The following is a 144,179-nucleotide window of genomic DNA, read 5'->3' as shown; positions in this document are numbered from 1 at the left end:
TTTGTTTGGTTAAATAAAGAGCCGTTCACCAAACCCACGTCTTTCCTTGAACTTTGTTAACGCTACAATATAGTTATATAGTAGATCTGTGGAATAACGACGAGGCTGACGTCAGGGCCTTTTTGATAGTAGTACAGGACCAATATAATCTGTGAAGAGAGAAATCATCCATCTCTGGCCTAATTTTGTCCATTTTAATTTGGGTTACAAAAAACAACTGAAATTAAAGAGAGAGCGGGCGTGACTTTGGATAACTCCACCCTGATCACCATTTTAGGGCCCTATCTGGATGACTGGCGCAAATCCAACACTGCACTTGGCACAAGGAGGCGGGCTGGAATTTTGCAGAAAGGGTGATTTGCACCACTGCGGATGTGAAAAATACAAAATATACTTGAATATGATACGTAAATATGTTCTCAGACCTCATGTCATTGAAAATGTTATGGCAAGATGACATAAATCCTTCATGTGACTGCTGGGCCATCATTTCTTGACAGTCGTCTGGCCCTTTAGTATTTTATTTAAAAACATGCAAAATGAGGTAAATGATGCTCGTGGAATGCAATGGCCTACAACAGTAGAGCTAGCGACTCCTCTGTTACAGAAAAACCGAAGAAAAGAGAAAAACATCATAAAGACAGTTCCTTGCAATACATTTGGGGTAGGCAGACTTTTTGATACTAATAAAGACTGACTTGACAATTGAGAAATTCACAGCCAGGGTTAAAAAAGAAAACTCAATTTGTTGAAGAGCCCTCTTGTACAAATCACAAGCATGCGCTCTCAATTCCCAGCAGTCGTGTTGCGTTTAATGCTACCAAAGTATCAGAGCTCCGCAATAGACGGACAAAACCGTAACTGACAGACAAGATGAACGGAGAAGAATGTCTTTGTATTACTTCATACTTTCATCCATAAAAACACTCGAGGAGCTATTCAACGCGGAGCTGCACGGAGGCGCGTGGCGTGAAGAGGTGTGGGCGACAAGGTTCTTTGAGTATTAAGCACGTGTAACGTGAAGCATACACCCACTGGCCACAACGTTGGCTACGCAGTAGTCATGCTCACTTTTGATTGACACTGTTGTGCATCGGATCGCTCGGCCTGTAAGTGTTCTTTACACTCTATGAACATTCGCACTAATTATGACTTTACTGTTTGGTTAACGTAGGTCAATTGTAGACTATGACGTGTTTCATTTTCTATTTGGAGTCCCCTATGTAAATTGTTGAATATATTGGAATCATTTAGACATACACATTGAGTTGAAAATTAATCTGGTGTCAGAACGGATAAGTCGCTTAAATTGATATAGTTTGCTCTGAGCCATCTGTTGTAGATTTGAGGTCAGACTTGTGTTTATCTGGACAAAACACAACTGTTGGATAAAAGCTGATCACAAAGTTTTAGCAAATAAGAAAGAGATAGAAGTTGTACACTATTCAAGTGTAAGATACTGCTAGATGTCAGTGTAACCTTTGTACAGCTCTTCGGTATTGATCTTTATTCTGTCATTTTCAATATAAATGCTACTCTGTCACTTGGAGAGGGAGCAACTAGACACGAAGATGATGAAATAAGAATCATTTTTACTGGTGGCGTACCTAAAGATAGGGTTTGAGTATTCGAGGGGGGAAAGTTTTGACAACGGGGATGGTAAAGAGGAACAGAAGATACTGACAAAGAAAGTTCAATAATAATAACTAACACCAAAGTACCACCATAACAGCCCGGAGAGATGCCAGTTCACATTTTTTCACACCTTATTTTTAAACAATTTTTGAACAAAGCAAACGATCCACACATTTTCATTCAGTTCATAATTAATCCATATGGAGACACAACTCTGCATTACATTTGTTCTTTTTTTTTTTCTCCTCCCAGATCATAAAAACTCTTATTATTATTATTCAAACAGAGAGCATTTGTAATGTAGTTTTAAATTGAATATCAGTGTACATAATACAAATAAGCCATCAAATCCAACAATTGTTTTGGTGAAAATGACCCAAAAGTCAGCCTGACATAAGATTACAATTAACGAACACTTACAAATCTTGAATTTGTGTGATGTTAATGTCATATTTGATCCATGTTCTTAACAGACAAACCTGTACATTATGTCGTTGATACAGAAAACACAAAAAGAGAGGCAAACCTTTTAATGAGCCTCCTTGTACCACGTGACAGTCAATACTCATTCCCCTTCAGGCAGAAAGAAATGATAGTGACCTTTACCCCGCTGAAGGTGGGACATCATTCATGATTGTCCACATGACAAGGCACTTAAAACGCTGTGCTTTGCAAACATCTCACTTCCACGCCATCATGACTCATTTATTCGCATCACAAAAGGACGTGTACTTGTGTGGTCGTGAATATATTTTGAAATATTTGGAGCACCATTTAAACGGACACCCTCTTTAGTTTAAAGGCCGTATTAGATTCTTCCCCTCCCAAAAAAAGGGAGCTGCCCCGACAAAGGTCATTAGAAAGAAACTGAAATAGAATACACACTTGAAATGTATTAAAAGCAGACAAATACGACAACATCACCGGTTATAATATGTAATATAATATGTAGTGGGAAGCCCAGCTATAGATAGAGGAAATAATATTGAGCCAGACATGTGTGACAGAATCTGAAGAAGAGCCTATGGTGGGAGAATAAGAGAGCGAGAGAGCTGCTAAAGGGAATATCTGAGTGATACTCATTAAAAGCGATTATTAAAGCAGCAACAGTGAAGAGCAGCATTCATGCGTAGAAGCAGCATCCCAGATGTGTCTCTTGAAGCGTGTGCGTGCGTGTGTGTGCGCTCGGGCGTGTGTCGCCGCCATCACGAGATAAATGCTGTAGTATTACAAATGTAGTGTGCATGTGGATAAAACATTGGAAAATACGTGAATGAACTTGGTTGCACTATGTTGCAGCATAGCTCAGCCTGCCAACGCTGAAGTGCAGATTTTTATGTTAGATGAGTGCTGTCAAAACATTTTTAAGATACGGAAAATCGAAATGGACTGGGTAACCCTCTCGCTAAAGCAAGCTCCAAATATTGATAGGGTCACTATGATAGGGTCACCAACTTTTTCGAAACTGAATGCAAGTTCTGGGCTAGCACACTTAGGAGCCTGCTTTTAAACCCAACTTTGAATCACTGAACCTACTTTGAAACGCTTATTTAAACCCTAACCATAGTTTAAAGCGTTCCTTTTAAACCTTACTTTGAGACCCTTGGTTTACGATAAAATCTGAATTTGACACCCTAAACCTTTGAAACTTTGAAATAATAGTTTGAATCCTTAACCCTTCTTTAAAACCCTACTTTCTTACCTAACCCTTGTTTGAAACCATACTCGGACATTGTCATCCTTCTGTCATAAAGCGGTACGAATAATAAGGTAAATGTTTAAAAAAATGTGTTATAATTACAAATTAAAATTTATTAAAAAAATAATTTACCATTAAAATGATGGTAATATCAGAAAAAAGTCAATTTACAAAATCACCAAATTCATGTGTGATTTATTGATTTCAGTTGCATTTAAGTGCAGTCATGGAGATCAGTTTACTCGTGCTGGAAGCGTTGTACTTCTCAGTCTCGAGAGAGTTGAGGGAACGCTTTGTTTCTGTTATTTTTATATATTGTTGTTGGAATGCAGGCGATGGATTCAAATTCTTGCCCCTGGGTGTTTTTTCTTGCATGTGTCTGTATGAAAAAAAACAGCATCAGTATTGTACAACATGCTTTAGGCAATGCCTAAAGACATGGACATGAATCTGAGATGCGGCAAGTGCTACGTTGTCTGTGTTCTAGTCAAACAAAGCTTCAATTTGGTGTTTCACATTTCTTTTGGGTGAGCTGACTGATAAAAAACATTGAGCGAACAAATTATTTCAGTTATCCCAATTAATCCTCGTGTTGAGAAATCACATAAATCGTAATACCCATGATTTAATTGTGGTAATGTTTTTTTTTTTAAACCTAATCTCAAAACAAAGTAGAGTAACTAATAATTGCAAAACTCGTTCATGTGTTTGTTTGAATGTGCAATAGATGTCTAACTTCTTGTTATCCGTGTCTCCCAATATAGTTCACCAATCCAAATAGATTACTGGTATGGCATGTCTTCTCTCCATTTGACTTTCCTCATCTCTTAGCAACCAAAGGACAAGACAGACTTTTATCCATCAAGATAATAATCCCACTTCTTCTGTACATAATCTCTCTCTCCACACTGCTGCCATTTACTCTTCATCATTGGTTCTTTTCCTCAGCCTTCCAATTGACCCCTCACACACGTTTGACTTTCCACTGATGGTGGTTAACTCGCTCAAGCGATCGCAGCACACGCCGGCTTGATGGCAAGCTCACAGTGTTTGCCGTTAACTAATTGCTTAACAGGATGGAAGAGAACAAGCAGCTCTTTTGAATTAAATACCAGGGGAGAGAAAAAGTCAGGAAATAATGTTGAATAGGAGACACACGTTGTTGTGTTATGTTTTTGTGGTTCAATGGAGAGAAAAAACAAAGTTGGATGTATATTGAGCCCTTATTTCACCCCAAATATTTATCAAACTTTAAATTGTGTTACAAGGTCACCATGGCAACAACAGAAAGTTTTCTCCTTAGTTCAAACCAATGTATCATTCATATAATTGAAAATCAGTTAACAAATTGCCAGATAAGTGTACGAACCCTCTTGGTAAAGGAGCCGGAGCACTCTTTTGCAAGATTCTTTTTCCTTATTGGCACTTAGTGCTCACGTCACCACCATGTGACTTCACCAGCTTAGTCACTGATTGATGGTTCGCAGTAAAAGCTCATTTCGCCTGGGCAGCCAAATTCAAGATGATAGGAAGAGGGGATTTAAGACCATTATTCTCTTACAAGGCTTGGAAATGAATGTAGAGAGTTGTGTAAATGTGTCTTTGTCTCAAATTCGCCATTTGTCTAAGCTATAACTGCCTAATATTTATGCTAGATAGTTATGGGTCTATATCTACTGTGTGTACGTGTGTGTGTGGCTTATCATTTTATATTCTGATTAACTCCAATTTTAACAAGATGTCTACTGAAGTAAATTTAAAATTAGTTCAATGGTTTAGTTTTTCTTTAATACATTTAGTAGAACATGAGTGCACAGTGTGCAGTTTTCCAGGCAATCCAATGACGTATCAAACTTGAAGGAAAATATGTCAGGCGCCATATCGCAGGCATTGAGCATGTTGAACTGTTAGATTAGGCCGCTTTGGCGATTTAGGGTCTTTCTCTTTTTATGGGATACAAGAAATGGGCACTCTCATGTTACCGACGTTTTGTCAAATGTATTATCGTATCTACTTGTCTGCATTTGGATGAATACATTTTCAACATGAAGAGTATTTATTTAATATGCTGCCAAGGAGACGGAGTCACTCATATATTCATTTTAGGAAGAAACATTGGAGCATACAGTACATATTGCATTCAACAAAAGTTGCTACATGAAACATGAATCATGATGACTCATTGACTGGAAGAACCAAAAGGAAAGTAAAAAAATATGTATAAATTAGCATAAAACAAATTATTAAATGTAAAAATATCTATGTCGGATTGCTGCTTATTGTATATTATTTTAATTTATTTTTCATATTTTGATTCTACTGATGTTTTCATTCGCTCAGAACAAAATAATGAAATATTTGCCTGTTTATGTACTTTATTCCTATCCGTGGAAAACATTTAGGACATATCCAATAGACGTATATGTCCTATACGTCACGCATCACCACATGGAAATTTATGTAGGTTTGTTTTTAATCAAGAAATATTACATAAATCTTCAGTGTCTGGACACAGCTCCTAATTTCTCAGACATCCTTATCCAATTCAAGGAGCACATCACTTCAACCCTAAAAAAAAGAATTATACAGCAACAAAAGCTTTTGAGCACAATATGATTGTCAAAGGAATAGAAAACAGCAAAGTCATGCGTTCGCCTCCAAACACGCACAAAACACGTACATGCACACACCCTCTTCCGCTTCCCCTCGTCCATCCCCATTTCTCTGCCCAAAAGGTTAGTAAATGTCAGATGGGAGTTGTCATCATCTTCAATGGCATCATCTTTCTTCATAGAAACACTCTGTCTCAATGAGCATCTTTGTGTGTGTGTGCGTGTGTGTGTGTATGTGTGTGTGGCAAGTGGAAGGGAATAAAAACTGACCAGGATGAAATTGGACAGCATATTGAAAAGGGGCACGCAACAAATGCAACATGCATTCACTGTATGTGTCTTCATTTTGTCAGGGAAAGCCAGAAGACACAAACTTTGGCAAACCAAATTGATGAAGCTTCCACTGTGTTATCCAGTAATACACACGCACACGCACACTGTGTGCTGCATCTTCACTATATTTTATGACTAATAGAAGGAGCGAACCTTTGTGGCGATGACAAATCCCGACACAACGACATTTTTACGAGCCCTAAAGAGCCCCTTGACAAACGATTGGACTGTTACCCTAATATTCTAATGTTGCAGGTTATTGTAATGGCGTGTGTGTGCAAACAAGCCTAAGCACCGAAAACAAATCAAGAATTTGTACACACAAGCAAGTCAATGTCATGTTTTATGTACTTTAAATGCATCATGTGGGTGGGAAAGTGAAAAATATGACAGATGATGAGCGCTCCATTTAACTATTCAAGGCTGTCCAAGGCTTTGCGGGTAGAATGGTGAAAAATATGACGGCTGATGACAGTTCAGGTGAACTATTCGAAGCTGTCCAAGGCTTTGTTAACTTTGTACAAGAAATTCTTTTATACTTTGAGTATGCAGCTTTTCTGTTGGTTGTTGGAGAACCCCGCACTCAAACTTGTTTTTGTCATGAGCCACTTTGTAGTTAAAACATACTTAGAAGATTATGATGGTGAAACTGAATAAATTGGCTCATTGTATTATTGAATATACACAACAAAGTAAATTATTGTTCATGTTATGGTAAAAGAGGATAACAAAAAAAAAATTCAAGATCTGTCATTTTATTCCTTGTGATCATTTAAAATCTGGTGGAGATTTTTACACAAGATATGCTTTCTCAGGCCGCATAAAATGATGTGCTGGGCGGGACTGGCTCATGGGTCTCGAGTTCTTAGACACCTGTGTTGCATAATGATAATAACAAGCCTGATCGCTGAAGCCACCCGCCATTGTGCTTTTTACAGATTCTGGGAAGCATAAAATTGTGAATTCTGTGAGCGGAGCGCCCTCATATTTAGATAAGGCACTATGGGCTCTTTTGGGTCCTTTGGTGCCTGACTATTTTGTGCTTACTAGGAGAGGAGAATGATTTTAAATTTCAATCTATATATTGCAAGGCGCCACTACTGCAGTGCTATCATCTCTTCTTCTAATTCTAACCAGCTTGGGATCAGCTCTGTAGAAACCCTATGTTTTATTTTTTTTATTTCCCTATCTTTGTCTTATTCCATTTGTGTACGGCATAACAACAAAAAGCTGATTCACCGTGTTTGCTTTGAACTTTGGACACCTCTAATTAAAATTTAAGTTGCTTCTTCACTGGCTCAGTAGTTAGAAAGGTCTGAAAACGTAGACCGACACCATCATGTTTATGCTTTCCAAGTCTGCTTTAAGGCACGGCGTCCCACATGCTTCATCGTCCTCTCATAAGTCTTAAAGGAGTGTACATGTCTCACACCTTTTCTGTGCTCTTGTCATCCATAATCCCCTAATGGCCACGTGCTGTTATTTCCCTCGAGGCCTGGCAGGCCAGGCACTATTGTGGGAATACATTAAATTCAAGAGTTGTTGACGCACGCTTAACAGAAAGCAATAACCTGTGCGGGGGTCATTTCTTCCTCCTTTCCTTTCATTTTCTGAGGTTGCATCGAATTGCCTTTCAGACCGCGTATGATTATGTTGCGTTTAGCATGGGAATTATGAGAACCATCTTGACAAGATTAAAACCTGCCGGTGGAGAGAGAAAGTAAGGGTCATATGGGAGGGAGAGAAGCGCCGAGAGTGATGAGCGTGACATGTAGCTTTACTGTTTTAATAACACTTTTTCTTGTACCTTTTGTAGGGTGAACTCCAATGATGATTGACAGTGTTTATTCCAGGTATCAATCCCGTTCGTAGCCTACAGCCTAAACAATGACGGCTGGCTATTTAAGACAAAACAGGAGAAGGTTTACAAACATTTTGTCGCCTCATTCTCAGGTGTGTAGTTGGTAGAATATGTTTTATAATAAGAGGGCCACTTCCCTCCCTGGCCACCATTTAAAAACCTTTGGTAGATCACAAACTGTATTGTAAAGAATGTCGAGCAACTTGCGGGGCCCTGCACTGAGCCATACCATAATAACCAAGGAAAATAAAACACAAGTTGACTCAGTCGTTTCCTTTTTTTTTTATAGTCTGTACTGAGAGGAAATCTCATCGTCCTTGTAAGGGGATGCTAAATCCCAAAAGCAAAAGTCACACACCTTTTACAGGTAATTGACGTTATTGTGTTGTAATAAACCCAAGTGTTGGTAGTCTTGAATAATGTAACGTTTTGAGTGAAAGATGGTAAAAGAAAATGTTTTTGCTGAAATGTCCAAATTCTTAGATGCATTTTCTGTTATTATGCTAATTGCACTGTAAAAAATATTTATCATGAAAATCAGAGTATCATGAACAGCGTCTAAATCCTCTCTGTACGTATTCTTAAATGATATTTTTGGTGATCCAAACAAAAATTTGTTTTTTTAAAAAACTATATGCATATCACCAACTGTGGCAAACCAAGTAGGACCTACATCTATTTTTTTCTTTTGTTAATTTAATTTTTGAAAAAATGCTTAGTATTTTGATAAAGCTTCCCATCCGTACTTACCAACAGCCTGAGCAAATGCTTGTTATATTTAGTTCAACTCATTAAACTCATTTAATTGTGACATATTGATTTGCATGAATCCGAATTAAACGTAAAGCGTTTCCAAGAGAGCGGCTCACGTCAGTTCATTAAGGAGGTGCTGTCACTTTGTTACCCGGGCAACAGGCTGGGATCGATATGTAATGTGCTTTTTGCTTATTGGAGGTAAGGGAGCAAGGACACACTCAGCTAATTGAGCTCTCCCAATTATGTTCGAGGTCTTGTGCTCAGCTGGCGCAGTGGCAAGGCGAGGCATTTTGTCTGCCACATCTACCCGCTCATTTACATGATCACTCTCAGAAAGAAATCAAGCTAACAGAAGCAACAATTGTCAAAAATGACTCTTCACATTTTGATGGCGACAGCCTGACACAGTTGCCATTCCTGTTGATCACTTTTTAACAAACCTGCCTTACTCAAATGTGTTGTTCAAGTCAGCAAAATCACTGCTGTGTTCTGACAGCACTGAAATTTGTCTAAAATCCCACCAATGACTATTGACTAATGTGGGTGTTACATGTTTTCACTGTAAATTATATGTGTGACCTTGTGTCTGTGAAAAGCGCTATACAAATAAGGTTTCCTTTCTAATATGTCATCGATGTTAATGATGAGTACGGTTATCCCATGGGTTGGGAACACAACCTTTCGCAACACTTCTGTTTCTCGGGACACATACACACACTGGTCCAAATACCACTCTGGCGTGACAGTGCTTGTAAACACAAGCAAGTAATTAATTCACGATGAGTAATAATGTCTGTGCATTGCATAAACAGGTCATTTGCTCTTTTAGGGAATGCCAAAAATGAATAAAAAGAAGGCACATTTCTGTTGTATGAATATTATACATTTTATGTTATGATATAGTTCATTGATACACTAATAACAATAAATATATATATTTGTTAAATTAGATCAAGATAAAAGTAACTTTTTGAAATGAAATTTTTTTTGGGGGGGGGTGTTGATTCCAGATTTGCCCTTGTTTTCTTTTCTTAGCACATCAGATGTGTAATAACACTAAGAATAAGAATGATAATAATTAGTAATATATTTAGTAATTGAATTTAATTGAGAGTTAGGTTTTTTTTCATAGCTATAAATGACAATGCATGATAAAATCCTTCTTGTTTATAGGTCAAAACCTAAAAGCAGCAAGCATGTCAATATTTTAAAAACCTCAAAAGTTAAGAAAAAAGTCATTACATTTTTTAAATGGGTCTCAAAATATATTTAGGGACACATAAAGCTATCTCTGATTCAAAATTCCTGATGACCAGCGTAATCAACCAAATAAAGGTTACATTTTATCCATCCATCTAGCTCTCAATGCATCTGTCTACTATCCATTGAGCCACCACCAATCTTTACAACATCCAACTACTTATCCATCCACCTATCCACCCACATCTACATCCATTGGCTATCAAGCCATCCATCTCACCATCAATTCAACTATCATCCATTACTCCTTCCATCCACCCATCATTGACAATCTAGCCACCATTCCATCCAACTATTTGTCATCCACCTAAAAACTTCAGACCCAGTCCAACATTCCACCCAAATTATAGGCTAAAATACAACTGTAAATGTTAAGGTGGTGTTCCAACAAATGATCATATCTGAAGACAGACTTTAGAAACTATCCTTTTGGCGCCCAGAGTTCTCGCAAGGAACGATTTTGTCCAAATGGAAACATACCAGAATGTCAAATAGGACGTGTGTCACTGCAGCTGACCTGAATGTGTACTGTAGATTGTGTGTTATGAGCTGAGGTGACGAGGGAGTTCAGACGAGAGAGCGGAGCACAGAGTTACAGAAAGACAGAAGACAGAGCAAAGAAAAGAAGATAATGAACACGGACAGCTTATTTCCAGCAGTGATGTTCAGAGGAGAGCACACTCTGTATGTGGCTGAGGGGTTTCATGTTTGGATTTAATAATACAAAGATTCTCTCGGCAGCTCTGGACCAAATCTCGTTGTAAATGACTTGCATTGTCACATGCCTTTCTTTACCCGGGAAGAGAACATGCAAACTTGGCATTAAGATTCCTGGATGATCATAATTGTTGTTCACTATTAAGTCATGTGCAAGGAGATCGTTTATTATGGCGATGTGAACTCCCCGTAGTGGACTGCTGGTTAGCACCAATCTAGAAATTGTATGTGTGAGTGTCAGTTTCAGTTCAGTTTAAATTTCAAAGGTTAGATGTTGTATAGTTCTTGTCACACGCTTATCTTAAAACACTGTGTACAGCTGTTGCTCAGACCCTTTTGAAGGTGGAGGTAGAATGTCCAAAATGGAGGCAAGCAGGCATGCAGGCCGAGGGAGAGAGGCAATGGCAGGCAGGCATGCAGGCCGATGGAGAGAGGCAATGGCAAGCAGGCAATGGTGGTAGGCCAAGCAAGGAAAGGGGGGAGAGGGAATGGCAGACAGGCAAACAGGTGGCACACAGGTACAAATCCAAATTGTTTGTAATTCAAATAATGTTTCAACAAAGGGTTCAAAGAAGTAAACAAAAGTTTGTTTTCTGAATTCCAAGCTTCAAGTTCCAAAAATTACAAGCTTGGAGCAGACTTGAAGTAGCTTGAAGCGGCCTTTTCAGCGGTAAAAAACTAAGTCACTACTATCTTCCTTCTCTGTCTAACTGAAACTGACTACGAAGTCAAAATAAATTATTCTTGTGAGTGTATGTGTGCTTGCATGGACGACAACACCGATGGCCGGTGATGCTCATTAGAAAAGAAAAAAAAACAGTACATTTGCTAAATTGATTAAATTAAGCTCTACATGCTCTAACGCATTAAATGGTGTGTGTAATATGAGATGCTACCTCCTCAGTTGTGACTAACCCCACGACTGCATTTATCATTCTCAATACTACTAGTAGTCATATTAGCAGTGTACAGTCCTGCTGATACAGTACATCGCATAGCAATGGTGTTATTTTACATAAGCTACTTTACTTACCTGATGAGCAGCTTATTTTTACTTCTCCTCTCCAAAAGGTAAACAAATACATCTTTAAATATGATGAGTTGTAAGTCATGTTAAAAACGGTTTCAAAATGAGTTTGATCTTTCTATCATTTACTTGTATCACAGAAAGCTGCCATTTGAAGAGGGGTGTGTCAACATTTTATATCCATTGTAAATAAACATTTCCAGGGTAGTGGTGTGGAAATGGAACTTCAGCAGAGTCCTTTATCCCGTGTCCTTGCCTAGTACAAATTAGGAAAGCTGCAAATGAGGCCCATATGGCATCTCTACAGGAGAGGCAGGTAAAGTCCTGGAACAGGTGACTTGAGCCACATGAATCCAGTGGGAAAAACAGCACTAAATATTTTTCACCACCACCTGTACAGAGTCGTTTATACATAAAGAGGGAAGAAAAACAAATCGGATGATCTTCATTTTAACAAATGGACATTGGAATTAGCTATTAATAAAAGTGTTTCAAAATAGCTCATCTTGTGCTTTTTCAGAGGACTGGAATAGGTTGATGGCATTTTGCTGCGGAATTTTGATTTATTAAACCGTCCGTCACGCTGTCATAATGGTAAAAAGTAAATGTACAGAAAGTGTTTTGCGTAAGTGTCAAGAAAAAGTGTCTTCGTTTGGAAGAGCGGTGACCATAGGGCAACTCTCCGAGGAGCACATTTTTTATTTATGAGTCCTGTTAATTCCTATTCCCAACGCAGTGTGTTGAGGGGCCCACTTGAGACGTCCGCACACTGTGAAGTAGACTTGACATTTTTTTTATTTTATTTTTTTAACACTAATTGTGTTTTCCTCTGTCCTTTTCAGGGTTGTGCGCTAGTCTGTGTGTGTTGATTATTTCTGTTTGTGTGTGTGCAAGCACTCATTCATCTCTCTGTGTGCATGTTTTTTGCCAATTAGGCGCTCAATGACAGGACATGTGGCGAAGCTGCTAGCAGGACTATTCATGGATCGGCAGTTATGAGGGGACATTTCCAAATACCAAGTGGCCACACGCGCAAACACACGCAAGCACTAATTTAGAATGATTGGCGTAAGGCGATTTAAGTGATTCAGACAGCAGGCAGATGAGTGTTCGCAGATCAGATGTTTACATAGTCTTCCTCCTCTGGTGTCAGCCACATTTGTTCAATCGTGAATGCTGTGAATTATTAATAATGCCTACAGTTGGAATGCGACACAAAAATGGAAACAATGTGCCTCAATCAGCAATGTTGATTTTTCTTACATGAGACTTAAGAAAAAGCAAAACATCCACTTTGATGCTCACTCGGGTCCCATCAGGTTTGCTGACATGGCGGCAGTCCATCGAAAAAACAAGTTTTTGATCTTCTGTGACTTCGGTGGTGTTGTCTGTCAAAGGTTCCATCATAAACATGCAACTTACATTACAGTTTCTTTATTCCAGCTTCCCCACACTGTCTATAATGAGATTTGCTTGTTGAAATCAAAAACGGTTCTACTTATTTGGTAGTGATTTGAAGTAACAAGGTCATAATGAGGATTGACTTGCTTTAACAATGCAACCCCTTAGGCAAATTAACAGCAAGAAACAAAAAAAATGAAGATACTCACTGTGTCTCAACATCTGTTTATGTCATTACGCTGAGCCAGTTCCTTTCTCTCGCCCTCATTGATGGATAATCATGGGCAATTTTACACTAAATTAGTCCCAGTACAAGCTGGAGAGCGACAGGCCCGGCAATCTGGCACTCGGTGCTTGCGTGTAAACATGATTATATCTGGCTTCACATTTTTGAGCGCACAGTGACAGCCAATTAGGGCCGACGTGAGAGTCGCTAATTTTTCAACTGGTCTGTGCGTGTGTGTTTGTGTGTGTCAGGTGAGGGGCGGAGGCGACGGGCCTCGTGATGGAGAGAGGAGGAAGAGGAAACTTGGCTGGACGAGAGGAGAGGGGCAATTAAAAAGAAAGGGGTTGAGCAGCTTGTGTAATTATTGCGTGAGAGTTATGCTTATTTCTGAGAATAATGATGGTAGGATTTAATTTTACCTGTCAATAGTCTAGAGAGTTAACTTTATCAAGCTATGATTTTTTTTGTCTCAAGATGCATTTTGGTGTCGTGATTGGATTGTCTATAGTCAGCTAAGATAGCTCACACAGCAAAAGTACTAATACGCTGTACTTTAAGAGGTAAATTATATAAGTCATTAAGCATTGCTGCAGGGACATGCAGAGGGGCGGGGCTATGGCTGCCTGGACACATTTGTATCAAGTGAAGCTTTATTGACATTTTGTGTATGCCACTGTCCACACTACTTTTTTGCAACTCCAATGCATATTTAGCAGCTGTCTCCATTGAAACAGCCACAGACAGTGCTTTCTCCAATGTGAGATATTTCTCTGATAATAATCTTTTTTGCATGCTTCGGACTGGTATCTATTGTTGTGGAAATTGATTTTTCCGCTATTAAAATGTGCTTTGGGTTCAGGTGATTCTTTAATGTGTCGACAATGATTCGGAATGGCATCGAGGCGGGCTTGTCAGGGGCTAACAAGTTTCTGAGATGGTTGTATATTTTAAACTGAGGAGATTGGGCAACTTTCTTTTCCTCTTCCACATCATTTGCGGCAAAGTAAAGTTCAAGTTTTCCAGTTTTCAGTTGTGTTGTCAAATGCTTCTATTTTGCCAATAAAGGCCATGTTGTCTTCACTCACTGTGGTATGCTTCCAGAAATAGACTGTTAGCTGGTAGCCTCGTTTGATTCGGCCGCTCATTGCTTTCTTCCCGCCGTCAGTGCTCCATAGACTGCCAGTGCAGTTGGATATCTCCAAATATAAGTGGGGTCATGCTCATTGCCTATTGAAGTAAACGAGGGTCCGAAACTGTGTCCTCACCTTAACTAAGGGAAGGTTTACTTGTTGGCTTTAATATCACTTTGGCAGTGTGTTAGCATTGACAATTGTTAAGGCAGACAAAAAGACCTGAGCATTTTTTTGAACTGAAGTTAGTCGAATTACTCAAGGATCTTTGAACAAAATTGTAATTTACATTGAGAGCTTAAGAGAAAGAGAGATCTGTCACATTTCAATGACTTAAATAAGCATTAAAGCTCTTCATCCAAAATCCAAGCACGACAAATGTCAGACATGTCATTTGTGTTTATACTCATTTTTAATTTTCAGAAACAACATAACAATCTGCTGATTAAGAACTTGACTTTTGCGAACATCCGATCCGTCCGTCCATCCGTCCATCCGTCCGTCCGTCCATCCATCCATCCATCCATCCATCCATCCATCCATCCATCCATCCATCCATCCATCCATCCATCCATCCATCCATCCATCCATCCATCCATCCATCCATCCATCCATCCATCCATCCGTCCGTCCGTCCGTCCGTCCGTCCGTCCGTCCGTCCGTCCGTCCGTCCGTCCTTCCATCCATCCATCCATCCATCCGTCCAGTCGTCCATCCATCCATTCGTTCATCCGTTCATTATTTATCTATTCATCCATCCCATTTGACGTGTTTATGGTTGCAGGCAGGGCACACTCTGGACTGGCCCCCACTGAATCACAAGGCATTCTTTAAAACAAATTAGGAGAAATAAAAGGTGTCATAACTCATCACTTTTAAGCTGTTGTGTCATAACAAGTGCCGATTATATAAAACTCTGCTTGGAAATGAGACATTTTCCCATACAGTAAATATTATACTACAGATAGTTTTTCAAGCTTTCGTCATTGAAGCGCTCCAGGCTAACGGTTTTACCATGTGCATTAGTTGTGCTGAAAAGATTTCTCTTCAACAAATTTCCCCCAATGCTCTAAATTCAAGTATTGGAAAAAAACCAAATCTGTGAGAAATTCAGATTGCCTGTAGATGACAAGCAACTTTGAGACAATAAGGAGATGAAGTTGTGTTTACAGCGAGAAGCCAAGTCTTGGAGCGTACGTAGAATTGAGGACAAGCTGTTTAAAAGAGGGACAAGTGGCGGCAAGATAAGATATGAAGAAGGAGAGATGGAAGGAAAAGATGAGGAGAAAGGAGGAAGGAAATGTTTGTGGGGTTTTCTTTTCTTTTTTTTCAGCGCAAATTTTCCCCCTGGAGCTCATTAGTCTGGAGAGAAACAAACCACGAAACCTTAAAAACCAACAGAGTGGAGAAAGACAGCAGAAAGGGGAAAGGAGGGCTCCAGCCTGAGGAATACAAAAATGATGGAAAATAGGCAGCAGTAGAGAAAGTCAGAAATTAGTTAGTGGACAAGAAGGTGCTACTAAAATGTTTACTGAATAAGACCAGACCAGACGTGAAATTGGTTAAAGAAAAATAAAATTACATTTAAATTTTATTGATTTCAGACCAAAGAAAAACAGTAGATAATAAATCCATTTGATTGGATGATAAATCAGACAACGAATTTTTAAGGTCTAAATATTCACATGTAGTTTACAACCAAGATAATAAAAATCATCATCATAATAATAGTGTTCTACCTTCTGTTAATACTATATGTAATATGTATGTAGTATCTGAGCTTTTTAGCCACAACTTGTTTTGAACTAAAAAAAAAATAACAAGAAGCAAATTTTCTTTTATCAGAATAGCAAAACAGCAGCTCAGCTTTCCACACAAAGTCACTAGAGGATCCCCTTATATATATTTTTTTTTCATATAACACTGAAATACAGAATATACAGACATTATAGTCATCAGCCAGATTCAATTGAACGTATGGATTTAAGGGATTATTGTTATGATCATCATCGTCATCATCGTAGTAGCAGTAGAAACAATGACTTGAATTTATGATGTAATATCATGTATGTACTGTATATTGTTGCTTTTAAGTGTCCGAGAGTTCCAAGTTTGATGTTGAAGTAAAGCAAGAATCAGTCTGTGCTAGGAGGCGAACAAATAGAGCAGCAGATGAAAGTACACCTTGGGAAGAGGATGAGATGGATGTTGGGGAGTGAAGGTAAACTAATTTGTAACCTCAACCCTAAAATAAAGACAGAAAATCAACACTCTTTAAAAAATGTCTTCCGCCTTTGCAGCAGTTTTGAAGCGTGTTGCGGCGTCATTGTTTTTTTTATCTTGCAGCCCGTTGGCAGGGATTTGGAGTCTTTTGGAGAACTAAAAGAAGCCAATGCAGTTGACTAAAGCTTCTAGAAGAAGGAACATGTAGGTTTTGGTGGAATGTTACTTTGCTTGCTTCGAAACTTGAGCAACTTCACCATCAAGCATGAGTTTAAAAAAAAAAAAAAGAAAGTCGATGGGCTGAACTATTGACAAAACTTTCCTCAAAGTAGTGGATGGAATGAAGGGAAGGGAAGTTACTCTGGCTTTAAAACACTCACGTTATATGCATATGAAGGAACGGCGACTTAAATAAAAAAAAAGTTTTTGGCCATCAGAGCAAGAGCAGACGGAATAAACGGATGGAAAAATGAAGGGAAGTGAAGACGATGGCCACACTTTTCAACTCTTCAGTAGCATCCCAAACAGAAGTCTGTCATCACCTCCATTTCTTCTTACCCGTGTCTTGGCATCTCTTCATTGTACTTCCCATCAACAACCAGCTTCTTCTTCAGCTCTTCTCCTCTACATGGGGAACACCAGGAAGCCAGAGAAGGTGGAATATTTCCAGCCTCCCATCAGATTTCCTCTCTCCAGTTTGAGGTAGGCTCGGTCTCCTTTCTCCATCTGGATCAGAACGCCATTGCTGGCTGCCTCGCGGGTCACATCCTGGTCGCCAGCAAAAGCCGAGATGACGGGCCAACCGTTGTGCACGAGGCTCACCTGGACAATAGAGAAGGAATCACAAATGGAGCAAACGAGGAGGAAACCTGACCATTTTTCTGGGAACAAACTGAGGCTGCATACTTTGATTGGTCTGACTTGGAGAGCCGAGCGGCTTTGCGACAATTCAGTTTTGTGCTTCTCAGTCCATTCAGTTGATTGAAAGTTGATTGATTGAAAAATCGTCCAGTACCACCATACTTTGGGTTTGTAGAAATTTGGTTAAAAATCTTCAACTTTCGATTTGCCTGAGTCAACTGGAATGAGCCAATCAAATCCCATTTGGTTTGATTTAAGTGTTAATTGAGTTTGTTTTTTTGGTCTGCGTCTTCACCGCAGTGATGCCTGTGTTGAGGACGCACGGCCGGACGGATGGACAGATAGATGATTTATTCCAGTAAAATCACATCTTGTGTTCACATCCAAATCAGTGTGCTAATAACTGTTCAAACAACAATTGTAGTACTATGCTTAGGCCAAACCAAAATCAAGAGCCTTGGCAGAGTTAAGGGGTTTCCAAACTCCTCACAAAATCGGATGCAGCAAACCATAAATATACACTTAAACATCACTCCATCTCCTGACACACAAGTGTATGTTTGTGCATTTGTGCCATGTGTGTGTGTGTGTGAGTGCGTGCGTGCGTGCGTGTGTGCGTGCATGTGTGGGCAGGGTGAGTGGAGAGTGGAGTGCTCTTATGGCCAGCCACTCCTCTTTAATGGCCAACTTGTTCGTGGTGACTCAAAGTCAGAGCACACGTGCGAGAACGAGGGTTAGTATGTTGCATTGAATAATGACATGAAAACACTCAGACGCTACTTGAACTCCTTTTTTCATTATATCAGGATGGCGATATGTCATAGGTCAGCATGGTTGAAAAAGAATTGCAGTTTCAAATGCCATAACCTAAATTGGGTGGAAATAATTTACAGTATTTATCCAAGGAATCATTTATCTTGGAAAATGTGAACAGTTCTTATTAGTCTCTAATTTCAAAACTAGTTATTTATCAGTTTTGTTGTGTAGCCTATACTGTATATAATATAAGACGTTCATACATGTATTTAATTTGACAATCATAATGGGCTTGAGAAAGGAACTATAAATACGATGTGGCCCACGACAAACATGAGTTTGACACCCCTGGACTAGATCAAATAATGACATTAAATAGAATTTCACCAAAGACGTCATCTTATTAAAAGAGATGCCAGGTTGCAATGTATGCAATGTTGTACATTCAGCTGAGACTACACACACATACACACAGTACGAGTACACTCTCACAATTACCAGGCATAAAAATAAAAGCATGATAATAGGGCTGCATGTTGGTCAGGCCTAAATTGACCTGCATTCATTATGCATAAGCATCAATTAAGTGCCTTATTATGGAGCAAGAGATAATAAGCGACCAAGTGCAACAAAGGGAATGCAGGAAGCCAGCGATTAAAAGAAGGCACAGAAAATGGAAGCCAAGTATGAAAGGTGGATGCAGCGAGAGAAGCATTTTATATATAGTCTTTATCGATTATATAATTATGAATTATTTGATTTCATTTTCTCACTTTCAGCAAGCAGCTATGATCCAGTAGGTAAGATAAGGTCGACAGATTAGAAGAAGAAAAAAACGCCTCGTGTGAGTTTCCCACTGAGCAGTTATAAACGCGATTAATTGGCAATAAAAAGCCCCCCAATGAAAATCTATTTTTACGGGATTTCAAAGAAATTCTAACTACTGCCGTTATACGTTGGTTCAGGAAGGTTCATCAGGCATCTGGAAGAAGCCAGAGGAAGATTCCAGGGAAACTATTACAGTCATTCCCGTATTCTCGATGGGGCATTCTGTTTCCGTGATGCCAAAAGCACGCTCACACATTTAGAAGGAGTGTTTTGAGGTCAACCGAGAGGCTGGCGCATCCGCTTCACAGTGCTAAGTTTGGGGGTTCAAGTCCAGGTCTTAACATGCCGAGTTTGTGTGTTCTCATTCCCAAAACATACAATCAGCTGGGATAAGCTGCAAAGGTCATTTATGCCGTGCTTGCACTTTGGACGGACCAGGCTCCACTGTTAGACCTCCAAAGTGCCAATTTTCAAGAAAAGCAGCGTTAAAGTGGTGGTAGAAACATGCTCAGAAAAGACTCCAATTTTGTGAATCATTCTCTGACTGGAGTGACGCATCCATCTTTCGTCAACAAGTCCTTTCAAGCAATGTCCATGACAAACCTTTTCAATGCTTGCTTGACTGAATTTGACTCATTTCAAAGTGTATTCACAAGGCTGCCTAAGATAGACGCGGGGAACCTTTTTGTCACATTACATTTCGTGTTAGACATTCTGTTCACTTGTCCAACTGTGCAACGATTCCACGCAATGAAAAGTAATGGTTTTAAAATATGCACAATTCATAAATGCCCCTGTTTTGAGCAGCCCACAGCTAACAATAGAAAACATCTGGCTACAAGTTAATTGATGAAAGGAATGCGTGTGTGTGTGTTTTTTGGGGGGGGGCTAATCGGTATGAGATGGAAGTATGTTTCCTGCTCTATATGATAACTGAATTTGGTTCATTTAACTGAAAACATTCAGAACACAGTACATATGCAAACTATTATCTGATAGTATTATTCTGTCAATTAATCGAACAATTAATCGAACAATCTTTATTTTGCAAGAAAGTGCCTTAGAAAACAATTTTTACCCGATCACTGTTTACAAACCAACTTGCTTGTTTGGTATCGTTTCATAGGACAGTTGGACTCAAGTATCTTAGATTGATCACAAGAAATACATATCAGGGTCATGATCATGTTGTTTTACAGCCTGGCCAATGGATGCTAGCTAGCCCTTGACACGTTCCATCGAGTTTCAGATCAAGTGACTGGATCTGCAACAAAATATATTTTATACATATTTCATTGTCGGAAACTACTCAATTATAAGAAACTCACAAGTCTAGCAGCAAAAGTGGTCTTGCTGGCTGTCACGTCATCTGTAATGGGCCGGATGTCTTTGGTTTTCAATAAGAAGTTAGTTGGTAATTGAATTGAAATCTCAAAAAGAATACGCGAGCCAACCTAGTTCCTCACAATTAATATAAAATCAGCACTTCCGTGCACTGGAAAAGTCTATCATGATCAATGCTTCTCAGACTTTCTTCCTTCCATCTTCATTCTTCCAGCAAAGCATCGTTCCCTGTACATGAACGCCCATCATTAGCTCCTTTTCTCTCCTACCCTGTTCATTACTTTTCCCGTCCATCCCGCCTAGAAACCTCCGTGCGAGTGTTTTTTTCACCTTTCCTTTCTCTCACCTTCCTTTTCATGTGCCCTCACTTCCTTGCCTTCATGCTTTGCAACGTGTGTTTTTCATCTTGCTGCCTCGCATCGCCTGCCTCTCAGGCAATTAAACAGTGGGAGATTTCAACACACCAGGTGCCCCTGGATGGATAGGGGCATGGATGAAGGAGGGTGGGAAAGGGGGGTGCTGTCATGGAGGAACAATCAACACCTATTCTATGTATGGAAGCATGTTCAAATGTCTACAATTTCCCTAATGTTTGACTAAGTTGATGACTTTTGAACGTGTCTCGCATCTGTCATCTCCAGTCGTGTTTGCGTGTAGCCAGACAACTATAACCCGCTCCGAAGGTTTCTCGCCATCCTTGTTGTTACCGCAGATAAGCCGTGTTAATTAATTTGAGACTCTAATAATAATGCCTAAGTAGCAACGCATAATGCCGAAACTCCAGAGAGCCAACAGCATAATTACACAACAGTTTAATTTGGAAAGGTCATATTGTGCACGTGTTTAACACAGGAAACGAGTTTGGGACAAAAATTTCCCATCACTTGACACAACAAAAGACTAAATGAGGCAGCACGGAACATGTGGTGAAAGAGAGTTGTTAGTGGCATGAAGGGGAAGGGTGTGTATTAAATCAGTGGTTCCCAACCTGTGTACCCCAAAGCTTTTTTTTATTCTTTTTTCTCATAGCATGAGTACGCCCTGTGTTCAAAACCGGTCCTCGAGGGCCGTTATCCTACAGGTTTCAGATGTTGCCCTCTGCCAACACACCTGACTCACACAATCAGCTCATCGGCAACGAGCTTGATCATTTGAATTGTTTGTGTTGGGAGAGGGCGACTTTAAAAAAGTGCAGGATAGCGGCCCTCGAGGACCAGATTTTGACACAGCTCCTTTAACTTGATGATTCCACATAACACAACTATGAATATAATTTGGATTTTTTTTTTTTAATTTGAACATTCAATGCTCATCTTTTCAAACGATGAAAATAAATAATATGAATAAAATAAAAAAAAATTGAATCAACATCAAGCATAAACCAGCCCCTGTTTTATATTTTCTTAGCAAAATAAAAATGGCGCTCCTTTGACGAAGGGATTGAAACTCAGGAAGGATCGGCGATAATATTCAGACGCATAATAGCAATTTTTCTTTTTTCAAATCAGCCATCTGCTTTTTAGCGAGACACTTGAGTTGACATGCAACTGTTGGGATTTTGCCGCCACTATACCACAGGTTAGTGATCTGGAATATAAACTATTAAATATTTCCACATACCCCCTGCAATGTGCTTACATGCCCCTAGGGGTTAGGGTACACCAGGTTGGGAAAAACAGTATTACCAGACCAACAAATCGATATTTCTGTGCGATATAATCAAACCTGCGCACCATGGAACCTTGTTATTTGAATGGTGCACAAACTAAATGGAGGTGCTGTCCGTGGTGCTGAAGCCCCTATCCAACCTCCTATTTTGTTGTGTCCTCTGCGCGTGTGGGTTCATTATGAGTGCGGAGATCAACTAACCTTCATCTGTTGATGCCCACCCCTCACCTTTTTTCTCTGGGGAAGGAAGACGCACACACACACACACACACACACACACACACACACATATTGCGTACACTAACCTGTATTGTTTGGCGGTTGTAGACTTTCACCACATGGAAGTTAAAACTGTAAATCCCTTTTCGTGGAGCCATAAAATTACTTTTTTCCTCGTCAAAATTCTTCCCGACGTTTACGAGAACCTGACAGAAGGAAAAGTAAAAAGTTAGGTTGTCGACACGAGATTGTGCTAGATCGCAATTTAGTATGCGGCGAGATCGGAAATTTTTGCGGAGGCACGCGCAGAATAATATTCCTACTCTAATTAGTCTGACTGTTTTTACCGAAGATCCTCAACTGTTAAAATGAATCCTATCAATCAAGTCTATGATTTATTGAAGAGCACTTTTTAAATGGCCATTAAAAGTACCGGTGAAGGCAATCTTGTCTCACAGCATTAAGATTTCCCCAACGATGACAAAAAAATACCTGGATTCCATTATCTTCTTCTTTCCCCCACTTTATTAGGAATGAAATAAAAAATAAAAAAACTTCATTGAAATTTCTATCATGCATCGCTGCGGCCAAGTGTCTGCTTTAATGGACAAAAGCGGACCGTGACGGGTGATTGAGCGGCAGTTGGAGTGAAAGTTAACCTTTCCTGGGAAGCAGGCAGGACCTTGCTCCCGTGACCTGTAGTTACTAAATTATTTGACATATCAGATCACTTAGCCAGAAATGTCATGTCGAAAAGCAGAAGTAAAAGGCTTTTTTTTTTAAGGCCAGACTTACATTAGCATGAAAAAAAGAGGATCTCGCTTGTTTCACTTTTAGCAAGCCTCTGACTATTAGGATGCTGGACTGGTATGAACAGAAGCCGCCAATGTGTCCTTCCAGCAACTCATGCTGAGCTGGATTTTTGTTGTTTTCACAATCTCTTTTTTTCCGAATACATCTAGTAGCAATAGGTTTTTTGTTAAGATTTATGCTTTAGGACCACAGTTTAACCGTTCAAGTAACATTGTGGACAAAATCAAGAGATGCGAGTTTACTTCCTTAATAGTAAAAGTGCCCTTGAGCAAGGCACTGTCCCCACCCACCCAACTGCAGCACTTTGTGCGGTCCAAATTGCATTTCCTCATGAGGAATTATAAAATATAGATATAGAATGTCTTTATTGTCATTGGAAAGCAGGTATATAATGAAATGTTGAATAAAAATAATGATAAACAGATTTAAGATACACCTCCAACTATGTTTAACACACAGAGGCATGTCATGATGTAAGATTTCATGGACAGTATTAAAAAGGTGAAAAAACACATTAAACTAACATGGAACTTGCAAATGACTACTCCGTTTTTGGTAATAAAAATACTGAACACAAACGTTAGTCTTTGTCAGACATAAACTCTGCACTTCGTCAACAGCGCACATCCGTTTATATTGATTTTAAGGTGAATATGAAAAGCAGGTGTTTAGTTCCTACCTTATCAAAGTAGATGATATTGGTTCGGTTGCTCATTTCTGAAGGTTCGTGGTTGGTGTTCCGGACGGCCGAGAACGCCACTTTGGCACTGCCCGAGCGCACCGAGATGCCCAGCGCGGTGCCCGTGGGGTCCGACGTCGGGTTGGAGTCGCACACCACCAGGCACTTCCCCTCCAGGACGATCGGTTCCGTTTCGTTTTGAGCCTGGCTCGGGTTCGGGCTGGCCGCGAGCCACACGGCACTCAGCAGGCAAAACGCCAACATACCCGCAATCACAAGCGACGACCTGGACGCGGGGCTTTTAGTCCACTTTAAAACCTCGTATAGGGCGGCTTGAGTGTCCCCACCTTTGGCCCGAAGTGAAACGAACTCTGCTGGGAGTTGGTGATCACGCTTGCTGTGTGGAATTGAGTTGGCGGCTGGCGCTTTGCTCCTCTCCTTTCTTTTTCAAGTCCCAATATGTCCAGCTCGACTTGCCACTTGTAATTCGTCGTCCTTTGTTCTCGTTGTCACTTCTTGGCAGTTTTTCAGTGACTTGGAGGACAGTGAAGGAGTGTGTCGTGCAATGCGGAGGGGCCGTGATGTGTGCACGCGGAAAAAGCAGTCATAGCGCGCGGAGTGATGCTGGAGGTTGGCCAGCAGTGGGTGGTGGTGCTGATGGTGGAGGTGGAGTGGGGCGAGCTCCGTCTGGCTGGCGAGCGCGCGCGCGACTGAATTATTGATACGTCACATATAAGAGTTTGAAACACAAAAGGTTCGAGAGGAAGAGACCAGGCGACGCAGATCGAGATGCTCACGCCTTGCTCTTACTTTTTTTTTTTTTTTCCTCCCTCGACCGCGGAGTTGTCCCTCCCTCCGACACTGAGAGCTATCATCGGATTAGCGCGTGCGCGTCTTCCCTATTTTCCAATCGCCTCCAGCGGACCGGCCCCCATGATCCCGGCCCCTCCTATACTTGAGGACTCTCTCTCTCTCTCTCTCTCTCTCTCTCTCTCTCTCTCTCTCTCTCTCTCTCTCTCTCTCTCTCTCTCTCTCTCTCTCTCTCGCTCTCGCTCTCTCGCTCTCTCGCTCTCGCTCTCTCTCTCTCTCTCTCTCTCTCTCTCTCTCTCTCTCGCTCCCCCAAACACACCAAGTTAAATAAAATCAACTCTCTCCCTCGCTCCTCCAAACTCACCTTTAAGTTAAATAAAATCATAAAATCTACCCAAAGAGCAACCTCGGCCTTGCACTATAAATGAAAACACTCCAGCCCACCCAATAATAGTAATCCACTGTTATTAGAACTGAAGCCTTGTAAAAACACTCACGTCCATAATGTCTTATGGGAAATATATGAGTATTAGAGCTCATCTTATTCCTCTAATTGCATGTTCCTAGCTTCTCGCATCTGTTGACATACTAGCAGCTCCCACCAGAAATTCCGACAAAGAGGGTTTGAAAGAGGAGGCAGGGGAAAGTAAAAATGTTTGATGAAGACTATCTTTTCATTGACTCATGTCACAAATGAAACATTAGCACGACAGAATTATTACTAATTCATATATTTCAACTGATTAAACTTCATTCGTCATCTAAATACATTGTTGAGAATAAAAATAAACAATGCCACGATTCATTTTTTGGAGTGTTGGTTAATTAATTTGGGGTTTTACAAAACAACCATTTAAATAGCATCTGTCCTTATTTGCAGGCTGCCATGTTGACACAGAAGTGGACATCAGATTCCCTAATTGGCCAATCTAAGGCAAAGAAGAAAGCTATCCTTGAAAAAAAAAAAAACATTAAAAAAACATCAACAGTGTCTAGAGCAAAAGCGCAAATGTAAAGATGAAACATTAAAAACAATGTAAATTTATGCAACCTAATACACAGCGCGTGTATGAACAAAGGGAGAAAACACGTATTTCACAAAGGCTCCACTGATATCCTGGCAGATGTAGAAAATCTGATGAGGTGGTGCAGCAAAGCAGAAAGTGGAATAAATAAGAACCTTGGGGAGACCAAACAACAGGGACGCACGCACATGCATGACATGAGGTACATGTTATTCAGGGTTGCCGTGACAATAATGACATTCACATGGGAGGGCATGGTAGTGTATGAACACCGTGACTGCAGCTTTGAAAAGAACTTTCAGATGCTAGCGTTGTTCTCAGCTAACTGGCTGCATAAATGGAACTCCACGTCTGGCCAGTAAGAAGCCATTTTTTTCCCGCCAACCACAGTGGCTGGTTAGCGGTGAGAGCCAACAGGTGTCAGAAAGTGTTTATAAAGTGAGGATAACTCACTTTGAATCTTCACACTCACAAAGAAATGTGTTCTTTTTTTTCTGCTAGTGACTGGTTGCCATGTTATCTTTTTCTGGATGGTATTTTTGGTTGGTTGTCAAGGAAGTTGAAAGTGTTGTGTTGATTTCTGAATCACAAGTGATACAGTCGTCATTTTGTTTGGCAGCGTGTAGGACATTTACGCCCCAACTTTTGCGGCGTGTCCTTCACATTGGCACAAGTTGGCCGTTGTCAGCGGCTTTTCCAGCTAATTGAGCATGGCAAATCTGTGGCAGAGGCCACTGTTGACAGAATGTATTCCTATGCCTGGTTGGTTAAGCATAAACAAAAGAAATACTGACTTCAGCAAGAATTTATCTGTGTTTTTACTTTGATGTCATTTCACGGAGCTTTATGTGTATATTTCACTCACTCCCAGGTAAATAGGGAGTTTTCGGGGTGCTTCTGAAAAGACATGTCTCTCAATTTTTCAAATGTGTTTGATGCATTCCATAACATCACCTCAATCAGTGAAAGCTATTTCACTCTTAAATTAAAATACAGCCACTTAATGGTATTAGCATTGCGCTAGGATTTGATGCGAAGATATTCATGTCCCGGAGGCTTTAATATCTTTAAAAAAAATGACTGTTGATGCAGGAAGAGATATGTTAAAATCTAAATGTATTTTTAACACTTAACTCCACCTATTGTCTACTCGTTTCAATAATGATTTTGTCCCTCTTTGTGTCTGTCTACTCTCCTGCATGACGTCTCTGCAGCTCTTTTGCTGCCTTTTGTCTCCCGAGGGTTCCCTTCAGGCCTTAATACAAGTTGACAGTGAAAGACATGCCAAAAGGACTTCTTTCAAATACGTTACCCAGAAGACAAGACACAGTGACTCTCCCCCTCCCTTTTCAAAAATTTAACACGTGCAATGTTGTCATACAATCTGTTTTGCATACATTTATTGTGACTCAAAGTGCTGACCAATGTTTGTTGACAGCATACGTGCATTTTTCTTTTCTTAACCTGTTCAGGATCATGGGTAAGATGGAGTCCATCACAGACGTTCTGATCATCTGACTCCTTTTATGAGCCAAAAGACTCAATATTTGGGGGGACTCAAACTCTGTTTGAGGCAGGGTCTTTTCCCTCTAAGTGAGCACCGCACTTCTTTCCAAAATTCCGACAGAGGACCAAGGTCTCAGATTTGAAGGTGCTGGTCTTCATCTCAACTGCTCCCATGAGAGTTGAAAACTGCGGATTGATGACGCCAAAAGAAACACATTTGAAAAAAACACAAGTAAAACAAAGGCCACATTCTTAAATAAGAGGAATCAAGCTGATTTTTTTATTTTTTTTATTTTTTTATGCCTGGCTTTACTTGTCTGGCTGTATTTCAAGAGGACCGGTGGAACAAATATTTCACCATTTATTTGTTTACATTTGCTGAGTACAATCGGAGATGTTGAAACATCATATTCAGTGCAAAGGCCATTGACAGTCCCAAGTCGATTTGTAATAATGTGTGGAAAAATATGTCTTAACTCAGCTGCCATATTGTTTATGCGTTAGTCACAGGCTCCGTGTGCTATTTGGAAACTCAATAGGTGTGAGAGCTGGAAGTGGAAGAAACAATTACCACTTTGATATTTGAGGGACTATTTTAGTGTTATGGTGATGCAAATTTTGGTGTCACCTTCCTTCTGATATGAGAATTTTCACTCCACTGTTATTTCAACTCAATGATAACATGCTGTAGGATTGAGCTGCATATATGTAAGTGCGTTTAGAAGCAAAGTCATATAATTCCTAAATTTCTTAATTTGGTCTCAGGCCTTGACTTCATATAAACCGAGGTTCTATTTCAATCCATCAGAGAATAAAGTGTATACCAGTAGATAAAGCCAAAATACATTTAGTGTGTGGGTAGTGTTTGTGCTTTCAAAGCTTCTCCTCTTGAGGTATCTAATACTTTATTATTAAATACAACAACAGATAAGTCATCAAACAATGTAGGTGTAGGTAAGCTAAGCAGACATACTGTATAACATAGCCGTGAACCATCCTGGGTAAGTTTTTTTCTTACACTGTGACTCAAACAGACAACGCACTATTTGACTTTTTGTTGACACTAAGGAAAAAAAAAAGCATATGGCGGCATTTAAAGTCAGATGAAATATGAAATTCTGCCACAGTTGAGTGTGCTCAAATTTAGCGGTTCCACCGTAGGGCATCTTGGTGCACATTTTCCGACAAGAAAATATTATAATCGGAAATGTGCATGATGCGGTTTAAATGAGGCTTTGCCTTTCTAGTTGCTGTCTCCCTTTTCCCAGTAAAATGTGATGCGTCAATGTCATGATTTATTACCCAAACGGAAATATTATACTCCCGTGTAGCAATCGGGTATCAATCTAATTGATTATTTAATAAACAGTTGTCCCCGGCATAAGATTCATCAACATCCACTGTGATGGTTTATAAGCATATTTTTGAAGGGTAGCTGCCATTAACTGAGTTATCCTCTGTCACCACATCTAGCACTTCTGTTGAAATAATCAAATCTCATATGTAAAGTCAAGCCTCTAATCTCATTTTCCAAACGTGATTATATTTTATGTTTGCAGGGCACGGCGGCCTAGCTCACCGCAAGGTTGTCATGGCCTATGTAAACTTCCTGTATGTGGCGACCAATCATTGATGGACCATAAAATAAAAATACACACTATGGCTGCTTTTTCTGTGATCTACCACATACTTTTTCTTTTCAAGAGATTCTGAAGGCAGAAGTATTACAGATAGGTCATCATGTAAAAATTGCTAGTTTCCATGTATTATGTGGACCAATTCAAAGTCGCTTTTGGCTTATCCCAAAGGTCCATCATGTGGTTGAGGCCCTTTTCACACAAAGACACCCCTATAGTGGAAGCAAGGTTTCTATTCAATAGGCAGTCTTGCAGTCTTTCATTTGCGTGTCTATATGAAACATTAAAATCATTGAAATAGTCTCTCACGACAGCACGGCACAGTGAAATAAAGGGCTTTACGCAACCATCTCATGCTGACAGTACAAAGCCTTCCAAAAAGAGCCTTTGGAGGAGGCTTGCTGAGATAGTTGCCATTGTTAAACGGCGCTACGACATCAAGCCATGTCTCTCGTTTCCGCTGTTTTTGCAAAATCGAACGTTTCTTGTCCTGTTATTTGTCATTCTCTTGCCGTGCTGCGGTGAAAGCCTTTGCAGTGACAAACTCCAATCCAATCATCAATAATAGATGATGCCCTTCTACTATTAAGTAAATGCACTCAACAGCGTAGTGCAACCGAACATGTGTATTGACCGCATGCAAGATTTTATCTTGCTATATTTAGACACCCAAGATTAGCGTCATATTTGTTAGACACGGACACCGTTGTTAAAAAGATTTCAGTCAAGTTACAATTGTGGCATACAAATGTACTGGCAGACGCAATATTTAATGTGACTCACATCACTGCACCAGGCTAAAATGACTCCGCCCGCCTCTGAACACATTTTAGATGAATACATTCAAAACATGGATGAATGGGGAAAAAAAATGAGGGAGTCTATTACTGACCTTGCTTTATTCTCTTGTTCCTGCTCATTTCCCCAGTGTGTGCAACAATTCAATTTCACACACTTCCCTCTGTGTCGTATTACCACAAAAGAGTGACATAACCTGATGGTGAAAGTGGAGAATTAAGAGGAACATTGACCTTGACGATGTCTTTCATGCCTATCTGATTAGCTGTCATCACCCACCCCCCAATGTCTCTATCCCCGTCTCACTTTCTCCAGCTTTCATTCTTTCCAGCAAATCTTATCACGTATCTCTGACACCCTTTTCTGCATTATCTCACTTTCTTTCTTTCTCTTTTTTTTTTTTCTTCCAAGCATTCATAAGTGGCTCTTACTGACTCTCCTAAAAAGTCCCAACCTCTGAATGCATATCTAAATTAATGAGATTTAAGGGAGTCTGGGTATGGACAGTATTATGTGTGTCCCCCGTGTGCATACTCAGCCTTGTGAACAATGATGAGTCTCTAAAAACTCACTGTGGAAACATTAAACTGTCACCTGACGTAGCTGTCTGTGTATAAACCCCTTACATCCACCAACATGTGCATGCACACACACACACACACACACACACACACATGAACATGTGGTATGAACCTAACTCAGATGTTATGCATTTACTGTAGAGCTGGGTGATTCATCGAAACGTCGTGATAATTTTGTCTTTTCGATCTTTTTTCCAAGAACGATTAATGTGCAATTGAAGGGGCTGGTGTGTTTGCAAATTCCTAATGTGAAAGGTAACCTGAAAGCATCATGACACAGCAAAACATTCTTTATTTTCAAAACAAATGTTCAAGTCTATATAAAATCCCTTTGACATGCGAACAGGAAAATAGCAATGACTTTGGGAGTGATATTCCTTCAAATAATAAAATGCACACACAAACACTCGAATACTCAATAACTCAATTGACTACTCAAAGGCACAAATTCCTCCCAACCTGCAAAAAACAAGGTGTATTAATAAATAAATTCATTCACAAATCTCTTCTTGTCTGTGTGTGCGTCATCCATGCACGGCACCACAGTGACTCTGAGTCCAACGCACGCGCTCAGCAGAAACTCTTTTGTATATTATTTTATTATTTTGCTTTTTTCACTATTTTTCATATTGTTTTTCCATGTTATGCATTTATCTAGGCATTTAATTTTCTTTATCCTCAAAATTCAAGGATACAAAAATCCAAGGTCCTGTTTTGATATACTGATTTAAATTTCCACACGAAATACAATACTCAAAGTCCCAGGTTAGCTCAAGAAGTCCAGGTAGAATAATAACATGGGTAGAACAATAACATGAAATCAAATAATGATGGGAACGAGATAAAGGAGCGTTTCATCAAAGGTGTGGATGTACGTAGCATAGTGCGGGCGGCTTGAATTTAACATTTTATTATTTGTATTTCCAATCTCAATCAAAATAATCTCCATATTAATTTCCACAATTTCCATAATGGTGTCAAAATGATGTCAAGTTGACATTTGTTTTTGTAGGACTTATATGTTGCTGGTGCATGCCATAAACGTTTATATGTACCGAGCTCTTGGCATTTTTTGTAATCATTTTAGAGGTCTTTATTTCTTTGCTCTATAATTTCTTGAAATCATTTGTTGACTGTGAACAGTCTTTTTTTTTTTTTTTTGCTGCAGAGGGGAGCCTTTGATTGGATCCACTGTGTGTCTGAGGAGAAAGGGAAATAACATCAGGCGTCTGGAGTAGGAAGGTGAAAAATAACCTGTCATCACATTTTTTTCCCCCTTTCTTTGCTTGCCCTCTTTCAGTCGTCCTCACTCTCACCTTCAGCACCTCTTCCCTCACTTTGCTCTTCTTTCCACTTCTCAAAAGCTCATAGTTTGTCAGTTTAATCTCCTTCCGCCCAACCTGACAATGCTCGGACACTCTCTGTCTTTATGACAAAATCTAGACGGAAGTATTGCCAGAGCAAAAATCCACCATGAGAAAGTCTTGATGATATAATGTGCAATTCGAATATTTGTACAATGGTACGTTATATTACATTTATTGAGTTGACAAGGCTTAGGCTAGGGAGGGAATGTGGAGGGAAAACAAGCAAACTTCATACAAGAAGCCTGGAGCCAAGATTCAAACCTTGAACCTCAGAACTGGATCAAGTCATTGTGGAAAGACTCAAGAGACCTGACCTCAACCTCCTCAAACATATATAGGAGGTTGAGGTCAGGTCTATATCAGCACTATATCGCTGGGGTACGCTATGTATGTGTATATTTTTTGAGCATGAGCAGAAGTTGGCATACTTGAAAAAAAAACAATGGCTACACAGAGAACTTGAACTCCACGAAGGAAGGCTAGAGATAAAATTCTAACTCTCCTTCATGATAGACAACATATACATTGACAAGCTACAAATACCAAGAATACAAAATTAATATTTCCTAAAATGTATTTCCTGTCATCTGTATTTTCAAGACACTGTGTTAGATTTCCCCCCCCCCCCCTAAAAAAGACATTTTACAAAGCAGTGTGATAAACAATAAAGAACTGGGATTGAAGCCAGAGGGGTTCTTACTTAACTTAGCAGCCTGCACATCTGTTAGCATGGCAGGTGGCAAGCGGAGTGGACCTTGTGAGTCCGAGCGAGGGTGTTCAATGAAAGACAAATCATTCCGACAATCCTAAGAAATATGAAGCCATCGAAAATTGCTGTGATAAAGGCTGATCACATTATATGCCAAATGGATTTCTTCAAGATTGGGTGAGAACATACTGCAGAAACCGACCTTTGCACCATGACTAAATCATCCATTGGGCAGGCAGTAAGAAACTAAGTCCCAATCTGGCCATGAGAATTTTAGCACTCCGTTATGTATCTGTGAGTTTTGTAGTATTCCGAGAAGTGTGAATTGTGAAATAGCACCGCAAAGAGAGAAGCTATTCCAATGCATTTGGATGGGAGGTGTGAAGTGGGCAGTCAGTTGTTGTGTTCACAGGTGGAAGCCAGACATGTTGGAGGACATTTGGTGTGCAGGACACACTACTAAAAGAATATGTCACTGTGACCAAAAAATGCCCTGCTGAAAGCTCGTTCACTTGAGCCAGCAAAATCTGAATGAATTTATTGTTGATGAATTAATCTCAGTGCGAGGGTGTGTGTGTGTGTGCGTGCGTGTGTGTGTGTGTGTGTGTGTGTGTATGTGTACACAAGGAGAGTGAGGTGATTTCATATGTGCTGCCTTTTTTAATGTTTGCTTTCACCTGTGTGCAAATATCAGGAGTGTGAGGTGCCATGTTGACTCAGCGGATCGATGTTTGACCTCCCAGGAAAAGAAAAAGGCCAATCCTCTACTTTAATAACAATGGTAGAGGGTGTACACATGTAGAACAGATGCTAATGTAAAATATCCAAAGTGTCACATTTGGCTTGATGGAACTCACTTTGCGGCTCGTTTTGTACAGTACATGGATTTCCCCCCCCCCCCCAGTAGCTGTGGAATAAAAGTTAAATAAAAGTGTTCAAGGATGTCAGAAGAAAGATTAAAAGAAGCAATATAGAGAGCAGTTAAGAGCTAAGAAGAAGACGTGCGGTGAAAAGATGAGCTATTTAAAACACAGCCAAGAGAGACGGACCAAGAGAGGAAGAGAGGACACATTCAGCCAGCACTTAGGTACGGGTCACACACTGTTAATGGAAAAAATGGAGTGATGGGTGGATGGAAAGGAAATGTGATGAGTGAAAGAGGAAATGGGTCAGGGGGAGTGGAAAGAATTGAGAGATGACTCCCAAAAATCACTCCCAAAGAAGCAGGTGGCAAAAGGGTTAAGCGGAAAATGATGTTTACATTTGCTCCAACAAGAATCAATTAGTTCTGAAAATATTGCATTTAAATGTTTAAAGGCAACTTGCCGTGTACACACAAAGCCACATCTCATGACGCAAAATGTTTATTGTTTTTCAAAATATTTGCTGATACCTTTCATTGACCAACGGCAGTCGGACATTATTGTGTAAGAAAGAATACATTTGCGACAGCGCACATCATCACCTCACTTCTTTCCTGAATTTATCATGGGCGTGTTTTTGCAAACACTATTGGCTTTGCAAAACAAAACGATCACTCTGGGCTCCTGAGCATCCTCTCTTCTCCTCTCCTCTCCTCTCCTCTCTCTCCCTCTGCCGCACACAGATGCGACGCAGTGGCCGGCTGACAGCTGCGTACAGAAGCACACTCCTGCACCTGTCCGCTCACATTACAAAGCCGATTATTCGCCGTGCTCGGCATACCCATTGTGAATTTGTAATACATTTAGAGTCCGTGCACCCTCTTGTCACACTGATCTATTTTTAAGGCTACAGGAGTGGGGAAGTGGAGACCACTGTGCAATATTCAACAGATGTACCACTCTGAGAAGAATCCTGACACCTTATTGGCTGTGTGAACTGCTGCTTTATAGAGTTTGATTGAATTGTCATCTTATAATATTGCCAAAGGTCATTCTGTTGGCGTTTTAGTTTTCTGCAGAGGAAAATCAATGTGTTGTCTGCTGCACCTCTTCTGACTTTTTCCTTTCGACCCCCCCCCCATTTCTTCCCCCCTTCATTCTTTAATCCGGCCTCTGTGTTTGTGCTTTTCTCTACACACTGAGAAGGTGAGCTTTCTGCTCGCTCTGTGTGTGCACGTATGCACTGTTGGTGGTGCAGACTTTTGTGAGAATGGGGGGGTGCGCATAAAGGTCAAAGCTGACAGCCTTTTAGCAGGGCTGCCAACAGCACGTCGGAGAAAAACACATGAGTTGTCCGATGGAGAAAAGTGTGCGGAGACAGACAAAGTCCAAGGTCTCATATATTTTACGGTGGATGGTGAAAAGAACTTTATACACCCTTGTTACAAAAGTTGAACTTTATACAAAAACCGGGGGGAAATTTGTTAGAAACTGTTGCTATATTTGTGCGGTGACAAATCAACCTCTTTTATAAGCTGATTAATTAACAGTCACACAATGCTGTGACAACTGCTGTCAGACTGCAGGTGGGCTTAGTAAGATTTTGCATAAAAATACACTGGAATGAAGTTTCAAGTATAATGAAGTATATAAAAACCTCAGCCCCTATATGACGGGATATTGTTTCTAATCGTATAATTTGGCACCGGTCACCAGTGTTAGCAGCTAATGTAGCCGCTGACCGCGAGTGCCCAGTATTAGCTCCGAACAGCCATTCGACTACTTTTCAAAGGCAATTTAAAAGATTAAAATGAATATGCATTTAGCCTGATACAATTGCAATTTTTACTGATTTCTTTTTTCAAACTAACCCGGCTTACTCAAATGTGGTCCATGAAGACATGTCCAGTTGTCTTCTTTCCTTCAGTGTTTCTCAGTTATTTGAGAACTGCCGTAGCCAACATGGCGAACCCCTGAGCTCGATGAATCTTACCTACTAATCTTTGCAGACATGAAAACATTTTTTCTGCTGTGCTCATTTTGAATAGAAGAAAAACAATCAATTATCTTAGAAATAAAACCAATTAAAAGTCAAAGTCTGCTTTATTATCAATCTCTTCATGCCAAGACACACAAAGAAATGGAAATTACGTTTCCCCTATCCCACGGTGACGAGACACAGTACACCATAAACATAAGTGCACAAGTAAACAACGCAAAATAAAAACAAGAAGGCACAAACAATGAACAATAAGAGTGATGAATAAATAATAAATAAACAAATAACACAGGAGATAAGAGGAGCAAAACGGAGCAAGAGTGCACAGCAGACAATCAGAACAAAGCGTCAGAACTTATTACTTACAATTAGTCATTCAAGTAAAATGTAGTCATAATCACTATTTAACAAAACAAAAATCCAAATTTTTGATTATACAATAAAAGAAGTGGTTAGCTAACATATGCTCTGCTTGTTGGTTGACATACCCAGCGAAGATATTTCCTTTTCGTGCCACAGTTGTATTTGAGAGAACACATTTGCGTAGTGAGAGAATGTTGATTCTTCCTGCCTCCTGTCACGTAACTCGTTGGTCAATCACATGCGTGGTGACAGTTACCATGACAACCATGATCCTAGAGCCCACACAGGTGTGCATCTGTGCATGTCAGCACAAAAGAAGACCCTGAGGTGTGACCTCGTGCATTAACACATCTTACGGTACACAGTGTTCTATCAGCAAGGTGCGGGAGAAAAAGAATCAACGTTTCCTTTCTACGATCACGGCCGCCCAACCAAGTCCACACACCCACACACAACACGATCCATCATAACCCTGCTGCAGACCGAACAATCCATACTGATCTTATTAGGAATGATTTTGTAAACCAATTAAAAAGCTCATGGCTGGCTATGACTACTGTCAGGTGGCTCACAATCGTCCCAAGAGCATATATAAAAAGCAAAAATAATTGAAGCGGCAGTTGAGAATGATGGTGACACCTCTTTTGGTCATACCACACAAAAACATGCCTCTTATACTATGACGTCTAGTTTTGTCTCTTTGCAATTTTCCCAGTGCTATTAGGAATTTTAGTAACTCACACTCCATTTCCAAAAGCAAGAGCGTACTTAAGTCGGCGTGTTTTGTTTATGTATTAGTCCGAAGCGTGTTTAATTTTTTAACCTTGTCTTGGCTTTTGGCAGTGAGCGACGAACAATTACGAATGTTTCGAAGGCAGCGAATGTTGCGTTCACGTCACTGTTCGTTCAAGGTTGCAAATGTTCATAAAATGTTCGCCAACCGTTTGAATGCTCACAAGGTTGTGGGTTCAAATCTGTGAAAAGAAGGTGTGCAGATAACCATGTCTATACCGTCTTTTACTTTGTCAATCAGTACGAAGCTGAGACTCACCGATGTTATTAACCGGCGATCAATCCGCCGTGCCTCTCAATTGATCCTTGACACACACACAAGCACGCACACACACATTTGGCAAGGGGCTGAGGAGATTATGAGCAAAGGGCTGAAGAAAAACAGAGCAACAGAGATGTAAGGAAAGATGGATGGGAGACAGGAGGATAGTGAGTTTTGTCTCAACCTTTGTGTTTGCCTCAGCATTGATCTCTGTCTCACCTCAACACTAAGGTCAGCCCACACACACACACACACACACACACACACACACACACACGCACACACACGCACACACACACACATATATTTGCTGAGGCCCTGGCTTTGACCGGCTGACTGGTCAAATTAAACCTAGATCGCTGCAAGGCTCCAGGGAAACACACACACACACCTGCACGCACGCCACACAGACACACTCTTATAAGTCAGTCACAGCCCATGAGGATTTTCTGCAGAGATTTGAGACGATTACAGAGTTTAACACATCAAGACGGAACATGAGAATGTGACACTCAAACCGCATCACTGTTCTGTATTTTTTTATACAAAGCACAAAGAACAGTGTGTGTGTGTGTGTGTGTGTGTGTGTGTGTGTGTGTGTGTGTGTGTGTGTGTGTGTGTGTGTGTGCGTGCGTGTGTGCGTGCGTGTGTGTGCGTGTGAGAGAGAGCGAGCGAGAGCGAGAGAGAGAGAGAGAGAGAGAGAGAGAGAGAGAGAGAGAGAGAGAGAGAGAGAGAGAGAGAGAGAGAGAGAGAGAGAGTGTGCAAGGTGTCTCATCGTAGTTCTGCTATGTAAGCACCTCAGACAGACAGCGTTGTTGTTGTGTATCCACAGAGGAAATAAAATAACAGCCCACGTCTTCTCAACCCACTGACAGCTAACTCTCGCTCCTTCACCCCCCATATTCTCTCTTCACCTTCTTTCTTTGTTCTGTTAATTTTTCTTCTTTCACACCTTTGGATTTATCCCACCTCCTGTTATCTGAAATGAAATACAATACTACTACGACTGCTACTATTACTTTAGTTTGTATGTTGAAATATGTACAGAGGAGCCAAACCCCAACCCCTATCCCCTACACCTAAACTCTAACCTTAACTACGACCAAAAGACTATCCCTGACCTTACCTTAACCAACCCCAACCCTTAAACTTTAACCCTAACCCCACCCACAACCAACCCTAACACCAACTTCTACTAAAACATGAATCCTATTTTTTCTCCCTCTTTTTTCGTCTCAGTATTTGAGGATAGCGCCAACTGTGCACAACTCTTCTCATGTTGACCGCTCTCCTGCTCTTTATTCATTGTTTGTGCCTTCTTGTTTTTATTTTTTGTGTTGTTTACTTGTATGTATATTGTGTACTATGTCTTGTCACCGTGGGATAGTGGGAACGTAATTTCCATTTCTTTGTGTGTCTTGGCATGTGAAGAAATTGACAATAAAGCAGACTTTGACTTTGAAATACAATGCTCCCATCTACTGGACATACGGCAAAATGCTACCAATTTGTTACCCCTTTCCATCTGCTCTCATAAAAGAAAGAATAGTGTAATTGTGTATCTGGAATTATCTCCCCAGTCAGATTTTTTTTTTATAGTGGAAATAGTCATAATGGTTGGTTTATACAGTAATTTGGATGGTGTTACGGGTGCTGGATTATATTCCAGTTGACTTTGGGAGGTACTGTAGGAGGCGTACTTGCTTGCTTTTATACTACAGTGTACTTTTCAGGTGCTAGAAAAAATATATATAATGTAAACAAACGTAAACAACGAGAGACGAGGCGCCATCCACAAAATATAAAAATTACCAGAAAAGGTCAAAGTCAAAGTCTGATTTATTGTCAATTTCTTCACATGCCAAGACACACAAAGAAATGGAAATTACGTTACCACTATCCCACGGTGACAAGACATAGTACACAACATACATACAAGTAAACAACACACACAAAAAATAAAAACAAGAAGGCACAAACAATAAGTTAAAAGTCCCTTGGCAGGTAAAAAGGACGGCACTTAATGATCACAAACTCCGCCAGTGGCGAGCAGTGCTTGCATACCACTACAGAGTCCCGGTGTTGATCTGGGTTGGCCGCCAGCCTGGCCCGGACGCCGTCGCGCTTGCCCCTCTTCTAACAATAAGTCCCCCGTCCAAATAAAATAGATTCAAAATCAACCCACAAAGCTTATTGATGAAATAAAATAGCAAAGATGAAAATGAAGTTTTAATTTGTTTTGTGAGTAGACACACAATTAATTAGCATTTATTTCTAAGTTAATAAAAATGCCTTTTGATTCTTTGGGGTGTACTCTGCTCTTCTCAGCAGCCAATGACAACAGGGCATAAAGGAAGCAAAAAGACATGAAGTAACATCAGAATTTAAATGAGCCTAGGTAGGCCATGATAGTGTGTTTTAAACTGAATGCAAGCACACGATAAATCAAGATCAGTAGATCAACACAAACAATATTATCACGGTACATTTAGTATTCACTCATATGATAAATTCAAATCTATTGAAGAAGGCTGCTTAAAAACGTTGTGCTCATGTGATACAGAGTTCGAACAAACGTTTCAGAGGCTCATAATTGGATTTCTCACTTCCAGGACTACTTAGAGGTGAATATCTATATTTCCGCACCTCAATAATAAATCACACAAGTAACTTTGAGAACCATTTAAAAATTGGAACACAAAGACTGTGAACACACCCCCTGATCCTTAATAAGCATCACAGTGGGACTCTCACACTCTCTTAATAAAGTGACAAAATCATCACGTAGTCTTCGATTCCATTTGGTTCAATACAGTATGTTTGGTAGAAACTGCTTGAAATGAACTAAGTGTGCATCACAATAATCCAGTTAAACTGTGCCTGACATGGATTTAGCACAAGGTAAGCAGAGCTGCATTGGGTTTTATTGGCAGCCCTAATTATCATATATATAGTATATAACATTATGGGTGCCGCACTGGTTAACATGCTCGCCTCACAGTTCAAAGGTTGTGGTTTCGATTCCACCATCTACCTGTTTTCACACCTGAACTGTATCCTCGGTTTCTTATTGCAATATTGCATCGAATGGAAACTTTAATAGCAAGCAGCATGAGTTGGCCACTGTGAGATCAAACGTCAATCTATGGAGTGTGTCTTGTTAACTATACGTGAAGGTGCAAACACCAAAAGCAATGTGGGAATGACAAAGGAGATCTCATGGGGAGATATATGATGAGGTGTGACAGACTGGCGCTGTCGCCATGTTTGTGAGGATACAAACGAAGCTCGAGCTGATGTATAAGGTGATTAATTAACTGTCACAGAGCTCCCACAACTGCTGCCAGCCTGTATGTGGGCTTAGTAAGATTTTGCACAAAAAATGCACTGAAATAAAGTATCTTCACTATCCAATTCAACCAAATATATAAAACCCTCAGCCCCTACATGGATGGCATATTGTTTAGAAAAAAAATCAAGCACCTTATTTGTGCCCCTGGCTGATTCCAGTACCTCCTCCTCTGTTAAGGCTTGCTTCCCCCCCTTCGCCCTAGCCACAGGGGAGGCTGCTGCTGCAACAGCTCTGCCGCAACAGGGGTCTGTTTTTTGGAGTTAAGGCCTTGGCGGAGTAGCCCGAAAGGTTCCGTGGTCGACAAACGCTGCGCAAACAAGGCGACCTTGTGATGTGAAACTACTTCACCGAGGATGGCAGAATGTGATAAGATTCATCACAACAGCTTTTAAATGTTTAAGAACTTATTTTTGCCTCATGTCACGTCATCAACTTGGCACTAGAGGGCGGTAGAGACATATTATTCGCAGTTTAATACTTGCCATGAAGATGAACTCTGAAAAGTAATGAATCTAAAAATGAACGTGTTCCTCATACAAAAGTTTCTTCTCTAGCTTTTCAATTTCCTGCCCTCAACCACGTTTTAATATTGCTTCTCAAGCAACCACAGAGCACTTGAAAATCTGGAATAGTTTAATTCTTTATTCAAAGAGAAGAGCAGATAAAAACATTAAGGCAGACAAGCAGCGAGCGGTAAACTGCAAAATGTAAAATCAAGAGTTGAACTCCCCATGGCTTGATTTGTTAATAAGAAAAAAGAAAATTATAAAGAAGAGGAAAAAAACACACAGTTTGAGAATCTGCGTTTGTGTTGACAGAAATTTGGTGTAAACGTGTGAGCGCGCGCTGCATTAGTGACCCTTGACCTTAAGGGAGAATAAAGTGCAGTTATCGTTAACCCTTTGAATGCGGGGTGACACGCAACATGTGTTCAAAGTGTCAAGCAGTTGGAGTTGTAGTCAAGCTTGTTGGAGCGAATTGACAAGCATGTGTATGGAATTTAATCCGAAAATAGACTTCATGTAAACGGATGCACAATTGCGAATGTCACGTCTGCATTTGGAATTTTAATTGTGCAACAGCGAATGCAGCTGAAAACATTATTTTCAAAAAAGGACCTGGAATGTCATAACATGAAACAAACAAAGACATATACGCATACAAGTGTACCTCAACAAATTGAAATATTATGCAAAATTATTTTGTTTCGACAGTTCAATTGAAATGAGCGATTGATATATTAAATAGACTAAATAGAATTTCTAAATTAGGCTACCCACGTCCCCAAATTCACCAATAAGACATTTCAATATTACATAAGAACAAGTTATTTTGGTCGGAATGTGTGGTGTGTGTGTGTTTTCTTTTTAATACATTTTCTCCTTATCTGCTGTCTACAGGCTCCTTCCGATCTGTCCTCAGTCGGTCTTCTTGGCCCAAGCCAGGTCATCAGATCGAGGCTTTTGACCGGTCAGTCGCTCGATCAGATGCTCCATGTGCCTCCAGAAGCCCAGCTGGTCCAGGGCATAGTTACACCAGCCTAGGCCATAACACACACCAAAGGTATGTGAGAAGAAAAGAATCATTAAAAATAATCAAACAGCAAAATCGGGTTTTTTGATAGATCTCAACTTCATTAGTGTTATGGGTGAACTACCGCCGATCCCAGCGGGCTTTGGCAATCTCAAGATAGCATTCAAATAGCAAAGTCCTGCACGCAAAGGGCAAGCGCTCCCTCGCAATGGCCATCCATTTTCCACCGGGAATGTCCGCCTCTCTTTTCCCCTCCAGACAAGCTGAGATCATCTTTCATTTCACAGCGCTTCACCTCTCATTAGTGACCTTAATGTCCATCCAGTGTTGTGTCCTCATCAGTCCTCACTCGCACCGCAACCTCAGTTTCTCACTCCCACCTCACGCACACAAACACATTCCTGTGTTTCTACATTTAGAAAGCAGACAGGTGCTCATGTAAGGAAATTACAAGAGGAGAGGAGAGTTTATTTATTTCAATCAATCAAAAATCAATTCAAAAAAGTGTAACTCCCAAAATAATTTTTGGGACTCAATTCCTCCTTTTGTGTTCACATTGACAAGAAAAAAAACAAAACAGACAGGATATATGGGCAAAACAAAACCATCGGAATTGAACTCCAGTGTGAACAGACTAAGGGTTAACTTGGCATGATGCCCGCACATCACCACCACCACCCGTGATGTTTACATGATATATGATAAGGGCGCGGGGATGCATGCTTGCGTATGCTACGCGCAAGTGTGTGTACGTCGCGTCCCTTCAGCGATCCGCCCTCAGCTAGGAAGACCTACCCTTCCTCATCCTCCACGCTTCCTCCCTCTGCCTGTGAGGTCCTATTTGTTAGAACAGACAGCAGGTTAGCATTAAATATACATGGGGATTGTCAGCCAGTGGCAAACACAAAGGCAGCTCTGCAAGCCCCAGTGGAATCTGAGGCTGCTATGCTGAGGGAGACTGAGGTGGTGGAGTTGGGGGGGCTGTCACTGTCCCCTGTGGATGGACTGCCACCAACCCACAACGGCACACACACACAGAGACCCACACAGGTTAGGAAGCGTGAAGAGGTCACAAAAACTAGCTTGTGCACAGATGCTCAAGTATGCATATGCAAGCCAGTGCATGCATCTACAAACACACACTTTTCCCAGTGACGCCCCCCTTGGGTCACTCACGTACATCTGGCGCCCACTGGGGCGCCACGGTGACGTACAAGCTCCCCCCATGCCGCTTTGCCTCTCCCTCTTACCCACATGCACGAAGAATAGCGAGCGAAGCCCAGCATTTCTCAAGAGACAGATGCACGCAAACAACATTTTTTGGTGCCGTTATTTCAAAGCCAGCGCCATTTTGTCAGACTTTTGTGCAGTCAATGTGTCGTTAAGGGTTTTAATTAAGGCTCTATAAAGTGGCCACCCACCATAAACACATTCACATAACTTGACCTTTATCTGTTTTCACACTGGGATGGACATTCATTCATCTGATTTGAACAACACACTTTTTATTTTTAATGGTGGATGGTCCTTTCTCCAATTTGTACAGCATATATTCCAATATCACTTACCAGACAAGATTTGATCAGGCATACAAAAAACAAAACAAAAAAGAGTGTGATTGTGAGACGTTAAAACATGAATACTTAACAAAAACAAATATACCATCTGAACAATTGCAGGTTTAGATACAATTTTTGGCCCATGTTGGGATTTAAAGAGGAGGTCCTCGGTTCATGATGCTATTCAATATTTGGAGGTCAGTGGCTCAGAATGAACTAGTTAATGCCATAGTCACATTTTTGTCATTTAATTGTTTCATGTTAATGTTTGTTCATATAAAACATTTAATATACTTATGACAGTACTATTGTGTTGTGTAATCCACTAGAATGAACCTACTTAAATACAAATTCAGATAAAATAGGAACAGAAATTTGTCCTAAAATAAGGGCAAAAGTTCAACACATTACAAATGGAGGTGAAGCAAGTATAACTTTGTCCTTAAACCTAAATCCTTATGAATTAAATTTACGGTGCTAAAATAGCTTCAATTTGCTCTTACAGTACCTTAAAGCAAGCTTACCTGTAGTGATACAGTAGTACGTCTCGTGCGGTGAGACATGGTGGATGCGGTGGTGTTTCCGTGGCAACACCACATGCCAGTCCTGCAGCAGCGTGACCCAACGCGGGAGCCCAAAGTAGGAGTGACTCCATTTGTGAATCTGGTTGGTCAACGTGACGAAAACAGCCAGAGCGAAAACGTAGCAGTCCCAAGGATAGGATGCCGCCAAGGCCTCTGAAATGTGACGTAAAAGTGATGGCGCAAAAAGTTGAAGAACCTTTTATTTTTTAGTTTTAAGTGTTGTGATGAGGGCCCGCACAAAGGCGTAGCACTCCCACAGAGAGAACGCTGGCGGGAGCCTCGTCGAGATGAAGGGATCGAAGGAGGGGGTGAGAAATGCGGGAGACAAGAAGACGTGGCGGCAAGGGAGAGATGAGCAGAGGACAAGTGTAGCACATGACACACTTGATGACGACGTACATTGAAAACATTGACCATTAAAAAGATGATTGAGGAAGGCAACACACAAAACATTCTGTGTTGTGGGTTTTTTTGTGTTTGTACAGTAGAAGCCCAAGTTAATTCATACTTGGATAAAGTGACCTCACAAATAAGTTCATTCTTCATCCAAAGGTCTGTTTTGTCCAACCTTCACACTTGTCTTTCTGACTCTTAGCAGTCTTTCTCTTGGTCTACGTGTCCCATCAGCTCAAGTGCACAAATGTCAGCTGGATATGTCACCTCACCTTCTCGCCTGTCCTCCGTCTTTGTCTGGTGACCGCTTGCCACCGTGAGGAGGTTGACGCGATACGTTCAGATGTCACCTCACCGCTACATGACGGTCGTACCCTCCTGCTCACCCTGACCTTTCTGAGTGGTGACCCCTTTCAAGAGCAGACTGAATGGGCAGAGATGTCACCTTCCTTCTTGACCCACAGCGGAGATATGACCTACAAACGGGGCTTGGTTTTCCTACCTATAATCTTCTCTCCCTCCGCTCTCCATTGTTTGCTGGACCCCCTTGAAGATAGGCGACCTTTACAACTTTTACCTTTTGTCCTGTTACAGCGCAAGTTAGGAACACTGGTCTCAAATCCATTCTGTTTATTTGGTCTGTCATCTAACTTAATAAGAATATAATAAAGTATGGATTTCTGAATTGATTGGCCTTATATTTTGGTGTGGTTTACGATTTTCTGCGCATGTGTGTGTTACCTGGTGTGTAAGTGGAGAACTTGTAGGTCATGTGTGCCAGTGGCAGGATGGGGATCATACAATTGTCTCCATTGGTTTCAATGAAGTCGTGGCGGGTGATGGCGGTGGGGTCAATGTGGTGCTCTCTGAACGGCCGAATAAACGCCTGCAGAGAGAAACAAAAAAATTAACATAGTAATTGAAAGAACCTTAAGTGGTTTCCTTAAACACGGCAAGATACGATATCTTTTTTATATTTTCCATAATTTCCAAGGGAATAATAACATGCGTCCCATAAGAATTTAGTGTTTGTGTGTACTAAAATCTATCGCACCAAAAAAATACATCTGTATTGATACAGAACTTTCACAATGACTTTTGCTATAACAAAGCACTTTATGAAAATAATAAATAAAGCAATCCCACTCACATGGGTTTTTAAAAAAGTAAAATAATAGTGTACACCGATTAGGAGAACTGTACTTTTTTTAAAACTTTTAAATAAGAGTGCACATTGATAAAAGGAAAGTACAATTTGAACTACAGCATAGCAGTGGACACAAAAGCACAGTGACAGAAAAAGTCAGCAGCTCAGCTCAGCAGCCGGTGCAACCCCAGAGTTCCCATCCAGCATCTTAATAAACCACAGAACAGCAGTCAACACGCACAAATGCACTCATACACATAAATGACCCAAGCCACACACACAGTGTGCATTTCCTACATGTGTGCAGAGGAGTGAGTTCAGGAGGGTTGGCAAATAAAATAATCTGCATTTCAGACGCACGCAGGGGACAAAAAGCAGCTCAAACACTCACACAGAGCGTAAAGATAATTTATTTACAAGTGTGAGCAAAGCCAAAAAGGAAGGCGCGTATCATTATGATACACAAAGCCTTGGAGATGTCAGCAGGAAAACTCGTTATTGTCCCATGTTGGCACAATGGCGCTTGCCTATTTGCCAACTTTGTTGCTCATCACCGCTGGTATCTTGACAATTACAAGCGCTCTCACCTCCGTCTCGACCCCCGCCCCTTTGCTGACTGCCGCAGCCCTCAGCCGCATCAAAGCGGCGGAGGTCGTGCCGAGAGGGGCGGCGTCCTCGCTCCTGGTTAACGGCGGGCCACCGGTCACTGCGTGTCCTCTAATCCCACACCGTTTAAAGGCCCGCCTTGCACGACATTCACTAATCACCAGCTCACATCGCCTATCGCCCTGGCAACCGGCGCCATCCCACTGGTTGCGCAGACACGCCTTGCCGCCCCCTCATACCCACTTCTCTCTCTCGACCTTCCTACAGCAATTTCATCCCTTTTTTTTTATTTTTGCCTTTGTCCAAATTTTTCCTTTTGTGTTGCTCTCACTATTTTTCAAAGCCCTAACAGATGTGTACGGAGGAACATTGCACCTGGAAAAAATGTCAAAGGTCACATGATGTGTTTTACATTTTAACGCGATAGTTCCCGTTTTAACGTAACGAGTTTCACATTTCAACAAGACAAGTTGGAAAACGCAGCAATTGTTTCTGCCAACATAAACATCAATGGCAGTATTGACACAATGCTGAATATTTGAAAAGCTAATTCAAGAACCAATGAGACTCAAATTGATGCATCTTCTTAAATGTGTCAGAACATAAGCACTTATAATCACCTTTAAATAATGTGTGGTGCCTCGGGAGGGCAGTTTGTCATATATGGGTCATGATGAAAAAGAGTACCAGTGACAGAAAGCAGAGTGGATCGTTCCATGGAAAACAGAATGATGAGCAATACTGTGAAATGAAGGATATAGACCTTGAAATTCTTCAGAATGTCCCTGTATAATATACTATCTTAAAAATAAATATATTCTTGAGGTCAAACTTTAATCATCAAATACACTGTACAGATTTTTTTTAATACTGTGGTGTCAGTGTAAAAGTAAGTAACTTAAACCAGTAGCTGGCAAATAATAAAAGAAAACCTTTTTTTTAGTTAATTGCATGTGGTGTAATTTTTTCGCGTACAATAATTTGCTTTATTGCATTTTTAGTTTAGTTTAGTTCTAGATTTTTTTTTAGAGTTTTTGTTTATTCCAGCATCCCCAAAAAGTTTCACGCATAAATAAAAATCACCTTTGTAATAACAACAAACAATGAATCAATCAAATTACATAATTTCAATTGAGATTAATTCACCTTTACAAGAGCTAATCATTGATGTATTCAACAATTAAAATAAAATTCAACTGTGAGCAATATACTGAATGCCTTCTGTCATTTAATATACTAATCAAATATAGACAGAAACAGCATTAATCATACTCTGATTAATTATGCCTTTGACAGAAACAATAGCTCCTTGTATAATTAGGATGCTGCATGTCTCTGAACACATGCATTCGACAAGTGCAAAAATGTTTATGAATATTTCATAAGACGTGGAACTCTCATCCCATTAATCACAACTAATCCGCATGCTGCAACTGATAACATGCGTTCTAATTGGCTGCATCGACGAGGACCTTTATTATAATTGGCTGTGGGCAGCGTTGGGAAAGGTCATTTTCTACGCGAACGAGTTCAAAGTTCAGTTCACAAACTTGGTCAGAAACTTTATTTACTAAAAGTTTTTTTTTTTTTCTTCCCCTGATCCCCAAAAAAAAAATAACACTTCTGCGAGCTGCTCCCCTCTGGCATTTTGTTTTCACCTATTCCATTCACACTAGTATCCAGGTGCTATCACCTTACAATCTTAAATACATGAGAAAATTGCTTGAATTGTATTTTTCCGTAATGAGTTGAAAAGTAATTCTGACTGTGGTCCAGAATGTGCAAACACAAACAATCTGCTGTTGCGGCCAGACTAAGATAGGAAACAAAGGATGTACAAATAAAGTATTCAATGTCCAAAACATTTAAAGTCACATGATATTTGTTTGAACTATTTTTTTTCATTTTTAGGGAATGTATTATTTCTTAACTGGTTTGCCCAAAGAACCAGAAAGCATTTATAATTTGGGACATAAAAGTGTAAAAGTGCAAAATCAAAATAAATGAGTAAAACAACAGAAACAATCTGATTAAGGGAAATTTGTGGTTCATGAATGTGCGTGCGCTCACCTTGCCGATAAGAGGGATGTCTACAGATCCCCAGGTATCCGCCCCCCAGTGTACCATCCCGGATGCAAAGTCTGCTGTCAAGATTCCCAGCACTACAGTATAAAACAGAAATAAATAGTACATAGAGTACAATTAGTGTCATAACAGTAATAAAAATAACAACCCGATTTCCAACTCACCAATGCCGAGAATGATCTTGTAGACGTGAAGGGTGGAAAAGTGCAGGAAGAGCAAAGTGAAGTTGACGACAAAGAGCACGAGGCACGCGATCATGCACACCCACTCCTGGACGCGCTTACCTGAAAACACACACACAATAAACACTTTTCAAAGTATTATCTGAGCGAAGACAAAACAAAAAGTTGAGTTTTATGAACTGGAGGGTCAAGGGTTTTAATATATAATCAGTCAGATGAAGACAATGTACTCGGGGCTGTGGGGTCACGACCTCTCATATGTGAAACACCAACGCTGACGCAGCACTGAGCCCGCTCGAACGCACACGGACACACACTTGGGCCGTCTGCCTTGGTGAGGTCAAGCGGTATTCGTTCGACGAACTTTCCTTTTATTCTAAATTCACTGATCAGCACTTTTATGAGAGAGGGACACACACTTAGTAATAGTAAATTATTGAAACACACACACACAGCGCAGATCTCAAGCTCATTAAGATACGAGAAGATTCCAGTGATTTCATGATTACTTCCATGATTTCTCTCTTTCTTTGGAGCTATAAGGTCACATGACAGCTCACAGCCAATCATGTTTCACGACTGTCCAAACAAACAGAAATCGTTCTTCTGTTTGAAAAGTTATTTTCTACTTGCAGTATATTTCCTCTCTCTTATTCGTGAAAGTTTAATGTGCTCGGATTCTTCTTTATGACAGCATTAGCAGCCTATGAGATATTAATGGCCGTTTTTGAATAAAGCGCACAGACCTCCGAGTTGGCGCGCCTATAGACCAGAGCGATTATTAATATGCTCTCATAAAGGATGCAGCAAAGTGATCACAGGAGATTTAAGCGCTGTGATTATGGATATTTCACGAATTGTCAAACGTGACCCTTCACCTTCTAGAAATGGTATCAAAGTTGGAGAGAGACTGAAGAAGGGTTCCAATGGAGATTTAATTTGAGACCTCCACGGCTTAGACTTCAATCAGTGAAGAGAGTGGTAGATGGATGTAGAAAAAAAAAGAAGTGAAATTTAGTCTTGTATATTTTAAGGCAATACAGTTTATGCTTCAGCTTGACAATTAAGAAATTGTCATTTCTGTCTTTGTGTCTGATTAAATCATGATGGCAGTGGCAGCGTTTTCTGAGCTTCAGGTTCAAATGTCGGCCTTCCTGTAGTTGTAGTTAGTTGTCACATGTACTTTGGCTTTCCACCCACATTACAAAAACCCTCAAATGAAGTATAATTTGCTAGGTTGAGGTTAGTTTTTGAAGAATTTCCATTTTCATTTACAAAGATAATTATTATTTGGCACATTCAAAAGGGTCCTGATGATCTCTCATGGTCTTTAAATGAGACACGGTGAGTTAAAGCGACAATATGAATAAATTATAGTAATATGACCTCATAACAAAATCACAGAAATGAATAGCCATTCCCATTACAAATCCAAATCACCCCCTTTACTGGCCAATAAAGCAGCCATGACACCTGTCTTGTTTTATATGTACTTTTACTAGAACTCTGTTGTAGTCAACAACTACAGAAGGATCACTACAACAACCCTTGCCTATCAATGCATTTAAAATAATTCACTCCACACAGCCTCTGTCTACTGAGTGAGGCCAGTAGAGCAGATAGCTGCTTGGACGCAGGCACGGGAACACGCGCAACACCAAAATTCACAGTTTAAATAGGCTCACACACAATGACACGCCAACTGACGGATTTCCTAACTCGCTCTCAGATCACTTTAGCACACACTCATGTCTTGTGACATAAACACAAATTCAAACACTCCATCAGGGAAGCACACACGCACACACAGTGAGTGTAGGGTCGTGGAGCGGAGGGGCGGCTGTCAGGTGATGTGCGTCAGTCCTTGGATCCTCTGGCTCCCTGGTGAGGGGAAGGAAACTAGGACAGGCCTCCACTGAGCGCGTGCTCAAACACACACGCACACACACATGCGCACACACAGCACACGCGCTCGTGTCCCTCAGGCCATGGCATTGCTGGATATCACACACAGCTCCAGACAGACACGCAAAAACAGCCTTTAAAAGCACTTATGGAAAATAAATACAAATTCTTTCAGAGAGACGTGACACAAAGTATCTTAAATTAGCCCGCACGCACACACAACACCATCAATTATAGTTGGCAAAATTAGAAGTCAGACCACAACCTCACTTAAAGTTGGCACAAAAACACTAAAATTGGAGCCCAACCCCCCCTTCACACAGCCGCCCTCATTAATATTGTTCTGACAATAACCCTCCGTGGTCACCCCTCCGCCATCGCTCACCCCGTTGCACCCCCCTACTTGAGCTTGAGTTCGTGCACGTGGGCGTGCGTGGCAATTTAACCTGGGCGGGGCCACGGGAGGGGAACGAGGGGCGCTAATAGGCTGAAATTAATCAACACGCCTGATTTGCTGTCTGGGGGATGAGTGGCAGACAGCAGGCGGCCAACACAAACTGAATACTAATGCGGAATACACACACTTGAATACACATCATGGTTTGACACGATCATATGGAGAGAATGAGACCAAAGAGGAAGAGGCTGCTTCCTGGTGTGTGTGTTGTTTTTCTTAGGAGAGGTGAAGTCTGGGCCAAATAGAAGCCGTCACATTAAGAATTGTGTAAAATCACATTTTTGTTCAGCCTTTGGTGCAGCTCTGTGCTACACCAGCTCCCTGAGGTAGTGTACTTTAGTTGTTGTTTTTTATGACACCACAATGACTAACATATGTTGCGTAAAGAAACAAATGCCCAATCAGGAGCTCATTCAGACACACAAGCGCTGCTTTATTAGCTCTAATGTGATTTATTCCTCACTTCAGAATTTAATAATGTCCAACAAAGAGCGGAGTCATTAAATTGTGCTTCTCCTATTAAAGTGGAGCTACAGGCCACAACATGAAGCAGAGTGGGGGGCAACTGGGGAAGTACCACTCCAGCTCCAGTAGATGGCACAGCAGTGAAAGATGCTTGCTGCTGTGGACTAAAATGTCGAGTTGTCCTATTTTAGTCTTTCTCAAATAGTGAGGCAGGTATCCCTAGGGAGACATCGTGCAGTGCCAATAGGGGAATTCCTTTTTGCCATATTATGTTTTGAATAAAATGTAGTTGCACATCCACTACTATAGGTGGCAGTGGAGCTCTCATTCAATTTCCCTGGTAATAAAGTTATTCATTTTTTAAAATTCTAGCCAATCACCACATTGTTTTTTTAATTTGAATATTCCGAAGATATTCATCCATGAGTGACGCAGACACTTTACAGTTGCTTTTAGTTCTTCCAAAGTTTTGAACTAAAACTTTACGGTTTGTACAAATTGTACAAATTGCTGACGTCTATTTTGGCCACCACTCCCGGTTCACCTGAGAAGTGAATTTAAAGCGTTGTTCCATACTCATAAATATTTCATGTCTTAGCACCTTCCTATCGTGCTGACTTGGCTGTGAAAAATTGTGCTTTTTGGGTGAAACTGCACACTGACCAGATACCAGAAAAAGCACCTACTTTCTCCCATGGAAAAGCATGAATAGAACGAGTTATCAACTCCTCTGAAAAAACAAAATTCATAGAGGTTAGGAGAGTGAGAATTATTAGGGTGTGAAAATAAAAACATGACACAGACAACTGTTTTTATCCTGTGTCTCTCTTTGTGTGTCCCTGGTTTGCTCTCAGTAGACCATCTTCAGATGGGACATGGAGTGAGGAGGGGGTGGTAAAAGTGGGTCACGTGCTTGGAGAGAATGAAATCGGGAGATGGGGGAGACAGACACTATCGGGGTGAGAGGGGTGGGGGGGACACACAGAGGATGAGGAGGGGGGTGTTAAATTCCCTTGTTCAGGAGGAATGAATCAGTCACAGGCCTCATTCCTTTCATGTGATCTCTGCGGACCACAGAACTTGGGGGACACACACACACACACTGGCGCACACACACAAAACCAACATGAATGCAAAGTACATATACAGGAGAAGAAACAATACATACACGCACATGCATGCGTGCGCACACACACACACACGCACACGCACACACACGCATGCACACACACACACACACACACTGTGCCAAACAAACTTAATAAATCTATTACCCTGTAGATTCAACAGCAACAAAGAGAGGAATGTGGCAAATGAGATTGAGCAATACACACACACACACGCGCACACACACACACACGCAAATGGAAGTGAGTCTAAGTAGGCGCTGCTCCAGCCTCGCCCCTGTGGAGACACACACGCGGAGTGGCGGACGGACGGATCCTATGGTGTGCGTGTGCATGTTGGACGGCATCCTGTCATCCCCGGGGCTTTCAGCTACCACTATATTCATCTGTGGCCCTCATCATAACAATTGCATACACGAATGGTCAAGGTCAACAGCAGAACGATATGGCTAGAAGGCTTGCCTGCAGCCAATGTGGGTGGTACATTGTATTTTTCAAACTGTTGTGTGTGATTCAGAGAATGGCTGTCTCTCAAAAGCATCATTTGCATTCCAACCAAATGTTGGACTTATTGAAACCCGTTTTTACTTCCCCCAAAAAATATGTGATTGTTTCCAACTTCCCGATGGCGAAATTACATTGACAAAAGATGTGATACATTAGTTGTGCTCGTTAACGCCAGTGATGCTTTTAAAATGGCTGTTGGATGTCGGACGTTTGAGCACCACCTGTCACTTGTTGATTTTTGTCATGACACCTTCATGCGATTTACAAATGCATTGTGCGGCATATGTTGAGGGCACGATGAAGCGGCAGAGGAGGAGGGGGCGGGTCGAGCAGAACTCTTCAGCCCCTCAGGAGAACGCGGGAGGAGGGGGGGGGGGAGTGCAGCTCCTGGGTGTGTGGGATGGATAACCAAAGCACCAGAGACAAACGGAGACGTCTCCAGCTGTTTGTCCATCCAGGCTGAGCTGTAATGAGGCCGCGTTTGGCTCGATGGAGCGTCTCAGCCGCCTCATCTAACTTGTCCAAAGTCTAACAAGGCAAACTGCTATTTAGATTTACCTCCCGCCAGTGCGGAGATGAAGCCAAACATCTGAGCGCATAACAGTGTGGCGCTGCCTTAAATGGACTCTTTGGCATTTGGAATTGGGCCTGTTTAGTTGTCTTTAACAGACACTTGTCAGCATGTGGGAAGCATTTTTACTTTTAAGTTTGCCTTAAAATGTCCTGGTGGCATTGTTAGTGTGGACGAGCGCATCCTCCGCCTTCGGCCTGCTGGGCCCTTTGGCAGCAAGCACCACAACAAATAAGTCTTTGTGAATGTACCCAGCTGGCCCAGACGTGAACATTTACATTCAATGACTGCAGCTTACAACACTGCTCATTTCATAAAAAACATGCAACATTTTACATGCATTGTTTTTGGTCTTGGCATGTATATACAATTACAATACAGAACAAGTAGCACCCACAGGTGCGCCCAAAATGTTGCATTCAAGGGCTGCATACAGAAATATTTTGAGGGATGGACTTTAATTTATTAAACACGCCTAAATAATTCAATCAATTTTGCTCATCAACAGCAATATTTAATTGGAGATGATTTTGTGTACCAGAACGTATTTTGGACACTGAGTTAAAAAAGCGTCTTTACTCCCCCGACCAAGCACATCTGTTTGAGATATTAACATTTTTTTGTTTTTTAGTTTGACTATGGTTGTGATTGCCTTATTTTGAAAGAAAACCAAACATCAATCTGTTTTAATGGACAGCCACAGAAGTCTGATTTTTTAAATAATGATCTTCAAAATCAAGCTCTTCTTGCACAGCTGTCTATTTTATTTTCATTTGTTGTGTCAGAAAGTGATCCACATGTCCGCCTGGTCGGGATTATTTTTAACATTTGGGCTCAGTGTGCTAACTAAACGGCCGCTAAATGAGAGGGGATTAGTGTTGGCTCGTGAGTGAACGATTCGTTCAAAAGAATCCAGAGGACTAAAGCTTGACACCTGTGACCTTTGACCATGATATTTCCCTAATAAAGTGGCCTATTATTAGGTACACTTGAAAATGGCGGTGTACCTAATGGAGTGTCCGAGTGATTCCCTCATTAAGTGCACCTGCGTGAAAAGTTTTAGCTCCTGTAGAAGTCGAAAATGACCAAAATCTTTTCACGCAGGTGCACTTAACAAGGGACTATTGGAAAACATGTTGGAACGCGGCCCCAAAGACTAGAGCTTGACATCTGTGACCTTTGCCCATGATATTTCCCTAATAAATTAGCCTGTTATTAGGTACACTTTTAGAATTGGACCCTCGCTGCGTATGCATATGCCATCAAATGCAAGTATTTATGTGTAAATACATAAGGTGGCCCGCCCCTAACCCTAGCTTTAAACCCTCCTTTGGAACCCTAACTCTGTTCCCCCGCCCCTTACCGCCCCTTACGGATCAACAAAGTATCAACCATAGTATATGACATATACTATTCAAAGGTCATGAGTGATCCGTCACGTCAGACGATCATTTTCAGTTCAGCGTGTCAAGTGAGGGCCAACCAGGCGGCAACAAACGAGAGGGAAATCTTTGGTTGTCTTTGTGCGATAACATGACCAGAATATGCTGTCATTAAGCGCCTCCTGTTTCTTAATTAATGTAGCAAAGTAAGTAGTTTCTGGGGTGAATAAAATACATCAAAACGATGCAGGACAGATGAGGAACGCGAAGTTGATAAAAGAGAGGATTTCCAAAGTTTGTGATCAATTCAAATTTAAGAATATAAAGTGCAATGTGTACCACAAAAGCATGTTTATTATTGCCGACACAGCGGGTAACGTACTACTGGGATCGGGCGGAAATCTTGTATCTCATGAACCATTACTTTTCAGGAAATCACAAAAAGAACGGTCAATGAATTGTAAATAATAACATCCACGAGTGTGGGCTGACCAATGGCGTAGATTTTGGATAAAATGTGAAATTCATCAAAGTGACACCAAAAAGTTACCGATCTGAGCTATTCATGATTTTAGCAACAGAATGACGAATGGAAACTAGAGGTTTGGAAATTAATGCTCAAATAGATTTAAGGCGAGCTGTTTGAGCATTTATCGAGTTTGCTTGATATCCAGTTTAGGGGGAGTTTGCATTTTTAAAACTTCCAGACGTACTGGTAAATGGGACAATTGCATGGACCTGAAATGCATGCACATGCAGCGCTCCACAATATAACCATCCTCAGCGGTGCATGGTGCACTACAGTGACGGACGACTCCCTCATCCATAAGCAACAGTGATGCACTCTGCAAAGATGACGATTGGTGCTCACCGGGAGAATAGAGCCGAGCCAGCTGCCGGGCTCCGGCGTGCTGCGGTCCCCAGCGGGGTGCTGCGCAGTGTGCCGCCGCCCCGTGCTCGTTGCTGTTCGGATCCTCCTCCGCCATGGACCGGTACCTGATGTCAACCTCGGAGAGCAGCGACGCCGCCATAGTAACAAACGTGGCCGTCCCCCTCCCGCAGTTTGTGGCGGGCGGACGGACGGACGGACGGCAGCGAGCGCTCACTCGATCTACCCGAAAATAAACGCGCGGCACCGCTGTCAAGCTGCAGCGTGGACCGCTGTCACGCGTGACAGCCGCTTACACGTTTGCCCTAAAGCTGTTTACCCCCACGCACCACAGCGTGCCTTTAAATGCTCCACTTTTAAAAGCTAAAGTGTCCACTTCCAGTTCAACGGTCACGCTTGCAGGGACCGTCTGCATCTTGCTTTCGTGGTGAAAAATCACACTTAATTGTGGGCACTTCATTAGAAAGACTTGCACAGTGTACCGAGCCCAATTTCATCCTACGCTGCCATACGGAGCCATTTCATTTCTGTCCACGTCATACATACTAATACTATATCGTAATTTGCATTACTATACAGGCTAGAGAACAACATACAAGGAAAAAGCATTAAAGTAAATCAGGTCTTGTGAATCCCGATGGCAAGATTTGACTAAACTAGAACAAAGATACAGGCCCGGCTAAAAATTCTATTGACTAACACGATGGGAATAAAGTCACACCACACAGAATGTCTTTATTTGTCATGTATTTATTTGTATTTTCTTTTGTAATTGTTTTTGTCTGTACTATTACCATCTGGTTAATTCACATTTAAAAAGCAGTCAGTGACCAGATGCACTGAAATTTGTTTTTATTATTCCTTTTTTTTTTTTTTTTTTTACAATAACTATTAGAGGCCCCATGGAGACTGAAAAAAGAAACACCTGCATGGTTTTCTGGATTTTAATTTGTTCCTTAGTCTTTCTTTCATAGTAATTACAAAAGAGAAGAAAAAATATATATAACAATAATCATAGAAAGGAGATTTGGGAGGGGAACTTACAACCGGAGGACAGACAATCACAAGTACACGACACAAGTACCTATTTAAGGCGAGAAATCAGACATAAATTCAAAGAAAATCAAAATGCATATGGAGGAAGGAAAAAAATCAGCACAGATGAATTGTAATACTAAATATAGGTAGAGAAAATTATGATTTTCTAGAAACTATGAACATGACCCAAAACAAAAAGGTTTCTTTTTTTCCGTATCTCTTAAAAAATAATTACATGTAACAGAGAAAATTTGGCCGGGTCGATTAAAAATACTGCACATACAATACCTTGTTCCACTCCTCTCCTTCATCTCGCTTGCCTTTCTTTATTTAATAGCATATTCCATTAATATTCCGTTCCCCCGCTGCTGCTAATAGCCACACCCAGTGGTGCGATCGTTACACTTTTACATGTGAGTGGCAAATGACACTTTGATTGGCTGTGATGTGGAGATGTAGCTCCCCCGCCGGCTCCGGGTCGGGGGCCCCGACTGAGCCGAGAGATCCTGCCGGGTCTCGGTCTCACTGTGCGTGCTGACTCAGTGTGTGGTTCTGGAGGGGAGGGAAAGAGGGGACAAGTGAGAATACATGATGGGAGAAATAATGGGCTCTGCGCACAATGTTATTTTCTCGACAACGTGCAAAGAGGCGTACGCCGCCTCTGACTCTGCAAACCTGCCAAATCTACAGACAAATTACAAATTAGTAGAGGGACGTGTTAATGCAGTCCCTGTGAAAACTCTTTCAACTTGTTAAAAAAATCAATGTCTTCTCATGTTAGACTTACTGTATGTGTGGAAAAAGAATCATGTGAGATCCTGCTGCTTCACATGCACGCACACACGCACGCACGCACACACACACACACATACACACACATCTGCCCATTGAGTCCCATGTGGCGCCCGCAAATCGGCTGCAATGGGGACCTGAACTGATAATCTGGATTTGTTGGTTTGGAACGCAAAGCCATCACATCTAAAGCAGGGGAAATACTGTGTGTGAGAGTGTATGTGTGTGTTTGTGTGCACGCGATGGCAAGATGATTGGAAAGATTTCTTTGGGAATTCATATGTGTGTATCAGAGAGAAATTTCTTTTCCGATGCTTTTCTCCCGTTCTCCTCTTTTCCCTTGACTGTACAGCTTGTCCTCATGAAACGGTCCTTATCGCTCTCGCTTTCACACACACACACACAGATGCTGAAGAACACTATTCCCAGTGAGACTTTCCCAATCAACGCCCACTTGCACCCCAGCTCCCATCAGCACCCCAAAAAAGCAGTTTCCCCCAGATTAATCACCCTGGCTCACAAACGGGACATAGGGGAGAGGGAGAGAGAGAGAGCGAGAGAGAGAGAGCGTACACACAATACAGAGGAAAGGAGGGCCAGAAATGTGAAGGATTATATGTGGTTTTGGGTGGATAATACTTATTTGTCATTCTGTGGCCCTTATCTGGCTGAGCATGTTCCAGAGAGCCCTATGTTAAGCATGACAGAGTGCACGTACGTGCGCATGAGTGTGTGCATGTGTTTTGAGCGTATCCGTCACCGGGCTTTAGAGTCAAAGCTCGAGCCTGTCCAGGGAAAAATAAAGCATATTAATGCTACACAGAGGCACGCACACGCACAAACACACACACGAACAATGACCATCTCTGTATCGTATTATCCGTCCACCCATCCGTCTGTCCATCCCCACACAAGTCCAGAATGAACCCAAAAACGTCAGAACTGTGTCAGAGGTCCACATGCTAACCCATCACATTGTAAATGATCCCCCTGTCTCTCGCTCTCACTTTCCTGACCATCTGTAGTTCTCCCTCCAAGCCAGTGGAGGTCAGGCGCACTCCTCTTTCAGACCGACAGAAGTCCTAGTCGTGCTTCCAGTAGCGTAACACCACGTCCTCTCCTACCTTACGTCACACTTGACCTCTTAAAGATTGCAAATGGGAGTGGTCTGAGGCAAGGCAAGGTAAAGGAAGGAGGTTGGTGGGGTGTGTGTTGGTGTATTGATTTGTAGATGGCGCAAGGGATGGAGCATAAGGGCAAGGGGAGGAGAGATGGAGGGATACTCCCTGGAGGGAGAGCAGGAGGAAGATGATCAAACAGGAAGCCACTGTGACATGGATGATGCCATCATATGACAGCAGGGGCAAACACCAGCTACCATTTCCTCATTTGTATGTGTTGCTGCTGCAAGTTGATCATCCTGTCACTTAAATGTTGTTAGTCACCTGAATGTTGTTAGTCACTTAAATGTTGTACAGAGGCTGAGATCAAATTCCTTGTTTGGCATGCACAAACTTGGCCAATAAAGCTGATTCTGATATTGTAAGCGGATTAATGGGCGGTTTCCCTTTATATATTTTGGAGAAAAATAATAAATAGCACCGCATCAGCCCAAAAAGACACCGACCGGCGCGTCTGCCAGACGGCCAGTCCAGCCCTGATGGTAACACTGCATATGGAAGCATGTGTGAATGTAAATATTATGTAAAGATAAGATTCTGATGAACTGTCCTCAGAAGAGATGTCTTCCAGGCACGACTGGTCCAGTCCATATCGAGGCCCGTCATTGTTTTTCCTAAACTGCTTAGAGCGAGCGTGTGGAAAGCCAGCAGAGCCCCGAGCCCAGGGGAAATATGGCCTTGTCGCATTACCTACGCACACCACTGCCAGACGCACACATGGGAATGCATTCATGGCCTTGCACTTGCAGCTAAGAGCACACGCATGCACACACACACATTTATGCACATTGAATATGTACAAACACACACAGCGACACACAAGGTCTCCTGTGGAAAGGTAGAAGGGGACGATGTAGGGAGAGAAGAGGAGATGGAGATAAAGAGAAAATGTAATCGGCTTTGTCGTGCACTCTCATTTCTCTTATCTTCTTCATTGCACACTGAATTCCTGTGTGCGCATTTGTGTTGGCTTCTGTTGTCACTTTTGCCAATTGTGTGTGTTCACGTATTGATCATGTCTAAAGTTAGAAAGAGCTCCGCTCACGTCTGGACTTTTTATAACAGGCGAGTGTTGACGACATTGCTTGAGTGTGCGGAGAACAATCCGAATGATGACTTTGAGTCACTCAGTGTGTGTGTGTGTGTGAACGCTACCCTCATGTATCATGGAGTATCTGTCAGTTCATAAATGTGTGTCAAATGCATGTATATATGGGGGTAATTGGAGGCATTCCAAATCTGTGTGTGTGTGTTGCCCTTTTTAACAGTAAATGAAAAATCACCTCAGTGGCCTTGTGGTCTTCCTTGAGTTCAATGTATTTATAGTTGAGTTGACATTCTTCCAACAATGTGCTTCGGGACAAGCAGATGGGCTAGCCTGCTTCCTCTCCTCCCTGCCTTGTCTTTGGCCCCACCCGTCCAGGACAGGATGCTGCCTCGGGAGCTGCTTGAAAATAAACGCACCCGCCTGCACTCACTTACACTTCCGTGGCTACCTTGGTGCTTTGTCCACATGTCTCCCTGTAACTCGTCCATCTCTTCGGCTAAGTGGTAAATGAAACACGCTCGTTAATCCAAAACATGGGTTTCGCCCTCAAATGAGTCACGAGCAGTCCTGATTTTCTCCTCCTCTGGCTCAGTCTGCGTGACCTTCTGTTTGGAGTCTTTTTCTCCCATGGGGACTTGCCCTCCCCTCTGCCCCAGACAGTAAGTACTGGTTTGGACCAGTAAACACACCAAAAATACACTCACAGCACGAAAGGGCGCGTACCCAAAACCGCAACACGAGAGGCAAAGGCACGCACTGTTCAAAAACAAACACACACCTCCGCAGCAAAGGTGTGAGCGCCTTGCTGGAAGCCATTACACAAAGGAGGAAGTGACCTCACTTCCAGCACAGACAGCAAATCACACCGGAACATCACATGACAAATTTGAGTCACACCAAGAGCGTCAACGCATCTTCGGCTCAAGTTCTACCTTCTTGCACACTTACTCACGCGGACGTGGATCATAGAGCACGCGCTGTGATTTCACAGCCAACAGCAACACCAAACATTGTCACAACCCACACAGACCCAAACATAGCAAAGAACACATCAAGCGGACACACACTATTGTGGTTCAGCCGCAAACACATCTTTTATTATTCAGTTAGAGGGAGACGGCGAGGCCCTTTTGGTCTTAGATATAATTCAAACACCGATGATTATACATTAAAGATAGGTGGACATCAAGTATAGCTAGACGAGCAGGAACATAGCAGATATCTGTACAAACAACCTGCGCAATTTAAAAAATAAAAGAATGGCTCAAACGAACGTGTCATCCATTTAGAATACAAAACACGTAGTGCCAAATGAATACATCTCTGAGCATTGTTACGATTCCAAAGGCGAGATATTTCATAGTCTCATTAGATTGTGTCGATGTACCTCCGAGCTTTGGCCCGTGAGTATAAAACCAGTAAATGTTCATTCATTGCATCTAAAAGCATTACAGTGTGTGCATGTAAAACTATAATATTCAAAAGTGCAGGGGCGCAGCATAGGTGGAGAGAAACAACCCACGTACAAAACTAACGACCTCCCCATCCATTCACTTATTCATCTGACCAGCGATCTACCCATCTAGCTCTGATGCAATATTAATTAGCACTAAAGGAGAACAACAGATCCCAGGGATTCAAAGAGAGCCATGACTGGGGAGTTTTAGTGATGGATGGATGGATGGATCAAGGGAAACTTTCAGGGCATGCGGCTGCACAACAGCACCCCTTAGAGGCCCCGGAAAAACAACATGATCTAGAAGTGAATCAGGGAAAAGGAAAAAAAAATGGACAGACAGAAAGCTAAATGAGATCTAGAAGGACCTCGCTGATCAGGCCAACAGCATTTCTTATTTACACAGCCTCCCTCCGTCCCACACACAAACACCCATGCACAAAGACACACAGCAAAACATTTCTTATTTACCAGCTTATGTCTGCACTATTTATGTGGCACCAGGGAGTGGCACAGAGGAGAGGAAGAGAGGAGAGGGGCTAAAATATGCATAGGGGCTGCTTCTTCAGGGACGCACGGGGGGAGTCAGAGGCAGGGAGGCGGGAAGACAAAAAAAAAAAAAAAACGTGAGACAGGGAGAAAGACCGGAAGAGTGGAAATGTATGATAAAACATGGACGGCCAGGGCCGGCATAATGACACTACCCGACCGGACTGTGTATGTGGAAGGAGGGGCAGAGTTGCAAGAAGGCAAAAATGAAGGGGTGAGGAAGGAATCAGTCTGAAGGGAGAGGGAATGATGCAGCGATGTGGCCATGCTGCAATGACCCCTGGGTGTGTGCGTGTGCGTATGTGTGCGTGTACGAGATAGAGGACGAGAGTGTGAGCTGAACATCATATAAACCCTCTGAGGGCTTGAAAGAGGCCAAAGCCTTTTGGAGCTAGCCAAGCAGCCGTCTTCATCCATCCGCACCTCATTAAAACACACACACACAAATAACCCCATTTTACTCACGCACACACGCACAGACACGATAAATGCTAGCAGTGGCATTAACCTCCTTGGTAGGAGCTCTCCATCTCCGCCGGTCGGCCTTTCGGTCCAGCCCACTTAGAGAGCCCTCCTGTGGGACAATGGAGCTGTGGCACGGCAGACTGAGGCTGCAGGTTATCACAAATGCACACACCCGCACACACACACCCGCACACGCACGCACACACTCGTGGAATGGCCACTAAACCGTTAATAAGGTGAATAAAGCCTCAAGTGCAGCAGCCAAAGGGGAAGAAATACAGTGAGTTGAGTGTGTCCCTCAAAAAAAAAAAGGAAAGAATCTTTCATGACCTTACACAACCTTTTTGACTTCCGTATAAACTGGCATGGAGGATAAGACTGACTCGTTGTTTGCGTAGAACTGATTATTGATTGATTTGCTCATTGCAACTATGGTATAGAAACGTGAGGTTTCGGAGACTCTCCACCACTAAAAATGATATTTGAAAAATAGCAATGGGAGAATGATTTATGCTACTCTAAATTCAAGAGGTGGGCCAACTTTTATGATCACATTTTTTTATGTTGTTTTATTAAATAGCCACATGCCAAGTTTTTCAAATGAGTGTTACATTTTTTTTTATAATTTTCCAGATTTTTTAAATAATTTAAATATTATTTTTTGTGTATGTGTTTTGTATTTGTGGAATTAATACTAAACTATTAACCATAAATTTAATCAAATAATAAGTATGTGTAACATTTTTTTCTGCTTATGATTTTAGAATAACTCAGTTATCGAAATACATTTTCATAGGTGAGGAGTCACCCGGGACATGTGCATAAGTGAGAGAGGAATGTCAGCATGTGGACCGTGAGTTGTGTCTGTGTGGACATTAACCGTCAGGGTCCAATAGGTACCCCGCTGTCAAATTGACTGGCCGGCCATATGCCCACCAACATCAGTCCTACATCACTGCCACAACACGTGTGTCCATCTTTTGGCTGCAAAGTAGGACAGTAGATTATTTATGTAACTGTCAATCAGCTACCATTTCCATATGACATTGTCAACTTTTCATTTGTTGCTAATGGACCAAAGATCCCGGAGTTGTTAATGCTCCTAGGATGGCATGAATTTAAGAGATGACTGCTGTTCTTCAAGGGGGCTTTCAAATATCAATTAGGAAAAGTGCACAATGCTAGATGCTAATTATGCCTTCATCTTAAATAGCAACTGAGGTTTGTTAGTCATACAGTCATACAATCCATTGGCAGCTATGATTGTGTCACAGAATACATGAAAAGAAAAGTATTTGCAGTGGGACCTTTAAATTTTGTTTGGTTGATTCTGCATCAATTATTAACACTGTCATCTGTGCGCTGCAAAAAATGCTCATATTTACAATAGTTTGCAAATAAAACGGTGGCATAAATTGTGTATAAAAAAACTTTTTATATAGTTTGTAGTGCTTTAGTTATCGCATAAGTTGAAAAAGGTCAACACTTGGGGCTCACTGATCTGGCGCGAGATGACATCGGTAGATAATGACGCGATGAAATGCAAGATTGGCAATTAACCTCATAACTGACCAGTCCACAGCTGGTCTATAACCTCCACTCGGATGACTGATCCCATTGACGCATTGGAACACATGCATGCACACGCGCGCAGGAAGAAGCCAACCTACCTGCAGTTCAGTCTGAAAGAAGAACTTCTGAGGACACTGCGAACAGTCGTAGATTTTGTCCTCTTGACCGTGCACTGCAAAGATGTGCTGCTGCAGCTTGTTGGCCTGTACAAACACTGGCGGGAGAAAAAAAACACAGAAGTCTCAACCTTTATGTAAAAAACTTTTTTTCAACTGGCTTCAACTTTGCAAAAGTGCTCCATTGGAGTGACCTCTAGTTTAACTATTCAAGACAGCGTCTGATTTATTGACTGATAGACCTTACTGTAAAAAAGTTTGTGATTATTGTGCGCGTAACAGATCATAAACAGTGTACAAATAATCACAGGTTGAAAGAAAATGCCAAAAAATGGGAGAGCAGCACATTGGATGAAGCAGGGGAAATAAGCAGAGAAAACAAGAAGAGCTATCCTCAGCAGACCTTGTGGTATTTATCAATAAATTATCCCTCCTTTTTTAACTTTTGCTCCACTGTTGTTTCATGGAGTTTTTTTTCCTTTCTTTTGCTTCTCTTTTGTTTCAGTAAACTTCTGATTTTCACTGAGTGTGTATGTGTTGAATTATTAAGACTCCCCATAGGAGCGCTGGGCATTTTACTAATTCATAGGCCACCGAGGAATAGAGTTAAAGTTTAAAGCACTGCTGTGCACCTGGGGAACGAGCACACAACACAAAACTCGACTCAACAACTGGAGAAGGCCATCAGAGAGATAGTGACATGGGGAGCGTAAGTGCGTGTACAGAGAAGGGCGAAGAAAACGCAGATGGAGAGTCAGAACAAGGGAGGGTCAAAAGCAAATGTAGAAAACAGAGAGATTCGGAAATCAGAACATTGTGCATGATATTAAAAAAAAAACATTAAACAGCATAAAGACATCTACCATATTTGATGTGACACCATTTTGGTATCATATTCAAGGGTTCAAGGAACGTAAACAAACAACATAAAAAAAAAAAAAAAACAACGAACCAAAAATGTACTTCTTGAACGGCTAATCAAGCACTTCCGTGTTCCCTACAGAATGTCCTTGAAGGTGAACATGTACTGTTTTTCTCTCACCTGTGAAGCAGACGGGACACTTGAAGGTACCTCCCATGCCTTCGAAACTGTGTTCTATCAGGTGGCAGAGCAGCTTGGCAGGTGAATCAAACATCTGGTTACACAGCTTGCACTCGTGATTGATGCCCTCCTCTGCAAATAGGACACGGATACATATGCACGTTAAGGCTGGATCGAGCAATATGGAAAAAAAAAGACATATTTTACATTTAATAATACAGTGTTCACGCCAGATGTTTGAAACAGATACACCAGACAGCAACACCGTGAGGTAGTAACACAAGTACAAAGACACAGTCGCTCACTGCTTGAAAACTGGATTAAAAGTGAGTTAAAAGTTGATCGAGAATGACCAGAGCAGTCATTTCGAATCTGAGTCCCTATAGATGTTCCATCAAGCTGATTACAGACTGGATGCTAAACTAAAAAAGTCCTAAGTTTGTCCTTAGCAGCATTTTCTTCTCCGGGGTACATTTGTTTTGGGATACATCAGTCACGTCCATCTTCTTGTCATCCCTGCCGCACGTTGGGCTTTTATTTCCCATCCCCTGTCGCACGCTGAACAGCCGACGGTCCCAATGCTACGCATGCCCCAACTGGTAATTGCCTGTCCTCCCCACTGGGGCCGTGAGTGATCTATCGCTATCCTGTAGCCACCCTTCCGTCTCTCGGTCCTCGTTATCCGACGGCCCCCACTGTCCGGTGTATCCCCCACTTAGCTCGTCGCTCACTTTATTTATCGTCATCCCGGTCCCTCGGTTGCTGATTAATTTGGACGGCCGAAAGCCCATTTACTCGTCCCATTAAATTTTGGGACAAACCCACCACAATTTAACGATATAAACGTATAACATTCAAGTTTTTATTTGAATTTTTATGAGTGCACATCTGCATGATTCGGTGCGTCACGGTTTTTCATAACGTGCTGTATGTTATCGCAACTCACAATTGCGCCGCATGCCTCGATATAAATGTATTTAAAAAAAAGAGCCAGGCTGTTTCTTTTTACAAGGCCATGTGGCCATCTGCTGCCTGCATCTGCACTTTCTTTTGGGTTTCCTGCTTGAAGAACTCTACATGGAACACCACAGAAAAAGTTAACGGCTTGTGTCTCAGTGTCATCGTTCCTCAATGCTCTCAGCACCTCTAAGAGATTAATATTACATTTTTCGGACTATCAGGCGTACTTAAAATGACAAAAAAAAATTTGTATGCCATAAAATCAAGCGCGCCTTATGACTGTGGAACTGAAGTTGGAAAAAAAAAAAGTACGGTACTGGTTTGGTTAATTAAATGTTCCTTGATGGAAATATATCATTTCCAAATTTACAGGGCTGTTCATTGAGACTGCACCTTATAATCCGGTGCACCCTATAGTCTGATAAATACGGTAATAAAAATCTAAAATATAGAATCAAGACACTACTTGTAAAATATTATTTAATAAATGTACTCCTGTGATAAGTGACACACAAAAAAGCATTTATCAGTCAGCACAACAAGCTGCAGTCGATTGTGAGGCTAATAACATCTTTAGTCAGACATCCATGACACCCATACTGACAAGTACACACACACGCACACGCTCACACACATTGCCAGCTTTCCTTGCCTCAAAGGCCGACAAGGGTGCCCTAATCCTGCTTCAATAGTTGCCTGCATGTGTGTGTGTGTGTCTGGTGCCACAGAGGCTTACAAGGATGGTATGCTCCACGACGGGCGCCCCCCAAACATCACCCATACACGGCAAGCCTCAAAGACCGCCGGGTTATGTGGGGCGCCAGAGTGTCCGAGGCCCGGCGAGACTGATACGAGTTCATTATCATTGACGAGGACATTGAAGCGGCGAGGGGGGAAGTCATATGGTGGGCGGCAAAGAATGACAGACGGCGTTGTAGTTTAATCAATTGTTTCACACTACGATTATGATAGTGTTTAAGAATATGGCAATTTTTTTAAGGACATTTGTATTTTTTCGATATTTAATTGGGTTGTCCGGAACAAGGGCCTCCAACTACTATGCGGTTGTGTGTGCGTCATGAAAGAGTTGTCTTTTGTGACAAACACATTGTTTTGATCAGCATGTGTGGGGACGGCACGCTCGATATGCCATCTCCCCCTGAGACCGAGTTTGTGCACGAACGTTTGTGTGTGTGACTCATAGTGAGATGACAAAGTCGCAGAGTATCCCGCCGTTACACTTTGTCTCACGGGGTGCATTTGACGCACACAAGTACGGGAGGCCCATGCTGGGGCAGAGAACGTAGGGGGAAAAAAGAGGGATGAAAGAGACAAAAAAAAGGGGCAACCCGGGTGAAGGTTAATACTGGGATTCTGTGACAATGTATTTTAGGGAGATTTAAAATAAGACATTTCTGTCTTTTTCCACATATATATAAGAAAAAATATTCACTAACGTTTGTTCCAGGAGTGCTAACAATTCTCATAATATTACTTTCTGGGCTTGATTGGTTGCCATGACAACGCCAATGACAAGAAGGGCACGAGGAAGACATTTTTACTTCCTTTTCTCATTGAGGGTTACACTATTGAGCCGAACATTTTTTTTATTCATTATCTGGAAAGAAAATATACATCTTTTTTAGGAAGTTCAGGTTCAAGTTCAAGATAAAGAAAATTGGTGTTTGGTGTTATCAAGAAAACAAACAAATAAATTGCCAAGATTAAGTCTCCTTCCCAAAACAAATATCTTTGTATTACCAAGATTGAGCTGTAAGAGGCAGCATGGTGCCACAGGGCATCGAGACCGTGGGAAGATACAAAGAGGTATAGTAATTAGACTAGCAAAACTAGTCTTGCTTGCTGTCACTCATTTGGTGAAAACGTCTTACATGTACTTGTCACTTTCACAGCGGCGAATAGCAACACATATCATATTGAATATGTTTATCATTTACAGTTGTCACAGCCATTTTTTTGAGCGAGAAAGGAGGGAAAACATTCTTAAAAAATCCCACAACTCAGGATAGTTGGTCATGATAGTTTTCCATTTTAATATTGCCGTTGCTAATTTCGATTGTCAGGGAAAATGCTCAAATTTGGCCTGATTGTTGGTATCCGCGTTAGCTTGAGTCTCTCTCATCTTACCCTCCACTCTCTCTGCTAATTGACCAGAGGAGAGGGACCAGGTGGCATCACGCACGCACACACACACACACACACACACACACACACACACACACACACACACACACGCACGCACGCACGCAAAAACGCACACACACTGAGTGAAACATGCAGCAGAGCATAAATGAGCTTGGCGGTCCCTAAGGTGGCTGCCTACCCCCTATTACATACCACACTGACGCAAGCACATACACACAGACACAAACGTCCTATCTTACTATAGACTGTGAAGCTCCTCAGGGTATTCAGGCACCCACTAACCCTAAAACCCCACGCCCCTTTTTCCTCTATTACTACCTCAGCAATGGCTGCAGGGGGTCCCTGGGGTACCAACCCTCCATTACTGCCCCTCCTTGCACTTGTCGAGCCCCTCCTTCCCAAAACTATTTGAAACAGTGTGTGTGTGGGGATGAGATGTAGGCATGCGTGCGTGTTTGGTCTCTCGCGGCGCAGAGGCCGTCAAGGATGCCAGGCGATAGATGGTGAGGACAGCAAGGGGGACGGCAGCCAAAAGCGAGGCGCAGAGGGGAAAAGACGGCTGCAGACGGGATGGAGGGAGAGAGACGGCGGGATGGAAGACATGAAGGGTGGAGGGGGGTACCTGAGAGGGTGGGAGATAAAGTGGAGCCAGAAGGAGAGCAGTAGATGGAAGGTGGAGGAATAGCAAAATCTCTAGGGGCTTTGCGCAAGGTGTGTTTCCATAGCAACCAAGTGGAGGGGGTTGGGGAGGTTCAGGGGGTGAGATTGACCCATTGGTAGTGTGGGGGCTGGACAATACACGCACACAAAACCTGCTGCAGTGCTGGAGGGGTCCCAAGTGTACCCCCACCTTACTCACCCTCTCCGTCTCTCCAGCTCCCACACACACAAACGGAGACAAAGAATGCTGCAGTGTGGAGGTCCCTCGGGTATCCTCCACCCACACACACTTTCTCCCTTTCTCATTTTCTATCCCTCCTCTAATTCTATCACTCGCTCCGTGAGGTAAATGTCAATATTTTCATCATCTGAATACTCCTTATCTCTCTGTGTGGATTTTCCTTACTTTAGACTGAATGACAATGAGTGATTGTCCAACCTTTGAAAGCAGGGTTTGACATTGCGATAGGTTCATTTTATAGCCTATCGCAAAGCCAGCTCCCCGAAATAAAATCGCAAGCACAGTTCCGACACCGAGATTTGTGTTTGTACTTTAAAGGAGAGCGTGATTATAGTCTGCTAACTTCATGGTGTGTTTGTTTTTGGAATCCCTGTTGGGCTCCAGGCCCACGCTGCAGCCGTAGAAAGACAGCATGGAAACCAAGACGACAAACAACTCAACAATGGATTTGCTGTTGACGTACACGGCAAGTGAAGCTCGCATGATACGGTTATTAAGATGCCTCCAGTTAAAATGATTCTAGAAATGGCCAGGTTGTTCAGTTGCGAGCAGTGGGGATTTGTGTTCGGCATGCAAAAAGGTCTTTCGGAGCCGGCAGCTATCGAGCTTTTAGTTAAAGTAGAAGTCTTGTTCATGCGTACAATTGTAGCCTATTTTAAGTTACGCAACACTACAGTAATGACATTTAGTAGCTGTAAATAAAATATCAATACATTGGCACCTTGGGATACCAGTGACACGACTAAAAACTTTTTTGAGACAAAAGCCATCCTTTTGGCATTTTTTTTGCTTTTTATTTTTCTCAACAAATAACATCAATCTCACGGCTATTGAACACAAACAGTGGCGCAACACATGTAGAGTGATAATACTCACAAGCATAAAAGTAATTTTATGACAGGAGGAGTTATGATTGACTCCATATGTCATATGCCGTGAAGGTCAAGACTGGGATTGCGCCATTTCTTGCCTTTATTGGCAACTCCAATGAGTGACTTGAAGGTTTCTTGTACAATTTGATACAACATAATCAACTAGGTTCATGGTGTAAGAATAGGTCCAAAATCAATAATGAAAAAATAATAAAAATGAGTCACACAGCAAAACATAAACATACTATTGGCAAGCCAGACTGGCATATGGCGATGGCCGGTTAGCAAGCACAAATTGGCATGCGGTGCACAAGTGCATGTGTGTCTTGGAAGGAGAGTCGGTATGCGTGTGTGTGTGTGTTAAGGATGGGTTTTCCCTTTCAGATTACATAACAGTAGAAGTGTGCTGTGAAATCCAGCAGCCTCAAAAACAGAACACACACACACATATACACACGCACGCACACGCAGGTCAGTGTACATACCCACGAATCACAGAAATACAGAATTCTGAACATACAGTAGTAGTGCTACAAGTGTAAGCACGTTTTTCTTTTTTTTTTTTAGATTCATGCTGTGGTTCGAACAATTTTCTTGACAGTGAACGCAACTCAATTCACTTCACTATAAGAATTAGTTGGGCAGTTTGGGAACAATTCACCCAAAAGGTTGTTTATGGCCATGCCCAGTTGAAGTTTACTGCCAAACTAAATATAAAAGAAAGAGAATTTCACATTCGGACATTTAAAACTCAAGGCATATGTTCTGTATATTTTTATAACGGAAACTATCAATGAGTGCTATATCTATTTTTATAAACATGTTGCAAAATGTTTTTGTTTGAGTGGGGGGCAGCATTAAGGAAAGATAATTAAACTCGTACCTTAATAATATCTAGTTAGAAAATAAAATTAATAATATCAATATGGATGAATATGACAAAAAAATTCAACTAATATAAACATTGTTTGATTGTCATTTTCTGAACCTGCATTGTAGTTAACGCACTGAAATTAATAATGGCCTGACAACACCACCGCAGGATCATTTCACTTCACAATACGGAGGGCACTTGACCGCAATAACAAGCAGGTAATATGAATGTCTTGTATCATGCTATCATAATGAGACTTTAATTAACATTCAACAAGGAGAGCAGCGCACATCATTGCTCCAGCCTTGGAATCATTGCACAGGATTTTCACGGGAAAATAGGGAATTACCGCTTCCTCCAACAAACACACGCAAACCCTAACACACCGGCGCGCGCACACACACACACACTTTTTGGCTTGTTAGGAGGGATGAGGGTAATGAATGCAGAGTATATTTCTGTTTAGAATCTTAATTGAAAGCTTGAAAGTAGCCTGGAGGGAATAAGCTTAATCAGTGCGAATAAACCATAAACACACATCCACGCACACGCAAAGAAGGAGTCTGCAACTATGGTAGCATTTACAATGTAATAAGCCCTCTTTCTTCTAATAGATTTTAACACCACCTCTTTTGTACAAACACTTGACCTTCCCATCACACATGTTGCATTTGTTCATTTGTTTGTCAATGTTGGGGAAAAGAGTAGACTTGCATATCATCCATTCATTTTCTATTATTGCTACTTGTGGGGACCATGCAAAATGGATGATTTTTTATTTATTTTTTTGGAAAAAATAAAACCCCAAACGTTGGCATTCAACAAAAATATTCCGTCGGTTCAGAAGGAATGTTTCTTTTATCGAATACTGATCAAGTGGGAAATTTCCCAATGGCTAATTTCAGAGAAATATTTCAACACTGACTATATCTTAAAAGGTTATGAAAGATTAGAACAGGCACACAAAGCCCACCCATCAAGGTTAGCGTGCATGTCCGTATCCAGGGCTAATTACCATGGCAACCATAATCAAGGTTCTGATCTATGCAGTTGTCAAGGTGGTAGAGAAAGGGTCAAATCTGAATGTCTTGTCTGTCAATCAGTGTTTTGAAAAATCGTGCAATTCCATGGTCATATGATATGGATGCAAAGCGTGTAGCGGGATGAAAATGATTGACGGAAGGCTAACCAGGGAGATGTGACGGAGTGACATGTGATTCACTTCTCATTCCTTTGGATGAAGTATATGAGAGAGTTGAGCGGCTGTGTTTACCTGCATTTATATAATCCCCCAGCTAATGTGTGCTCGTGTGTGTGTTTGTTAATATCATATTTATTTTTGCCTGTGTGTGGCTCTTTAATCTGCATTCTCAGGGGGAGTCGAAGGGAGCTAGCCGGCTTATCCGTGCCGCATCTTTGAAATGCCACAAAAACACCTATCAAGATAGACAACCATCGGTGACGTGTGAGCGACTTACTCACTGTGTTAAGTAGCTCATTTTCTTTTTTTAGCAATCCCTATTTATTCCATTTGTACATTCCAACAATAATGCGCTCGCTGACCCCGTACGCTTGCATGATCTAAAAGCATGAGTACTAAAAGAGGAGGAAGGAGGAGAGAAGCCAAGCCAATAAGAGTGCACAGCGGGATGCTAATAATGCAGCTCCAGCTGTTCCAGTTAACCTGCAAGCTGCCCATCTGGACCCAGAGAGAGGAAGAAAGGTGTAGAGTGTGAGACAGACAGCAGATAACAGATAGGCCGCAAGTGTTTTGCTCCAATTTGACAGCTAATTTAGTCTCAATTAAAAGGATACGAATGGAACTAATGTTGCATCCAACCTCCACAGATGAGACTTTGGACTGCAAACAAAAATGCTAAATTATTCTTTGAAACAGGTTGGAGGGAAGAAAAAGGGAATTTTTTTTTTTTTGACAAAGTCGTATCAATCAACCAAGAAAATCGATCGACACAAGGGCACTAATCCATCTGATTATCCGATGAAATAATTGAGGGTAATCGATTTCCAAAAACATTTGATAATGTCAGCCCGACCTTTAAATAAGCTGTGGCAAGGTTAATCTCTAATCACTCAATAGGTGCAATTATATCCTCTGCTATCACACAGGTCACATGAACATGCGTGTGGCCCAGGAAAACACACACACACTAGGAGTGACCTTGCTTCCAGCCTGTCCGCTATGTCCTCGCCCTACACATCCCCCACCAAGCCCTACTGCCTGCGTCCATGAACCCCTCGCAAGCAATGCCAGGCCAGGGCATGCCAAGATGCACCTCGCTGAGGTCCTTCAAAAACAAAACAAGCAGCCAGACTTTTACAACAAGGTTTTGACAACGCTTTTATCTGCCACTCAGACTAGGAAAGACACTGTGAAGAAGACCAGCAACAGAATATGATTTGTATTGATTCAAAACTTTGGGGAAAAAAAATCACACACAAGATACAGAGCAAGCCAACTTTGCCCCCCTCCTAAAGCACAAAAGCATTGCCCACACATACACACCCACACACAGCAGAGCATGCTAATGAAGACAGTAAATCATGACGAGGTCATGTGTGGAATAGCTTGCCAGATATCTGCAACATGGCCGGAGACCTCCCATAGCACATCACACATATGTGCTTGTGTGCGTGTATTGTATGTGATGCCACAACAAGGCAAAAAAAATAACACTATAAACTATTCATTAACATTGAGACTACCACTGAATGTGTTTCCATTGCCCGTATAAAAAGTTGTGTGGGTCACCCAACATCAGGTGTGGAGAGGCTGCAAGAAAATAAATACATAAATAAATAAACAAACGGGGGGGGGGGGGGGGGGGGAGTAAAGTGGATGCTTGTGGCAATGTTAATCCACAAAACAAAGTTATACATTATGTGAAAGGTCCAAATCAGTTTAAAAATAATCAGCTTCAAGGACATTGGGAATGACAATTGAAAGGTTGTTACCTTAAATCTTCAAATTCATGTTAACTTAAATGCATAACGATGCATGCAACACGAGGAAATACGAATGAAAAAATTTCCCAAACACAAAAGAATAATTCTGCTACCATCTCCAAAAGTGGAAACCTGGCCAAACTATTTAAATTGCCAAAAACATGCGCTTTAAATAAATAAAATAAAAAATGTGCTTTTTTCTTTAGCTCTCACCCACCAGCACACAAAAACACACACTTTCCCTTTGTCTGCTTCAAATACAAACAAATAAATAAATCAACACACGGCTATTAATTATTCTGAGGCAGGAATCAAATATACATGTGCCTAGAGATTCCTGTGTGTGCGTGCGAATGCAACTTGTGAAGAGAATCCCCAAAGATGGATGGAAAGGCAGCCCTGCAGAGCCACCGACACACAAGAGCAGAGCGATGAACAGTCAGGTAAACAGTCACATTTGAGAACAGAAAATGATAAAATGGTCTTGCTTTTTGCTCTATTAAAGCAATAAGGCTTGATCTAATCATAAAAAGAATAAAAAGGTAAGCCTATACAATATTTCACATGAGGTGGATCAAGTCTGTCTTTATGAGGAACAATAACAATAGTGCCACTAGATATCTAAAATGTAATATTTTATAATGCCTATGCTCTTCTCTAAGCTCATCAGTACAGCACTGAGTTCGAGTATCCGAGTACTGTTATATTGGCTGCCGACGTGTTTCGTTTGTTTTCCATCCAGTGCTTGAAAGGTTACAGCACGACAACATGGATGCTAACTCGTATTAGCATTGAGAGGCACGGTACTGCCTTTCATCAGGCAGTTGTCTGGTTATTTTAAATGCAAAAGGTGTAATTCATTTTTTTTTTTACATTTGTTTTGACAATAAGCTGCATTAAACATTTTGAAACATCTTTTCTTGATAAAATGTTGACTATATGAAAATATTTGATACAGCTTGTGTCGTCTGTCGTGACAATGTGCATGTCTAAGTCATTCATAGGCAAACGTTATGTTACCTTTAGTTTCTCTGAAAATGTTCAGCTCTAAGTGAACACTTTTTTTTCCCTCAACATGTACACACGTTCATGCAATAAAATGTTAAACAACCCACAAAACACACAAGAACAAAAAATGGTATTTTATGTTTCACGACACCAGCTCCGTAACACCCGTTGCACACTTGTACGCATCAAACGGCAAAAATATATCCTATGCTAAAAAAGCATAAAATAGCTGATAACGGATTAAACATTTAAGTTCATACACACACAGACACACACACACACACACACAAATGCGTATGCATAGACAAGTGCTCAGTCAAACAGTTCTCCAGCCTACTTAAGAGAGTTCACATGTAGAGCAAAGCCACTACTGGGAATCACAGTTTAGCCCCTTTCTCTCTCATCGCCTCGGTCTCTGTGACTCACAAACACCCAGTGATGCAAGAACACACAAATGGATTTATATTCACAAAGTCTCACACATATCCTACACGGCGAGTGTCTCTTTGTCAAGGCTTCGGGTTTTATCATTAATTATATTTGACGCCTCTCAGCGTGCCTGCGCGAACGTGTGTGTCTACAACATGTCCCGAGGGGCTGAGTAGGGAAAGTGAGGTTCAAAGACCCCCTGACAGAATGCTAAATCAATATTAATACATGCTCGCACACGAATGCGGTTATGCATACACACACCTCCAACAAAGAGAAGTCAGTGCGGTGGTTAGGGGGCATTGTTTCATTGTCTCCGCTGTCTTCCTCCGCAGCCACTCTTTGTCTTCCTGCTACGAAAAAATGTCTGTGTACATGGATTACGTGCTAAAGTGGTAATGTGTGATCCAAGTAATGAGGTTGTCATATGTTCAAACACATTGTGTCCTCTACTGACAAGCTGCCTCTGGATCACAATATTTAGCTTATAACAAAACGGATTGTTTGGGTTGAGGTCTGGCACCTGTGCAGTTTTTGACACTCCAAATCAAAGCACATCCAGATTGTGAGTCCGTGTAATTGGTTCACCTATTCCTGACACCATCTTATTAAGGACAAGTTAGGTTACTCGGAGTTTATCGTCTCAGCATGCACGGAAAAGTAAAAGGTGCATTGATTCCGACACTTTGCTTTCACCTTTTTTTCTCCGACGACATGTGACAAATGTTGATGGCACACAAACATCAATAACACACTTGTGAGCTGTCACATGTGCTGCAGTTTCAATCGCAAACACATCCTTAGAAGAAACACGGGAAGCCGCGAGCCATACAAACGAGTCACGCTAGCTAGCGGCTAGCCGTGGTGCGAACCTGCAGAGATCGAGCGCCACTCTGTGACAATTTTCAAAAACACACATTTACGAACTTGAGCATCTGTCAGTTTGTTTGCCAATTTGGGATTTTTGTCAGACTCTCCCCAAATATTGAAAACCATCCTCTGCCCAGGAGTTAGAGAACAACAAATAATCAGGTCAACATGTGCGCGCCTTATGGAAACAATAAAACCACACTGGTGTTTACAATAATAAAATACTCTACATCAACACTTGTTTGCATTAACTGGAGCGTATGCGTACGCAAATGAAACTAATGGGCTTATTTGTAAGGACGTAACAGCTGGAGTTGGAGAACCACTGTCTAGCCAGCCAGCCATACACATGTAGCTTTTACTAATTGCCACTCCAGCCAACCATGCTCGACCAAACATTGTCTCATGGCTCACTTCATAGCAGAGACACCGCATGTGTGTGTGTGTATAATGAGTTCATTGTTCTATTCCCTTTGTCATTTATCACTCTCAACCTTCAATCCACATCAAAATAACATCTGTCAAATTTTGTCCAAATACACCAGACAGACACAGATGTTGTCTGGACAAACACAGCACAAACTCGCATGAACACACACTTCTGGAACACAAAAAACAATTAGATCATAAATGGGTGTGTTGAATCACACAACAACTCATCTGGGTATAAGGTGCTCTGTGTATTCCAGATGTGCGTTTTGAACCACAACACCCCACCTGGACACCCTCCCACTCCCTAAATCACTATTCAAAACAGCCTCACATATACAACAATGCTTATTTCTGCACTACAGGACTCATATTTGGAAAGCAGAAGCTTAAATATCAGATTTCAATTACTCACAGTCAAGCATCCTTGCAGTGAGGAGGAAATGACGTCGTAATTGTTTCCCGTCAGCTCTCTCTCGCTACTGCGGTCTCACAAAGAGCGCGCTACCTGCGAAGCCCCGGGAAATGGAGGCAGAGGACCCTCCTAATGACTTAATAGAGCTCATTAACTGTGATAAGACATCCAATCAGTACTCCGCCTTCCTGAAAGGCTCTTGTTAGGCGCTAATTAAAGAACCAATCACAGCGGGCAGGGAGGATGCACAGTAACTGCAAGCAAAATGAAACATTCAACAGAATTTCATCAAGCTTTCAAAAAAAAACATATTAAAACTAACTAGGTGAGTGTGTTTTCTTGTTAATTGTTTCATACCTAGACAGTATGTGGACACTGTAAGTGTCTTTTATAGGCTATGGTACGCCACAACCACTACATATTTCTAAAAGCTACAACTGGTTCTCAACCCCACATCATCATCATCACCTTTTGTAACTCTCTCTCGTTCTCTTCTGTCTTCCAAGGATGGTGTTCATGCAGCGTGGATTTCTCTCTCTCTCCCTCTCCTCCCGACCCCCCCTCAATCTGGGCTCCATGCTGCGCTGGTTTAATTGCAACAGCACCCTCGTGTGCCAGCCGGGCACAGAGTGTGTGTATGTGAGTGTTTGATGAAGAGACAGACGAGGGGGATGGAAGGAGAGACCTCCTAAGAGTGTTCAAGGATAAGCAGCAGGATGCAAGCCACCTTTCTATCTCATCTCCCACCCTGTTTTCCATCTCCACCTTCCCTTTCAGTATTAACTTCCTTGCCATTACTCTCCCAATTCCTCCCTTTGGCTATTTTTCTAAAGTACACAATCGGGGGACATGCTTCTCTTTTTGATTAATATTCCATATCTTCTCCCTTCTTCTCAGCAACAACTTGTCTTCTTCCCACCATCCCCCACCCAGCTCTCCTGGTCTCACCTCCCATGTCCCATTGAGGCATCCTGTCAGAGCGCCCCGTCTCTCCTTAATCAGCTGTCAAATATCAAACTCTCATTGAGCTCCTCTTACCCTCGCTATTTCCCCGTGCGGGCCTTCATCCCCCCCTACACAAAACACCATACGCACAAAGACACACACGGTTGAGTGGATGTGGCTTCCTAAAGGTCTGACTGACTCTGGTTCTTAATAGTTGGTGAGCATCTGTGCGTCCAGATTGTCCAGTAGAAAAAAGACGAATGCCGTTGAATGGTATTTCCCACAAATTTAGATTTGAAGGCTATTAAAAAAAGACTGTTTGGTTTTTGTCTTTTAGTGTTTTATTTTAACATGAATCATGCAGCAAAATCTACCCGTTTGTATCCATTTCAGGGGTGGCCATTTTGGCCCTTGAAAATGACATCATCGTGGGCGGGGACAGGTAAGTTCACCTGTTTTCTCGATTTGGTCATGGGACATTCTCAAGCTATGCTCCTAAGCGCTGTGATGTAATTTTTGTTGCCAGCGTGTGTCACTGCAAGGCAAAATGGTCGCCCCAAGAGATGGATAAACATCGGTGGATTTTGCTGGTTAATACGTATTTGCCAAATCCAGTACTAATCAGAATTGATTTTGTAACATCATCAAGTTCAATTTCATTTGTACAATGAGAAAAAAGTATTGATAACCACGATTCAATACACACGGGTGACACGTCCATCTCCATAAAACAAACAGGCCCAGCTCCTGTATGAGAGCTTTCCATAACTCACACGGTTAATGATGGAGAGCCCGTGATCCTCACTTAATGACAGCAAACGACGAGGCCAATCTGTCAGCACTGCCGTGTGCTAACGTCGGCGTGTGTGTGGGCTTTATTAATGCATTCATCTCCTAATGTTGTGCAGCTGGGGAGGAAGCCATGGAATGATGATTAGCGATGGTACTCAAGGAGCAAGTGGAAGAAGAGGGGAGAGAGTGGGGGAGAAAAAAAGGGCAGAGGCAAAAAGAGAGCGAGAGAGATGAATGGGTGGTCCAAAGATGATGAAGGGTTGAGAGAACATTGTTTAATCACCCCGGGAAACATCAGCTGTTTCCAGACATGCAACAATCACACTGTCAAAATGATAAGTGATTAGTCTGTGATCAGTGGCAGACGGAACAAGAGGCAGGCCAAAATGAATCCGATGCAGTCATCATTGTATATATATATCGAAGGAAAGGAAATACAAAGGGCCAAATGATGACTTAATGTGATAAAGTCTGAGTAAAGACTGCTGTTGACATCTTAATACTCCATTTGTCACTATGTGTCTTCAGCTTTTCAGAACATGCTATCTATTGATATTATTTCGAAAAAAGTTTCATCTGATATCATCGAATATTTTCTTTCATGCAGCAAAATAATTTCAATGTATTCTTAGCTAAAGAATTGTAATGACACTTGATAATGTTCAACCACTGATTGCCATATTTAAGATTGCGCCTGACTGGTCAAATTCAGATAAATGTATACAATTATCTAAGAAACTTAATGCGTGTCTTGGACATATGCACGGCCTGATGTTGCAATATCGATATTCTTTTGGTATATTGCGCAGCATACACAACACATATATTCTGATATTAAATCATGACACACAACTGTCCAGCACTTTACATTCTGTTTAAATACAATGCAACATTTTTATAAAGTACAATAAATAATTCCTTTTTATCCTCATACGCAGAATATTTTCACCCTACAAATGATGGTCACTTTATTCTTCATTCCTGGACATACACTGCTGCAGTTCACATATCCAGTTTTCTGCACAAGCTGGACGCCAGAATCAAACATCTAATTGTGTGAGGACACAGTGTGCACCGCCACTCCCTGAGAACTCCCAGTGCACACTTTCCATCCTGATTTCTCTATCACCCGTGTCTCCCCTTTTCCTCACTCCCTTTCATTTGAGCAGCCTTTCTCTCAAACAAGCCAGTTATCCAGTAAGCGCCATCCCGTTAACAGAGGCCTGTAACGGGGCCGCGGGGACACGGGACAGCAGCAAAAAAAGTATGTAAAGGACACACAGAAGAACAGAGGAAAATGGATCCTAATGACTGGACCAAGCCCCTGCTTGCTCCGTAAAAACAAAAAAGTGCAAAGTTGGAAGGATGTGGGCAGAGCAGGTATGGCACTGGGGCTGCAAATGGCAAACTAAAACGAGCGACGAGGTGGGGGTCGAGACAAGCATAGTTGTGCTCATTTACAAAACTGGAGGAACAAACTACAGAGGGATCCAAGGTGGACATGATACAGGAAGGTGGGGGAATGAAAAAGAGACAAAAACAAGGTCTACAACGTGTGCGTTGGCTGTTTTTAGGAGGAAAATGATCACGCAATTGACATCTAGTGTCATTCCATCAAGCCATTATGTTCCCAGATTTCACAATTCAACCTAATAATTATGAGAGGAATAGAGTAGGAGGTATTGTTATTGTGCGTAACGAAAAGCTTGTGTCCGACAAGACACAAACACTTCATGTTGCCTGCGCTAAACAAAATGAGATGAACTTTGTAAAATGATGAATTGTTTTTGTACCAGTTGGATCCCAATCCACTATACAAGTGTAGCGACTTGCTAGATGCGAGAATTCAAATGTAATGGTAATGGAAAAGCCGAGGGGGAAGAACGAGGGAGGGAAAGAGAGAGACATGAAAAAAATGTAATTTAACATGAGCATACAGAGAAGACGGACGGGGGTGGTGGTGGCAGGAGGGGGTTTGATGAAGGGATGATGCGGGGGGGCTGAGATCTAAGCCAGACCACTCCTCCCTGCACTCCTACCTAGGAAAAGAGGGATTTGCTCTCCCTGGGTGGGACGGAGAGATGGAGGGAGGAGAGACGAGCAGAACAGGAAGACCGCTGAGAGAGGGTGGGGGCAGTGGTGCTGCGGAGGCGGCTATGGTGAGCTACACGGGGATGAAGGCATAAAGATCAAGAGAGAAATGAAACAGGAAATGTTATGATAATCAATGTGACTTATTAAAAAAAGTTGACCATTCTCACCCAGGCATGACTTTTTTTTTAATGTCTTTTGCAGGGCTCACAGTCTGTCAAACTATTAGATTATAGATCAGTGTTAGTATTGGTGCGGCACATGATATACTAACACTGTGATCAAGACCTCCAACAGATTGTGCATGGAAATCAGGTGTAACGTGGTGGAGAAGAAAGAGTGGAACCCCCACTCTTTGTGGGGATAGGGACCAGGAACACTCAAAATCTGCATACCATTCATATAAAGGCATTGGGAGAAAAAATGGAACTCAAAATATTTGGGAAATAATGAGGATGAACCCTAAATACACTTATATACAAAATATTAAAAATTCATACATCCATTATCCAAACTGCTTCATTCTAACGACGCCTATTCCAGCTGATTGCAGGGGGCGGGGAACACCCTCAACTGGTCGCCAGCCAATCGCAAAGCACACATTAACCAACCATATATGTCTAAAGTGCGGGAAGAAATTAAACCACTCAAAGAAAACCCACACGAGCATGGGAAGAACATGCGAACTCCACAGAAGATGGCTGGAGCCGGAATCGAACTCGCAACCTCTTACCATAAATCCGAACGATGCCACAGTAAGACAACTTTTATCATGCTTTTATCCTGGCCTAAAATAGTTTGGAAAAACGCAAAGGATTGGGTCAAAACCCAAAGTGCCTCTCGGCCTTGCAATATTAAGCGTGAACTTTGGAGACATCACTGGGTCAGTGCTCCTCGGGGATGCTGGGAAATATGAAAAGAGAAGCAGCTGGTACTGACACGGCTCGCCTTACAACTGCAGCCAAGAGTCTCCCCCATCACCTCGCTCAACAGACCCGCCCCTCGCTCACCTCCTCTGACTCACTCCCAGAGTCTCCCCGTTGTCTTCGGTGCAGCCTCCTCTTAATATTTATCTTCCTGCCTTAGTTTCAACCTAATTGTAAGTAGTGGCTGAGTCGGAATCATTTATTTACAATTACAACACAAATGAATCACACGAAGATATGGATTCAAATCTCACAACATAAACACAAATTCCCAATCATACTTTCAAATGTCAATCGTGTCAAGTCCTGCTGCTGGTATGAATTCACCGATTTGACAGCCTTCTTTATAATGTGGCAGCGGGCTTGACAAGTCCCTGTCAGCAACACAACAGATTTCTCGTCATAGACATTGAGAGGATGCCAAGTCGTACCATGCCACTTTTCCCCGTGCACATACTCCTCGCCATCTTTTTTCCCCCTTCTTTCTTTTCCCAGTGCATCGAGTTTGCGACGGCTCAAAGTCTTTATATTCCATTTCACTTTTCCCCGTCTTTGCCTTCCATCACAAAACTCAATTAGTAAATTAGTTCCAGCTCGCTAAGCGGTAAACAGCGGCCTGGGAGCACATAAACACACACGGTATACCCCATTAGGGCTTCACAAGCACCATGCAACACAAAACCTTCATTGCACACGTACACACACACTCATCCCAGAGTAATTAATTTAGCGACTCGCTAAGGAGTATACGCTTAAAGTATAAACGGCTGCATGCATAGTGTACACTATGTGCAGGCTGATGGGCCGGGTTTATTGGCAGTCAGAAGTGGGCTGAGCCTTCACATGCCACACTGGCCTATTGTTTGGCTTTTTAAATGCTCATTTAGTTTAGGTTTGTTTTAAACCATGCACAGGGATGATTTGATTACAAAACGTTATTTCGAGCCTCGACATATGTATATTTGCAGCAAATCTGATTTACAACAGCAAATGTTTTGGTTTAATGTCATTTATATTTTGAGTGTCTCTAACCATGCACTGGGACTATTGTTTTTACATTGTGGGATACTTCTTATCTTAAAAATAAAATAGACTGATTGGGTGAGGACTAAGTCATTCTCTGTTGGTAAAAAAAAGTTTGAAACGCAAATGCTACAGAAAAATTAGAGTTAAGTAGCAGTGGTAAGAAGCAAAGAAGTCAATATAGGCTTGTTCAATAAATAAGGGGTGGAGTGATAGCCAACAAAAAAAAGGAAGAATGTAAATAATGGGAACTTGGACCCAACATGACTAGATGTTTGATAATAAAAGCAGGGAGCAAAAAAAAAAAAAAAAAAAAATCTAATCCCAGTTTAAACAATATGATTGAGAGTATATCTAGTAATCAAATTCTTTACAAATGTGCACGTGCATCACATTGAAGTAGCACCAGGTTTAAAAGCCAGCTTTCATGGTCTTTAAAAATGAACACACACCAGCTCAAGTGCTCAGCGGAGTATTGTGACAGTGTGCAATAACCACGGGCGAAGCACTTAAGCCGCTGTAATTAGCCTGATCACTGTGGTGACCAAAGATCCTTCCTTTCATCCCTTTACTTCACAAACTGGCATAGAAGACTAAGACGCAACACAAATAAACGTGCATGGCGGACGTGTGTTATAGTGGAAGCATAACACAAGCAAAGACACAGTCACAGTGTGAAAAGCAGACAAAAAGAAGCTTAGTTGAGTACCAAATGACTGTCTGAAAATTAGATGCATGCCTGCCCATCCAGTCTTAGACACGATTACCCTCGATTAGATCAAGGAAATCGATTGACGATATTCCTAAGAATCAGTTCATCAATCCCTGCCCATCCCAAGATAATTAAAAGCTTGTCTCATTTCAACAAATACAGTATTGGGGCGGGGGTCACGCCATGTTTGATTTTCCCAACATACAGTGTAGTAAAACAAAACAGAGTACAAATGGCAAATGTCTGCAGTGGACAAGAGAAAGACGGGTCGGCTACAAAGAAAATGAAAGAACATGAGAGGAGCAGTAGAGCAGAGACAGCGCTGAACAAAGAAGTACAGTAAGAGTCCACTGGCCTTACAGCTGCTCTCTGCGCACAGTCCCTCGGCCCTGGCTTTGGGGACCGCCTTGTGTGTGCGTTGAGTGTATACATCAATGTGTGTGTGTGTGTGTGATGTGTGCTGTGTGAGTCCCCGTAGGAGTCCATGCTTTCCATGCTTGGACTGCCAACTCCTAAAACCCCCACCCTACATTTCCAGTTCTTCCTGCAGTGGAAAAAAGGAGGCGAGTGGGAGAAAAATCAAGAAAAAAACAAAAGGGCTCAAGGAACCATATTCTAGAAAAGTGAAAAAAAAAATAGATGAGTGATGATCACACAGGGGCAAACAAATGTTCTAAACTTATGATCAGACACAGTTGCCACTGTGTTGGTGATGAGAGTAATAAAAATAAAGTACATTAGTGTCTTGAGATATATACTGTTTCCCCATTATGTGTTAGTACTAGGATTAAGCGAGCAAACAGAATTGTGTGTGTGACGGGAGTGTAATTTTCCTTGTTTTACGCTGAAAGCAAACTTCTGCTGTAATTAAGGGTGTCCTTTGTAATGAGACAAGCCACTTTCACACTCTTGCACCTTTCATTGATGTCTGCTTTAAACACATGCGCAAACACACCCACACACATTCTTCCCCTCCCCTTTATTTTGCATGGTCCATATGGTGAGTTCATGCAGCTGGGAGCCTGTCAGAAGGTGTGAATGTGCAAACCACGTGCTTTCACTAAGACCAACACTGATATGAAACTTTACCCACCCACCCACATAACACATTATTTTGAATGTAGGGGTAGAAAATGATTTGAATCAGAAAATCGGTTTTAAAAACGTGAATGCATCAAGATCATCTTATTGGAGAGCTGTGGAGAAAATGACACGATGGCGCATTTACAGCACTGATAACTTCATTTATAATGCAAAATGATAACAAGAACCCCTTAATATATGCTCTCCAAACGAGCGGAAACACATCGAATCGCATCGTAATCCCACCAAATAGAGCCAAATAAAAATGTCAGCCCCATGATAGGCATCGAATCTTCTTTGATTGGAGACATGCAAAGTCTAATCTGCATTTGGTTATCAATATGACCTAGCCTGTACTTAAAGCTCATCGCTACTGCAGCGCACTGAGAACGCCGTACATAATCAATCTGTATGTACGATGTGTGCACGCGTTAGCAACATTCAGACAAAATGAAATGACGACAGACAGGGTCAGCGAGTGTGTTTGTGTGTACGTGATTGTGTTAATATGTATGTATATGATAGATTCAGGTGCTGGGACCGAAGCGTCGTTCCCCGGACTCCCCTCGGCTTCGTGCTAACGAGATATACAGTACACACATCTCCGCACACCCACACAGCACATTGATCAGGGCAAGGATGAGGGTCGCTCTGCACCCCCTTAGCCAAACACTGAGGACCAAGTGCCTCGGGGCACACTGGGGCCCCCCAAGCCCCCACCCACCCACCGCCTACACACTGACACACACAAACATTCAAGCCAACACATGGCTAGCTCATCTGGATTCAGCTGGAGTGTAAGACACCCAACACTGTGTCACATACTAAACAGGCATTACTGGAATATGGACAGCATAGCAACAACCGATGAATTATAGTGCAGTGTAGCTTGAACTGACATCCGATGCAACATGAGGTGTAGCTCAGCAACAGTTGGTGAGAATAAACTCTTTTACAATACACTATATGTACTTTTCGTAGCAACAACTTCTTTATACCTATTTTTTTTTTCATCACCTGTTAAAAATCAAGAGGCGGCTTTTTTTTAGTATCAGTAAAAAAGCAGCTGCAGTGTCAGTCAGAAGACCAGAAAACCTTTATTACAGGCGGTTTTTATTGCGATAGAAAAACTATTTGCTCACCTGCTAACGGCAATAATGGCTGTTATTAAACTAAATGGGTGATGATGTGGGTAAGAAGAGGAATTTACAGAGCACAGTTTTGTTTGGGCGTTAAGCCATTTTTTTCCCCCCTAGCAAAATCAATATTAAAGTGAGCCTGAGAAAACAATTGGGGGGGTTCTACTTTCATTTTTGTGTGAGTGTGCTGTTTATTTGGGTGTACATATTTGTGATGGTTTGGCTGTATGAATAATTCAGGTCCATGGAGACAGCAGCCTGGAGTGTTAATGGGGAAGACATGCAATGATACCAAATATTGCCGGTGGGAAGCTATTGATCCGATAAGCCATTTGTCCAAAATTTAGTCGAGAAATCAGAGCCCGTGCGTCCTTTTTAGTAATACACTGATGGATAGACAAATTAGCACATTAGCACACTTTGATGCCGATGAATGCTTTGTGTGTATAAAAGAGACATCAACAATAGTTCAAGATTTGATTTTCCAAGAGATTTCTAATTTAAGTCTATCGAACGACCACAGTAAAAGTTTTTAAATTGTAATAAGGCTAGTTTCTTATCCTCATTATTTCAGTGTTTAATATTCTACAAACTCAGTTCATAGTACACGTTTTTCAACCCAGCTTCCCTTCTCTATATGCTAATAAGTTAAATGAGACTCAAGAACAACCAAAACGATAATGTAATATGGGTCTGACATAAAAGTGGTTGGTGTCAAACTGCAAATTGATTTGACTTCAAAGCTACATTTATACTGTCATTGACTATAAATCACTGGGGGAGCAATTACAGTACGATTGTCAAATGCAACAATGAAATGATTCTAAAAAGTTACTTCTATTGTTTTAAGTCTTAAGAGACTTTGAGTAGCAGACATTCATATGACCGGTGCTTTTTAGTTACCCGCGGTGCTAAAAGCATGGCTATGTATTTTTAAAAAGTGTGGGTGGTGTCTCCAAACACCTTTCACAAAGCATAGTCTCTTTTGGCACTGCGGTAAGCCTGGCAGATAATGGCCATGGAAGTCATACACACAAGATTGTAGTGAGCCACCGCAGCAGGTCGCACAGGAGCCTGACACTCAAACCCACACAAATGTCTGAAACTAATCACACAATGAAGGCAAAGTGCAAGACTAGGTGTTATTAAAGGCACCCTGGCACTGGCCTCCAACATTTTGGCTGGCCGGTAGTAGAGGCTTAGCAATTACGCGATCAAAAATAAATGTCAAATTAAAATAAATGTCAAAGTAAAATCTATCAATGAATCAATCAATAAACCCTCATTAAATTCCACTCACTATATTTCAATCTGCACATTTACATACTGGCGCAGGGAGCTTAAAGAGTAATAATAATTTGCTGTGCTGTCGCGTGTATGAGAAGAGGGCAACCAGGGTGGAAACATGAAGTCAATTGCTGGTTAATTGCCTGTGGGAGCGAAATGTCCGACCCTAACATTGACGCCGACATGATCAAGACAAGACATAAGAGCAGCAAGTGCAGCAGAATTCGGGCAGTTGCATCTAGGACACATCCAACTCCTCAACTATAACGAAAAACATCTGGATGGTCTCCAAAAGCACCATGCATCAACACACACTCGCACGCACTCTAATGAAGCCCCGGTAGTGACGAAGAGCAGCAGGGAGCAGCGCGGATCGCCCAAGACAAGTGCGCGTGAGCTTTCGTCACAATATGTGTGTACGCTCTTCGCGAGCGTGCGTCTCCGGCGGGATAATTATGGCGCTCCTCGGCAGCTGAGCGTGCCAGATGTACTGGGAGACAGCGGAGGAGGGCGAGGAAGGAGGACGAGGAGGAGGTGGAGGTACGGCGCGGCGCGGCGCAGAGAGGGAGCACAGCACCGGGGGCGATGCGGCGGGGAGCTACAGAGTGCTACGCCAATACGTGTGCACACATGTCACGTTTCAACGCACCGACGTGTGTTCGTACGTGTGTCTGTCTAGCCGGGAACGGTTGCAGCACTGCATAAGTGAGCGTCGCAGCGTGTGTATTTCCAGATAGATGTCCGTGTTTGTACACACTATGGCGAGTGTGTGTGTTTATTTGGCACGGATACTTTTGTTGCTTGCCATCCACTATTAGCAGGCTGGATCGGTCGCAAATGAGAAGCTCTCATCCAGGAAGTGCAAGAATGAGAAGGGATTGGAAATTGGTTGCTGGCGAAGGAGACTGGAAATCTCAGGACCAGACTTTAACACAGCAATGAATCAATCAGGAGTTGTACTACTCCTCTTTAAACCTCCATTATCTTAAGTCATGGCAGACAAAAGCAATGTTATTGTTTATAACGTTGAAGCAACCCTGCAGTTGTGTGATGTGAAATAGTGTGAGGTATCTTTAAGTTCCGATTGTCCGGTGAATAAATTTGACTGACGGGATGTCCGACATTTGGTCAGACAACTAGTTGAATGTACTTTGGATGTAATTAAGCAGTTTGTGCATCGGCCTAATAATACACATCAAGTGGCATGCTAAAACTGCAAATATTTAACGTAATTATGATTTCACTGCTGCATTAGCTTTACATACAAATTGGGTTACGTTACCTCTGAAGGGACAAACCTCCGTCGTAAGACGATGACACCCCGGTCGTGTTAAGAGGAAGCCCGTTAATGAAAGCGACCGCGCAGAGCAAACCCAATGAGGAGAGGAAATCAAAATTCAAACAACAGCTTAGAACATCAGAGCAGAAAGTAAGAGATTGTCTCCTCCGGTTGGCTTTGTCACCTCACTCACCCGAGGGGGCCCAGAGCAAAGCACCATGGGAAATTACTGAAACCAGAACACATTGATTTATCCCGGATGATGTGTGCGCGCGGTGTGTATATGTCACACAAGGCCTGAACAGCAATAAAGAGAACAGCCTGGTCGACATCTGCTTAGAGACAGCAGATAAGAGCATCAATGTACAGTTATTTTTCTTTTCCTCCATCTCCATCCTGCAATTGCCTCGGCTGTGCTGTGTAATTAAGAGTCAAAGACGACCCCCTTCAACCATTCCCAGCATGGCTTTGCATTCCATCTCCTACTGTGCTGCTGCTGCTATTTTCTTCCATCTCTCTTTATGGGATCTGCAGCATCCTCTAAAGCTTGCCTTGAGTACATTTTCGCGCTATTAATCTTTGCTCATGATAGCTCACTTAACTATTAATTAATTGATATTTGTCAAATATTATTTGATCGCGTGTGAAATAACCACCAGCCAATGGAAAAACATGACGCGAGCGCGGTACATCTAATTACCGAGCGCACTTTAAAATGTGACATCAGGCCAGATGTTCAATATAAATGGTCAAAACACCATTAATGCTTGGCACCATCCAGCCATCACTCTGCTGGTTCAACCAAGGCTAGCTAGCAAGGTGACCCTGAATCCCAGTCTGTAGTTGTGTGTCTGTACTTATAGGCATGCGTGTGTGTGTGTGTGTTACATGTACTCAAGTCCTGTAATTAACACCGGCCATTAATGAAGTCCAGCTGCTCAGCAAGAGTACTGAGTGCCAGCCAAAACCTGCCACAAATCACTCCCCTCCCGCCACCGCGCAATCCATCCTGTCCCTCGTCCGGGTTCCTCATTCAGCTTAACGTTCATAAAGCTGCTTCCCTTTATTACGCTCGGTTTATTTCTTGTTACTCGCACAAGGACGTGAGATGGTACTTGACACAGTTTGCTTTGGTTTATTTGTTAGATAGCAGCAGGATGACACAAAACGGACTGGGGCAAGTAGATGAAGGCACAAATAGAGAATATTTACAAAATACTTAACATTGGCCACGCAAAGCCTTCACCCCACCACGTACAAAGTAGTTCCAAAGGTAACAGCAACAATCAAAATACCAAAACACACCATGACAACTAGCATATAACGTGTATAGAATAAAGCAGTGATTCCCAGCCAATGTGTCAACCACGTGTGCCAAGACAGATCATCAGGGGAAAAAAATATTAAATATTATTTATGAATAAGGAATGTATTTTTGTTGAGATATATACCGTATTCTTCGGACTATAAGTCGCGTTTTTTTTTCATAGTTTGGGGGGGGCGACTTTAACTGAGGAGCGACTTATATGTGAATTTATCTAATGCGACCTATATTCCGGAGCGACCGAAAAATACGGTAGGCAGAACATCATGTGTTTAATTAAACAGGGCAAGTCAATTTGTGAGTAGACTGCAATGATCTTCAGTATTCAGTTTGGTTGTTTGGTTGTGTGGCATGATTTATTTTGTAAATAAATAAAGCAAAATAAATCTAATGGGTTTCCTAAAGTTTGGAAAATAGTGGAAGATGTCCATCCATATACTATACTTGTCAGTAAGGTTGTGAGAGAGCTGGAGCGAAATCAAGGGTACTCCCGAGACTGCTCGCTAAACAGTCGCATTAGTGGGTCAAGAAAATGACCTAAAAACAAATAAATGCATTTAAAAATGTCCTTTTTGGTGACACTGCCTCATTTTGTTACAAACATATAAAATTCTGTTTTGACTACGTCTAGTCTTTAATCACACCGTATTTAAATTTTAAATAATACCCTGACACACGAACGTGTGCACGAACGTGCACACACACCAACACACACTGACTCCCCACCAGCTGTGACAGATGCGCCTGTCACGGCACAAAATGAATCAAAAATAGTTAGCAAATTAAGCAGCGAGTTAATTGTTGCTTGGCCTCTGTTTATGAAGCGCGTAAAGGCAAAGAGCCTTGCAAAGGAGAAGCTCGACAGCGTGTTTTGCACGCAAACGTGTTTGTGTGTAAATGTTTGCCAGCTGGCGCTGCCACACCTGGATGGCTTGAGTTAAGCGCGAGAATACAAAGGGGGAATGCAGGTAGGGTAAGCTATAGGCTAAGTATACGTAGTCGGCCTTCAGTACACTCTGGAAACACACAGTACATGCACAAAGTGCAAGAAAAGATATCAATCATTCTTTGAACATTAAAGTTAAGTAAAAAGGGTGCTGCTTGTGCAAATATCCTCCCAGGAACACATACATGACTATCTCTGGTTCATGTCTCTGCTGTCTATTTGTCAGCGTGTCCTATTAGGTTTCCAAACAGCTTGTAATGACTGGCAATAAACAGCAGAAGTAAGAAGTAAATCAAGCGAGAAGACGACAAAATGAGCTCTCCGGGGGGGCTGCATGCTCCCGGTCTTCAAGACGCAACACAAATCACACACATGGAGGAAGTAATAATGCTGCATAGGTGTTAATTTGTGGTTGAAATCTATTCTCTACCAGAGTAGATACAATGACACTACAGAGGAAGTGCATGCGGGTCATTGGATTGGTGACTGTCTCTCGTGTTCAAACAATTGAAAGACAAGAGTGAATTTTAACGCACCTAACAATGAATATATCATCAAGATGGCTAATTCTATCACAGCAAAATCTCAGATCTTATTTAATTTACAATCAGTCCTATTTCAACTTTCATCCTCCCCATCTTTCATCCAGCCCTCTGTGATCCTCCCTTCCCAGTCCCTTGTCCCTTCATCATCACTCCCTCTCTCCCTCTGGTGTCATGGCTCGCTGGCTCCAGGTGGCGGGGGAAGAAGGGAGGAAGGGATGTAGAGAAGGATGCTAGATGGATAGATAGATGGAGGGATGGATGAAAGACATGACAGAGGGGGAGGGTGGGCTGTCATCTGCTCCTACGTTCATACCATCACAAGACCGACCGACGTCAACATCCCTGAGCAGGACCTAAATGTTACGATTTTATAAGCTTGTTATTTGAAATGATTAACAATCATGTCAAAGATTCAGAATCATGATATTGATTTGGAAATGTGGGAGGAAGGTAGAAAAAAAAAAACAAGCAGACCACTAACCCAGCATGCTGCCCGCCTGTAAAAAAAAAAAAAAACCTTGGGGAGAATTTTTTTTTTATTTTTTTTGTTAGATGTTCCGAGTTGAAGTCTCTCGAGACCCGCTGACATCACACATAAGACATTGTGTGCGACTTTAGCAGGAACGCTGGCGGCTTTCATGTTACATGCTAAACCTCTCAATTAATTGCCTGCCGCAGCGAGGGCAACTGGGGGTCAGTGTGTAAAATGCTTTTAATGCTTCCATCATTTAAGAAACAACAACTCATTTAAACACATCCACAGAGACAAGACATTTCCTGTGGCGTTTCAAAGTCTCTCAGACTGGACGCTTGCGCCTATGATGGGATTAGCCATGTTCCTTAAGTACCTTTTCTTCTCCCCCAGTTTATTTAAGACTTTAGTTAGCTTTGATACTTGCTGTTGAGGAACGTTGGCAAATCTCCCTATGCTTGTTGTGATATCAATTTCATGTAAGACTGGTGAGCCTAAGTGTTTTCTTAAGTACAGAGCATTAGTGAAGTCACACACCGAGAGGGGAAAGAAAAAAAAGGGGGCAGATTAGTCTAAGGCTTATTAGTTCAGGTGCACCAGGGCAGAAGAAAACACCAATGTCTCTGGCTGGTAGCATAAAAACACACATACACACACACACATGAATAAACCGTGTGCCGCATTATTCACCCCCTTTCACTCGAAAAGCTTCTTACGCGCCTCATTAAGTCTTGGGTGACACAGAGTAACTAGGCCAGACCTCGCTTATTGCCACACGTATACAAATATATATCGTCGAGTGTATTCAAGTGTAAGGTCGCGAAGCACAAAGACACCAGCGAGACGCTCCAACGCTTTCACCGCAAGCTAATGGAGCGGCTGACTACATGTTGACTTCAAGTTTATGATTCTGAACCGGCGACCGCATATAGAAACGATCCTGCTGGGTTTATTTAAGGGCTTGCTTCCCGCATAGGGTCTCATAAATGGACTGAGTGAAGTCAACAGCACACGTTAAATATGAAAGCACGCTGGAAGGATGCACCCTCGAGTTACGGGTGATTAAGAAGTCATCAGTAGAATGTGATTGGGTAATGTAAGAACATTAATGGAATACGCAAATGAAAATAGGGAAGTAAAGCTCATCCTGAGGACACATCATTAGCGGGCGCTCCCCACTGGGAAACTCTTAGATCCAGGTGAGTGGACAACCAAATACATTTGTGTGTGTCTGTGAGGGTGTGTGTATGGAGTGGGAGGGACAATGAAGCATGCAACTGGGATTGGGAGAGTGGACGTGGAGAGAGGATTAACCGTGCCAAAATGTGCCCTGTACAATAAACCCCCCCCACCTCCTCCTCCCATGTGTTGATGTTTTAAAATTACACATTCTATATAGTATTACTGCTTGATCATGCAGTGTGATGCAAATCATAAACTGTCAATGAGATGCTGATGGGCAAGTGAGGCAGCGGAATGCTAGCTGCCTTGCTCAGAGTGTGAGACAGAAAGGGGACAAACCTTGCCGACAGGCGGGCTCTTCTACGGGCCATCCCGATGGCAGGTGGGGTTGGGGAGAGTGGAGGAGAGAACGGGCACTGTTAGTAATACGTACCGTTAAATGTTTTGAGTGAGCGTCTGGGGACGGAAGGGAAGCGTTTGATAGAGTATATTTGAAGGGGGTCTCGCAAACTTCAGAAAATGACTAAGGTTGAAAATGAGCTGACAGTAAAAGGTTTTAGTCTGAAGAGAAAGCCTTATCAAAAAAAAGCACAATTAGTATGCTAATTGGTGACTTGCACTGATTAGAGGCAGCAGAAGTGGAGGGCTAACATCCAGCCCAGTATGTGGTCGCTGTGTGCGTGTTTGGACCAGACACGGTTTCGTGTTAAGCATGTGTATTGAGAGAGCTGGTGCAAATATTAAGAGTGTCTAACACATGTAGGAGAGGTCGAGCCTCATGCTGCGGAATTCAGGGTGAGGTGATTAGTGGGACATTAGCGTGCAGGCAAGGACTCGGGCGCCTGTGTGTAAGTGTGCGGTGTGTGTGAAAAGGCAGACAGTTGAAACTTTCAGTGGAGCACAAAACCCAACATAAAAAAAAAAAAAAGAAAAATCATTAATCTGCAGCTGAATGGCACAAAGCGACAATTACTCTTTTTTTAGTCCCGATTACAAACAACTAAAGAAAGCAATGATGATAAACTACAACGGGCAAGCTAAAGCAACAGTGGCTAAATCCTACTAAATATATTAAAAATGGCATTGAGAAATATTTGAAAATAACTACCAAAAGCTTACGACTAATTCTAATCACTCATTATTTACTGACTTGCACGTGGTCACCATAAAAGAACATACAAACACTTAATCAGGGTAACTGTATTTTAAAGTGACAACTAACAGCTTCTTCAGAAGCAGTAAAGGGCCATGAAAAAAAAACACTCAAGAAAAAATGAGTTCCTCTCAATTGCCTGTAGTTAATTGTCAAGTGCATCTCAAACTAGAGGTGAAGAAAACCTTTTTACAAAGTGCTGCCTTGAGCCGTAAAAAGCTGCCGTCCAACTCAAACTAGTGCCGCGAGGGCTTCTTCTTGACAAGACACGCTGGACCTCCACTTCCTCTATCGGGCCAAACGTTGTCTCTCGTCCTCTTTATCTGACAGCGTAATTAACAGGGCCGCGGGGGGCATCATGTATTTCCCATTGAGCCGTGTGACACTCACATTATTTGCCTTGATCTTCTCCCCGCAGTCAGTCAGAGTTGTGATAAGCACGAGTATGAGTTACAAATTTGGCTTTTTGTAGAAAGTAAGGTCGCCAGTGAGCAGCCAAAGAACAAAAAAAAAAAAAAGGTAAATACTGCCAACACCACTTGATCTTGAGGTTCCGCTTTCCTGTCACCAAGTAGAAGCTTCCCAGAATAATCTGCCTCAATTTCATAATTACTCTGCGTCACACAATTAACATGTTAATTAACCTAAAACCACGTGCGGATTGATCAAATAGGAAGAAGGAGAAAAATTCCAAGAAGATAAAGGAGAGAGAAATGGATGTGCTGAAGGTTAAAATAACCAAAGAAGAGGAACATTGCGTATTACACACAAGTAGACGGGAATCACGTTGTTGTGATGTATTACCAAAATGTGTCAATGGGTGTAGCACAGGGTCTACGCTTCACGTCATGTCTCCAGACATTACTGGGCGATGTCAGCATACTACGAACGAACACCCACATCTTATCCCACACATATTTTTCCCTCCCCTCGAGAACCACTCATGAGTCCACCTCGTTAATCTCCATGACGACACAGATGCTAAGGCAGCAGTTTTAGTTGCAAGAGGAGAGAAAGTGTCTTGGTAAGTAAGGGTGAGCTCATAAAATAATAACCAAAAAAGTCGACTTCTACCCACTGAGGATGTTTCCGCTTAAACGCTAAAGGTCCTTAGATGATTTGTTTATTAATTATTAGGTTACTCTTTCTGCAGCGGGCGGCTATAGCTTGCTAAAATTCAACAATGCAGAAGGTCGGAGTCAACATATCGACTTTTAAATACACTTAAAAAGAAAAGCAGGGCTCCCCAAATTGAAAGTTGAAACCCAGCATGGGGTGCACTCATTTTGTGATTGAGTAGATGATTGTCAGCATAAAATGCAATTTTATTGATCATTAACATTTCTGTGGAATGTTGCTTTTATTTGTTAATGGATGTATTCTATCATTGTCCAATGTTAATTTTATGACAAACCTCCAAATATGAATAACATTTCAATTGTAGGGCTCGCGCAGAAAAGGTTTGGAAAATAGCGTACACGGAATTCCAAACACTACAAGAAGCTGCGTCAAGTTTAACATTCATGCTGTCATCGGCGTTTGCGTTTGTGCGTGAGTGTTTTATATAGTGGAAACATTGCAGCAATATTACACAAACACAAGAAGGTACATGTTACATTGTCATTAGCTAAGACTGGCATAACACACACACACACACACAGACACACACAATAGAAATAAGACGAAAGGGGAGATGTGCCTCACTCACCGATCATGTGATTCGCAACATGAATCTGGATCTCTCGCTCCGTCTCAAATGTCATTTGGCACTTAATACATTGGTAGGTCTTTTTCTGCGAAGAACACACAAAGGAATTCTCTGTTAAATAGTCAACACAGAAATCGATATTAGTCTTAAGCCGAGGTGGCCGTGATATATTAGAGAATGCTGAATGTGTTTCTCATTTGAACAAATTGTCATTGATTTGGAAAGATGCTAAGGCTACATGCCAGAATCCCTAACACAAATGGAAGAAAGGAACCAAGTGTGTACAGGAGAGAAATAAAAATGATACAAAATTGTACAAACAAAGCGAGAAAGAAGCAGAGGGCCTGTTTACTCATTCACGGCACACAGCAATCACTCATGCACAAACATAAATACACCGAGGCCCCAATACCACCGTGTCTTTGCCGTTTGCACCTTGATAGACATGCATGTGCACGTACACACACACAAACACACCCACAGCCCATTTGGCCCTCTCTGTGCTGTCAAGCTATGCTGAAACAAAGGTGGAGGAAAGCTAGAGGGTCCCTGAAAACTGCCTCCCACACACACACACACACACACACACACACACACAGTCAAAAAAACAACAACACTCAAACACAGACATGCGGCAGGTCCCAAGGAGCCTGACTGTCAATATCAAGTAGAGCACGCAGCTCCCATCATGCCACAGCACACCCCAGCCGCAGGACCCAGTGGGCAGCCCCCCCCAACACCTCACCCCCACCCTCACTAACGAAAGCAAACTGCAGAAAACAGCAACAGTGCAACAACAGCAACACTTCAGTTTTGGAAGAAGTCCCCTGAACCTTTTTTTAATTGTCCATTTGTTTGTCGCATGAATCGTAACGTATCTTCCCAAAATGATAGGTGTTAGTGATGACAGCTCACCTTAGGTGCAGGCGAAGCTTCCGCCTTCTTCCCCGCTGAACTCGTTTCGGGGCTGACCTCGGGGTGATCGGTCTGGACATGACTTTCTAAATCCTCCAGGCTTTCGAACTTCACCCCGCACTCGGGACACCTGAGCCCAGACACGGGTTTCTCTCCCTGCGTGTCCCCGGGGGTGAGAGCCCCTCCTTGGTTGGGGCTCTGGCCATTAGTGCCCCTGATGGAATTGAAGATGGCATTTTCTTAAGTCATTTTTAAACCAGAAATGCATTAAAGGGCTTAATGCAATTTTGATCTGTTTTCAGTCTACAGCAAAATAATGGATGAGAATGTGAATCTGGAAAAATTCCAACCTAGTATAAAAATGCAATTTATTGCAATCTCTTGCTAGAGGAATATCAATGAGCAAAACAATAGATGCGATGCTAACTATGACATAATACCGCACGGGCGTTACCTGCTCATGCAGCTGGCACAAAGTCCATAAGGCAGGCCGTTGACATCCAACTTCACCAGCTCTCCTTTGTTCTTAAACTCCTTTAGGCAGAAGGCGCACTTATACAGCTTGTGATGCTGAAACTGCCCGTTGGGGGAGGAAGAGGCCGAACCGTTCCCTGCTCCGTTCCCAGAGCCCCCTCCGGTTCCTCCCAGACTAGAACCAGTGGAGAGTTTCTGCATGTGGAAAGTGCCGTGGATCTTTAGCTCCAGGGTGGAGGTGACGGTCTGCATGCAGACGACGCAGCGGAAACCCGTCAGGGAGTTTCGGAGGTCAGGGTGCATCTGGCAGTGCTCTATAAACTCCTCCTCACTGTGCAGGGGCATCTTACAGATTCGACAGGTCCCCGTGTCCAGGCTTTTACTGTGAGTCACCTGTGAAGGGAAATGTGTTAGACATGGGAAAGTTGTCATTTTAATGAAGCACAAGGTCATAATAATGATGCTCAAGGAAATAGCGTTAGACGGGAAGACTTTGTTTTAAATTTTTTTATAACAGACAGATGTTAGAATGAAATGGTAGATTTTGACAGGGAGCTAAAAATTTGAGCGTGCCTAAGGTGTAAATTTTCCACTCAATCATTGCATATGCATACAGTCACTGGCGGAACAAGAGAGGGGGCCCCTCGCCCCCCTAAAAATATAACCCGACTCTGATAATTGACGTTTGGGTATTTTCTGATTTTTTGGTGAGAATGTATTATTGTATTTCCATCTGTCCTCTCTAATAATAATAATAATAATAATAATAATAATAATAATAAAATAATAATAATACATTTTTAACAGTATTTTTTGAAGAATTCTTTGGGTTTCTAAAAACAATAACAACAAAACAATTGTTTTGGGCCCCACTGAAGTATCCTAGCCCTGACCCAAGGGAGAAAAATATTGCCAGTGCATACAGTAAGAGGTTCTGATTGCGTAATCATACCTTGTGTTCTGTTAGGGTTAACAGAGAGGGGAATCGTTCACCACATATTGGACACATGTAGTGTTTGGCGGGGCCGCGGTGCGTCTGCGCATGCTCTCGCAGCCCGGTCTCAGAGAAGAACGTTCTGGAACAGATGTTGCACTTGTGGTTCCCCTTGATGAAGTCGGCCTTCTTTTTTCGAGAACCTGGTCATTTGGTAAACATTCACAATTGACATTGTACTGAGAGTGTTCGTCAATCCCGCATATGATTCAAGTTGGAAAAAACAAAAATAAGCAGTTACCGGCATCATCCTCTCCCGGTCGGATGTTATGATCACGCAGCCGATGGTTCTGAAGAAGCGACTCCATGGTGTAGGCTGCTCCGCAAATGTCGCAGGCGTACATGGGCTCAGAATTGTCCAGCTCCTCCTCACCCCCGCTGGCTTCATGATTATTGGCCGTGTCTCCTCCCACCCCGGCAACGCTGTTCTTCAACATGTTCTGGAGGTCGGCTTGCTCCGCAGCCGCCACTGTCGTTCTCTCCACAGCGCCTGTGCCTCCACCGCCGGCGCTTGCTCCTCCTCTCTTGACCGACTGAGTCAGTCCGTTCGGCGTGCCGTTCTGGCTACTGCTGCTCCCCGTGCCACCACCGTTGCCGGTGATGCTGCCCCCGTCGAACATGCAGTGCTTCTCCCTGAGGTGTCGTTCCAACAGTGCGATGGCGTGGAAGGATTTGCCGCAGAAACGACAGGTGAACTTCTTGCTGTGAGTGGTGATGTGACACTGGAGCTCCACCTCCGTTCCAAACGTCTCTCCACAGAAGATGCACTTCCTGGGCTTGAGACCTTTGAGACACAAACCGGATTACAGTGTGTCTGTTTTGGGGTGTCCTGTGGTTTTCATCTTCTCATTAATTCATCAAACTTGATATTACTGTTCATTAAATCTTGGATAATCTCCATGTTGAGGTGTTGATTTTTTTTTCTTTTAATTAAACATGCAACAATTCAGATCAGTAAGCACTACAGCTGTAGTATAGTATGTACACTGGCAGGTGTACCTGCTCCGAGCCCTCCGGGGAGGCCCGGCCTCTGGCCCACGTGGTTATGCTTAACATGAATCTGAAGTTCTGTCTCCTTCCTGAAGTCCCAAGCGCAGGCTGTGCAGCGAAAAAGCTTCTTTTCATTGCTGTGCTTCACTGCTAAATGAACCTGAGCAACAAATAGAAAGCCAGTATGTGACACCGCTACTTATTCAGGCAAAAAAAATAAAATAATGTTGCTTACTCACCTGTATCGAAACCTTGGAATCAAAGACCTCCTGGCAGAGTGTACAATGGTACAGCACAAAGGTGTGCATGTCCAGCAGGTGCTTCTGCAGATCATCTACCGAGGAGAACTGCTTGTCACAGCTCTCGCACATGTACTGAGTCGACGTGGTCATGTAGTGCACAGTCAGGTGTTGCAGCAAGGCCTCCTGGGATTCAAAGTCCTCTTTGTTACACTGTGGGCACGACTGGCGCCGCAGTAGCATCTCCAAATGGGACTTCAGGTGTGCCTGGAAGCCTTCAAAGCTGGCAAATCGCATATCACACTGGTTGCATGGGTAGTCCCCGTTGCTCCCGATGGAAGGCGTGGAGTCCCCTCCCACTCTGTGGCGCTTCGGGGAGGAGATCTCCACATCAGAGGAGGAGGGGCTTAGGTCAGCCACTTTTGCCTGTCTCTTGTTGTTAGCTAATGGAATGTTCTTGTGGTTCTCCTTTATGTGCTTGGTGAGCTTGAGGAGAGAACCGAAGATTGGAGAATTGGTGCAATACGGGCAAGAGTAAACCTGTGCATGGAAAATAAGCTTTTAATGTCCTCGGAGAGTAAATGCAGCCAAAATTGCCAGCTCACATATATTATTCAGGTTGAAATATTTTAGTATCCTCAAAAGGGAGCTTAAGATGATAAATCAACAGTTAGAGTGCATTCGGTGGCCTCATGAAAGCATTTTATCGCAACATACTTGAAGTAATTGTTCATTAAAAAAATACTGTGCACAATTTTGACTTTATCCCCCACTTATTTACCTCCATGAATGATTGGGACGCGGACTGTAGCACAGGCGACTCCAATTTGGCCACCGCTCCAGCAGAGGCTGTTCCGCCCGCCACCGCCGAGGTGCAGTGAGTCTGCTGAATGTGTTCAGTCAGCGAAGACTCCGTCAGGAATCCCATGGAGCACTGGTTGCAAAAGAAGGCATGGTTCCCCTCTGTGGTGAAGTCACAAAATGATATTGTTACTTAAATATAAGTAGGGAGTGTATTATTTGGTGTATACATAATTAAGTAAACATTTCCTTGAAAAAAAAAAGTAATATAGAATGGCTCTCTTACCTAATGTGGTGGACCCCGCCATAATCCCGCCAGGCAGACAGTGCGACACTCGAATGTGTTCTTGCAACGAGTTAATGTCACCAAACATGTCAGGGCAGTAGTTACAATGAAACGCTGTCACATTGGTAAACTGCAGAATGGGAAAAGCCGCTGCCGCCGGGCTGGCGGTTCCTCCGCTGGAACGGTGGGCTTTGCGCACATGCTCGTTGAGGTTGTACAGCGTCGGCAGCGTATCCAGGCAAAGCTGACACGTATGTGTCTGCTGTGGTTTGTCGGCGTGGATGGTTTTTAAATGGATCTCCAACACTGCCAGGCTATTGAAGTCTCTCTTTGAGCAGTAAGGGCAAGAGTAGGTCACTTTAGCCCAGTTTCCTCCTCCACCTTGAACAGTTACAAAAATACAATTCAATTAGCATATCAAAGCAGTACGAGCAGCTCAAGACGTACCTCCACCTGGATGAACTAAGCTTATCCCCATCTCTTCCCCACTGTCGTTGCCTCTTCTGCGGCCTCGTTCACTGCCCTGGCTGGGCTTCAGGGTGGAGTCAGGGGTGGATCCTCTCTCCAGGCTGGCACTGGAATCTGGAGTAGCGGAACTCATTGAAGCAACGCTCCCCAATGCGGGGTCGGGACTGGCAGCACTGTGATTGGAAGAGTCGGGCTGGCGGTGGCTGTCTAGGTGGCAGTAGACATCTTCAACTGAGGGGAATTGTTCCAAACAAACAGGACATCTGCAGATAAAAAAAAGAAAACAAATTCACATTAAGATTATTTCGATTGCTTGTAGAAAGTGAAAAGGAATGTTCTCGTGTACTTGTGTTTGCGGTTTGCATGCTGCGCGTCAATATGAGTGAGGAGTGAAGCCTCGTCGAGGAAGATCTCCGGGCAGTGGATGCACTGCAAGTCAGCTCGGTCGGACAGCTGGGGGTGCCTGGTCAGGACGTGTTTCTCGAGCTCATCCGTTTGGCTGAACGTCTCCTCGCAGTAATCGCACATGTACAGGTCCTGCTCCAGGTCGACCTCTCCTCCAGCTCCCTTTTTGCCTCCGTCCTTCTCACTCCTCAGCGCAAGGTGCTCTCTGTTCTTGCGGTGTGCCTGCGAGTGGAAGAAGGCAGACAAAAGTCTTCAAAAGATGATCTTAGCAAATTGTGTTTTGGATGACTGTATTATATCGTATACCTGCATGTGGCTCTGCAATGATGAAGTGGAGGAGAAGCCTCGTTTGCACACACTGCACTTAAATGGTTTGCTGGAGCTAAATGTGCGGATTCACAAATTACACTCAGGTCACATCTGCCAAACTTGTGATCAATTATAAATTTAATAAACAGCAAATATCTAAAATACGTAAGATAGGAGACACTTTTTTTTACCTGTGTGTTTTGAGATGAATCTTTAAATGGTCAGAACGGGAAAAAGCGGCTTCGCACTCTTGGCAACTATACTTTTTATCTCCTGCGTCAGTTGACAGATTGAGAGGGGACAATTAGCACATGCCATAGTAAATAAAAAAATAAAAAAATATTGGGTAAAACATCAACTCTTGTACAAGCTAAAATTCTGAGGGGTTATCTAAGTGCACAAGTGGGAGCTTAAGATCAGGGGATGCTTTGATAATAATTGTCAACTTTTTTCTCTGTGAAGCCCTTTGAGACTGCTTGTGATTTAGGGCTATACAAATAAACTTGACTTGACACAAGTCAAAATCACTGTGACGTTTCAAACATCACTTGCCCTAAAAAGTCAACTAGAGTGGCGCAGATGGAACATTCTTGATGAGAAAAGAGTAGAGCAGGTCATTTACTTTGCTCATAATTATTTTTTCCTAAAGGAATTTCTTATGGAGGACTTTATTGGCGTTTGAAGTGCTCATTCTGCTTTTTGGAAAATTCCACAGAGATTGCAACCACTTGTCTGTCACGTTACTAATTTAATCATGTTCCCCCCCCCCCCCCCCCCAATCTGCTTGTAACGTCAATGATTACTTACAAAAATCATACTTTGTTTCTTAATAATCTCATAATGAGATTCCTGTGTTTACCTGTGTGAAGTTTGACATGGCGGTCTCTGCTCCGCTTGTGTTTAAAGAGACGGCTGCAAAAGGTGCACTTGAAAGGCAGCTTGTCACTGTGAATCTGCTCGTGGCGCTTCAGGTAGCTTAGCCGGCTGAAGATGAGAAAAAGCAGGCAATGTAAAGCACTGGTTGATAAATACAGAATTGTATTTATTACTCAAATTGAACTGAAATGTAGTAGGTTAATAAATCATAATACAGTTGATCTAATACAATTATAGAATGGGATTCTAATATATAGATGCATTAAAAATAGGATAAATAAGTGAAGAAGAAGTAAAATTATTTTTTAATTGTGTTGTTTGTCAAAGTTTGATTTCTTGAGAAGTAAGGGTTTTAATCATATTATAAAAAAACATACAATTTCTCCCTTTCTGCATGAATAGTTATGTATATACAGTGTGTCTTTCACATATCTAAATGAACTACTGTGATAAACCTTTCTAAATTATTGACTGTAAAACAGGATAATAATCATCGTGTTAAAGGCCTTCTTTTGGATTTATGTCCAGCACTGCATCGTTTCAAAGACATCTGAAATGACTGTGAAAGTGTCAGTGGGGAGTCCAATGTGGCAAATTTGTACCTGAAGGACTTGTCGCAAAACTGACACGGGTATGGTAGACCCGCACCTCCTTCCTCCTCGCCACCGGTGGCCATGCCGAGGTCGCAACAGCCATCGGGCATCTGCGAAGGCGACGCCACATCTTTGCTGGAAGGCGAGGAGGGCACCCAGGACAGCCCCGCTGGGTCATCATCGCCGTCTAAGAAAAACATTAAGGATGGGTTGACAGTGTTGTTGTTTTAAGATACTTCAAATTGATGCGCCACTAAATAGGAAGAAGTACATAGCCACAGGATTCCCCGCCCAAAATCACAATTAGAGCACAGGCAGCATTAGAATGATTAATAAGAAGTTACATCTTTCTTGGAAGGCAAGAGGCAGCCTGTGGGAGTTCTCAAATGAGAGAGAGAGGCTATAAACAAAAAAAAAGTAAACACATTTATCCTGGTTACACACACGCCTGCAAACACAGAAGGCAAATGAGGGTGGCAGAGATGAAGAGAAAGAAAGAGAAGAAAGACACATACTCCGGCGGCGGCGGCAGTAGCAACATCTAAATAGAAGGCTCCAAGAACTATGTATCCCCGCCGGGGCCCAGAAACAAGGACAGAGTGTATTTTCTCTCCCTTCGTCCTCCCTCTGCAGCCATCCCTCATTCCATCTCTCCCCTCCCAGCCCTCCATTCATCCCCGAGGGCCAGAGATCCGCCTCATCATATTTTCATTAGGGCCTTGGCAGATTGAAACGTCTGAATAGTGATTAGGAGATATGCCTGGCTGAGAAAGACTGCTTTACACACTCCCTATATCTCAACTACGCACATGCTAACATTGCTCTTTTTTGCAACCTCTCCCTTGACTATGTAAGAGGTTAGATCCTGTGCAGTCTAGCACAGTGGCAACAGCAAGGCCGCGGCTTTTTAATAGACACTTCAGGAAAAGGTTTAACATGACAAAGAGGAGGCTGAATAAAGCACGCTTGTTCTGTTCGCCTTGGCGTGCAGAGCAAAGCAGCGCAAGTAAGGCTATTAGCGTTTGCAAAACGGATACAGCAAGACGTTTTCTTTTATCTGATTGCTAAGCAAAGACAGGAAAATAAGGGAATGAGAGAAGAAGTCACACCGATATTACGGCAATGGCGACGCACGAGTCGACATTGGTGGCGACGTGTTTCTCCGGATGGTTTGCAAATTCAACTGACACGCATCGTTTCGCCTCAACCGATTACAATCATGCTTGCTTACACGTGTGTGTGTGTGTGTGCGTGTGTGTGCGTGTGTGTGTGCGTGTGCGTGTGTGTAGTCCACTGTGTATTGCATTATAGAGAGCGCCTGGAAACAGATTCCTGCCTGTGATGAATCGATTGCCGGAAAAAATGTAGGCACAGCGACGTGCAAATAGAACTCTGCAAGGTTTGCGGGTTAAAAAACAAACTAGAAAACCATGAATTATAAATTTAGCTAGTAGAAAAGGGCTGAAGAAGAAAAAGTATTACTGAAATAAAAAGGCAATATAGTGAGTGAATGAGACTGAAACATCAAACTGAGGTAAAAAAAAAAAATTGTCATTAAAGTAGGGTGGGATGTAAAAAGGCCAATGGGACCTAACAACATAACATTTTTTTTAACTAAAATTCAACGAATCCACAGCCATGACCTGAATGTCTTCTTCCACCCTGCAGTGAGAGAACAGATAATGTTTTCTTAAGATGAAACCCATGAGCTGCAAATATGTGTACAATAAAAAGAGCCGGGGCACCAAAAATGAACCCTGTAGAACACCATATGGCAGTGGGGCACAGCAGGACTCAAAACCCCAAAAGCTCTGTCTGCCAGGACCTAAACTACTCCTCTAGAGCGCTACAACTGATGGCCAACTGGTGCTGCAAACAAGCCAAAAGACTACTGAGGTCCAACAAAACAAGATACACTTAGTCCCCGGTGTTATTAGCCATTAAAAACTCATAACACGGCTGACTGTGCTATGGAGCATCTTAAAATCTGACTGTAAAACTTCAAAGACATCCAAGAAGGACTTCAACACTTTTGACAGAATTGTTGAGGCAGTGTGGAAATGGATCTAAAATTTGATTGTAGACCTTGGTCAAGACCAGGTTTCTTGAGCAGGGTTGGACCACACCATGTTGGGGAACTACACCAGAAAACAGACTGCACAACTAAATCCATGCCATAAACCCAGTGTTAACGATTTATATCCTTAAAGTTGTTCATAAATCCGTCAAACATACGACAAAGGGAAAAAGAAGCAAAATTCAAAGCATGTTTCTCGTATTGATGATTGTTTTGGTATGCTTTGGTTTCATCTTGGTGAAATTAAATTGGAATGGGAGTCACAGAACACTGTCCCTTAATCTTGGTATGTTGGAGTCTGACGGCATGGCGGAACCCGCAAAGCAGATGGAGCGAATTAACTCATTTTAAAGGCAGTTCAAAGTATGAGTCGGTGAGGTTGGATTCGTGTTTGTGAGGTTGCGAGAAGGAAGGAAGACATGATGAACGAGAGGGACTGAACAGAGACGGACTGGGTCAGAGCATGAGGGAGAAATCACTTTTTGAAGGGTGGGGTGGAGGGGTGTCGGGGAAGAATGGGAGGGGAGATTAGCGTCATTAAAGAGCCTTAATCCTCTGACTAGCGTGGCTGGCGCTAAAATGGAGGATCACACGGCTTTTTAACGGCGTCTTTGTCAGTCGGCCACGAGGGGACCTGGCAAGACAAGGCCGAATGGTAAACTGGCAGAAATTGGGAGATGGGGAGGAAGGAAAGGGGGAGGGGGGTGGGGGCAAGAAATTTTCAGTGAAATGTTAAATTATAGAACAAACCTCAAGAGAAGAGACATTAAGGGTGGATGGATGTTGCGGCTTTTTTTCGCTTTGGGAGGAAAAGTAGAAAATGTAGTTTAAAAGGGGGAGGGGAGACGACGGGTTGACACACACTGTTAATATCCCTACCTTTTTCTTCTTCTACGAGAGAGGCAAAGTGGAATAGCGCGGCTCCTCAAGTGTGGTCTTTAACTTTCTTTAACCACTTTAACTTTACCTCTGCACTCTACTGGCATGTCAGCCTCACTCTTCAGTTTTCATCCCTCTGTCTCTGACTCCAACCATCTGTCCGTTTGTCCGTCCGTCCGTCCGTCCGTCCGTCCGTCCGTCCGTCCGTCCGTCCGTCCGTCCATCCATCCATCCATCCATCCATCCATCCATCCATCCATCCATCCATCCATCCACCACAACCACATTTGCTGAAGTAGTCTTGATACCTTCTATTGCTAATCATGCACCTTTGTTCACTAACATCAACACCCCTAAATCATGTTTAATCGCTAATACAAATACATATAAGTCTCAACAACACAAACAGCTCTTCATACTTGCCAAAAGCAAATGATTGTGGTCATCCTCCCAATCTCAATCCAAAGGTTTTGGAGCCTCGAGTGAGGCATGGAATTGTTTCATGCACAACAGCAAAAGATGATTTAAGGGTTGCCTCAATTTGCCCTTTATTTTTTTTAACTCCTTATAACAGCCACTGCCCTTTTTTCTTCCTACCAATTTGCCACTTCCATCTTTCTATTTGGCCATTGCGCCTTTACCCGCGGGAACCCTGCTGGCCTCCTCTCGCTCCACCTTCCTCACCCTTCACCCTCTACCTTCTCTTGCTCCCCGGCTCCCCTGGGGCAGCCCCAGGCTGCTCTAGTGTGAGTGAGGCAGCCCCGGACTCACCATAGGGAGCAGAAAAACAAGTCTACACTCTGGGTAGCCCGGAACACACTCTTGATTGCCTTCTTTAAAAAGAAAAAAACCCGAATGACTATAACCAAATTGTGCTGCGGGGGGAAAGAAATGCAGCATAGCGATTACCAGGGAGGAGGTCAAAATACTAGATGTGATTGGACTTGAAGAAGTTGAGAACAGAAGCGAAAGCCCTACCTGTTTCTGTAACCATCATGTGAGTTGGCATGGCAACTGATCAGCCAATCACGGCTTTTTGGTTGCTATGAATCATAATAATTGCACAGCGGGCAGGTGAATTTGACCAGTTAGATTGTTTGGTTGAAACTACCTGTTGCGTAGTCTGATGGAACTGTAAGGAATAAAATAAAAAATAAAAAATGTCACCGACATTCTTGCACTACAACATAAAGAGGACTGATTCATTTCACCACATTCATTTTTACAATCATGTTTCTCGGTTTCTGGCCAGCCTTTTTGCACTTCAAATGGATGCATTGGTTGCTCACATATGGCTCCATGCAACCCTGGTTTATGCTTGTGGGGGGCACAGACCTTTGCTATCCTCCGTGCAATTCACATGGGATGCAGTTTGTCGGGACAAGTTCACATAACATACAGTAAAGAGGACAGACCGAAAGGACGATAAAGCAGTCTGCGCGGGCGTGTTGAGCCGTTGACGATACTAACGGATGGATAAAAACACACACACAAATACACACGACGCAGGCAGTGGGGACCCTCACCTTCTGCCCTGGGAAAGGGTCCGGCTGCTTTGGACGCTTTTGGGCGCCAACTGCTCCATATGGACAGTGTGTGTCTGTGCCAATGTTTTTTGAGGGCAGAAGGTTAGGAGGAGGGCTGACAGTATACATACTTTGTGCAGATAACAGAACGCGTGTGACAATACACAATTAAAAATAAATAAATAAACCTGAGTACGAAAAAGGGTGTCTTCCAAAGTAATAAACAGCACACTATATGGTATATATTATATACGTTTTTTTTCATAAAATAAGCTATGAGATGCAAGAAGCCCAAAAAAAAAAACACAAAAATGGGAAAGTTTGAATCAATATATTGTGAAAAAGATCAGTTTAGCAAGTATCAAAGCCTTAAAGCATTTTTTTTCCTCTTTAATTGGTTTTGGTGGATTTTTTTTGTGCCACTTAGAACCTGTTTGAATTCCAATCAGCAATACTTCTTTGTGATTATATTAATTTGTCAAAAAGTGGTCAGAGCAGCTATGTCACAGATCTTTTTTTTCTTGAGACACAAAATCCACACAGCTCCCTCATCTGTCCCACTTTTTGTCTATCTTCTTTGCTGTTTGTTCACTCAGAAATGAGAACCAGGTGCTGGGCAGAGTGTTAGACAAACAACAACACCATTGCCAATGCACACAAAAACACCACGTATGGATTTGGGTGTGTTGCTGTATTAACACAAGCACGCACGTACAAAAGTGCGGTCGCCTCGTGTGCAACGATGGCCCGCGGCTATATCATCTATTTATAAGAACGAGGTCTGATGGGCTGACTGGCCGCTTGTTAACCAAAAAACACGTTTGTCATAAAACACACCCACTGTACATATAAAAAAAAGCACATAAAGAAGCCCTCAGATGTTTACACAAGCATTCGTGTGGTTATAATCACGCACACGTACTTTTGAAGTGCTACTTTGTGCATAATATTGGATCATTATCATTTAGCTGGAGCATCCTGTCGATTCTCGAGTGTATTTATGGAGATATAAGCAACATCTAGACCTGACTGGATATTGGGATGTATTCGCCGTATTACGCAGATGCAAACACTCAAGTCCTTCCTCATTAACCTATGTGTAAGTGGGACCTATAAATAAGTGATGCAGGCAGCTGGAGCTTGCCTTTCAAAACACAAACACGCAGTTCCAGGCATACGTGCACAGGTAAATAAACAAACAAACAAACAAACAAACAAACAAACCCATTTTGGCTGTATGAATACGCCAAACGCACATCAGTAACGACCCGGATGGGAAATTTACTGAAGCTCTTCTCCGCCAAAAATCTGACGCAATGCAGAAACTCCCATGATGAGGGGCAGAGAGTGATGAGACTATAAAACGAGGGGAATAAGAGGCAGTAAGGCAATGAGGCTGTGAAGACCCAGGGGAGAGTGGTAGAGGGGGGTCTTGTGCTCAGGGGAACCCAGAAAGCAAGCTGCGGGAGGCGGGTACCTCCTGCCTGCCATTCCTCTTCCCTCCCTTCCCTTCTGGAGGATTGGATCCTGGACAGCCCCCAAGTCACAACGCGTAAACCCCCCGTGAGTGGAATACATGCGAGCACACATACACACGCACTAAAGAGATGTTCCCAGAGGAGACGAGAAGCAGAGCAGAACACCTGGACCTGCCATTAGTGGCACATTCAGGGATTAGGGGCACAGACGGCAAGAGAGAATGCACACTGGGATGGGCGCTTATATGCAGAAAGTAATAAATAATAAACATTAACACACACACATATACCAAGCATGTTTCCAATAGTGCGCCTCCGAGAAAAACGGGAGGATGCGAAACAACTCTTCAAGATGTTGTTCTACAGCACTCCAAACTAAAATGTAGCCACGGCGATAGCATGTTTACATCCAGAGAAAAAAAAAAAAAGAATACACACCCAACACAAGGACTGACCACTTTTATACCACCTGGACACGGTGTGGAGTAATTACTGATGCAATAAACCGTTTGCTCCCCCAAGAGAGTCCATATAACCAGCTGGGGGTCAAGGACGGCCACAGAGATTAAACAAGAGAAAAAGGGAAGCGGGATGAAAAAGAAGAAGTGAAAACTATTAATGTGTGACTGTATTATTTCAGAAGCATCACAAATAACCAAACCACATTTTGTCACGCCACCACAATCCAAAAGTTAACTCTTATTCTAGTAGCCGTTGGCATGTTGGGAAGGAAACAATGCTCAAGTATCAAGTCCAATGTGATACGAACGGAGGCGTTTAAAAAGTCTTGAAAAAAAAGGCCCCTGGCTGAATGAAAGCCCACACACTGGCTTTAACAAAGACCAGTGCATACACGGGGAGGGATGCTGGACATAAACAAAGGTGGATTTAGTACTTAAGTATATGTGTGAGTGTTGTGTGGAACTAAGTGGGTGTGTGTGAGCTGGTGACATGAAACAGATCAAAGTGGGGAGAGGTCAATAGGGCAGTGAGGGAGGATAGGGGGGTCCCGTTATTGCAAGCCACATCTGCAACTTGGACTATGTAGTTGGGTGTAACACTGGATTTTTTTTTTTTTTTTTGGTGTAAATTGGTCTGGCGAATACACTCAATGTTTCAATATAGTGCAATTTAAGAAATGGAAGGAGGAAGTAAGAAAAGACAACATGATTGAGGTTGTCCAGTTGCTAACTACTGTAACAAATTTAAGAATGTTCACAAATTAGCATGCATATTGTTTAACTTAATGGTCCTTTGGATGGCAGTGCAAAGGCGAAAGGGCAAACTGTAACTGCCAGTTTCAGAATCCATCATACTTCCCCTGACGCATCTCAAGGGTGAGTTGTGTTTTGAAATCATTCATTATTTATAGCAGCGGTTCTTGATTATTTTAAGAAGTGGCTGCTTTACCCACACAGATGAAGCAATACAACATATAGGGAGCGTGAATCCTCGCGGCGTTCACACTTGACGTCAATTGAGCGCACCTCTTATTGGTGTGCAAAAGGATTCAAGGATGACAACGTTCACACTTAAGCAACTGCAGCACAGTTTTTCAGTAACCATAGCGGGGTTTGGATTAACCAGAAAAAAAGCCGTCAACACCGCCTAAGGGTCGCCTTCATCCGCGGCTGCCGCACCACTCCGAGTAAGCTCCTGTCTCTCTCCCCTCTGTGGAGGAGCAAGCGAAAAGCACAAGCATGCCCCAAAATTAATTTAGACGGTGGAATTAAATTAAAAGCATAGCCTCTGGAGTTTTATCATGTACTAATGTTTGAGCCGTTAACTTGGATTGTACGACTAAAACATGAATAATTAAGTACTAATGGGGCTATTATTATTTCAGGAAAGACAATCATATTAAGGGATTTGAATGTGTGGGTTGGGGAGGTAGGAATTAAGCAGAAGGGACATTAGAAAAACATGGTGGGTAGAATCCTATCATTGTGTCATTAAGAACCTCTTGTTTGCTCAAGTACACTGACATGCTTTCCGAATCAGAAAGAATTGAGTTTAGGGAGACAACATGAACTTGTTTAGAAGCCTGTCCCAATACTTATGAATGATATTTTGAAACAGCCTAGTCAGACATTTCTGAAATTTTTGTCAACCTGGCTGCGGTGAGACACACAAGTGTGTTTGTGTTAGCCACAGCTAAACTATTAACCGTCTCTTAATACAGACCCCCCCCCCCCCCCATCCCCTCCCTTATCAGTCAGCAAGCAGTCACCCCCCCCGCACCCCTTCTGCAGCTGTCACTGCAGCCCTCACCACAAACAGTATTCTCAAAGGACAAACTCCCCAACACACAGGACAAATACCCCCGTCTACTCAAAATGTATAACAAACACATGCATATCTTCCTGCCCAAGACTGAAGCCTTCTTTACTCACATTCACACACAATTTTATCTGCTTATTCGCAGACTGCATGTTTTGGCAGCTGACAAGAGGGAGAAATACCCACTTAGCCTCTCACCCAAAACCCCCCAAAAGTCTGCAATCCACTATGGGGCTCAAATCTAAGCAAAGAATAGGAAGTGGCAATTGATGGAGGAAGTTGGACACTTGCAGCAGTACTAGGTGATAAAGGCAAGATGAAAATGCAGATGAAGACAAAGTGCAGTGCGGTGCGGTGCAATTCTCCATCGGAATGGTTTTCATTAGAGCACAAAAGTGAAAAGACTTGAAATAGATAGATGGGCTTCTCTTTCGCCGAAGCACCTTGCATTCTTTCTCCTCCCCTTCCATCATTGTTGTTGTTTGTGCTATTTTGTTGTTTATTTGAAAGGCCTCATCTAACTAGCAGAAGCCTCGACTCCTGACTTATTTAGCAGAACGCTTTCGATCATATTTGAAAAAGGAAAAGCAGTTTGGTTAATATTTCAAAACATTCCCACTTACACCAGGGAGAGAGACAAAGAGAGAGGGGGTGATAGGGGAAAGGAGGGAACAGAAGGGAGGAATTCTCTTGTTTCTTAACCCCAATTCAAGTAGACACATAATAATACACACATTCTCTTTCCAACTAATAAACACAGCGACAAGAAGTCTAAATAAATCATATTGGCAAATATTCACACTACACTACAGTAAATATATTATAAAAATAAATTACAAAAAGTCATATAGGCTCTATTGAATATGCTGAATGGGGTCTTTCGCAATAAAAACGCAATACAGGAATAAATTACAAAAGCATTGCGGCAATATATTGGGCAAAAAAAAAAAATTATTTGGAAAGGAAAATGTGAAAAAAAACCTAGATGCACTAATCTGCTAACTGCTGCTAACAAAATATAGCACAAATGCATTGAGAGGTGTCAAAATTACTTGATTATTATAATTCAATTATTTGAGTAATCGGGTAAGCGTCTTTACTCAAGTTCAAATTGTCCAAATCCTCAAATTTTAGCCTCACAACAGCAATCATTCTCTAATTTATGATGTCCATCTTTAAATCAGACAGAATATCTTTGTGTTCAAATCAAACTTTTGCAACCATCTGTTTATACTTTTGAAAATGACCTGAACCAGAAACCAAATCAGTTTTAAAAAGTGAGTGCAACCCCAAACCGTCTCATGTCATTTGTCATCATTTTTTTGCGCAACAATACAACATAAGTTCAAAATACACTTTTGTGCAAAATAAAATTGTATCCGATTTTTCGATTCATCGACAGAATAATCTAGAGACCAAACAATTTAAAAATATTGCATAGTGACAGCACATCTTGAGGGTCACATAAGAGAAGAATCTGTATTGAATGAAAGAATCTCTGCACCAATAACATGCTCGCAAATTGTGCTGTAGACATGTTTTTGTTTTGGTCGATGTTGCCAACATGATTTGGAAGATGACAATCACATGTGGTATTTCAAATGTATGTATCTTTTAAATGTTTTTCTGGACTGACAACAGGTCTCTGCCTCTCATACAAAAATATGCATGCATAATATGATCATATGTGCAATCATATGCATAATAACACTTGACAATGCCTTTCCCCTGAGAACTCCCACAGTGCAGTGAATTCCAATCAGGCAGTTAGCGGGACACCTATTTCAGGGGACAGAAGACAAGGAAAGAAGTAAGGAGTGTGAAAGAAGAGGCCGGGAGTGAACAGAGTGGATGGAAACAAACGATTCTGCTAGCACCCAGGGGAGAGGGCCCAGAGCAGCTGACGTCAGTGTGCGTGCATGCGTGTTTTGCATCGAAAGAGGGCTGGCAGTCGGTCCTGGCAACCCCGAGGGACTTCTTGAAACAGGAAAAGAACAGTGTTGAGCAGGACTCCCAGCCCCCACATAACCAGGTGCCCAGACAGAAAGCCTGGCACACGAGACACAACCATTGACAAAGACACTGGCTGAAAATGTTGTATCAGTTTGTAATGGCATCTTGGTCAAACCTTCCACTCGGTAAATTGTGACCGCATCACAGTATAGTTGCGTCATTTCCACTTTCACTCTCTTGATCCTCTCAGCCGTTTGTCCCCTGCTTTTCTCTGACATTTGGCTGGACAAAGGCGAGTCACACCTGAGCGCTGGGTTAAAACTATTATAGGCTGTCTCCCTGCGGTACGTTGGCCTTTGCCACAACTGTCTAGGACTGAAACTGTGCATGTGCATGAATGCGTAGACACCTGGGGATAGCAAACTTAGCATGCATTGGCTTTTATAGTCAATTCCATGAGATTCACTTAACTGTAAACAAGCGGCATCACTTAGTCAATGAAAACAGACGATTTATTTTTCAAGCCATTGGCATCGAACTACATAGAACTACAGACTTGAGTTCATAACGGATCGAGATCCAGAACATTGAAATGGAAAACTATCTCACACGTAAAAACTCTGCACTCTGTCCAAGAGAAATGGAAATTAAAGAGACTGGAAACACATTCAGTGTTTTTGTACGGGTTACAGGAACGCGGGTTCCCAATTCCTACTCACTTGCTTTGTCTGACCATGGTTACACTTTAGTTATTGAAATTACACTGGCCAGAGCCAGACATTTAGATGTCTTTGCATTGGCACCAAGATTCTTTGGGGGGGTTTTCAGCTACAAAAATCAAAGCGTGTCAGGAATTGACCAAATTCCTATTACAATAGAGCAAATATGAAGGCCTGTGAGTGCTACAGAAGAACTTTTTTGAAACTAAAACTATTTGCACTAGCGTCACGTTTATTATATCCAAATCTATTTTAGCAGAAGTGGGAATATGTTACATACATGAAAGCGGAAAGTAATTTGTAATCAAAAAGTATTTATATGGTCACACTGCCAGTTCTCGCTTTGAAATAAAATAAATAAATAAAAAATAGTGTCGTGTGAAGTAAGGTATCATAAAAAAAATTCTGAAAACCAACCCAAGTTAAGGACATAACACATCGTAAGTCCTCAAAGCGGGTATGGGAGACAGAGGTGAGGTGGAAAAAGGAGTGGAAAAGCGGGGGTGAGGTGGGGGGGGCAAACAGAGGCTGCTTTGGGGCCATTCGCCACAGGGTGTGGGTCTATGTCTGTGTGTCTTGGGAGGGCACAGTGGGGAGGTTTGGGGGCATGGAGGAAAGGATCAGAGCTTTGGGGCCAGCTCGGTGGGGAACAGAGGGGTTTGGGAGAGAATGGCGGGAGGCGAAAAGGGGGGAGGGACTCAAAGGGTGAGTGGAGGGGATGTGGTCAGTTTGGGGTTTGAGAACTCAGCGGGGAGTTACAGCAAGGAGGGAGGGAAGGAGGAAAGGATGCAGACACTGGGGCCAATGTGCTAGGAGGCAAGTGACATGTGACTTGTGATCCAAAGATGTGTATGAGGGATGGAGAATGGGGAGGAAAAGTAGAAAGAAAGAATGTATAAAATCGGGAGGGGGGTGGCATGTGTTCCACTTGAGAGGGAGAGAAAGAAAAAGAAGCTGTGAGGGAGAGGAAAAATAGAGGGAGAAAAAAATCCCAGGTGTCAGCAGGAGGGGGGAGAAAAAAGAAAAGAAGAGGGGGGTGGGCTTGAGGTTCTGGGGGTCCTGCTTGTTGGCAGGGGTGCAGGAATCCAAGGGAATGGCCTGTTCCTCATTATCCAGACACCCCCTACACACACAGCCCCCTCATGGCCCCATGACAACTTTATCCTGCCCCACTGAAACATTCTGACAGAGACTTAGAGCGCACATATAGATTTAAAAAGAAAATATATATATATATATTCCAAATACTGTAAGCGAAGTTATGCTTCTAAATGATCAAATCATAGCTTTATAAACCCCAGTGAGGATTATAATTCAAGGCAACTGATACTGTTCTGTCTTTTGCTATTAAAAAAAAAAATAAAAAAAACATCTTCTTGCACTTCTAATTTCAATCTCTGTTGATATTGGTGACATCTGCTGCCAAAGGTTGTAACAACATGTGCTGGTGCACATCGAAAAGGAAGATGTTTTGAAAATGATTAGGCTCATTTTGATTGTTATCAAAAATAATATAATAATAGTAGCAATATTAGCAGTAATAATAAAACAAATAATATTCCAAATGGGATGTGAATCATTTTTATTCCGATCAGGCTTTTAATCAGAATAAACATGTCAATGTCAACATAGCCACTGTTGTCATTGAACAATTTAACCTTGAACATAATTGGATGGTAACTCGAGCCGAATGGCAACAACCACGAGGACAGAACGCAATCAGTCCCTCAATGTAAAATCACATAATTGCTCCATCATGACAAAGTAAAACACACAAATCTGACAACTAAACAAAAAATGTGGTAAGCAGAGAGCAGGCAATTTATTTATTCAAAGATATGTAAATGTATACCTCCTAAATCTGACTGTGTAAATGTTTGATCAATAAACACAAACACAGAGACAAAAAAAAAAAAAAAAGCAAATCTGCAAAACCCTTTGGCTGAAGAATTCTAATGAATGTTTGGAAACAGAAGCTGTCGTCGCACACAGATACTTATAGTGGACCGTGGTACGGAGACTATTATCCGACTCCAACCACTGGCGCACACAAATATTTACCCACAGCGAGAGCTACACACAAGACACACAAGGACACTGAGTGAGCGAGGAAAGATGAGAAGGAAACAAGAGGGGAAGTTACATTTTTAATTGAGTGCTTCTTTTCCTTCAAGCAAAGTGGGGCTGAATTTAAGGGGGGCTAGCTGGTGCCAACAAACACACACACACATTCTTGATTTTGCGCTTGCATTTTGTCAGGAAAAAAAATGAGTTGACATAGTCTGAGACAGAGGAGGAAGAGGTGAGGAATGGGAGAGAAAGACGGGATAAGAGGAGAAAGAAGAAGAAGAGAGAAAAAAAGTCCCCACAGAGTCTTTCTCCCTTCCTGGAGCGAGCTCGGGCCCCTGCAGCGTTGCCTGTGTAATTTCCAGCGGCAGTGAATACAGGTATTAATAAAAGCCTCACGGGGAAGAGCACACAATATAACCCTACATTTTCAGGCATTATGAAAGGACGCCCCTAGGGGTCCTCGGGCTCAAATTTCTGAGATGCAGGCATTGTAAAAAGATGCCCCCGGGGGAGAAGCCTGCAATAGAAATCTGCTGAATTCAAAGCATTTCCAGAGCCCTGGTGGGAGCCATTACTCCCACTGGAGGAGGAGAGATCTTTTTCACGTGCTCCTCTCGCCTTCCAACCGCTCTCTTTTTTTTTTTTTTTTTTAACCAAACATGTGTTGCTGACATGTTGACAGATTGCTCAGTGAGGTGTTTAGGTGCATGTCTGTTGAGACGCCAGCTCCATCCAGCTCCCTCTCTGTCTCTCCCATCCCTTGCCTCTTCCTGAGCCCCCCCGCGCCGCCCCCCCTGTCCTCATTCCCCGAACTGCAAACCTCTCAGCGCACCCAAAACTGCTCCCATCCATATTTCATAAAGGAGAAACTAGGCTGAAAGAGAGATATAAGAAAGAAGGAGGATGGAAAGAGTTTGGGTGAGAGGGAGCGCATACAAGAAAGAGAAGATTGGGGGGGGGCATGAAAAAGGTAAGATAAACAGAGACAAAGCGGGATCAAGGGAGGGGAGCAGGAGGAGAGAACAGATAAAGAGAAATAGAGCGATGAAGTCAGTGGAAGAAGTGCAGTGAAAAATGAACCCTGTGATGAAAAATGACTCCACAACAACCCTTCTTCATCGCTGCATGCTGTGATCCCCCCCTTCGTCTCCCTCTCTCTCCTCCATCACCCTCTAGTCTGGTGCCGGATTCTCGCTCTCTCCCTGGAAAACCTGAGCAGCAGCCAGCTGTGTCTGTGCACGATTACTGCGCCTGTGTGTATGTGCACGCACGCTAATATGTATGGCAAGGGCTTAGCACAGGAATCTTTGGGCCACCCTCGGGTACACACACACAGTGAAGGAGGAGGGAGGCTGGCAAGAAGGGGGTACGGGCGCAGAAGGAGGGACGTACATTAACTGATTGTGTGTGTGTGTGTGCGTGTGTGTGTGCGTGTGTGCGTGTGTGCGTGTGTGCGTGTCTGTATCAAGTGACATGCCAGAGTGCAGGAGGCCGTCTGTAATTTTGTTTCAAATGAAGCCCCTCCTACCTTTCCTTCTAGTAGAAAGTGATCTGTGGTTTTAATAAGAGTTTTGGCCTCACAGGACTCAGCTGCTATGCCGCCGACAGAGCTGCGTGCATGTACAGTGAGAGAGAGAGAGAGAGAGAGAGAGAGAGAGAGAGAGAGAGAGAGAGAGAGAGAGAGAGAGAGAGAGAGAGAGAGAGAGAGACAGAGAGAGAGAGAGAGAGAGACAGAGAGAGACAGAAAGAGAGAGAGACAGAGAGAGACAGAGAGAGAGAGACAGCCGGTTGCAACAGACGGTTGGGGCTTAGCAGAGGGGAGACGTCCCGCGGGGGACCAACCAGTCACCCAAGGGCCCCTCCACTAACAGCCCTGCTCTCCCTTCTTTCCATCCCCTCCATGTTTTTCTTCCTGTGCTTGTCCCTCCTCAGTTTCATCTATTTCCCTTCCTCGTCACCTGCCTCCCGTCTTCCTCATTTCTTCCCCTTTGCTCCCTTGATTTCATCTTGCCTCTCTCCTTCACTGAGAAGAAGGAGAATAAATAAGAGTGCAGCTGGATGTGCTCGATTGACAAAGATTTCACAAATACTTTCGTTCCGACACACTTTCCTTCACTCATGGCGTGGAAGACGCGACCGGCTGGGTTAATGACTCGCTATTTGTCACTGACAGCCGCCGTTTGGGCCCTCCTGCTTTGACAGACGGCGACATCCTTTACTATTTGTCACTCACTTGCTCTTCTGTCTATTTCTTTAAACACTCAAGTGTTTCGCATTGGACGTGTTTTCAAAGTTTTCGCGTTATTTTCTGTCTCAATAGCAAAAATGTCACAATGTGTGACGCAGTTTTATTAATTAGAGAGATTAAACACACATGCATGACTTTAAAGCAGCTTTAAAAGTTTGAACAGATCCAGTTGTCTTTTGCGGCTAGTGACAAAAGTTAAAGTTTCAAAGTTCCACATATGAAAATAATTACATCTAAGCATGGGGATTTGAGGTTAAGCTAAGGTTAGATGTATGTGTGCATGTGATGTGGCAAAGTGGGGCCAGAGAATGTTCTCTATTTGATCTGTGGGAGTTTTTTTTCTCCTCTGCTCTTCCTCTCCTCGGGGAGCCTATGCTCCAAATTCTGACTCCTACTGAGACCCATCGACACTCCCGCGACTCTCTTGCTCGCTCTTTTTCTTGCACGCACAGCACACCCACAGGATGGATACCCACATGTAAAGTGCTAAGAGTGCCGCACATACACAGTTGTTCATTAAAAAGTCATAGCTGATGAGGAAAGGGGGGGGGGGCAAAAAAAAAACAAAAAAACGTTTGTTCAAATGTGTTTTAGGTGTGCGCAAAGAGTCAGACTGAAACACAGCGCTCCAACCCGATGACCCGTTTGGGGTTATGTGCATGCTTGATTGGGTGTACACACATTTACGTGTCATTGATCGGCGCCACGGTGTGTGTACGAGTGTGTTTGTCCAATTTGTTCTCAAATTAATGGTGCCTCTTTATAGGCCTTCTGCTAGAGTGCCACTGAATTACTTGGTGCTTCACACTTGCACCTGGGACCCATTCAGTGTTATAGCTGTAACTCCATGCTAACTCGGGACTCATTCGCCACGAGAGTATAGAAGGTATCCTCCAACGTCATTTCCTCAGCACAATAAGCTCACTCAGGCACACTAATTAGGGAAATATGCTGGAAAATGGGAGGAAGCATTTTTGGGCGTGTTTTTACTTTGTTATTCAAGCTTAATGTGTGCCTGTATCAATTTAGAAGCCAGTTTAAATGTCATGCTACTTCAATTTTCAAGTGACCAACACCGATAGGGCCAATTAGCAAGCACCGATTGTTTACACCAGTTTTGATGACTGTGGGTGTTGTTTTGTTGAAATGTGTGTAAATATAAAAACATCTACCGTATTTTCCGGACTATAAGGCGCACCTTCAATAAATGGCCCATTTTACAACGTTGTCCTTATATAAGGCGCACCGGACTATAAGGCGCACCATTAATGCATCACGTCAGATTTTTAATCCAAATCAAATCATTCTCCATTTTATCTTTTTTATTTCAACTTTAGATGCAACCAGTTACTTTATAATCACAAAATAATGATCCATAGTCTTTTTGATTCATGATTCATAGTCTTCAGCGGGCCACTTATGATTGATTTCATGACACAATGCTTCGGGCCAGTTTAAATTTAGGAATTTGGTCCATATATAAGGCGCACCGGACTATAAGGCGGCTTTTGAGAAAACTTTAGGCTTTTAGGTGCGCCTTATAGTCCGGAAAATACGGTATGTTAATTGTTATGTCAATTATGCTAACTTTAAAATACAGTAACGTATTAGGCCCAAGTGTTCACTATAAGGCTGAAACGGTTAATCGAATGTATAATTGAATATATCAAATGATTCAATTACAAAAAAGGTTGACCCAAAATCTTCTTCTCAAAGTGTTGGATTTTTTTTTTTGCTCTCCAGAGACCACTGTTACCGTGGATGCATGCACCACTTCATGTCAAAATAAGTGTAAACAATTTTAAACAAATACTCAATTAATCAATATGATAATCCGAAAAATACTCTGTTTCTTATATGATCAAATATCACAATCTAATGAGATGATACTGATCAATACCGATTCACAAAATTAATTCAATCACATGTAAAGTGTCTCCAAACCTCCCCGACAAAACAAGAAGGCATCGTTTATGCATCACATGGTTTCGGAAGTAAATACAATTGCCACCAAGGAGGGGGATAAGTATGTTTTTTTTTTAATTTGGGTCTTGTGTTTTTCCCTAGAAGGCGCTGTACATGTGTGCATGTACCCCATAGGTCCCACTACACCGGCCCCCAGGAGTAGGAAGCAGAGAACATTAAAGGATTCTTTAGTCTATGCTTTTAATTTGAGCTTCTCCACAATAATAACCAGAAAGCAGCGGTCCCACAACAACTTTCATACGCGGTCTTCAGACAAAGCCGACTTACGGTTGAATCTACATACGCAAACCAGCACATGCAAGCAGGCATCACGCTGAGCTGTGGGATTACTCTGTAATCTGAAACTCTCTTTCTCCAGGGAGCAAAAAAGATTCATCATTTCATTCCATTCCTTTCTCCTGCTCTCCCTCTTGCCCTCTCTGCGCTCTCTCGCTCGGTAACAACTCGCCCTCCCCAGACTCCTGTGCTGAAAATCACAGGCCACATCCGAGGCTGTGGCAGCGACACGGCGTCGAAAAAAGTGCACTGCGGGGCCTTTTGTGGATCAAGAAAACACAAAGGCAATTAAAGAAAGCTGAGAGAAATAAATCATATTCCCCTAATAACTGGCTGCGACACCAGGATTTAAATTTCTCTCGTTAAAACTGCCGTCATTATGTGGTTAGTTTTCTCAGAAAAAATAATGCTATTGAAATGTATCCATTGAAATCATTGCCAGTGATTGAAGTCGAAAATGTATGGCATGTCTAAACACAGTCAACACGGCAACAACTATTTGGCTATTCAACTACCACCATACTGACCTTCAATAAACTTCGGTATATTTCTAGTAATCCATTTTAACATTATGCATAATTTTAAAATTAACACTACTCTTAAATAAAGAAAAACCCAAAACACTTTTCTTAGTGAAAGATTCAGTTCACATAAATACAAACAAATATCATTAGATATTAATTAATTCTAAATCCATTTCATTTAAAAGTTAAATACAACGGAACTGTGCTGAACAAATACTGGAACAAAGGCCAAGAATATTGACTATACATGATACACACTTTGAGCATTTAATTGAGTGATTCTTCCGCTGACCGAGAGAGGGAGCCTGTTAAAATAAAATGATAATACATGAAAAAAAAAAGATATACAAACAATGAGCTAAATTGTGTTCATCTACAGCTTGCAATGTGCTACTGTTGAGGCTCCCGTGGACTTACAAGATTTGTTTTATCCTGAATATTATGGCAACCTAATGTCTGCATTTCCCCTTATTAAATAACAACATCCAGTGAAGGTACCATCACGACGAAGCATCCAAACACCTCCCTGTGGCTAGACTAACTAGATGTACAACACGTGGCTGAAGCAATCAAAACACACAGACCGTAAAAACATTTGACCAGTTTCAACAAAGAGACCCCCCGCCCCACCCAAACATACACACTTATTCATCCCCATATCAAAGTAAACACCATTCAAACGCTTGTAGGCAGCAGACTGTCTTGCAGCCTAAGTGTGTGCGTGTTGGCTTGTTAAGTGCACATTCGGATTAATCTGTATGAGCCAGATGCACCCGCCGCGTTTCTTTTGGTCCCTCCCTTAATTACAGCAGTACTAATAACAACTCAAGTGTATGTGTGCGTATTAGAACCGGAGGTATCCAAGTAATAGGTGAAGTGTTACAACATTTTTCGATCGTGTCTAAAAGTGAAACATATTGCATTGTTTGGCATTTTCTTCATGTTGACACAATAAGTTTGTTTGTTCCACAAATCTAAATATTTCATAACCCATGAGAGGCAGAGGTGTGCAAAAAGTCAATTAGTATTTGAATGTATTAAGACACACACCTCACACTGGTAGTTTGATGCAATTTAAAAATTAAAACACACTGTACGCCTGTGAGCAACAAATCTTCAATTAACAAGCAAGTTTTTGGAAAGTGAAAAGCCGATCAAATCATCATGCAGTCTGAAAGAATGTTATGTCTGACCTGCTGGACAGTGGTTGGTTCGATGTTCTGTGAGCTCAGCCAAACATTCAAAGTCCTGCTGACAGTTGTCGCAAGTGAATATGGAGTCGTCGTCGAGCTCGTCGTCATGGTCGCCGGGCTCCTCTTGTTCTGCATCATCGGGGGCCGCCCCTTGGCCGTCCTTAGGCTCGAGCGCTTTGACATCTGAAAACAGACGATATATATGATCAGTATCATTGACATTTGTGTTACTAATTTTAGTGACATTACCTGATAATTAATTATCGGTAATACCTGTTTGCGACTCTGATTGCTTAATTTTCACGTGCACAGTCCATGAGTCAATCACTTTAATCATGCATTAAAAAAAAAAACTTGTGTCATTTTGTTCTGGTGAGTTGAAGCATCATTTTCTTTCATTACTCTAATTCATGGTTGTTTTGTCATTTTGGATCTGGTTTGTGTTTCCGAGTACAAATGAATTATGGCTTCCCAGATCGACCATATGCGTGTCCTTTGATTTGTGTAAAGTGACAATTACAATGTCAAATTGACAAATATATGTGGAGCTTCAGCATGTGACAATCAGTGTGAACGTGTGTGTTTTAGTCAGTGGAGGCTTGCGACGGCCCACTGCTCTCTGCTCTATTGTGTCTCCATTTTCACACCTTATTATCACTTCACAAATGCTGAGATTCCAGTAGGACTGAAAAAAATGATGACAAAGTGAGGAAAGAAAGAAAGAAAATGGACAGCGAGGCTGAATTGAATTTATTCTGTAATAAAATATTCAATCATTTTATTGGCTGAATGTTTGATTTTACTCAACTTTTATTTTAATATATTCAATAAAATATGGAACTCTAACTATCTATTACGTTTACAACGACAGCAGAAATTATTAAGTCGCGCTGTAACCTGAAAAAGCTTTTCAAAAAATGTCTTAGTCTGTTACAAGGGTTACTGGGAGGTCAAGAAAATCTCTTAGTTGATTTATTAATTAACAAAGGCCTATTCCCAAATGACACCATCCATTAAAAATCTCTACCAAAAGAGTACATAGTGAAAAAAGAAAAGAAGCGGTTGCCCAAAAACTGACCACCACATCTTTTTCCAGACTAATTTATAACGAAGAGGTGTGATGGGAAACGGGGATGTTGGGAACGAGGGACTGCCGTGATGGGGTGCAGTGGGAGAGGACATTAGTGATGGAAGGATCTAGAAGGAGGGCTAGATGAAGGAATGAAGAGCAGGAGGGTGTTGGCCATCTGTCCAGTGGTGAGAGCACCGTCTGGCCAGGGAGCCAACATGGACCCTTTACTGACGAAACGTGCAGGCTCCAGAAATATGACGACGTAGCAATGAACACAGTGATGATACGCAAATAACAATATTCATTAGAACCGAACTTGTAGCAAAGATTATATGAATGTAATATGCAGGTGTTACATTGGATGTTATTAGACTACACATGTGAGCGTACACTAGTTTTTAGCGGAGTTAAAAAAAAAAAAACACTGGGTGGGGACTAAGCGGTTCAGAAAATGGATGGATGGATGGATGGATGGATGGGGGGAAAAAAAGTGTATCAGATTTATGGATATCTAAGATATGTTCTATAATGTCAACACTCAAATACAGTATGCATACAGTACATAAAAGTCATCGTTTTCACACATACACACAGATCCATAGCAGGGGGTTGTGATGCCAGAGGTGAGGGCAGTGCCAAATCCAGTGCATGCCAACACAACCTGCTGTCATGGCAACAGTGGGACGAGCCAGATGAAATCATCTCCCTCACACTCGTCAAGGATCATAATGTTTCTGTGTGTACGTGTTGCACCAATTTGATGCCTTTGGTCTGCAATTTTTTTTTTTCTTTTTTAGAAGAGATCATTGTAATTTGTGTCCACATTTACATTTATTTGTCGTCCACCACAACAAATGAATGAGAGAGAACACCATTCATGAAGATCCTCACACACTTACGCCTGCACACACACAAAGAAAGGTTCAAGTCACTTTCTCACTTAAGAAGTCAAAGGACAAAAGAATGACTTTATGGCCACCTGGGGGAGGTATAAGACAGATGTTGTTTGTAGAAGTAAAGAATACGTGCCTTAAGATATGTTACATGATCTGTCTTTATGTGTTGCAGCACCGTTTGTGTTCATTATTATGACAACACCACCATGTACGTATGACCATGACGTTTTCCATTGCATATTAGCATTCAGCTAGCAGAGGCTACGTTACGTGGCTTCTCTAATTACACAAAAGCGTTTTCACTCATCAAAGTGGAACACCAGAGATGAAACGATCTAATAGGAACATGGAGAGTATTAAAAAGCATTCAGTGAAAGCGTAGCAAGTGAACGTAATGCAATTAAATTAACGGAACAAAAAGGGTCAACGGGCGAGGTTCTCGTAAAATATCATTTCAACTGAGAAAATGTTGGGGCAAAAACACATTGCGGAATTTGTTTGCAATATGAAAAATACCATTTCGCTTGGGATTTTATTAAGTTTATGCAACGCAGGCTTTGGACCACTAGCAAATGCCTGTCTGATGTTTTTCATCCCCTGGAGGAAATGTAATATTCCAGGTTGTAGTCATCAGGCTGAGTAATATGAGCACAATGCTTGTTTAATAACGGGTACTAATATAAATATGCAAACTGACACCTCAGGAATAATTAGGTCACTTTGCATATCTGCAGGAACGATACACGTGTCTTGTGTGTGTGCGTGTGTGTGTGTGTAAGTGGAGTATTACTGTTGCGAGTATGCATGTGTGTATTTGTGTACACCCAGGGTAATTAGATAAAGAGAAGTGAATTAGCCGAGTCCACAGTGCGGAGTGATGTTACGCATCCTAACCCCGCCCAGCTGAGACCCACTAATCACTACTCGTTAGGCTCATCGTGTGTGTGTGTGTGTGCGTGCGTGCGTGTGTGTGTGTGTGTGCGTGTGTTTTCCTTTACGCAAGTTTAAATGAGTTCACTGAGGTATTTAGTGTGTTAAGATGGCACATACCGGCGTCATATATAGCTGACATATAACAAAATCCAACCAAGGACAACCCCGCCTCCCCCCTCCCAAACTTTTAACATAAAAAGGCTACCTCGACTGATGCGTATGTAGCGATGTATCTCCTTGTTTCGTTGATATTTTTTGTTTTGTAAAATACACAATTGTTCAAAGATTATTTGCAAAAACCTATGTAACTTACAAAACTGAAATCATAATGGCTAATGACCTGAAAATATTGGCATCTTCTTTGGATGATTAGTTTTACTGCTTATTCTTAATTTATTATTTTTTTTTTTTATTGAATGTAATTATTTAATTTATTTGTATGCCCTCTAGAAAATTGTTTGTTACTACGGGCATAACTTCCAACAACTTTGAGGGATGGAATGTGTCAAATTTTGTGTTCTCCTGGAGTTCCACTTGCCTTTTCTTGCCACAGTGGTCGAAATATTTTTTTGGGTACCAGGAGCGTGATTTTTGTTTTTATGTTGTGGACATAGCCACAGTCAGCGGGAACCATCACCTGGGGAACTAATGAACTGGGAAACGTTCCTGAGCTGTTCCTATACTGAAAGATGGTCCCAAAGCAAGACGCCTTCAATGGGAATAAAACATAGTGTAACACTGCAAAGGCAAGGGGGCTTACTTATGTGTTAGATTTGGCAAGCCCAAAGTGGTACTTTGGCCTGACTTGTACACAGCTGCTCGGGGAAATGGAGATCTGCGGGCCAAGTGTACATAAAACACTTACATACACATGTGCAAACCTTAAAGAGGCATCAAAAGATGTGTGTGGAGCTTCCAGCAGAATGTTTCGAAAGCAAACAGTCGCGACACAAGGCTTTCATTTTGCTCCACAGAATCACTGTAGTGGAATTCACAGGCACTTGGCTGCGGCAAGCACCTTCGGTGGAGCCACCAACAACAACAAGCTGTGATGTTCAAATCAAACCTGCACCATGTTGCCCACTGAATGTTATTGATGTGTCTTCAGACGCATGCGGCCAATGTCACATGGTATGCATCACACACAAGCTGCCCACAGCAGACTTCTAACCCAGACTCGGTTCAATTGGAATGTCACGTTAAGCGCTGGGCCAGAGTATACACAACATTGCACATGTTTTTTTTTTTTTTTTTAATTCTCTTGTTAAATGTGACAAAAATAGCTGTAGTTATTTTTACCAAGATGACACTGTGTGGAAAATGATGGGAGAGCGCAAGCACTTTTGGCTCCATAAAATAAGTTCCAATATTCTCTCCTTCAGCCTGATGTGATTGGATCATTTCATTGGCAATTATATAAACGGCCTGCCCGACAGGAATCCCTTGTGATTAATTGCACAACTTCACAAAACTGAAGTAAGAAATTAAAGCAAGGAGCAATAGGTTGTCTTGTTCCATGGCGCTTTGTCGCTGGGCAGAATCCAACAAGCTACACGCACACACAAAATGACAACTAAAGACTCCAAAAAGAGCACTACATGCATGTATCGATTGAATCCAAGTTCAGTTTTTCATTTACCCAGTTCAGGGTCACAGCTGATGTGTCTATGCCAGCTGACTTTTTGTTGAGCACCTACAGAAACTCAAATCGAGATTCAATCACGGCACCTCTGACTGTGAGGCAGCTATGCGATCCACTTTTTCACCGTTCCATCCAACGATGCAAAACTTGCAAGTGTCTTACAACTGTAACTAATGAGAAAGACATTCAAACACAAATTTGGTTTTAATGTCATCACAACACATTACATATTTGAGTTTAAGATGTCAAAAATACACACAAAAAAAGTCACCTTTAGTGCACAATGCCAAACACACACAAGCTGAACAGGTGCAGCTGAACACAACAACACAGCCAACCCTCCCTCCTTCCCTCCTTCTCTCTCTAGGGAATGCCCCCACCCTGTGTCTCCCTCTGTTTGTTAGTGTGAGAGTGTTTGTTGTGCATACGGGTGTGTGTGTGTGTGTTAGGTGGCTATATTAAGAAGCCATCTCTCCTCACCTCTTCCCCCCTACATCCCACCTCATCTTGTTTCCCCCTCACCAATGCTTGTGTTTTCACAATACAAGCTTGCCCCCACCCCACGCTGGCGGGAGAAGTACACACGCACGCTTCCAGGCAGGGCTCGTGGGAAACACTGCGGCAAGGGAGAGAGCGCAGCACCCAAGTCTGGAAACAAGATGATGAAAGGGGCGCTCACGTCACGGAAGTAAGGGAATAAATAGTCACAACGGGACGAGGCGATGATTCGCAAACACGCATGGTAAAGTTTTCTGGGCAAACAAGGTGACAGCTGCGCACCTATATCAATTTTCGACAAAGATTACAAACAACCGTCTTAAATGGTGCAATATGGCCGAAAAGCTTGTGCATTGTTGCAAGCGGGCAATAATCATTGACACACAACACACACACGCGCAGGAACTGTTTTCCTGTGGTACAGCCTTGGGGAAATTAAAACTACATTATGGACCTCAAGAGAGAGGCAGCGAGGGAGGGATGGGGGAGAGGAAAGGAGAGTGAGGGAGGGAAAATGAGAGCTAGAGAAGGCCAGCGTGATTCTTTTCGGCCATCACAAAGAACCAAGATCAAGCGTTATTATTATTATTACCTTCATCTCTTTATTTCCTCCATTCTTTACTTCCTCATCATGTCTGAATTCTATCGGTCTCTTCTGCTTCTGTACAATTCAGTGTTTTAATGAGATGATATTGATAACCACAGAGGGGTTGATAATTGGCCAAACATAAGGCCCGCGTGCCGGATTCGGCCCATCAAGGGGTCCACTGCGGCCGGTGGTGATGACATTACCGGAAAGTTAAATTAACTGTTGTAGCTAATTTTGTCCACTGGAGGGCACATTGATGATCACCCAAATGACTCAGCTGTCACTCCGTATTTGACGCCTAATATTGGTACACTTGAAGTGGGGGCGAACAAGTTTCAGCTGCAAAGTAAGAAGCTTGGGGAGCTGACAGACCTTTTCCACGATGACTCATTGACTGTTCCCGCATGTGACTCTTTAATGTTCTCCAAGAGAAATATTAAGTGTGCTGGCTGTGTATGACAGACAGGACTGCATGAAATGGTCTGATCATGATGCTTCTTTCCCTGGCCTAGCACAAGAAGTGAACAAGGAATGGAAAGCGAGTGAAGAGTGAGGACATTGTGCCCCGCTGAGAGGGACCAGGGGCACATCGGGAAAGAGTGTAGGGGGGTGGTGGGGCGCCTTTGGCCTCACACTGGTCCTCTGCGGGGCAGAAAGGCGAGAGACGAGGAAGAAGAGGAGGAAATGGCAATGGAACAAAGGTAAGCGGGAAATGTAGGAGCTGGGGAAGAAAAGATTGTCTTGATGCAATTCCCTTCCGAGGCACTCTCCCACCTCCCTCTGCCTTGCCTCCCGTGGGCCTTTCCAAACTCAACACACATTTTCCAAGGGAAGCAAGGGAGAAACAGAGAGTTGGAGAAGGGGAGGAAGCTTGTAAATTTAATAGCAGGATGGGGCGGTATGGTGTATTTCTCCAATCTGTCCTGTCCCCCCCTCTACTCTTTCTGGTTTGCTCACCCAATCCTCACTGACTGAGAGATTATACAAACCAAAATCTATTTTCTTGATATTCAGAACCTCATCTGGCCATCAAAATTCCAGAGGAAAAAGAATGACAGCGACTGAAAGTGGTAAGACTCAAAGTACAAGTGGGGACCCTCCACAAAATCCGAAACGTACGAGTGGCTGAATAAGGCAAAACGGGCCAGTTTGTTGTTGTTGTTGTTTTGTTTTGTTTTTTTTTACAACTGGGGAAACTGTGAGATAGCAGAGAGGTGCATGTTTGTGTGTGTGTGTGTGTGTGCACGCGTGCACATCATGGGACCGAAACTTCCTGCAGGAACTGACACACACAGCAGTTCTTGCGAGCCACCCAGGACCTCAGTCAGCAACCCCCTGAAACACACACAGACACGGACCCATATAGCTGCCCCTGGAGAAGCGTTAGCTCAGGTCTGAGTGAGCGATTGGGAGGGGGGCGAAACTTGGGTACGTCACGGACAACACCCCCCCTCCCCTCCCCAAGGGCCTTACTTGCCTATGCTTGTATCCCGCTGGAGCAGAACGGGAGACAGGGCACGAGAAGAAGCTGGGAGAGCGATAACTCCGTATTTACCACATTCAGCAGTATCTTATTTCCCTGCTGGGCTGCAGTCAGAGGAAGTGTTTTAACTGTTCTCTGATAGGCTGTAAAAAGTAGCCACAGCTGGCAAACACCTACGGTAGCCCGACTGCTTTTCCCGTGTGTGGGGGATTTGGGGAATTCATCTTTGCTAAGCACAATCTACAACAAAGAGGGGGAACTCTTGATTTGCATAGGGAGTCCGTTTCCTCCACTAATTTGTCTTTTCGATATTTATCAGTCCAGATTCAGAATTTAGTTTCCCGTCTTCCATGAAAAGCAAATTATGCAAGACAAGACTACCGTATTTTCCGGACTATAAGGCGCACCTAAAAACCTAAAGTTTTCTCAAAAGCCGACAGTGCGCCTTAAATATGGACTAAATTCCTAAATTTAAACTGGCCGGAAGCATTGTGTCATGAAATCAATCACAAGTTGAAGACTATGAATCATGAATCAAAAAGATTATGGATCATTATTTTGTGATTATAAAGTAATTTGTTGCATCTGAAGTTGAAATAAAAAAGATGAAATGGAGAATGATTTGATTTGGATGAAAAATCTGACATGGTGCGCCTTATAGTCTGGTGCGCCTTATACAAGGACAAAGTTTTAAAATGGGCCATTCATTGAAGGTGCGCCTTATAGTCCGGTGCGCCTTATAGTCCGGAAAATACGGTACTCATCTCAAACATTTTTGTTTAGTGTAAAACCAGCATAGTATAAATGTCAACACTGTATAATATATATGTGAAAAGGGTTCAAAGTAGTCGGCCAGCTAAAACGCGAGCAAAAACTAAATCCAGTCGAACAAAAGAGACAATAAAAAGCGGACCATCTCTGCGACTTCCTCCCAGGATATCAGCGTACAACAGAGAGCAGTCAAAGAGCACACAAATCTTTCCTGTCTTGCTCTCCACGTCCCTTTTGTCATATCTCTTTCCATTCAGACTGACTCGTACACCAGAGAGTAACAAGTTCGCCCTCTCTTTCCGCATCTCGCTATGCTTCATTTTAAATCTCCTCATTTCCCCCCCTCCCTTCTAAGTACTGTATAGTTTTTGACGGTCCCACAATTCTAATCCCTCAGATGTTCACTCCATCTCTCAACCCTTCTCGCTCCCACAGTATCCCATGGAGAAGGCCTTTATATACCATATGAAATTGTCATTGTGGTCACTGTGTTTGTGAGAGTGGTTTGTATACCTGTGTGTCTGCATGCGCCACAATGTGTCCACTAACCTGTCTGGACAGTCGATTCCTCCCAAGACGCTCCGCACTCTGAAGATTCGCCTTCCTCCACCGCTGAGAAGGAAATTACAAATAAGAGAAAGAAAGAAAAAATATTTTTGTTGTGAGTGTTGAGATAAATGCAGTCTTATGAGTCACTGAAAACCATGCCAGTGTGACCAGAACCACGACTCAATTTGAAACTAATGCACCTCAACATATTAATAACTGCGTTTTACCACAACTGGAGATTCAGTTGTGTTATACTTTCTCTAGTGCAAATCACTTGATGGGTTTGTAAACATGGTGCGTTTTCCCACTTGTTCAAAATAAAATAAAAGCAAACAATACACCACAAAACATCAGTCTTCCCTCTCATTGGTCCTTACATAAAGACCACCCACGCAATCTACAAAATTCGTGAAGACACGACCAGATATAAAATGTATTAAATCCAATTTGAAGCTTCACAATTACGAAAAAAGTATTTTTTGTCGCCATTTTCGTATTATGAACTGTAGCATCTGTGATGTTAAATGTGTGTGCCAAGTAAAGTGGGGCCTGGCCTGTATAGTGATGTGAAAGTCGGCAAGTGAGAATGTAGAGTTGGCTGGTCGTTAAGCGGCTAAACTGTTAGCCTGTTCGGTGACAGCGTCGATTGAGGTCGTCAATGTGCTAGTGTTTACTGTATTATGTTCTCATTTGCCCAAAAAAGTCATTGGAAGCACACTAGCACCTGTGTTTCCCTCCCTCTAACTAGCTAGTAAGCTCTATTAGCTACCGTTTTTTTCCATGTATAATGCGCAAAGTTTAGCTAATTTATTGTCCTAAAATCTGGGGTGCGCATTATACATGGGTACAAAAAAAAAAAAAAGTTTTTTTCTCAAAATCTTTTTTTTTTTCTTTTTTAAATCCGGATATCATACGGAGGCCGCCATTACAGATGTGCTTTCTTCTCTGCTGTTCACTTCAAACACACTCCATACAAACACAATGCTCTCGTATCAGACGCTTGCTAGATCACCTGCTCGTTTGCTGTCACAATGTACCCTACACAAATCCGAAACATTTCTTCGCTATTGAGTATGCTAGCGCATGCGCAGTGATACTGACCGGCAGAACACCCGGTTGTTCCCAAAGATGATCTTTTTTCTGAAATAATTTTACGTTCACGGACTTAAGTAGGAGTCAAAATCTGGGTGCGTATTATACATGGGTACAGGCTTTTTTCCAGCATCAACATGCCATTTTTAGGGTGCGTATTATACATGGGGGCGCATTATATACGGAAAAAATGGTATATTAGCTAACAATGTTTACATTACTGTAAAAACTTTGGTCGTTCCCTGACTTTTATCGTTCCTCATTTTCCTTTTTTTTTTAGCTTTTGACTGAAACAAACCCTGACAACAACGTTCATCGCATTGTTGGATTTTCTCTTCCCCCATGGTTAAACAAAGGCACCTTTCTTTATAAATAGAGAACAGAAAAAGGAACGCTGTGATGACAATGTCTCAAAACCTCTGACACACTCAGAAGTTTGATCAGAGCTGGAATGTGACAGCGACTTCCTGGGTACAACAGGAAGGAGGGAAGTACAGCTGGCACACAAACAGGAAATGGCTGGAGCCACCACACAATGGAGCTTCCTGTGCACCCCCGGTTCCTCCAACGCACGATTCTTCGTTTCTCACCTCTGATCTGCTTTTTTCTCCCACTGGTGGACGTTTTTTTATTTCAAAGGGCTCACTCTCTATCCTTGTCAACTCCCCTTTGGCCTTACGGAACTCTCACAAGACAACCAAAACAAGAAGTTATAAATCAGTGAAGCGTTCTATTTAGACGAAAAACAAAGGTGTGGATTGTCAAAGATTGGGCCGCGCGTACAAAGAGCTGCCAGATATCCTGTGCTAAACTTTACCGGTTCTCCCACTGGCCTTGAATGAATGACGGTGTAAATAACCACTGTTACAAACAACAACATGACATATTATTGCCATTTGGTACATAATATTCAAAGACAATGTGGTGCAAGTACGATTTTACTAAAAATGAGCATCGCAGCACCTGCATATACTCCATACACATCATCACAGCCAAACTGAATTCAAATCCCCTAACCTGCACTTCTGACCATCCAAATGCGGTCTAATTTTTGTGGCAGGATAACTCCATTCATTCGACTTTACTTCTGAATAAATTTCAAAGTACAGGCGATGAACCTAAAAAGTACTGGAAGCTCGAGAACGAATAAAAAGGACTATTTCCTGATGAGACTGTGGGGAATACAGTGTGTTTCATTAGCCAAGCACACAAATCTTTATTTAGATTTCCACATCCTCCTCAGAGACGCACACCTTTAGTGTGAACCTTGCGCACACCAGGGGGGCGTGGGGAACGTGTGATTGTTGCAGGCCTAAAGATTGTGTAGACATTATAAGTGGGGAAAAAAGTGCGTGCATTTAGGGTTTTTGAAACCCTGCATTTTGAGAAAGCACATTTACATACACATTAAGAATTAAATAGGTCACAATAAACTTTTTGAACACATAGAATGAGTTTATTGTGACCTATTTTGTATATTATAGATCTATCGCTACTATAAATCTACATACACGATATAAGCCTACCAATTGATGAAAGTTTTTTTCTTATGCAATTTTGGCATCACATTATAGAAACAATGGAAGAGTGTATTAAGTGACCGATAGGTTCTGTTCGGACGTCCAATTTCTCCGTTGCCCACTGTCTCGCTTTCAGTCTCCATCCTGTTCGCTGACCATCGTCCCCTCCTCATCCCGCATCTTTGTCTGAGCCTTGCCCCACGAACGCAGTTCCATCTTTAACAAGAAAAGCTTTTGTCTTTTTTTTTTTCTTCCCCCCCCCCCGTCATTGCAAAACAACACGTGCGCACGCACACTCCCACACACACTTTATCAGGGCCACTTATTCCCAAGGCAGCCCAAGGCTTTGGTGTTCCCAGATCTAGTTGATGAACGGGTCACGGCGGCCAATCACGCAGCGGCCAGGAGGCCCAGAGGGGTGGAATGTGGGTCAGTGCAGCCAATGATAAGCTGCTTTTCCCCAGGAGAGGCAGGTGATTGACAACTGGTGGTGGACAGAAGTCAAGAGGGTAATTGTCATCCGACTCCCTCGCTCTCTCTGTCTTTTCTGACTGTCTGTCTCTCACGCTCATCCTAGACACTTTCCTCTGTCTCTCCCCTCAACTGCGTGCTCCGCTGCCTCCCCTTTCCAACCTACTTCCTGCTCCTCACCTCCCCTCCCCAACCTGCCTTGTCGCACCAGCTCCACGAGGACCCTCTCATTGGCTGCCCTCCCCGTCCCCCCGGAACGACTTTATGACACTATTGGCAGAGAATTGATGCCAATCTTTATCCCCAGCTCGCGGCCCCCGGGAGCCTCCCCAACTTCAACTGCCTGTGTCAAGCACTCATGCAATGCCGGCCAGTCGGGGGACAGGGCCAGAAGCTGATTAACCAAATACTTTTATCAGCACTAAAACCGCGCTCTGTGTCTGCCTGCAGTTGGAACAAAACAGCCTTAAAATACAAAACCACGCTTTCCCATCCAGAGCGCCAGACCAGTTTGAGGTTTGGGACCTTTGTGTGCTTTTGTTTGCCAGCGTGTGCTTTTGTGTGTGTGTGTGTGTGTGTGTGTGTGTGTGTGTGTGTGTGTGTGTGTGTGTGTGTGTGTGTGTGTGTGTGTGTGTGTGTGTGTGTGCAAAGGGACACAGAGTGCAGAGGGCTTAGACGGAGGGAAGAGAAGCAACATCACCACAAAGCCTGACGGACAAGCACCATCCCTATTTTTTTATTTTTTTTTTACTCATGTCCATTCCCCCCCTTCTTTCTGTTCTTGTATCATACCATTCGTTTTTTCACTTTCTTCAGTAATAAAATCTTTCCCTTTGCTCTGTTGGATTCTTACTGTATATGAGGTAATTGTGGTTTGCATCATGCTGTGCAATGCAGCTGAGTTGCTATGCGACCTCTCCGACATTGCTGAACATACACTGAGCCGCACACTGAACAACAAATCCCTCACCCTCTGTCTTGAGTTGAACATCCCAGAAGTCAATATTACTGAGGGGAAAACAAAAAAATATATAGATATGTAATGCGTCTTTTGTGTTGTTTACAGCAGAACTCCAAATTTGATATACCGTATTTTCCGGACTATAAGGCGCACCTAAAATCTTCTCAAAAGCCGACAGTGCGCCTTATAGTCCAGTGCGCCTTATATATGGACTAAATTCCTAAATTCAAACTGGCCCGAAGCATTGTGTCATGAAATCAAGCATAAGTGGCCTGCTGAAGACTATGAATCATGAATCAAAAAGACTATAGATCATTATTTTGTGATTATAAACTCATTTGTTGCATCTGAAGTTGAAATAAAAAAGATAAAATGGAGAATGATTTGATTTGGATTAAAACTCTGACGTGATGCATTAATGGTGCGCCTTATATAAGGATTAAGTTTTAAAATGGGCCATTCATTGAAGGTGCGCCTTATAGTCCGGTGCGCCTTATAGTCCGGAAAATACGGTAAACAAATATTTGATCTATCTGAAAAAAAACATTACTAGTGAAATACAGGAGCGCAAATGCTTCTCTGAAGAAAAAGTAAGCATCAGACACAGAACAACAAGCACGGAGTTGATGTTCAGGGCCAAACAACACAGCGTGAGATTAAAGAGCCTCTCTGATCTGACATTTGTTTCTTTTGCTGTCAAAGATGTTGCACATGGAGTCAATAGTAGAAAACAGAGTGACAAGAGGAACAACGTGTGCATGTGTGGGAAAAGGAAGAGAAAGATGACGAGTGTAAGACCAAAGAGTGGCCAGGAGGAGGAGAGAAAAACTTTCCTCTGGAGTACCTCTGCTCTGGGGAGGTACTCCAGAAATAACTGGAGAAACAACTGGAAGCTCCCCCGGCAGCTTCCACTCGGCCGGGTACCAACACCAAGTTCAACATTGGTAAGACGTAAGTGCAAACATGAGCACAGACTGGTGAGGAAGAGGAGAAAAAGATCACATGCAAGGAAGGAGAGAGAACAAGCTGGAGGGTGAAGGGTTGGGAGGGAGGGCTTCATAATTGCCTTCTCATGTAGTACAGGCTGGGGAGCGCTTCCTGACTGAAGACACCAATTTCACGCGTAGGCATTATTTAGCTTGATACAAAGTTGATTAGGAGGAGAGCGACAGAGAAACACACATGCGGAGACAGACGGAGAGGAAACAGAAAAAAAACCTAATTTTCATTTCGCAGGGCTTGCGGGCAGATTAGCTCACTCTTCAGGATAGGTCTAGCATTAACAAGGAAAATATACACAGCGTGTGTGCTCAGAGCATTACAGGTACTCAGAACACTTTAGAAATAAGTCAAAGAAATGCAGAATACATAGCAATGAATAACTCACCAATGCCATTAGTGGAGGCTCACTATTTGGCAAGTTTTCTATTGTGTGGGATGCCCGATGTCTCCATGGTTCGACGCCATTAATAACTTGCCTTATTCAATATATCTGGTTTGACAATGCACTCTGACATCTAAATTATTCAAATGTCTTAGGCACTCACCTAAAAAAATTATAATTACCTTGATATAATTCCATGAATAGAGTAAAAAAAATGTTTTTAATTAAAAAAGACCTTTAAAGTAATAAAGGAACAATATTAAGTAAATAAAGTAGCCAATAATAATTTAAGATGCAATTTGTCAAAAATTAAATTGCACAAGTACAATAAAACAAATGATAAGCCATTGTTTTATCTCATCAATATCATGGTCATCTTCATCGTCATTATTATAAGCAATCTCACATACGTCACTGATTATATATTTTTTAATATTTATAGGAATTTTTTAATATTAGAAAATGTTTTTTATGAAGTATTTACAAAGAATCTACAACCTCCATTACCATCTTGCACCTTGATGATTTCAGTGAATCTCATTATAAATCCGAGTTCAACGGATGTCCACAAGTAACTTGCTGCTACGAAATGAAAGGGTCTCAACTTAAACTGACATTGCACTGAACGGAAAACACGGAAATGTCTTACTTTCTACTCCCTCCCCTTTTTTCTGCTTTATTTCATCAGCTGTCAGTGTCGCTTTCACACTCTCATTCGCTGTCGCCCCCACTCGTTCTATTGTATAGCTCACAGCGGTGACCACTTGCCTTCTTGACTGGAAGGTGAATGGAAAGGACTTAGAAAAACCAACTAAAGGCTCCAACACTAAAAAGAGGCAATAGTAACTCTTTAGTGAGGCGATCTACAAAGGCCGGTCAAAGTGTCCAATAAAAAAAGGAACACGACATAGTCAGCTTGTCCTGTTTAACTCCACATTGTGAGGACAATACACACTGGTCGTGTCACACTGCTTATGGTGCCAAAATGGAAAGAGGGCATCAAATCATCTTAGTGGTCAGACAGATAAACCAAGTATGCTAAAAGGGTCCATATAGAAATCCACAAACATTCTCTTCAAAAATTGAAAGCACACATATTAACCAAATGCATTGTCTCCAAATCCCCTTCCTGATAGAATCAACCAAAATAGGACGAACTGTTAGACGATGGACAATTGTACAGTGACGAAATGCAACCACACTTTGGATTGATTCCATTAACTCCAACGAGAGCATCGCACAGTGGCCTCATAGCAAGCTAGCAACGAATGTGTGCGTATGTATCGGCACACCGGTGTGTACTCTTTGTCTTCTCGGCCATATTTTGTGTGGCGGTGTATGTGTTGGAGTTACAGAGGGGTTGCTCGGGGTCTCCAGAGGTGTGGGTGTTAAGGTCCAGTGAGTTAGCAGCGGATAAACAAGGTCAGCTGTAATGCAACAATGGCACAGTCCTGGTCCGCGATGCTTGGTTTCCCCACGCAAACACACACACATGACCACGCCAGGTCAGCCGCTGATAACAAGTTGACGCTGGCATCCAAATAAACTCCTCATTTTTGGATACACTCACACAAACTCTATACGATGAAATCCTAAACGAGCCCATTTGATGACCTCACATGTCAAAATTCATCCATTTGCCAACTTTGCTAACTAGACGGTTGTTAGTAAATCAATAGACATAAACAATACCAAAGAACAGGTCATAAAAAAAGCATCCCCCTATAGCCGTTTTACAATCAGTAACTAGAAATTAGAAAAAGAGAAAATTTACATTTATTTCTTGCAATTTTAAGGACAAATCTTTGGTGGGTATTGTCTATCAATAAAATGACCTGTCATTCTGTTTTATGAGGAGGTTTTGATATATCAAAAGTATTAGTGGTACAGGAATCGGTGACTACTAAAGAGTATTGTTACGTAATCGTACAGGTATCCGTTTTAAAAGAAGTGGTATCGAGCATCCCTAATTAAAATAAATACAGTACAAAATGCATTTCGACTATTGAGCCGGTTTGAACAAGTTTGAGCTGGTTTGAGTCGGTTTGAGTCGGTTTTAGCAGTTTGAGTCTTAATATCACTACAATTGCAATCAAAGCTTTCAGAAAGCCATTTAACGAGTCGACGAATCTTTATACAAAGCCAATACAACCTTATGGACAGGAGCACAGCGATGTTGTGAGCACAATGGCCGCACTCGTGTCCAAAACATTTCACACATCACTAACAGGACACGATCGCTACTGTTAAGTAGAAATCTCGTGAATTTTAGCACAGAATGTCTGGCACGATTGCCAAATGTATTGCATATGTTTTCATGTGCTACACTTTTTCATAGTAAGTTGACCATTAGCAACACTGATAAATATCATTTACAAAATGTACAAATTTAGATTGTGAAAAGTGGAAAGATACTATTCAGTGAATTGTAACTATTGGGGCTGAGCGATTTAAAAAAAAAAAAAAAAATTGATCAATTGGTCGAGCCTGCCGGCGGTGATCCCCCAATTCCCGGTGCCACACCAAACGCAAAGCAATACAACGTGAGCAGTGCAAGGACACTGAGTTTTATAAGAGCAAGCGAAAGTCTGCATTCTGTGCCAGAAATGACATTAAAGCTACGATAATTGTAAAGCCAGATGTGGCCAGAATGTGAAGAGGAAAAAAAAAAAAAAAAAAAGAAACCCAAGCAGCGGCTGCGTAAAGGTTGTAAAAGAAGAGTGACAAGCTGTGTGCTGACACGCATGTCAGCGGAGTCTCATAACAACCGAAGCCTAAAACTGGATTGCCGCTTAATGACATTTCACAACCACAATTAATTTTTACTTATTTTGGCATCTCGGCACCACTTAATTTAATGTCTTGAACACTTAATTGAAAATAACTTTAACTGGAAGCAATGAATAATTACCGTCCCAGAGTCTCTTGTTACATTCAGATAACATACCGACATTAAATTTCACGCCACCTTAATTCATGTTGGAGGTAGGGTGGCGAAGAATAACCGACTTAATAGTGACAAGCAAATCTGCATCTAATGAGATGTTTGCGAAGTGGGTCCAGGCAAAGTTCTTCATAAATAACATTTTAAAAAAATCTGTTTACATGATGCCCACTGCGCAGTATGCAGTGGAAAATGAGTTGAGGTCTAAACAGTTGGAAGGAGGAGATTGAGTGGAAGTGATGCCATTAACTTGGTGGCGCTCGCTGGCTCGCTCTCCTGGTCTAAAGGCTCGTTGGGCTCGGCCGACTATAAACAATCTAAACAAACCCAACAGACGCTTAAGAGTAAGTGCTCCCTGTTCCAACCGCCACCCCCTCCCATCTCCTGCCGCCCTCCGTCTCCCTGTCATATGCGCTCAACTCGTTTAATGTCCTGCAAATGAAGCAGATTTATTAATGTGTAATTAAGTAATAATCATCACTACATAATGCATGAGAGACTCGAGGGGCTGAGAGCGTGAGGAGAGCGAGCGATAGGATAGAAAGGTTCGCCCAACAGACAGAGGAGGAGCTTTTCGCTGGCGCGCCTCACTAAAGACGCACATTAAAAAGGGATTAATCCACTGAAATAATATTTTGATAAGACAGAAGCAGCGCTCGCTCGCTCGCTCAGTCGCTCCTCACTCCACATCTTCTCTTATCCCATCATGCATTTCTAAGACCGTTTGCCCACGTTCAATTAAAGACTGCAATTAGCCAAGTGGCCTAATGTTAATACGGACTTTATCGGTGTGAAGGCGAGACAGAGGTGAAAAGCATTACAGATTTTTTTAATTAATGGTTTTATTAATCTGCATTTTTTTCAGCCCAAAATAGAAATTCTTCTTAAAAAAAAAAAAAAACAGCATAGACGGGTCCCAATTCTGAACTTGCGTTGTGTTGCGCAGACGTGAGTCAACCGCCCAGATTGTCATGCTGCTCTTCTTTTAGAGACAACAATTAATTGACACTGACTCAAGGAGCTGCCTTTGCCAAGTACAAAAAAGTAGCGCACTCCATTTGGCTTGAAAACACAATCAATCAACAATCCGCATAATCCATTCACTTTCACTAACCTGAGGTTAAAATCTGTCACCAGCATAATCACTAATAATCACTTATAAGTTATTCATAGCCAGTGGCAACCCTTTGGCGTGTAAATAAAAATATCCGTAAAGCAATAGTAGCAGTGAAGTAATCATTTAAGACCAGATTTAGCGATAACGATCTCCCCACTTAAAAATGTGATTTCATGGTCTAGCCCAGCACTACACCGAGCCAGTAAGAAAGTAAAGCAGAAGATGGATGAGGTGGGACTTGTGCGTTTCTCTCAGATTGTTTTGTCTTGCCAGTGTCTGTGGAAATCAGCCAGCGCGTCAGAGTTGGCTGAGCAGGTGAAAGACAGGAGAACACGAAAACACAGATAATCCCCCGGCGATGCTCACCTCGCTCTGGCCTCCGACGCACCCTCCCGCTTGGCCACTCACCTGCTCTGTGCAAGTGTTGCCCACCCCTAAACACCTCCCCCCCCTTTTACCCTTCACCCCCTGTGTTCCCCCTCCAACTCACCCCCCCCCCCCCCCATGTCAGGTCTTGTCAAGCTGTCAGTAGGGCAAGGTGTGAAGGGGAGATAGCAAAAACATCCACACACGCACAGATGCATGACTACACATCGGCTTATGCAAGATAGACTACGAGGTCACCTGAGGTGGCTATTCACAGAGTGTTGCCGGTGGAGGTCCTTGGCCTCGGCTTTTCCTCGCTCTGCTTCACCTGGCTGCCTGACTAAAGCTAATCTGGTTAGCCCGCTGCCTTCATGACACGGCCGTTGTCTGTGATGCATGAGAATGCAGATCTCACAAGCAGAAACACAGGCACTTTGAGAGAAGCAACAAAAACAGTGGTCCATTTTTAAAGCACTGGAGGTCCTGGACCTTTTGGTTTCGTCTCCAATTGTACCTGACAGGATGCAGTTAAAATCATGTACTACCAATCCGATCCGATCCAAGACAAAATTCTGAGCGGTTCTCCAAAATCTTTTTTTCTTCTCAGTAAAATGCTCATCTAATTTTTTTTTAACACTTTGGGGAAACATCGTCAAATATGTTGGCCACTTTTTACGTTTCTAGAATATCTACAGCTGCCTAATTGCATCAACTATACAAATGACTAATTAAGCCCAGGCAAGAAATTGCCAATATTACCCTGAACAGTACAATTTCCAAAAGTCCATTAAGTGGTGATAGTTAATTATTTTCTCTTAGTTAGATCATTTAAATGAATGGTTTGGACTGCGGTGATTCTTAAAATGTCATAAGGGTACCACAGAAGGTGAGCGAGTTTACACTAGTGGTACAAAAGAAAGAATCACAGAAGAATCACTCAAAGACAAAATAAATAAAAAATAAAAACACGAAAAGCATTCAAGCATATCAGAATGAATGAAAATATCAACTGATGCAAGAGAAATGAAAGGAGATGCAAAATTACAGGAAATTATATTTAAATTTATCCCAATAAATTTGTATTCGATATTTCAGATCTGTTTGTTTTTTTAACATTTATTCATCAAAAAATATTTCATTTTAGTGCAATGCATTTTAAGCAATTTTTTTGTCAATGTTATTTTACTTAAGCAGGTGTTTACGTTCAAACTGCAGATATATGTGTCTAACTTACAATTATATTAAACATGTCCTTTCTAGCAATGACAGTGGTACACGGAGAGTTAAGTATTATTTGAAAACCACTGGCTCAGACTTGCTGACACCTTGGATCATCAAAAGTGCGGACATGTACATTGATTTTTCTCAACTCCAAGTTCAATGTGATGTCACTGAAGCATTACAGCAATTCAAAATGCCACGTCCACACTTGTTGAGCACATCAAAACATTCTATTTTTCAAGATTGCCAACTCACACCACTGACAAGTGCACCGAAAAATCCAAATGCACATACAACTACTGCTTTATGTCTTCACAGAAAATGTCACCAAAATTACAAATATTGATATTATGTTATTTTCATCTACAGGTACATAAATAAATGTTTCTCACATTGGTAGCCTAAATTGGGATCTTGCAAGTTCTTTCTAAAGTGTGCCATTTTATTACCGCACAAATGACCCACAATATGCATGACAACACCTGCGCTTCTGCTTGTGCGACCTGAGATAAATGAACCCGAGATAAACCAAAACAAGACATAGCTTAGCTCGTACAGCTCCGTCAAATTTATCAGCCAGTTTGAATTAGTGTCAGGTCTAGTGGCTTCCTAGATCGTCTGAGCGGGACAGCCTACACGGAGAAGGAAATGGGGGAAGGGGGGGGGGGGGGGGGTTGTTGACCACATGGTCAGCCCATCCCGTTGCCCATCTGGGTCCCATAAAGAGGAGACCAAGGTTGCCACATGCCCTTCATGTATGATGACAGTTCACCCATGCACGACAATGAATACTGGTTTGCACAAACTACACAAAGTGGGGCTCTGACTCATAACATGTTTGGGGGGGGGGGGGGGGGGGATGGGGGATCATCGGCATGTTTAACTTCATGGAAAAATAACCAATAAATGCCGTGATAAATTAGTGGGTGCAAAACCACAGAGGGCATCACAAGAAAGAAAGAAGTGGGATGTAAAAGTAGCAAAACAAAGATGAAAAGTGACATCTTTTAGATCTTAGATGAGAGGTGTCAACACTTGTTTAGCACATCTGAGGCACAAAATGATGCAAAACAACAAAACCTGACAGCATGTGTTAAGTCCACTTGATATGTAGGCTAGGGGTCAAGAAAGGTCCATTTAGCAAAACAAGCCAGGAAAATACATTCCAAGCGAGCAGACTAGAAGATGGAGCGCCAATTAGATGTTGGGGGAACGATCCAAAAGTCCACAATCCTCTATTGATAAGCTCATTTTAAAACCATCAGGAGTGATCAATGCACTTTTTTGTTTTTGTTTTAAGTAAGGTGGACGACTGCAAAAAGGAGCAACACTTTGAACCTGAGCTTGAAAAACAACCGAGTGGCAAGCAAAATCTCAGTGGTGGTTCTGGCCGCACTGGTTTTTAGACAGAAAGTACAAGATTTTTTTTTATTTTTTTTTAACTTACCTTTCACAGAGCGCGGTTTGGCCTGCTTTCGTCTGGACATCGCTGCAGCGGGTTTAATTCGACTGCTGTTTGTTTCTCTCTTTTTTTTTTGTTGTTGCTCCGTTCCGTGTTTTCAGCTCACCATGCAGGCGGGCACAGCCACCGAGATTCAACCGCCCTCCTCCACTCGACCGCGGCTTTTTCGCCTGTTGCAATGCGGCACCTTCGCTCGCTCGAGTTCGGCGTCAGGGGGAGAAAAAGGGGGAAAAAAATACACACTGCGTGTGTCCCAAAACGCGTGGAGTCGGGAACGCCTAGCGTGGGGCGCACGAAGAAGAAGCAGCAGCAGCAGCAACCTGTAGAATAAACAACTTCTGCTTTAAACGCGACACTCGGAAATACCGTCAAAGTGAGTCCGGAAATGTCCGTTTGCGCGAAACGTGGAGATCCAAGTGAGGAGAAGCGACGAGCGCAGAGGAGACTGACGTGTGTAGGTGGACGGATTATGCCCCCTGTCAAAGTCGCTACCAGTGTCTGCTTTTAGTTGAGTTCGTCTTTGCCCTCCGAGAAAGCGTCGCGCGGACTCCGTCCCTTGGCTAGTAGTGCTCGGGTGGCACGGACGCAGCGCATCTCCTCCACCCCCCTTGCGTGAGGAATTTTACTCGTAACGTGTTCTTATTTCCCAAAGCCCTGTGCCCTGTGGTGATAATAAGAGCCAGAAATTCGCTAGCCTCTGTCTCCCTGCTTTTTCTTTGTCCTGACTCTGGCTACCAGTCTCCCTCCTCCTCCTCTGCCTGCCTCTGCTGGCGGGGCTGCGGCGCAGACACACATAATAAAGCCAAGGCAGGCAGTGCTTGGCTGGAAATGTAGCCGCGTCCCAGCAGGGGGATGTGAGAGAAGGGTCCCGGCGGGGGAGCGCTCTGATCCCGCAGGGAGCAGCTCGGCACAGCCCGGGTTGGCTGAGGCAGAGAGGCAGGCAGGGCTTGACGGGGAGAGGGAGCGGAGAGAGAGGCCGAGAGAGGTGGGGGAGCGTTGGGCAACAGCGCCTACCCGCGGCCGATTTGTGCTACTACAACTGGGGCCGAGCGACTTGACAGGGAGGAGACGGAGAGAAAATGTGGAGTTGGATTACAATGAGATATGGAGGAAATCAATTCAATGGGTCAGTGTTTCTACTGACGCACACTGATAACAAAAGATTAGAATTTTGAGGTGAAAATACAGGACAAACCTAAGATGCACGCATCTAGGTAGTTTGTGCCAAGTGCAGCACATAGCTACTGTATACTGAAATAACAATCTTGTTTCATTTCACTCACAAGACAACTTTACACAACTGACAACTTTCTTAACTGGCGTTGATCGTCCAATTCCCCTATTTGAACATTTTGAATCTCTGTAAAGGAATGAACTCACTGAGCTGACCT

General features: G+C 42.3%; 3 protein-coding genes and 1 long non-coding RNA gene across 5 annotated transcripts; 1 reads left to right on the top strand and 3 right to left on the bottom strand.

Annotated features, from left to right (window-relative positions):
- Positions 1-15,136: 15,136 nt before the first annotated feature.
- Positions 15,137-24,757, bottom strand: cbln1 (cerebellin 1 precursor). Its single transcript, XM_061284290.1, has 3 exons — positions 24,049-24,757; positions 22,643-22,762; positions 15,137-17,702 (listed from the first exon to the last, which is right to left on the bottom strand). The coding sequence occupies exons 1-3, from the start codon at positions 24,310-24,312 to the stop codon at positions 17,505-17,507; spliced, it is 582 nt and encodes a 193-aa protein (XP_061140274.1). The 5' UTR covers positions 24,313-24,757; the 3' UTR covers positions 15,137-17,504.
- Positions 24,758-40,852: 16,095 nt separating this feature from the next.
- On the bottom strand, positions 40,853-55,646 carry si:ch211-212o1.2 (uncharacterized protein LOC492735 homolog). The gene is made up of 6 exons (XM_061283737.1): positions 55,487-55,646; positions 48,184-48,303; positions 48,005-48,096; positions 44,923-45,067; positions 43,729-43,941; positions 40,853-41,652 (listed from the first exon to the last, which is right to left on the bottom strand). Exons 1-6 carry the CDS (start codon positions 55,644-55,646, stop codon positions 41,531-41,533), a joined length of 852 nt encoding a protein of 283 aa, XP_061139721.1. The 3' UTR covers positions 40,853-41,530.
- Positions 55,647-56,434: 788 nt separating this feature from the next.
- On the bottom strand, positions 56,435-143,733 carry znf423 (zinc finger protein 423). The gene is made up of 21 exons (XM_061283330.1): positions 142,774-143,733; positions 130,251-130,313; positions 121,818-122,000; positions 102,618-102,795; positions 101,999-102,123; positions 101,331-101,412; positions 101,137-101,212; positions 100,772-101,052; positions 100,405-100,688; positions 99,958-100,338; positions 99,652-99,833; positions 98,871-99,410; positions 98,641-98,791; positions 97,883-98,425; positions 97,600-97,784; positions 96,628-97,040; positions 96,174-96,387; positions 95,259-95,343; positions 64,764-64,895; positions 63,704-63,819; positions 56,435-57,094 (listed from the first exon to the last, which is right to left on the bottom strand). Exons 1-21 carry the CDS (start codon positions 142,811-142,813, stop codon positions 57,065-57,067), a joined length of 4,284 nt encoding a protein of 1,427 aa, XP_061139314.1. The 5' UTR covers positions 142,814-143,733; the 3' UTR covers positions 56,435-57,064.
- LOC133157077 (uncharacterized) lies at positions 126,823-133,971 on the top strand. 2 transcript variants are annotated; one of them, XR_009714934.1, is made up of 4 exons: positions 126,823-127,048; positions 127,960-128,148; positions 128,462-128,517; positions 131,623-133,971. It is a non-coding gene; the product is annotated as an uncharacterized LOC133157077 (long non-coding RNA). The 2 variants fall into 2 exon arrangements; XR_009714935.1 differs by lacking the exon at positions 131,623-133,971 and having other exon boundaries at positions 126,896-127,048; positions 128,462-128,592.
- Positions 143,734-144,179: the final 446 nt, after the last annotated feature.

Source organism: Syngnathus typhle, linkage group LG7 (genome assembly GCF_033458585.1).
Source record: "Syngnathus typhle isolate RoL2023-S1 ecotype Sweden linkage group LG7, RoL_Styp_1.0, whole genome shotgun sequence".
Lineage (NCBI taxonomy): Eukaryota > Metazoa > Chordata > Actinopteri > Syngnathiformes > Syngnathidae > Syngnathus > Syngnathus typhle.
The sequence above is the reverse complement of the archived record's forward strand: the minus strand, read 5'-3'. Positions and strand labels throughout refer to the sequence as shown.

What these genes read in the sequence shown, in the direction of transcription:
- cbln1 (XM_061284290.1), bottom strand. Translation starts at nt 24,312, where the DNA reads ATGTTGGCGTTTTGCCTGCTGAGTGCCGTGTGGCTCGCGGCCAGCCCG. An exon ending in ATATCATCTACTTTGATAAG is followed by an intron (nt 22,763 to 24,048) that starts GTAGGAACTAAA and finishes TCCTTCTGTCAG; the next exon opens with GTTCTCGTAAACGTCGGGAA. An exon ending in ACAACCGCCAAACAATACAG is followed by an intron (nt 17,703 to 22,642) that starts GTTAGTGTACGC and finishes TCTATTGTCCAG; the next exon opens with GTGAGCCTCGTGCACAACGG.
- si:ch211-212o1.2 (XM_061283737.1), bottom strand. Translation starts at nt 55,646, where the DNA reads ATGGCGGCGTCGCTGCTCTCCGAGGTTGACATCAGGTACCGGTCCATG. An exon ending in ACATCCCTCTTATCGGCAAG is followed by an intron (nt 45,068 to 48,004) that starts GTGAGCGCACGC and finishes TTCTCTCTGCAG; the next exon opens with GCGTTTATTCGGCCGTTCAG. An exon ending in GTACTACTGTATCACTACAG is followed by an intron (nt 41,653 to 43,728) that starts GTAAGCTTGCTT and finishes GTTATGGCCTAG; the next exon opens with GCTGGTGTAACTATGCCCTG.
- znf423 (XM_061283330.1), bottom strand. Translation starts at nt 142,813, where the DNA reads ATGTCCAGACGAAAGCAGGCCAAACCGCGCTCTGTGAAAG. An exon ending in TTTTGCGACAAGTCCTTCAG is followed by an intron (nt 102,124 to 102,617) that starts GTACAAATTTGC and finishes TCTCATCTTCAG; the next exon opens with CCGGCTAAGCTACCTGAAGC. An exon ending in CGTCCCAATCATTCATGGAG is followed by an intron (nt 99,411 to 99,651) that starts GTAAATAAGTGG and finishes TTCCATGCACAG; the next exon opens with GTTTACTCTTGCCCGTATTG.